Genomic DNA, 144,179 nt, shown 5'->3' with positions numbered 1-144,179 from the left:
GGCAAGCATGGAGGGGAGGCTGGGACAGAGGAGAGGGAAGGGCTGGTGGATGTGAAGCCGCTGTAATGGCGGCGACGAGCGGTGGGGGATGGGGCGGACAGCGGCGGGTGGTGGGGTATATTACCGCTCTCTGCCTAGGCCTGTCTCAGCCCCCTAATCTGTGGAGGGAGAATCCCAGAAGGAAAAAAACCCTTACCTTCATCCTTCCTGGAGCATGGCTGGAGGAGCATACAGCGTGGACACCAAGCAGACAGATCAGGCATGAAAAACAAAATCTGAATAACAGACCCAATCTTCACCTCTCACTGTGTGCTCCGTTTTGAAAAAATCTTCAGAGACTGGGGACCCCTTGAATAGGGGGATCCGCAGTTCTGGGCCCCTAAAGCACCCTGCTAGGAACATGGCTGAAAAAAACAAATGCTGGATCCCAGGGTCCAGCTCTCTAAAAAGAGAAGCGTTACAGGTAAAACCTAGTTTCTTCAGACACGAGGCCCGGGTACCATCCAATTTGGTCTGGAAAAGACACTTTGAATGGATCCGGTTGCATAGCTGGCCCCAGCAAGGATATTCCAGCGAAGCTCAGCACAGCACATCTTTACTTGTGACCAACACCTAAGACACTGGCGAAAAAACTGAGGTACCTCCAGTAGGGGGAGGGGTTGTATGGGGGATTGAACTTCCTGTCTAGGGTGTACCAGTGTCCAATCACCTAGTGATACCCTATAACCCACCAGTAATTACTGAGTCTCTGGGTCCCATGATGTACAAGAAAGAAAAAATGTTTTTAACTTGTAAACAACAAATCTCAGAAAGAGGCTCGGTCCTTAAGTGGTTAATGCTTCCCGAACACCTGTCAATGCCACACAAAATTGTTACAATAGGGAGCCGATGGAGGTGTTCACACTGCAGCATTAGCATTGCCTCACCTAGCTGCGAGGCAAAAATAACACAGCCTGCAGAGTTTGGTAGGCATTGACACTTTGCAATTCACTTCTAGTGAAACACACGATAACTGCACCTTAAACGCACTGTAAACACAATCGCACTGCCTATGGCGTTCACAGTGCATTTACAGTGCAGTTGCAAAGCATCAATAAAGTGATTATTTCCCATTTTAGCCTTGTAAATAAAACAAAGCCCATTTGAGAAGTGTTGCCTGATGCAAAATGAATGCCTGTACAACACATCCTAAATGCTCATTATCATTATAGGTGCGTTAATGCACTTTTAGTTTGCCTTAAAATATAATGCATATGTGAAAGAGCTCTTAAAGGGGCCCAATAAGACCCCCAGCTTATTACTACCCCCACACTCCAGATCCCCAGCTCATTAGTATTCCTTGTTCAGCAGATCCCCATCTCATTGGTAGCCTCATTCAGCAGATCCCCAGCTTATTAGTACCCTCATTCAGCAGATCGCCTGCTCAGTAGAACCCCCAACTCTGCTGATGTCCCACTCAGTAGTAACCCCCAGCATTGCTGATCTTCCTCTCTCTCCAGTCCCCGCTATAGCATATCCATGTGCCACATCACGTTTGCTGTCTGCTAGTTGCTCTGCTCCAGTCTGGACCCTGTTCACTTTCCAGCTGCCCCCATGCTGCAAACCAGATGTAATGTCTGCATCAGACACTCCCAGAATATATATATATATATATATATATATATATATATATATACACACATGAACTGGAACTGTTAGGTAACCATTTCATTCAGTAACATGTTCTTTAATTGGCATTCAGAGTGCTTTTAAAAAGCGTGTCTAATGTCACATTTTGCCATGTAAACGAGCCCTTAACCACTTAAGCCCTGGACCATTTTCCAGCTAAAGGACCAGGCCCCTTTTTGCGATTCGGCACTGCGTCGCTTTAACTGACAATTGCGCGGTCGTACGACATGGCTCCCAAACAAAATTGGCGTCCTTTTTTTCCCACAAATAGAACTTTCTTTTGGTGGTGTTTGATCACCTCTGCGGTTTTTATTTTTTGCGCTATAAACAAAAATAGAACGACAATTTTGAAAAAAATGCAATATTTTTAACTTTTTGCTATAATAAATATCCCCCAAAAATATATAAAAAAACATTTTTTTTCCTAATTTTAGGCCAATACGTATTCTTCTACATATTTTTGGTAAAAAAAATTGAAATTAGCGATTATTGATTGTTTTGCTCAAAAGTTATAGCGTTTACAAAATAGGGGATAGTTTTATAGCATTTTTATTAATATTTTTTTTTACTAGTAATGGCGGCGATCAGCGATTTTTATTGTGACTGCTACATTATGGTGGACACATCGGACATTTTTGACACATTATTGGGACCATTGTCATTTATACAGCAATCAGTGCTATTTAAAGCGGAGGTCCACCCTAAAATGGACCTCCGCTCATCGGAATCCCCCCCCCCTCCGGCGCCACAATCGGCACCTTTCAGGGGGGAGGGGGGTGCAGTTACCTGGATAATCCAGGTAACTGCACCCACTTCCGGGCTAGCTCTCTGCGGAACGAGCGTAGGTTACGCCCCCGTTCCGCAAGCGCCCGCCCCCTTCAGCAAGTGCCCCGCTGCCTGCTGGGAAACACACAGCTCCCAGAGGCAGCGGGGACCGTCCGGATTGCGCCGCGCGGCTCGCGCATGCGCAGTAGGGAACCGGGAAATGAAGCCGAAAGGCTCCATTTCCTGATTCCCATACCCAAGATGGCGGCGGGACCCGGCAGCCGAGCGAGCGATCGGCTTCGGGTGCCGACATCGCGGGCGCGCTGGACAGGTAAGTGTCACTATTTAAAAGTCAGCAGCTGCAGTATTTGTAGCTGCTGGCTTTTAAAAAAAAAAAAAAAAAAAACGCGGAGTCCCGGTGGACTCCCGCTTTAAATGCACTGATTCCATTGTAAATGACACTGGCAGTGAAGGAGTTAACCACTAGGGGGCATTGTAGGGGTTATGTATGACGTTATGTGTTTTTTTTATTGTAGGCGGGTGTGGCCTGTCATGTGACGTCACCGATCGTCCTTCCCTATAAAAGAGAACAGACGATCGGTGACAGACATACTAGGAAGCACGGGAGAGGTTTGTTTACACAGACCTCTCCTCGTTCTTCAGCTCTGTGACCCGATCGCGGGACACCAGCGGCGATCGGGTCCGCTGGTCCCGCGGCCATGGTCACGGAGCTCAGGACCGGGTAGGGAGCGTGCTGGCGGCGCGCTCCCGACCCACGGCTGGGCACTTAAAGAGCCACGTACAGGTACGTGATTGTGCCCAGCCGTGCCATTCTGCCAATGTATATCGCCGTGAGGCGGTCCTTAAGTGGTTAATAAATGCTGCCAAAAGAAGCATTTTTAAAAAAAAATGTGCTCCTGCACTTTCAAGCACCCAGCTGGCCCTGAGTGACAAGTGACATCATCTGTGCCTCTAGTGTGGTCAGTTTTTAATAGAAAAGCAAGGGGACTGGCAGAGAGAATGAATGAATGAATGAATGAAATACTTGAATGAATGAGAACAGGATACTCTCTCATACAAGTACATGGTACAGCAGGCACATATCAGGAATACGAAGTGTTGGAGTAACAAACACTTTAAGGCCTCATTCAGACGAGGCGGATCCGTTTGCATGGAGTCCGCCTCTCTCTGCCAGCTCAGCGGGGGTTCTCTCCGTTGATCTCCGCCGAGGCGGCGGATGACAGGTCCCTCTCTGCTCACTGAGCGGGGAGGGGCTTGTCGAGCGCCACAGGATTCTATGGAGAGATCGGATGAAAACGGACAGCATGTCCGTTTGTTTATCTGCGTGTTCATCTGCTGGAGCCAAAGATAACTAAAACTCAACTTAAAATACAGAATTGCCTTGTTAACACTGAAGGGCCACAAGGCAAAAAAAAATTGAGAATAATAACACAATACTGTACTGTATATACTGTACTTAAATATAGTAATTAGCAGTCATGCGGATATACATACTGTTAAAAAAACAAGACGCTAGTTTCTTTACAATGGGTGCCTACTAAAGCCCTTTGTTCCAAGGAATTATGGGATTCATTCGATAAAGGGACAGAACTAAGCATTAATTAAAAATATACAGTATGGGTCCCTTCATCTGCAAGGCTTACAAACAATGTACCAGATGGATGCATATCTATTGTAGACTTGAGCCCCTTTCAACTACCTTATGTTTTGAGGGTATAGACTATATGGAAAAGACATTCTCTGGAAATAATTTATTTCATATGCAGAAACACAGCCTTAAATCACAATTCTCTAATTCCCTAGAAAGCAGCTTAGTACTTCATGACCTACTTATCTGGGTATTGACTCAAGAGCTCCACTTCTGAAAGCCTTCCCCTACAGAAATTGAAATATGAATGAAATGGGTGGAATACATTTTCGTAGGGCTGTCAACAGCCAGCGATCCCTGCTTTCTATACTAATCAAATGTTTTTTTTGTTTTTTGTTTTATTTAATCATACTATCTAAAATCATTTAATCTCCAATATACAGAGATTCATTTAGAATTAATTAACATGAATAAATATATTTTGTAAAATCAGGAACACATACTGTGTTTGGATACAAAAGACTTATATTATAATACAATGGTTCACCCAGTTGTCTAATGTAAAATCCTTCCAATTATCATTCAGTAGTTTTCACAAAGAAATGTGCATTCCTGGCTCTGCAGCAGGGGTAATGGCCCGCTTTTGCTATAGATTCATGTACTTTAAATGTATTTAATTGCATTATTAGATTATTATATTAATCCTAAAAATGGTTACATATCATATGTACCAACTACAGAATGGGTCGGCAACCTGCGGGCCACTGCTGAGTCTTCGGCCCATCAGTGCCCGTGAATAATTCATGGCCCGCAGACAAGTGGGTCTCTGTTTAATAATGTCATCGGCAAAAGTGTTTTTGTTATATAATAATATAATAACAAAAGAACTCTCTCCACAGCCAGGGCCGGTGCTACCACTAGGCAAACTAGGCAGCCTCCTAGGGCGCACTGCTGCCTAGGGGCGCCTGGCCGCTGGCTTCCCTCCGCGTTTGCATGCTCAGTCCGACTGCTAGTTTAATTAGAGGTGCAGCACAGCACTGGAGCCAATGCTAGAGGAAGCAGAGCAGATGCTTCCTCTATAGCGGCACCTTCTGTCACATTAGCAGGGCAAAGTGGGTGGAGTAAGGGGTGGGGCCAATGGGGGGGCAGCAAAATTAGTTTTTGCCTAGGGTGTCAAAAATACTTGCACCAGCCCTGTCCACAGCCACCACTGTACCCCCCCTCCCCCTCCACAGCTACCTCTGTATCCCCCCCTGTCCACAGCCACCTCTTTATCCCCCCTGTCCACAGCCACCTCTGTATCCCCCCCTTTCCACAGCCACCTCTGTATCCCCCCCTGTCCACAGCCACCAGTGTACCTCCCCTCCCCCTCCACAGCTACCTCTGTATCTCCCCCTGTCCACAGCCACCTCCGTACCCCCCCTGTCCACAGCTACCTCTGTATCCCCCCCGTCCACAGCCACCTCTGTATCCCCCCCTGCCCACAGTCACCACTGTAACCCCCCGTCCACAGCTACCTCTGTATCCCCCCCTGTCCACATTCACCACTGTACACCCCCCGTCCACAGCCCCCTCTGTATCCCCCCCTGTCCATAGCCACTTCTGTATCCCCCCTTTCCACAGCCACCTCTGTGAACCAGACCGACTTTCAATATATATATATATATATATATATATATATATATATATACATACATACATACATACGGAGGCCGGTGACACTTAAATCACATCTGAACCGGACTGAAAACGCAACTGACCCATATATATATGTCAGTTGCGTTTTCAGTCCGGTTCAGATGTGATATAAATGTCACCAGCCTCTGCACAGAAACTAGCCCTGCATATACAACTAACCTTAAGGAATTTCATAAATTATTTATTTCCCAACATAATAACAGTAACACATTGGGGTTATTTACTAAAGGCAAATCCACTTTGCACTACAAGTGCATTGGAAGTGCAGTCACTGTAGATCCGAGGGGGACATGCAAGGAAAAAAAAAACAGCATTTTAGCTTGTACATGATTGGATGATAAAATCAGCAGAGCTTCCCCTCATTTCAGATCTACCCCTTCTATTTACAGTGACTGCACTTCCAAGTGCACTTGTAGTGCAAAGAGGATTTGCCTTTAGTAAATAAACCCCATTGTGTTATAAATAACTAATGCCGCGTACACACAACCGAATTGTCCGGTGGACTTAGTCCGTCGGACCGCATTACGCCGGACAATTCGATCGTGTGTGGACTCCAGCGGACTTTTTCATCATAAAGTCCGACAGACTTAGAAAGTAGTTTGGACTCAAAATTTGTCCGCCGGACTTGGCTTTCAGCGGACAATCCGGTCATCAGTGTGCTAGTCTGGCGAACTAAGAATGACGCATGCTCAGAAGCAAGTACGAGAAGGAAGCTATTGGCTACTGGCTATTGAACTTCCTTTTTCTAGTCCCGTCGTACGTGCTGTACGTCATCACCGTTAGAAATTGCCAGACTTTCGGAAGTGTCCATGTGTGGCCAAGTCCGTTCGTTATAAAGTCCGGATTGTTTGCCGGATTAAGTCTGCTGCACAATTCGATCGTGTGTACGCGGCATTAGGTGTACTGTTTTGTGAACAGAGACATTCTAGGAGTGGACAAGGCTTTCCCTAGTACCTTATTATAATGTTTTATGATCATGTTCTTCATGTAAAAAATACTTACTCTAAAGTTGCCACACTATATCACTTCCTTTTGAAGTCTATTTTATATTGATTTTGTTAAAATTATCATTTGCCTTTGTTAATTTTCTTTATTGCATTCTTTAAAAAAATGAATTGGCAACAAAACTGTGTAATATACAACACATGCTACAAACCTATGGTAAACAATCAAAACTTTTTCAGCTTGTCTTCCTTCCCTAATCATTTAATCTCAGGAAAACTGACCAAAAGTAATGGATTCTTGCTCACCTACAATTAATACATTTGGATACCAATTTGTGTAGATATCTTTGCTCATACCTGGCTTTTCAGTTATAGATTTTTATTCTTTTGCTGTGTGTACAGTTATTTTGGGAGAAGGAAGCAAAAGTTGATGGAAACAAAGGGAATAATGAAATTTGTTGGTTGAATATGGAATAAGTGCTGATAGGGTGAGAGATGGGAGCTTACGTTGGTGGTAATGGAGGGGGGACAGTAGCTTAAAGTGGAGGAAAGATAGTAGCGCAAGGGGCAGAGAATGCATTGGGATATCATCTTGGGGTATGCAGAACAGCAGGGAAATGTGTGATGAAAGCAGGGGGACAGAATGAATGAAAGTTGGACATACGGTAGTAGGAATTTTAATAGGATCTCGTAAACAGGAGGAATTTTCAGGTATGCAAGACAGGTGCATGAAGCTCAACAGAGGTCAGTAGGATTGTGGCCTGGACCAAAACATAGCAGAGATGGTTGATGAGGAGGAAATAAATATTTGTAATGAAAGCTTATGATATTGTCAGTAATACTAAATTGCAGACAAACAGTAAGTAGAGCATATACAAAATTCAGCATGTAGGACTGGATGGTGGAGAGGAAGTAAGTAGAAGGAAAGCTGTCAGCTCAGGTCATGGACAGCAGGGGTTTGAAGAAGAAGTTATGATCAGAAAGGGGAAAGAGGAGACAGAAAAAGAAGCTGTGATATCTGAGAGGAACTACAGGATTTCTGAAAAGTAGCAGAGTCAGTGAACAAAAGTCAAAAAACAAAAGGCCTGTATGAACTACTGTTTCTTCCTCTTGTGATCAGGAACAATAGTGACACTAATGCCGCATACACGCGATCGCATTATCCGGCGGACCAGAGTCCGCCAGACAATCCGCCCGTATGTGGGCTCCAGCTGACTTTTTGTTCCCAAAAGTCTGGCGGACTTAGAAAGAAGTCTTGACTCAAAATCTGCAGTCCGGCAGACAATAAGCAGGCCTGTGTTTTGAAATGAACGGACTTGCCCAAACACGGAGTAAAGTCCATTCATTTTGAACGTGGCTCCAGGTAGACGGGACTAGCGAAGGAAATGAATGTCGCCATCTCCATCGGCGAGATTGACACCTCGCGAGCCCCGTCACCTGGTATGGATTTAAAGCTGAACCCCTACGCCGAAAAAACGGCCTGTGGGTCCCCCCAAAGTCCATAACAGACCCTAATCCGAGCCCCCAGATTCTGGCCCCTACCCTATGTGAATGAGTATAGGGTACGATGTACCCCTACCCATGCATCTGCGGAAAAAAGTGTACATAAAAATACACAATACGGGTTTTTAAAGTACTTTATTACACAGTTCCGGGGGTTTTCTTGCTGGACTCCTCCGCTATCTTCTGCTCTTTTGCTAGCTCTTTTACTAGCGGAGGAGCCCGGCTTTCTCCTTCGTCGCTGCCATCCAGGGGTCTTCTTCCGACTTCGGGGTCTTCTTCCGACTTTGGGGGCCTTGTCCCGCTCTTTGGTTCTTCTTGTCGGGTCTCCGCTTTCTTCTTTCAGCTCTTTAACTAGCGTTGGCCCGGTCTTGTCGCTGTTGCCACTGCCTTCTGCTTCTTCTTCCAATGTTGACACGATGCTCTCTCTGGCCGTAATGACAGGGACGCGTTGTGTGGTGACTTATATAGGGACAAGGGACGGGGTCACCGGGTGATGTCACATGGTGACCCCGCCCCTATGATGTCACAGTCCCAGCATGTGAACCATGAATGCCAACATGTACTATGACATACTGAAGCAGAGCATGATCCCCTCCCTTCGGAGACTGGGCCACAGGGCAGTATTCCAACATGATAACGACCCCAAACACACTGCTAAGAAAACCACTGCTTGCTAAGGCACTTTCACACTGGGGCATTGGCGGTAAAGCGCCACTATTTTTAGCAGCATTTTACGATTGTTTTAAGCGCAACTTTTCGCCCGCTAGCAGGGTGCTTTTAACTCCCGCTAGTGGGCAAAAAAGGGTTAAAAGTGCCCGCAAAGCGCCGATTTTGAGGAGCTTTAACAGCGCTGCCCATTGATATCAATGGGCGGGGGCTCTTTAGAAGCACCCCCTCCTAAAACGCTGCAAAGATGATTGCAGGACCTCAGTGCGAAAGTGGCCTAAAGAAGCCGAGGGTAAAAGGTGATGGATTGACCAAGCATGTCTCCAGACCTAAACCCTATTGAGCATCTGTGGGACATCCTCAAATGGAAGGTGGAGGAGCGCAAGACCTCTAACATCCACCAGCTCTGTGATGTTGTCAAGGAGGAGTAGAAGAGGACTCAAGTGGAAACCTATGAAGCTCTGGTGAACTCCATGCCCAAAAGGGTTAGGGCAGTGCTGGAAAATAATGGTGACCACACAAAATATTGACACCTTGGGCCCAATTTGGAGATTTTCACTTAGGGGTGTACTCACTTTTGTTGCCAACGGTTTAGACATTTAAGCCTCGTACACACGATTGGATTCTCTGCAGACAAAACCTCTGACTTGTCTGAAGGTGTGTGCCTGGATTTTGTCTTGCATACAAACGGCAAGGAATTGTCGGCCAGCAAACACGAATGTAGTGACATACTACATGGTTTTTCAGCTCTTTAGCGCCTCCCTTTGGGCTCCTTCTGCTAATTTCGTGTTAGTAGAAGTAGAGTGTTGATTCACGCTTTTCATTTAGTGCTTTTCAGTTTGCGCTTTTCATTTTGTGCTTTTCAGTTTGTTTCTGAACGGCCGTTTGTCAATCAGACATGTTGCGGAAACGGAGGAGATTACGTGTTATTATTGGCCTTGGAGTTATTGCTTTGACCCTTGACCCTTATTGCTTTGACCCAAGTCCAGTCCAGGAACAGGAGGGGGAGGATTTATTGGACCAAAAATTGGTTGCTTTATTAATGGTGACCAATTATGTCATATGCCTTTGCTGCAGGAGCTCCAAGAGAATAATCCGGATGATTTTTGGAATTATCTACAGATGACGGACCCCTGATTTCACCAACTCTTGGCATTGTTGACCCCTATATTAAGAAGCAGGACACATGCATGAGGCTTTTATTTTATTTTTTGGTTGAATAATAATGATTTGATTTGGTATATTTTCTATATTTTTGGATGCCTGGAATGCACTTTTTGGTTAAGTTCTATTGGCAGATAGCATGTCTAATTTTATTTGTTTTCTTTTTTAATGCACAATAAAACAGTTGTGGAGACTAATACTTGGCTATGTGTTTTACTACTACTGCTTAAATTCAAAGAATGGAAATCAGGCTGATCAGTAAACCTGTTTTGCCTGTTCCTGATATTTTTTGTCTGTTTTTCTCGGTCCAGATGCACATTTGGAATCATGTTAAAGCTTTTGTTACCCCAACACTTCATATTTCTGATTTGTGCCTGCTGTACCTTGTACTTGTTTGGGGAAGTATCCTGTTCTCTTTGTATTGCTTCTTTTATATGAAATCCCTGGTGTTTCTGCCAGTCCTTCTGCTTTCCTAATAAAAGCTGACCACACTAGACAGGAGAGCACACTGTGGTCAGTTCTCTAGCTATGATGGAAAAACGTGTCCTCTCCTCCATTCATCAGACATGTCCTGACATTTCCCCCCGCTGCACAGTCATTCACTGGGAAGCTCAGTGTACTGCTGCTTCTCCTCCCCCTGGCTCTTATGCATGGGTTGTTTTACAAGGTGATTATTTACGATCACTTTAAGGCAGTGGTCATCAACCTTGTCCTCAGGGCCCACTAACAGGTCAGGTTTGCAAGATAACTGAAGTGATGGTGATTTAATTGCTGCTCAGTGATTGCAGTATTCTAGTCGGCATCTTCCCAAGGTAATACATAAAACCTGGCCTGTTAGTGGGCCCTGAGGACAGGGTTGATGACCACTGCTTTAAGGGGTTGATTTAGTAAAGATGGAGCACTCAGAATCTGGTGCAACTGTGCATGGTAGCCAATCAGCTTCTAACTTCAGCTTCTTCAATTAAGCTTTGATGATAAAACCAGTTTTAGTAAATCTCCCCTAAATGTCCCAGTAACTATGGGGGGGGGGGGGGGGTTTACTAAAACCGGAGCAGACCCGGGTGCAGCTTTACATAGTAACCAATCAGCTTCTGGATTTATTTTTTTAAAGATTAATTGAACAAGCTGAATTTAAAAGGTGATTGGTTACAATGCATAGATAATGTGTGCTCCATTTTTAGCAAATCTCCCCCCTATATCCCTAAATATTTATATCATATATTCATAAAGTGGACCTCACACCCCATATGAATACTTTTTCGTGCTTGCAATAATTTTTTAGTAAAAAAAGAAGAAAGCAAAACAATAAAAAAAGAAAATAAATTCATGCACACATAACACATCCACAGCTACATAACAAACACCTACACACAGAGCATAATTTGTTATCAAATACTAAAGAAAGTAGTAAAAATAATTTTGTTAGAGTAAGTTGCTTTAAAACATTTTATTTGATTTGATTTTTACAGATTCACTAAAATGTACAAATATAAATTTAATTTTTTTTTTTTTTAAACTCAACACAGTGCCATTGCTCTTTTCGTATGCATTTTTCACAGATTTTTTTTTTTTTATTCATTCTCATTGAAGTCTATGTGGCAAAAAACACACATTTTCACACCACAAACAAAGCTTCTGCATTTTCTCCCCAAGCGCATGTAAAAAAAACGCAAAAATGGTAAACCTTCTTTTCATGCATTTTTATATGTTGGCCAACACCTTTAAAATAATATAAGTGTGAGCAGGGACTAAATAACTATTTTGCTAAGAACAATTATATAATTCAGTGTAAAAGAAAATCTGTATCACTCTGTTTAAATTCATATTTTCCTTTCAGATACGGTAATATATACTTTTTGGGGGATGGGGAGGATCTAGCTAATTTAAAGCCTGTGATGTGTGAAAAATTAGAGGCGTTCTACCCCCTCCACCAAAAAATTAAAACTCATCCGCCAAAAACACTGTAGCTGCTGACTTTTAATATTTGGACACTTACCTGTCAATCGATCCCGCGATGTTGGCACCCCAACCAACTTTCCGATCAGCTCTCAGGTGCTGCCACCATTCGTGGGCTAACTGTCCTGGCGGTGGAGGAAAGAGGAGGGGGGCAGAGGTTGCTGCAGTGCAGTCTCCCAGAAGTGGGCGACGGGTACCTGTCAAAAACATGTACCTGCTCCCCGCCCCCCTGAAAGGTGCCAAATGTGGCACTGGGGGGCAGATAAGTGGAGCTTCCACTTATCTTCCGCTATAATTCTGCCATCTGGGGTGCAAAACAGAAAGCAACAACATGGTTAATATTATCAAGAAAATCTGCCTTGACACCATTTAGATTGACTGTGCTTTATTGCTTAATGCCATAGTCTGTGGCCATCAGGGTTAATGCATTACAAGGAATAACATATATTTTTCAATACATTATTGTATATCTCAGGATTCATCATTACCATTATAAATGCACCCTGTGGTCCTGGGCTTTTCAATGGATATTGAGCACCTAAGGGGTACATTTTACCATATATACTGACTTGTGCATGTTTGTTAATGGAATGTTCCTTTGTTTTAGAAAAAATGCTAGAAAATAATGCAAAAAAACACTTTTTTTTTCTTTTATCTGAAGTAAACTACATACAGCAGATGACTTTGTGCTCTGCTGCAGTGACAATGCATAAGAACCTGTAGCCTGCTAAGTGTTGTGACTTGATGGTGTGTCTCAGACATGTCACTGCATGTCCGTACAGGAAAATGGAATAAGTACTAGCTTGCCCACATACCGGCTGCATAGCTTTTCAGAATACATTGTGGTCCCTCCCAACTAGCGTTGCCCAGCTGCAGAATAGCTTCACAGAATAAAAATAGACTGTCCTTTTAAGCTTGTCTGGAGATGTTAATACAACACCCGACGGGAAAGTATCATTGGATCTGCTGAGAGCCTGAGAGGGAACGTGCTAGATATATTTTTCATTTATGTCACTTAATGTCATATAAACCTATAATTTAGGTAGGGTTAAAAATAGATAAACAAATAATATTCGGCATACCACTTGCCATCATATGGAAATGAATAAATTGATTGTTGGAGAGCTAGGAGGGAAATAAATTACAATAAATAAATAAGTGTCACTCTTTCCAGTTTGGGATTGAATAGGGGATGGATAGAATTTATTTCAGGTTTATATTACTATGTGTAATTCACTCTCACATTCTTTCTTAGTGACTGCGGTCATCAAGACAAGTCATTTAAAGTTTCACTGTCGTTAGTGGAACAGGAGAAGAAGTAAAATCTCCATTTCTTCTGGTGATGACTGTCATGGATAGGCCTTCACTTTGCTATGGGGAGATTTTTTCCAATTTCCTGTTGTGTCTCTAATATAGGAAATTAGCAGAAATATCCCCTAATGGAAAGAAGAATGCTCTCCTTTTTTTTAAAAGGGAGTTTACTGTAATGCCTTGTACACACGGTCGTAAATTCCGACGGAAAAGGTCTGATTGGATTATATTGTCTGAATATATTATATTATATTGTATATTATATATGTATATGTATATTATATTGTGGGCTCTATTGGACTTTTCCTGTCGGAAATTCCGGTGAAAAAAAATTTGAGAGCAGGATCTCAAATTTTCCGACAAAGAAATCTGATTGGACTTTTTCTGATCGTTTGTAGAGAATTCCGACGGACAAAGTGCCACGCATTCTCAGATCAAATTACGAGACCAAAGCTATTGGCTACTAGCCTCAACGTAGTCCCGTTGTAACGAACGAACATCATCACGTTCCGAACTATCAGATTTTCCGACAACTTTTTCCGACCGTGTGTATGCAACACCAGTTTAGGACAAAATCTGTCAGAAAAAATCCGACGGATTTTGTGGTCGCAATGTCCGACTGTGTGTACTAGGCATAAGTAATAAGTAGGCACCAGTAAAGTCAATCAGCCTCCTGGGAAACCTGGGGATTCCAAATCTTTTGAAAATGTGCTCCTGAGCTGTCTAAAGTAAGCAAGTTTTTATGATTATTTACACCTAGCAGTTTAAGATTTTTTTTTTTTTTGGGGGGGGGGGGGTGAGGCTATCATATACTACATTTATTGTACAGTGCTTTAATTGCATTTGCAAAGTTTGGGTCACTTGATATAGTGCAGTAAAGAATACTAATCTCCTATGAGGCTAATTTAGGCAGCTGTCTAAGGCAATGCTCACAGAGGCCCAGCAGGGGGTCAGCAGACTCAGCACTGAGGCTGGAATGTCCAGTATGGCGCAGCTTAGTGACTCTGAGTACCTAACTGGACACACCCATCAAGCCTCTTCAATGACGCAATGCCTGTTAAAAGTGCAGAACAGTGTTGCCAGACGTCAGTATTTATACAGGCATCCAGTAAAAAAAACTGACACTTTTCTCCTGCCATTCAATGCCAGTGACAGGAAAAGGTTGTCAGTTAAAAATATGACTGTGATGCTCGATCCGAGTGCCTGCTACAGTGTGTTTGGGTGGCGCTGGCAGGGGGGCGGGTCTGGCGGAAGGCCGTGCCTGAGCATATCGTCTGATGTCATGTTACAAAGGAGCTGAGCGGAGTGGCCGGAGCCTCATCTGTGAGAAGGGAGAAAGGCAAGCTGGGAGCAGGGGAATGTCAGTGCTGTTTGGACTTGAGTGGATGGTAGGGACCACCTGGTGTGGAGAGAGACTGTCACTGTGATTTAGGAGGGGACATGTCGGTGAAGTGTTGTCATCGGCTGTGCTGCTGCACACTGCTGTCAGTGTCACTGTGTCAATCTCATGTGTGTGTGCATGCACATTATAATTGCCTGCCCTATTGAGTTACTATATCAAAAATAAAATAAGAAATATGTTTTTTGTCCTAAAGTGATTGTAAACGATCACCTTGTAAAACAACCCATTCAGTTTAAAACTATAATCAAAGGCAAAACATTTGTGTATAGATCTATAAAAAAACATTATAAATACCTTTTTTTTCCTTTTTTATAGGCAATCACATTCCCTGTTCTCAACTACATACAAGCTGGGGGAAGAGGAGCAACAGCACACTGAACTCTCCAGTGAATGGATATGCAGAGGGGCCATGTCAGGACAAGTTACCAGCATAGCTAGAGAACTGACCAGATGTGCTCTCCTGCTTAGTACAAGGGGACTAGCAGGAGAACCAGGGATTTCACACAAAGGAATTCATATAAAGAGAACAGGATACGTTTCCATACAAGTACATGGTACAGCAGCCACATATCAGGGATATGAAATGCTGGGGTAACAAACACTTTAAATCGGTTGGAAACCATTGCACTTTTTTTTTTCCTTACCTGCAAGGCAAAGGCATAATGTGCTAGTGTGCATTGCATACTAGCACATTATGTGAAACTTATTTCAAAACTAAGCCTTCCAGCAATGCAATGCCATCACTGGAGACAGCTTCCATCTTCACCCATTTTGCTTCCGGGTTCGCAGACTTCGGCTCTGTGACTGGCTGGAGCCGCGTTAATGTCACTCCCGTGCATAGGTGCAGGAGCCGCTGGTCACAGCACAGTGCTCTCAAGAAATGGCACAGGCGGACGTGCCTTTAGAGCACATGTGCCAGTGATTTCACTGGCTGAATGTACAGTAAATATGTCCTAAACGGCGCACGTTTAGGAGGTATTTACACTACTTATAGGTAAGCCCTATGATAGGGTTACCAATAGGTAAAATTTTAAGATGGAAGTTTACTTCCTCTTTAACCGCTTCTGGACCGTCCCAAGTACATTTACTGCAGCAGGGCGGCCTCTGCGCAAAATCACATACCTGTACGAGATTTTGCTCTTCCGGGTCTGGGGCGTGCACGTGCGCTGCCGGCGATCAGCTCTGACTGTGATTGGACACAATGGGGGCCAATTGGCAGATCCGGCAAACCAGATGTAAACTAGGCAGATCACCGTTCTAGGACAGGAGAAGACAGAGATCTTGTGTTTCTGCTAAGCGGGAACAGGGATCTCTGCCTTCTTACAGAACAAGCACTCCCCCAACAGTTAGAAAGCACCCCCTAGGGACACATTTAACCCTTTGATTGTCCATGAGTTTAAGCCCTTTCTTGCCAGTGTCATTAGTACAGTTACAGTGCATATTATTTAGCACTGATCACTGTATCAGTGTCACAGGTCCCCAAAAAATTGTCAAAAGTGTCACTTGTGTGAGGGTATATTACAAGTAGACCAATAAACTGCTCAGGATTTGTGCAGTACTTTTCTCAGCAGCCTTTGGGGCTAACTAATAGTGCATGAATGTTAGTCTGAACCATGTAGAACAGCACTGTCCATATACATACCTCCCAACTTTTTGGGATGGGAATGAGGGACACCTATCAGCAAAAGTATGCAGGCATAGGACACACCCCTTGCCATACCCCCTTAAAGGAGAATTGTACAAAAAAACAAGATTGGTTAAACCCACAAGTGTTTTTTTTACCACTACTATTCTTTTATATTGGCTTTTGGAATTTACAAATGCAGCAATTTAGAAATCCGATGAAAGGTTTAGCACTGGAAAACACTTTTTGAAGTGTATATATAGATCAGACCAAAATGAGGGACAAATTAGAGGGAATGAGGGACATTGCGCCAAATCAGGGACAGTCCCTCAAAATCAGGGACAGTTGGGAGCTATGCATATACCATGTATCTACTTGGACTCCTTGAGTTAGTGGGTAAATTTGAAGACATATGGCTTAGCTCCATCCACCAGTATATATGAATCATAGCTATCACAGCTAAGCTATTTTCCACAGGCAGCCCAGCCTTGGATGACAGGAGAAATCCACGTGGTATCAGCGCTATGGTTCTGGCTTTATTAAAAACATCATGACTACTGCTGTGAAAGAGATCCTCCTCAGAATGTATTTACAAATGTCAACTTACAGACAGGGGTGTTGCTAATGTCTTTTGAGCCTCCAATAAAATTATGAACCAAATTCCCACAACAGCTCTTTGTTAAAAAGACTAACTGATAATATGAATAGCCTATCTTTTCTTTAGAAAGCTAATGCAAGCTAGAAGATGATACAGTGCCTTGCGAAAGTATTCGGCCCCCTTGAACTTTTCAACCTTTTGCCACATTTTAGGCTTCAAACATAAAGATATAAAATTTAAATTTTTTGTGAAGAATCACCAACAAGTGGGACACAATTGTGAAGTGGAACGAAATCTATTGGATATTTTAAACTGAAAAGTGGTGCGTGCAAAATTATTCGGCCCCTTTACTTTCAGTACAGCAAACTTACTCCAGAAGTTCAGCGGGGATCTCTGAATGATCCAATGTTGTCCTAAATGACTGATGGTGATAAATAGAGTCCACCTGTGTGTAATCAAGTCTCTGTATAAATGCACCTGCTCTGTGATAGTCTCAGGGTTCTGTTGAAAGCGCAGAGAGCATCATGAAGACCAAGGAACACACCAGGCAGGTCCGTAATACTGTTGTGGAGAAGTTTAAAGCCGGATTTGGATACAAAAAGATTTCCCAAGCTTTAAACATCCCAAGGAGCACTGTGCAAGCGATCATTTTGAAATGGAAGGAGTATCAGACCACTGAAAATCTACCAAGACCTGGTCGTCCCTCTAAAAACTTTCAGCTCAGACAAGGAGAAGACTGATCAGAGATGCAGCCAAGAGGCCCATGATCAATCTAGATGAACTGCAGAGAACTACAGCTGAGGTGGGAGAGTCTGTCCATAGGACAACAATCAGTCGTACACTGCACAAATCTGGCCTTTATGGAAGAGTGGCAAGAAGAAAGCCATTTCTCAAAGATATCTATAAAAAGTCTTGTCTAAAGTTTGCCACAAGTCACCTGGGAGACACACCAAACATGTGAAAGAAGGTGCTCTGGTCAGATGAAACCAAAATCGAACTTTTTGCCCACAATGCAAAACAATATGTTTGGCGTAAAAGCAACACAGCTCATCACCCTCAACACACCATCCCCACTGTCAAACATGGTGGTGGCAACATCATGGTTTGGGCCTGCTGTCAGCAGGGACAGGGAAGATGGTTAAAATTGAGGGGAAGATGGATGCAGCCAAATACAGGACCATTCTGGATGAAAACCTGTTGGAGTCTGCAAAAGACCTGAAACTGGGACGGAGATTTATCTTCCAACAAGACAATGATCCTAAACATACAGCAAAATCTACAAAAGAATGGTTCACAAATAAACGTATCCAGGTGTTAGAATGGCCAAGTTAAAGTCCAGACCTGAATCCAATCGAGAATCTGTGGAAAGAGCTGAAAACTGCTGTTCACAAACGCTCTCCATCCAACCTCACTGAGCTCGAGCTGTTTTGCAAGGAAGAATGGGCAAGAATTTCAGTCTCTCGATGTGCAAAACTGATAAAGACATACCCCAAGCGACTTGCAGCTGTAATCGCAGCAAAAGGTGGCCCTACAAAGTATTAACGCAAGGGGGCCGAATAATTTTGCACACCCCACTTTTCATTTTTTTATTAGTTAAAAAAAGTTTCAAAAATCCAATAGATTTCATTCCACTTCACAATTGTGTCCCACTTGTTGGTGATTCTTCACAAAAAATAAAAATTTTATATCTTTATGTTTGAAGCCTGAAATGTGGCAAAAGGTTGAAAAGTTCAAGGGGGCCGAATACTTTTGCAAGGCACTGTATGTCCACTGGTTTCGTGAGGGAGCAAGAGACCAAGAATGTAGGACCAGGTCATAGTTAATATAGAACTATGGGCAAAACCTTTTTTTCCTTTTGGCTAGAGTAAGGGAAAGTTATAACCCCTGTAAGATTTTTATTTTTTTTGCCATCTTTGTCCCATTGCAGAGACTTCTCTTCACTTCCTGTCCAATAGCCAAACAGGAAGTGAGAGAAAATCCCTGCAAATTAGGGGAATTCCTTTGGGACCCCAAAGTCACCAGAAATAGTGTCCCCATTAGATTTCCCCTCTATTACTGTTCTTGGAACAACCCAAAATTTGGGATTTTCTTTTACTTGACCTTTCAATGAGAATGTTAAACAGGACAAATAGAGAGGTGGAAGCTCCTCAACGGGGGAGCAACAGCAATAAAAACTGATAGGGGTTCTAATCCATCTCTACTTTATCCAAAACTAAAAAAAAAGTTTGCCTTTAGTTATACTTTAAGCCTTCCAGGTGAAGTATGCCAGATATGGCTTGCCAGTGCTGTGTAAACTGTTGGTGCTATATAATCCTGTACGATAATAATAATACCAGTCAAACTTTAGGTGACAGGTAGACAGTTACATAACTGGATACTAAAGTCTACCATAGAATTAAATTAAGACCTCTTTGACCACATCACAATGCTCAGATGTATGGCCATTCCGCCATTTGATAATCATTTGTATCCAAGGCCTGACAAAAGCAGCTCAAAACCCGAAACTCTGTGAAAAGGGAAAACGTAAGATACTTTGATGAGTAACCATTTACCCTAAATCTAATATCTAGACAAATTTACACTTTGATCAAGCCAAACTTACAATGTCTTTCCTGCTGTAAAATGTAGAAATGAGCAGTAATTTATAGGAGTCATTAGATCTATTGGTAAACCATGGAATATGTGGCCAACCTATGCAAATTGGATGTGGTTTTCCTTGCATCCAATTCGCATGGTAGGAGATTGTGACTGGCTCTCTATGGAGCCGGTTCACATATCTTCGGTGCGGCTCCGGTGCGAACTTGCACAGGGGTCATGTGCGTTTTTTGGTCCATTTCAATCTAAATTCAGGTCAAAATTCAGGCTGAGATCGGACCTGAACCGGTTAATGGAGGCGCACCGGATGCCCTGCTTTGAGCCATTCCGTGCTCTCGTGTGAACCCAGCCTTAAAAAGAAATTGAATGCAGCCATCACTTCGATGAATTCGTAAAACTACAATATAATGTCTGCTTGTGGGTTTAATTCTGCTGAATAGGAAGTTTTTTTTATTTTTTTTAGATAGAGTAAGAAAGGATAGAAGCTATGTTAGCCACTTACAACTGTCTGTATTTTCCTTGACAAGTCTTCCTATCATTTTCTGTGTGGCCACTGGAAGAAGACCGTATGTGAAATCTTTCCAATGCGGACTAGCATGACAATGCACACTTAGCGTGCACCAAACAAACAACATACTGTGTGGCGTATGTTGCAGTGGATTTGCAACAGGTATGCCAGAAACTGTAAAACAGCAAATTGTGATTTGTCGAATGTTGCAGTTCCTGGGCCATATAAACTAATATTTTGTACTATCATGTGGTGTCGATATCAGCAGCATGTCTGTGCTCGGTCTGGCAGGTTTGCAGAGATGAGTATCTGCGCTGACCCTCATCACAGTGGTAGCGGTCATCGTACAGCTCTGTTGCCCACACTTCCCTCTTCTCCTTTTGATCACTTCCTATTCGCAGGGGAGAGAGAAGAAGCAATATAGTCAGCTGATATAGCATGCTGTATTGCTCCCTGCACAGTGACAGTGGACTGGGCCTGTGCTGCCACTGTGCAATATGTGCCTAATAAAGAGAGATTTCTGTAGCCAAATACACAGTGCATGGCAATGCCATGTATAGCTTATCTGACCCACAGCTTAATAGTAATATAGGGTTTCAAAGAGAAGTATAATTTTTAATTTCATGACACATATCACTTCCTGTACTGTGCGTGTACTTTGTTTCACCTTTCTAGGTGCGCTGTAAGCCTTGCTGCGATGTCAGGCAGGGCACCCCCACTTGGCACATGTGGCTAGTGGGGAGACAGAAGAGAGGCCGCTTTGACAACTGCGCTTTTTTCTGACTTCCAGCGTTCGTCTGAGGAAAACACTGACAAGAGGAACAGAGAGATAAGGGAGGCTTGCTATTTCTTGCAGCACCTGAAATGCATATGCTGTGCTTTGCTCTTCTTATTTTATCCAGTTCTAACCTATTGAACTATAAAGACTTTGTACTCATAATGATTTTTTTATGTGGCGCTCACTTTGACCCATTATTCCTGGATTCCTCCTCTCTGGAAGATAAACTACCTCATTGACTAACCTCACCTCAGATTTTGTTGACATCTTTGTGACTGCCAGGAAAAAAAAGGAAGATGGTGCTAGCTTTTGGAATAGAGGGCTTGTTTTTTTTTTTTTTAAAGCCCCATTCCAGAATAAATCAAAAAATTTTACCACCCCCTCTACATTATGGTGATAGTCTTTTTTGCTCTCTTACCTCATGGAACCAGCAATACTCACCTAAGCCCCCCATCCAGGTCCCTCGGCACCAACGGTTCTGGTGGGGGGTGTCACTAAGTGAGTGCTGTGATGGCGGTCTCCTATCATCCCCCTGTGATGACATTAGACCTCTTCTCTCTCCAGAGGGGGCCCCACAGGTGGCCAACCTACAGAAAGAGTCCACCTCACAAAGGCAGATGTGAACATCTAATAAAGTACCCCAAGCAGGAAGTAAACAGAGGAGAAGACTTGGGGCTGTGGGGTCATGTGACTGTGGGGTAAGATTAGTAAAAACAGGTATTTATATAGGGATATTTTTGTTGAGCAATTGGATGGAGAAGGTGGGAGGGAGGTTTATATTGATCCCAGAGTGGGGCTTTAACTACTTGCTGCCCAATCACAGTACATTTACTGCCAGTGGGCAGCAGCTGCAGGCTAGATGATGTATCTGTACATCACAGTTTACTTCCTGGTTTTCAGGCACTCAGGCATGTGCTCCCTGCTGACCTGTGCTGTGTGCTCTGGTTGGCCACAGCACAAGTTTGTCAGCAGGTTACAGCCAATCAGTTTGTCTGTATACCTGCTGATCAGCTGTGGTCAATCACAGCACAGATCTCTGTGTTTGTAAACTGGGTACACTTCTCACGCCATTCAGAAGTGAAAACAAGGGAAGAAACACAGCCAGATCTGTAAGTAAAAGCAGCACACATACACTTGTTAGGCACACAGCTAACCCCTTGATTGCCCTCCTGATTATTCCTGTCACTTAGCCAATAGCATTAGTACAGTGTCAGGGTACAGTATTAAATACCTCCCAACTTTTTGAGATGGGAACGAGGGACACCTATTAGCAAGAGTATGTAGGCATAGGCTACACCCCCTTAACGGAGAATTATACAAAAAAAAATATTATTTAAACCCACAAGTGCTTTTTATTTTTTTTTTACGACCACTATCCCTATATAATGGCTTTTGGAATTTACAAAGGCTGCAATTTATTGGAAATTGAATGAAAGGTTTAGCACTGGGAAACACTTTTTGAAAGATAAAAAGCGCATTTTATATACAACTTTATAGATCAGACCAAAATGAGGGACAAATTATTATTATTATTATTCAGGATTTATTTAGCGCCAACAGTTTGCGCATCGCTTTACAACATCAGGGCAGATAGTACACTTACAATACAAATCAATACAGGAGGGACTAGAGGGCCCTGTTTGTTAGAGCTTACAATCTAGAAGGATGAGGATGAAAGAGGGAGGAAAGAGGGACAGAGGGACATTGCTTCAAATCAGGGACAGTTGGGAACTATGGTATTATCGCTGATCACTGTATTGGTGTCACTAACAACGTCAGTGTCACTTAGTGTCCCTCCCAGTCAGTGTCAGTTACAACCAGATTGCTCGTCACTATCACAGTCGCACTATAAATCACCATTACTACTATAGTGTCTGTACAGATCAGTACTTGCTCACAATCAGAATTATACTAGTGCCCCCAAAAAGCTAGCTGTCAGAGAGGGGGATCGGGGGCCAGGCCTTTTATAACATGTTACAAGTTAAACCTGAATATGGGTGTAACATGTTATGAAAGGTGAACTTATACTTTAGTCTAGGTTCACACGGAGTGTGGCTTTGAAATTGTGCAACTTCACTTGAAATCAAACTATTTCAAAGTTGCATGTCAGTGGGACTTCAGGTGCGACTTGGCTGCCATAGGTGCGACTTCATGCACAGATGTCTAAGCAAGTTCCACCCAAAATCGCTAAAAGTAGTGCAGGAGCTACATTTTAAATTAATGCGGCACCACAATGTCAGCATTTCACAGATTTGAACAGTTCCATTGCCTACAATAGGGTGCGACCTGTCATGCAATTTGACCTGTCAAATCGTATGACAAGTGGCACCAGTGTGAACAGGGGATTAAGCCTCAAAAGTTGCATGAAAGTTGTACTTGAATGTTTTACATGCAACAGTGTGTCTGACTTTGCAGAGGTACGACAAGTCACATCCAAATCGTACCCATCCAAAGTTGCAACAAAGTTGCACTCCAAAGTCACCCAGGAGCTGTACAAGTGTAAGTGGAGCATCAAAGTACAACCTAAGTCCTAAAGCAAAGCTTTTTTTTTTGTTTTGGAGAGAGTGGAGAGGGATTAGAACACCTGTCCGTTTTTATTGCTGTCTGTGACCCCATAGTGAGATTCACCCTCTCTGTTGTCCTGTTTACTATTATCATTGAAAGTAAAAGAAAATCCCAAATTTTGGGTTGTCCCCAGAAAACGAATAGAGGGAAAATATTCCAATGGGGACACGAGTTCTAGTGACCTGGGGGTCCCCAAGGAATTCTCCTAATTTGCGGGGATTTCCTCTCACTTACTGTTTGACTATTGGACAGGAAGCGAAGGGAAATTTCTGCAATGGAACACAGATGGGAAAAAAAAAGAAAAAAAACTCTGACAGGGCTTATAACCCTCACTTGTTCTATCCAAATTGCCCACAGTTTTACTTTAATGCAAACTCAGACAAAATTGTGGGAAATAAAGATTCTAGGTAACATTTGTGAATGAAATCCGCTGGGTAATAACCTAAAAGAAAGAAGAGTAGAGAACTTCTAAGACGCATTTCATACTGACAATTAAGCCCCGAAGAGGGCAAAACGCATAAGAGAAGCTCTCTACAGGAGCTGAAGCCATCTTTTACCCATCTCATTCACCTTTATGCAACAGGGAGTCGGTGGCTGTGTGCAGAAGGCTGCCATTTTGTTGACACAGTGCGGTGAGGCGGTCGGGTAATAGGTCATAGTGCGATGAGGCGGTCGGGGAATAGGTCATAGTGCGATGAGGCGGTCGGGTAATAGGTCATAGTGCGATGAGGCGGTCGGGTAATAGGTCATAGTGCGATGAGGCGGTCGGGTAATAGGTCATAGTGCGATGAGGCGGTCGGGTAATAGGTCATAGTGCGATGAGGCGGTCGGGTAATAGGTCATAGTGCGACGAGGCGGTCGGGTAATAGGTCATAGTGCCATGAGGCTGTCGGGTAATAGGTCATAGTGCCATGAGGCGGTCGGGTAACTTCTGCTTGGGCACAGGAAATTATGGCTGGTCTCCTGGTCTCCCTTCCCTGTGTGTACACTGTGGGGGTTATTTACTAAAGGAAAATCCACTTTCCACTACAAGTGCACTTGGAAGTTCAGTCGCTGTAGACCTGAGGGGGGCATGTAAGGAAAATAAAAACTGCATTTTAGCTTCCACATGATTGGATGATAAAATCAGCAGATCTTCCCCTTGGATCTACAGCGACTGCAATTCCAAGTGCACTTGTGCGTAGTGCAAAGTGGATTTGCCTAGTAAATAACCTCACCGTGTGTCTGTATGACTGTGAGGCACACAGGAGTGGAATGCGGCAGTGAAGGAGTGCTCCATGTACCCTCCCCTCGCAGACTCCTCCCAGTGGGCGGTCCCGGGTGCCGTTAGGTTGTGTGCACCCTGCGTGTGCCTCTTAGTAGTGCTCCTGTGTGGTTGTCAGGAGGAGGAGGAATGTGGAAGTGAGCGGCGCTGTGCAGAGGGTGACAGGCTGAACATCTCCCCGGACTGTCAGTACACATTGTACTCAGAGAGGAGCCGAGCTGTAGGCGCTGCACGCACCCCGCAGCCCCAGTGAGTGGCGGTGTGAAGGAAGGGACCTGGATGAGGTGTGGGGGGATTGTCAAGATGGCAGCAGCGGGAGCACGGAGGTTATGCGCTTAGTGGATGACAACACAGCCGATGTGGAGGAGGCCGGGCTCCCTGATGGGGGGTGTTCGCAGCACGTGAAGTGAAGTTGTCGTGGAGTGTGATCGGGGAGGAATTGGATGTGTAGAGCCCGCGATCGCGGGACAAAGAGTCTCGTCAGTCCTCCATCCTCCAGCGGGACCATGGAGGAGCCCGTCTAGAGCCCCGCACCCACTTTGGATGTACGCTCCCTGACAGCTCCCATCATCGCAGCATGGCCGAAGCTTTACCCCCTGACTCCCCCTCCAGGAACGTGGAGATCGACCCGGACTTTGAGCCCCAGAGCCGACCCCGATCGTGCACATGGCCCCTGCAGAGACCCGACTCCCAGGGCAGCCCGGCCAAGCCCGGTGTAGCCGGGGACACGTCCATCCCGGAGGAGGAGGACGATGAGGAGGAAGTGGCGGTGTCGGCGGCCGGGGACAGGGGCACCCTGCTGCTGGTGAGCGGCCCCGGAGGAGGGGAGGTGGGGGCAATGACCGTCCTGGCCGCTCCAGTCGGTGGGGTGGAGGCGGTGCAGAGTGCGCTGGGCTCGGTGAGCGGAGGGCAGCAGAGGAAGTGCTCATCCCGGAGGAATGCCTGGGGGAATATGTCCTATGCCGATCTCATCACCAGAGCCATAGACAGCTCCCCGGATAAGAGGCTCACCCTCTCCCAGATCTATGACTGGATGGTCCGATCCGTGCCCTACTTCAAGGACAAGGGCGACAGTAACAGCTCTGCCGGCTGGAAGGTGAGACCGCTGACTTTTCCTCCCCTGTCACTTTCATTCAGGAGAGGTCACTTTACTTCCGGTCCTGGAGACAACCGGAAGTGCCTTCACTTTTCCTACCTTATAACCCCCTCCCCCTGACATGTTTATTCAGGAGAGGTCACTTTACTTCCGGTCCTAGACACAACCGGAAGTGCCTTCACTTTTCCTACCTTGTAACCCTGCCTACTGTTCCTTTTATTCAGGAGAGTTCCTTTTACTTCCGGTCCTGGAGACAACCATAAGTAGCTTCACCTTTCTGACATGGTAACCCCTCCCCTTGTCACTTTTATTCAGGAGACTTTACTTCTGGTCCTGGGAACAACCAGAAGTAATTTCTCCAGATTGAAAGCGGACCCCTCCTCCTACCCCCCAACGCGAAGGCCACATTAACACTTCACGTTACCTTGAAAAAAGAAACGCACAGAGAACGTGTGTTTTGCTGCATGCTTTCGAAAACGGCGGTGTGAATGAGGCCTAAAGCTGCCCATACCCTACTCCTGAACTTGATCCCCCACCCACACATTGGAAGTGGATGGGGGGGATCCTCCACACTATGTCAGCAGGACTCACACGTCTGATCAGCACTGCAGCCCATTGTTTGCATGCGCTCATTAAACGGAAGTTTTCCAACAAGCCCGTTCATTAAAAGTCGAGCCATGGACTGACTTCTCATGAACCGGGACAGCAAATGCAGGTTGAAATTTGTCCACTTCCTGCTGAAGCGGTCCTATTTTGATCAACATTTGGCAAACTTGGGGCCCATGCACACTTGTGCGTCTTTGGACACTAAAGTCACACGACAAGCTGCAGTCCATGTATTGGCCATAGAAGTTCTCAGAGACCAGATTGTCTCTGATTGCCTCTATGGTCTTGGAGAACTGGATGACTTCTGGTCTAGGAGGGCAAAAGTAAAGTATATATTTCATTGTGATCTTTTTGCTTTTAAAGAGGAAGTAAACCCTGATGAGTTTACTTCCTCTTTCATTCCCTGCAAAGGCAAAGCATAATGGACTACTATGCATCGCATAGTAGCCCATTATGTGTCACATACCTGACACAGGAGCCAGCGAAGTCGCCGCTGTCCCCTGTAGTCCGCCGCATCAATCTTGTTGGTGGGGTCTCGCAGCTCCGCCGCTGTCATTCGGCGAAGCCGCGATGACGTCACTCCTGCGCATGCGCACGGGAGCCGACACGCGGCAGCTCCGTCGCTGAGAATGCCGCGCTCGGTGCGCCTGCGCGCCGCTGTCTACGGCGCATGCTTTAGGAGATATTGCTTGGACCTACAGGTAAGCCTTAATCTAGGCTTACCTGTAGGTCAAAGTGGTTTGTAAGGGTTTACAACCACTTTAAAGGTAGAGGAGAGATTTTGGGTCTTATTGATCCCAGATCTCTCCATAAGGATGACGTGTCCTCTTTAATTTTATTACAAGGAATGTTTACATTCCTTGTAATAGGAATAAAATAAATTAGCAGCACACTTGAGGTATCACCGTTAGAGCGCGAGCAATAATTCTAGTGCTAGACCTCCTCTAACTCTAAACTGGTAAACTAGACACTTTTAAAGCATTGCCAATGAAGATTTGTACGTTTTTGAAATCTTAATCGAGTGTGTGCAATTTCCTAGTGTGATATACTGGACATACTCGACATGACACCTTCTTTTTAAATTTCCCGAAGTGTGTGTGTGTGTGTGTGTGTGTGTGTTTTTTTTTTTTTTTTTTTTTTTTTTGCATCCTATGCATTAAGGTGGAAAAAACACCTGTCAGTGACTGGCCCCCAGATCCCCCCCCCGTTTTACTTACCTGAACCCTCAAACTTGTCCCACGGGGACACTGTCTCTCTTGATTGGATAGATTGATAGCAGCACAGCCATTGGCTCCTGCTGCTGCCAAATCAAATTTAATGGGGCAGAGCCAAGTCCTGCATTTTTGTGTCTCACCGAATGCCGGACTCGGGCAGCGCGCCTGCAAGGTAATTCCCCTGGGAACTCTCCGGGGGGGTTATCTGAGTAGAAGGACACCAGAATATGAGGTTTGGGGCCACTCTGTGCAAAACGAGCTGCACAGTGGAGAGTATGACATGTTTGTTTAAATAAATAATTTGCCTTTAGTGTCTCTTTAAACTTGCAAACAAAGTGCCAGAAAAGGCCTGGTCAGCAAGTGGTTAATGCTATCAATGCGACAGTTGTGCAACAGTTAAAGCCAAAGTCGCAATGGATTTGCACAAGTTCTACGTGGGGCCTGCTACAAAGTTCTGCATTCATCAAAAGCCACATCTATAGACTTCAGTGGTAACACATCTAAAATCCACCACACAGGGGTGAACCTGCCCCAAGGCCTGGTTCACACCTGTGCACTACAGTCCATTTAACATGGTATCCTATGGGAAGCATTCACAACTATGCTTTTTCCAGCCACTGTGTTTTTGGAAAGGTCAGGGACTTTTTTTTTTAAAGGCAAAACTTTCTTTCTGATGTCATTGGGAGCCAACTGTTTCTTCTGGGATCTTGGTGGCATGCTGACAGGTCTGGTCTGCCTTCCTCCAGACTGATGCCTCTTGGGATATGTGATAAGGATTTCACAGGAGGCTGCTGGAACGGGGTACCTGCCGTGTGTGTGTGTGTGTGTGTGTGTGTGTGTGTGTGTGTGTGTGTGTGTGTGTGTGTGTGTGTGTGTGTGTGTAAAAAAAAAAAAAAAAAAAATTATATATATATAATATATAATCTCTATCACATTTTTAGTGTGTGTATTTACGGTCGTTATAAATAGTATACTCCTGCTTTCTTTACTATATTTCCATATGCTCACTGGCTCTGCCAGTGCTGTGCATCCCGCACTGTAATTTTTATTTTTTAAATGGCAGACCGCCACCTGTAGCTTGTCTGCACAGGATCCTGTAAATTAACGTAAATTTGTATTTCTGGTTAGGGAGAGCCTACCTGCCCCAGCTGTGCTGTCATTTGCTAAAGCAAAAGCCGATCAGCAGGTCCCAGCCAATAAATTGTGTCCGGAACACACTGGCTCAGCGAATGATGGAGTGCTATGTTTAGGTATACAACACTGAGCTCTCTGCAGACAGCAGCAATGTGTGCATTTCCTTTTTATTTTTTTCCTTCTCCTTGCAAAGGGAGGGGAAAAAAGTGTCATTAGTACAGTGGAGGCGTATATTATGAGCACTGTATTGGTGTCACCGGAGATGTCAGTGACAGCCGGTCTCCCCAACGTCAGTGTCAGATTGTCCACCGCACTATTGCCACCCAGTTAGAAGTCTAGCTGATCACCGCCATTGCCACCAAGAGAAAGCTGTGTGTGTGAAAGGGTTGGGTACGGTGTTTCATGACTGCACAAATCCCAGTTAAAGTAGCGTGGTGCTGAATAGCAAAAAAAAGACCTGGTTCGCGAAGAGGGTAAAATCTTCTGGGACTCAAGTTGTTAAAAGTAATCAGCGGCCAACTTATTCCCGTTTGCCTTTGCTGGCACACCTATGACATCTGTGCCAGATCTCCAGAGGATAAAAAAAAGCCTTTTCCCCTGGAGGTTTTGGGAAAATCTTGGAAGATTTCCGTTTACAAAACAAGATCTCCTTGGGTAATGGTGATGTAACTTTTCTCACTCTCAACAGAAGTTGATTATTTAATTGGCTCCTGTCAAAGAGACATGCTAGATCAGCAGCTGCATCCATTGGTCAGTGTGTTCTGACAGCAGCTAGTGCCACTCTCAGAATACAATGCCCCAGCGGGAGGAATTCCTTCATCCACCTTGTTTGTGTGGATAGAGGAATCTAAAAAAAAATCAATAAAATTTGTTCACGTCCAACTTAAGGCTCTGTTTGCACCAGTGTGATGTCAAGTCGCATGACAGGTCAAAGACCATGTATTTCAAAGGCCACTGTTCTAATTGCTGCAACTCCAAAAAAAAGGTACCTACACTACTTTGCTGCGACTTGCGTGCCACAGAGTTTAATACATAGCATGAAAGTCTTTAATTTTATATGTGACTTAAGCAGATCATGCACTAGTAGCATTTCAAACGAACATTCATACAAACTTCCTCATCAGTACATTTGATGACCTGACGACTGTCACTTGAAAGTACTTCATAAATGTTTGATTTTAGAACGAATGGACTTTCTCAAATGAAAACCACTTTCAGCCCAGGTTCACACTGAGCTGCGGGAATGAAGCCATGCCAGTTCAGCTGGACCCGCGTGTCGGTCCCGGTTTCAGACATCTCTGCAGGTTTCTGCACAGATGTCAATGTAAATTGCAACCCGAAATCACAAAGTATTACAGAAAGTGAAATCTGTGCAGTGCCGCAGACGTGGCATCACACTGATTAGGATAATACCATTGGCGGCGATCGCCGCCAATTTGACATGTCAACTCGCATGTCAAAACGCTCCAGTGTGAACCAGGGCTCACTGTTAGGAACTTGTTTGTTGCAAAATAAAGTTTTCCATTCAGCTCCTTTCTCGTTGCTTGTTTTATATGCACAGTACCAACAGTTCAATTTTTTAATGGGCAAGGAACACATTAACCTTTCAATTTATCGCCCGTTCAGCAGAATTTTCCAACCTGTTCCTTTTGATTTTAAATTGTATTTATTTTTGCCGACAGCCGACTTGTGCTCAATAACTGGGCAGTTATTATTTTTTTATTTTTTTTGTTCAAATTACAGATTCTTCATGTATGGGCACCATAACTAACGTTCCCAAAGTGGAGCTCTGTGCTCCCTCAAAAAATGTTTTAAGTCAGCAGCTACAAATACTGTAACTGTTAACTTTTTTTTTTTTTTATATTAGGGCACTTACCTGTCCAGGCATACAGCAGTGTCCTCGTCCGAGCTGATTCTTTGGCTATTGGGTGCCGACGCTGCCATCTTGACTAAGCCGATTTTCCTACTGCACATGTGTGAAATGCATGGCACTCTGTGAGTGGGCTGCAGTCTTCTGGGACCTGAGAAGTGTCCCGGAAGTTGGGGGGTGAACTTCCAGGCTCAGTTGTGAGCAAAACGTGCCAAACGTGGCAGTGGAGGGGGGAATGAGGCAAACAACTGAAGCTTCCGCTTTTAAGATGAATACTTTCTAAGGTGATTCTACTAGTGACCAAGCTTTAGCCCTTGTACACACAGTCGGAGAATCCGTCGGAATGTGTCCTATCGGACCGTGTCGTCGGATAATCCGACTGTGTGTGGTATGCATCGGACTGATTCTGTCTGAATATCCGTCGGACCCAATTTTCCAACATGTTGGAAATATTTCCCGACCAACTGGTTAGATCGGACATACTCCGATCATGTGTAGAGAATTTTGATCGGACCAAGTGCCACGCATGCTCAGATCAAATTCCTACATCAAAGCTATTGGCTACTAGCCTGAATGTAGTCCCATCATAACTAAATTACGTCATCACGTTCTGAATGATCGGATCTTTCGACAACTTAGTCCGACCGTGTGTATGCAACAGTTTCGGACAAAATCCGACGGATTTGGTTGTCGCAATCTGACCGTGTGTACAGGGGCTTAGGCTACTTTCACACTGCTATGCAAAAATGTGGTAATGTGTTTTTGCACCTGTGAAAAAGACATGCAAGTCAAAAACTGCACCAAAAATTAGCTATTTTTTTTATTATTCAAAAAATAAATATATATATATATATATATATATATATATATATATATATATATATATATATATATATATATATATATATATATATATATATATATATATATATATATATATATATATATATATATATTATATTATATTTTTTTTTTTTAACACAAAGGGATGAAAAATATCAGTGTGTAACCCACCTTAGATTCAATGGCTGTGTGTAAGTGTTATCTTGCTAGACACAGGCATGTCTGGACTTGTGCCCTGAACATGACTGTATGTAACTATGGTCCATATCAAATGGAAGGACTAATTTTTTATTTTTTATTTTTTTTGCAAGCCCCCTGTCACCCCTACCACAAATCACTTATTTTTTTTTTTTTTTTTTAAATAGATTAGCTAGGAAAATGACACTGCCCCTGGCATGGGACACCACACGGGTGACATTACTGTGTCATTACTGCTTACTAGGACAACTGGGCACTCAAACTCCCATTAGTATGCACCCTTGAAATGGGCTGAAGTGTATCCTCGCAGGATTATGAGTTCCCAGCTCTGCAAAAAAGGCATAATGAGTACATCCCCTGTGCCTCCTAGAAGGGTCATGGACCAGGGCTGTTGAAGTTTTTTTTCTGGTCATCTGTTTGTTTACAAATGGCTTTCCATTCGTGTTTTGGAGAACGGGATCAGTTCGCTTTTCCTTGTTGTTTCAAAAGAAAGTCCAAACCGAAGAAGGAAATGACGTACAAAAATTCTTGTACGACAGGCTTTTTTTTTCTGATCATGCGCAGTCTTTTGTTTTTCAGATTTTTCTTGTGTGAGAACCGTACACATTAAACAAAACTTGTTCAGGTGAATTTTGGAAATTGTTTGCAGTGTCTGATTTGGATGTCAACAGTTGTGCACATACTATATGAAAATCAAACAATTGTGCCTCATAGAATTTTTCTTCAGAATTATTTTGTTTTAACTCATTCAATGAATCCAAGCTGAGATAACATGCACTGCATTGATGCCTTCACACAATTTCACATTAACCATGAGATAAACCAAAAGTTCAGGAATATTCTTTTTTTTTTTTTTTTTTTTTTTTTTTTCCCATTATTTTGAAAATCTATGTACACTACAAACTGTATGAGTGAATTGGTTCTGATATGACCTAAATGGGAAACCTGCATTTTGTTTGCAAATATTAAAGATTCGAACTACCAACAAGAATAGGTCCGTACATTTTAAAGAGCACCTGTCATTTCAGATCCGTCATGGCAGAGCCTGTTATGGGCATTCCCTCAACTGCTGCCGTTGCGTCCCTCGCCTTGTTGTGTCACTGCGGCATCAGCAGCTGTCCCATTAAAGTGAATGGGACTGTGAGTAAACAGCAGATCAGAGTAGCTGCTGCGAGACAGATGACAGTTGTGATTTAAAATGACACTTTTTTTTTTTTTTTTTTTTTTTAAAGAGCAAGCCTTTTTACTAGTGATTTAAATCAAATCCACCCTGAGCTCCATAGACTATTGAAATTATATTCACAGCTGTCGAGCACAATTCGCACTGCAGATTTGCACTCAAAACTGCATGAAAATCGCACTACATCAAGTGTGTGAACCTTGGCTAAAGCAGATATTATGTGAGTTTGAATGTGTGTGTGTGTGTGTGTGTTGTGTGGGGTTGTTTTGTTTGTCGTGGGGTTGTGTGTGGTGTTTTTTTTTTTTTTTGTTAGGCCTGAGCATTTCTCCCTTAGTCAATGGAAAGCTAGTTGCTATGAGGCAAGAGATCATGTGAAAATGCACCCTCTTTCGGGTGCGTCCTATAAAGTCTATACTTTAATGACCAACAATGCGTGAATGTGCCTCAAAGAAGCTTGTGTACTTTTTCAAGCAAAATGATACTTGGGTGTGAACAGGCTCCATAGAATACTATAGCAAACCTCATGTCAAACATTGAAGCATCTTGGGGAAAGCGCTTCCAAACGCTCGGGTGTGAACCGAGCTTTATAGTGCAGAAAAACGGTGCTAAGTGCATTGTTGTAACAACTCGGCCAGTTTGCTTCACGTTCGCTTCAGTAAGCCAAAGCCTGATTGGCTGCCAGAGATTGCTGCACTTAGTGCACTTTGTCCTCGCTTATTAAATAAGCCTGTTAGTTTAATCTGTGGGCAGAAATGGGTAAAGCGGCTCTAATAAGGCAAACGCAAACAGAGCAATGCTATCAAATTTTGGGATGATTTACAAACGTTTGAATAAGGAAAGGCATGACGACGTGTGTGTGTGTTTGTTTTTTTTCCTTCTGTTAGTGCAGGATAGAGATGCCGTCACTGAAATCCGCCCCATTGGTAGATGCAATCTATACAACGCATGCTGTACAAATTCTAACATACAGCCTTGACAGGATTTAGCGGAGAGGCGAGTTTTCATCATTATACAGAATATAGTGACAGATTGAAAGCTGGCTGAAACTTCTAACATCTAAAACACACCGATGTAAGATCAGTGTGCGTTTGTAGAGCTGTCAGCTGTCACTGACCCCGAGTCAACCACATACTGAATGACAAACGCCCAAAATAGCTTTTTGACCATCACGATACAATTGCAGCAAGCGATTCATTAACATGACCAATCACTTTCCATTTCTCCAGAAGGCAGCTTGCTGTGATAGGCTGCTCCAGCACTAATCCAGTCAGTTGTGAGGCATAGAATGTGTATACATAAGCTAGTACGCTGTGTGTGAAAGCACGGCTGAGGCCCCCACCCCCCCAAGACTTATTAACCTCCACGCTTCAGTACGTTTTTAAAATGTTTTTAACAGAACAGCTTTTAAATACAACCGGTATAGTCCTTTTTTGTGTTTTGTTTTAACTAAAAAAAAGATAGTCCTAATAGATTTTCATTTTGTAGTAAATAATTTGAAGGCTAGTAAAGAGATTAATGGAGCTGGTCAGAGGAACTCGCAGCAGGGGCATGTTATCTTGAGAGGTCCAACATATGGCTAGACTTTACAAGAGGACAGAAAACTGTTTGTGGCTCGTGTGTCTGCATGTGCCTGCAGTTCTCTTGAGTCTTACACTGGAACTGTGATTTAAGAATGCTTATTTGTTTAAGCACTTTTAAAGCCAGGCCTTTTTTCTGGCATTTGTTTACAAGTAAAAAAAAAAAAAAAAATATATATATATATATATATATATATTATAATTTTTTTTTTTTTTTTGTTTATTTTTATTTTTTGCTAGAAAATCACCCAAAAAAATAAAAATAAACGTATCTCACTTGGGTTGCACATTCTGATGGGTAGCAGCTATCTAATATAACACCTGCAGCCCCAGAGCATGACACTCCCACCACCATGCTTGACTGTAGGCAAGACACCTGGTTGCCGCCACACATGCTTGACACCATCTGAACCAAATACGTTTATCTTGGTCTCATCAGACCACAGGACATGGCTCCAGTAATCCATGTTCTTAGTCTGGCCATACACTATACAATTTTCTTTAGATTTACCTTTAACTATGTAGTGTAAGGGCCTGCCTGCATACACATTGAAAGTGTTTAGGTTTGATCTCATATTATATGGTTTTGGTAAATCTAAAGAAAAATTGAATAATGTATGACCAGCCTAAGTCTGCTTGGGCTTCACCAAAGTGTCTATGGGCTTTCTTGTGCATCATCTTTAGAAGAGGCTTCCTTCTGCGATGACAGCCATGCAGACCAATTTGATGCAGTGTGTGGCGTATGATCTGAGCACACAGGCTGACCCCCACCTCTTCAACCTCTGCAGCAATGCTGGCAGCACTCATATGTCTGTTTCCCAAAGGCAACCTCTGAATATGATGCTGAGCACAGGCACTCCACTTCTTTGGTCGACCATGGCAAGGCCTGTTCTGAGTGGAACCCGTCCTGTTAAACCGCTGTATGGTCTTGGCCACTGTGCTGCAGCTCAGTTTTAGGGTCTTGGCAATCTTCTTATAGCCTAGACCAGTGATGGCAAACCTTGTCACCCCAGATGGGTTAGAACTACATTTCCCATGATGCTCATGCATGCTGCAGTGTCGTTGAGCATCATGGGAAATTTAATTCCAAAACATCTGGGGTGCTAAGGTTTAATATAACTGGCTTATGCCATCTTTATGTAGAGCAACAAGCTCCTCAGTGGTCTGTGCAATTTTAAACTTCCAGTGACCAGTATGAGAGAGTGAGAGGGATAACACCAAATCTAACACCTGCTCCCCATTCACACCTGAGACCTTGTAATGCTAATGAGTCACATGACACCCGGGAGGGAAAATGGCTAAATGGGGCCAATTTGGACATTTTCACTTAGGGGTGTACTTTTTGTTGCCAGCAGTTTAGACATTAATGGTTGTGTGAGTTATTTTGAGGGGACAGCAAATATACACTATTGTACAAGCTGTACACTCACTACTTTACATTGTAGCAAAGTGCAATTTCTTCAGTGTTGTCACATGAAAAGCTATAATAAAATATTTACAAAAATGTGAGGGGTGCACTCACTTTTGTGAGATAGTGTGTATGTGTATTATTTTTTTTTTTTTTTTTTTTTTTTTAGCAGAGACCCTAGAGAATAAAATGACGGTTGTTGCAATATTTCATGTCCCACTGTATTTAAATTTTTTTTCTTTTATCACTTTTATTCCTATTACAAGGAATGTAAACATCCCTTGTAATAGAAATAAGCATGTCAGGTCCTCCAAAAAGACGCCGGATCTTTCATTTTGCCTTTTTAAAAGAAGAAGATAAAAAATAAAAAATTCAGTCGATCTGCCTGAGGACTGGAAGTGACTTCAGAGGTCGCTCCTGTCATCCAAGGCCATAGAGCTGAGTGGGGGCTATCTTGCCCTCATTTGGCTTCCTGTCTAGCCATCAGCTGCATCAGATCGGTTCCAAGCTTAGCGACGGCTCCGATAGGCTTGGAATTGACCGGGAAGAGCGGGGGGGCACCTCTCCCGCTGCCTATAAAAGTGATCTTGCGGTGAATCTGCCACTGACACCCCTTTTATCTGAAAGCCGGCCGCCTGACTGAACACAAATTACCAGGGTTATGGCAGCTAACTGCTGCCATAACCCCGGTCTTTAGTGTCAAAATAATGATGTACATTTTACAGTCGGTGTATAGCAAGTGTAAACTGTAAAACAATGAGTCCATGTGTCTTCCAACTGACAGTGTAGTGCCTTTTACTTTGATAAAAAGTGCATGAACGATTGTTCATACAATTCCTCCACCTTGTCATAACCACCACCATAATAAGGGATGTACTGCTACCAGAGAGTGGTGACCACCTATTATGGGGGGGGGGGGATGGACAAATGAGGCTTGTGTATCTTCTATGTTCCATCCACACTTGCTGTTCCACTTTAAAGAACAAGAGGAATCTTACAGCAGACGCCTCTGAGCGGTGCTCCTCTGGTCCCAAAGCAAGATGTCCAGTGGGATATAACGCCAATAGTGTAAAATCCTTAAATATGGGCTTTATTTAACACGTAGCAATGCAATTGCATGGGTACAATCTTCCTCGGTCCAAAGACAAGGACTTTGGTTCAATCCAAATGCGATGACAGGCGATAAACCATTTACAATCAGGCAGTCGACAAGGGGTTAAGCAGGCCGTAGTTGATTCGAACCATCTATAGGCAGGCTGATTGTACCCCAGTCAATACATCGATTGAGTTGGGTACAACCAGCATTTTGGATTTTTACATGCGATTTTATTGGCAGCAGCTAGCAATAATCGCTGTTCTCAAGACAGGGATGGCTTCCCGCTCTCAATCCCCCACCCGCCACGAGAACGCAAAAGTGTATTCTCCTCCTGCCTTACTATTCATGCTCCAGGTGATTATAAAATAACATTTCAGGGGGATGGTAGGGGAAATCTAGTTTTGTTTCTGCCTCCCATGTGCTTGGCAGTGGATGGATTCTACAGTGGTGAGGAAATTTGCCTGCTGCTGTCAAATACAATGAAGACCGACCTGATGGGGGAATTAGTCTTTCAGCGTACCCACCAGTCCATCTACTGTCAGTTTTTGATTTTATTTATTGTTTGGTGGGATGCAAAATTGAAGTAACTACAAAACACCACAAGAAATTTAAACCCACACAGACACAATCCATATTATCTATACCACTTTTGTCCTAATTTACCTTCAGTTGCATTTTCTATGAACTGGCGGTAAATGTTGAATCTTTTGCAGCCATAGAAATCTATTGTATAAGTGTGCAATACATGGGCAGAACATCTGCATCCTGGGTACTCCTGAAAAGGAAGGGTTGATTTACTAAAACTGGAGTGTAACGGATTCCCGTCACACTCCGCTTCATTGCTTCCATCAGTACACTGCCTCCTCCAATCTGGACCTTCAGATATTACAGCCTGTATATTGTAACTAAGAACCAGATGAGAATAGCTCAGTTACACAGCTTGAACATGAACCGTTTATTGAAATACATTTAACAGATATCCACTATGTCACCAATTGGCAATAAGGCACACACATGTATTCAAACAATAAATTAAATATATTACACACATCACATTCCAGTGCGGTCGTACAGTGAGTCTGATTAGCACAGCTCAGACCGGGGTTCTCGATCACCCTGTGCCCCTAATGGACACAGGGTAAGTAGCACATATGAGGTGCATGGGGAGCTGAAACAAGGGTTTCCCAACCTCCCCAAGGGATTCTGGGTTCCACGGGTCCCCCGCACAAAGTCACTCCTGTCACATGGAGAAAGCAAATTCTGGTGCAGCTTTGCATAGAAACCAATTGACTTCCAGTGTGGGCTTTTTTTTTTTTTTTTTTTTTTTTTTTTTTTTTTTGTTCAAGACAAAAAAAAAAAAAGTAGAAGCTGATTGGCTACCATGCACAACTGTACCAGATTTTTGCACTCTCCACTTTTAGTAATTCAACCCCATAGGTAGGGCCCAGCACCACTTGGTACAGTTTTGAACCCTATCCAGCTGCAACATGTTTCAACCTGTAAGAATTTGCTAGGCTGGAGTCAGTGGGACTGGAAACTGCACCTGCACCTCCCAGGTGCGCCTAAATGCTGGGATTGAAGGCACAGCCGCCAGACACCCCATGTGCAAGGGGTTTTGAAAACTTGGTTGTTGTCAGTGAAGTTTCTTTCTAGGATTACCCCTAGTTACAAGGCCTCATGTACAGGAACTCTTGGTAGCTCCTTTTTGCTGAGGTGTGTTTGGGGAAAAGTGTCGTGTGCGCATGTGAGGGTAGACCCCAATGCAGAAGCCGTCTGTGTTTACCTGAGCACAGCTGTGTACAGCCATTCGCTTGTATTGGATGCTGTACACGGCTTATGTGGCTCCCTGGGTGCAGGAATGCATTGGGCAGGGAGGGACTTTAGACCTCAGCACACCAGACATGCTAATTGTCTTTGTGCTTGAGGTTTGACACCACTTCCTGCTGTACATGCATTTCAGTCTTGGTGTGAACTCTGTGCACAGGATGTTTTGCAACATTAAAAGACATATGCAGTATTATACATATTGATTAGACAGGCCTTGAACACATGACCTGTGACATTCTGCTTCAGGCGTTTTGCAGGTATTTGATTAGATACACAATCTCTATTCTGTGTATAACTAGTTAGCTGGAGACATGTACAGTAACATGAATATGGGGGGGGGGGGGGGTGTTTAACCCTGGCCTGTTACTGAACAGGCCACAAACAGCCTAAAGGTATGAAAACAAACAACATTTTATGTGAATTTTTGTGTGGATAAATAAAGAACATGTATCTCACTTTTCAGACGGCAACAGAAGTCTGGGTGACTATAAACGGTTTTGGGCTGGCGTGCAATTTTTATTACTAGAGGCGTTTCGTCTGGGCTTAAACTTCCTGTGACATCAAAGTGTTGTGCTGTCCATATTTCAAATGGATTGCGTTTGGAAAGAAGGCAAAGACATTGTGTCCCGGTCCAACAGAAAAGTAAACAATCCTTCACACTGCCTTTTTTTTTGACTGTTCTACACATTTGGAAGAGCTCTGTCTTTTTTTTTTTTTTTTTTTTTTTTTTAAGTAATATTTAGTCATCTCTTGGATCCAAAGTCTAACCATTACACTGGTGTTAGTGGCCAACCTGTATTAGTAATCCTCACAGTAATAATGTGGTGAGGAGCATCTATTTTGGCCACCACTTGCATTTTAATTCTCTTCGGAATGCCTTGGGAACCCTGAAATGCGTGGCCAAATGATAAAAGGTCTAAATCAAAGCAATTTGGAGTTAAGGTTGCAGTTCAGTAAAGCTAAAGTGCTTTTATGAATGGAGGATGGGTGAACAAATGAAAGATCCGACTCCTCCATTCATAGAGCGCTTTTCTTTTCCAATTTTTACTAAATATTGCAAAGGAAATGCAGAAGCCAACATTGGAACATAGGGCAAAAAAAAGTGTGCTCCGGATACATACAGAACTATAGGGTTCTAAAAACTCATACAATTGCACCACCCTTGATAGAGCACTTTTCAGTGCAGCAAAGAATGGTATAGTGGCTCGCATTAGCCCATACAACACTGGAATAATGCCACTGTTTGTATCTGGCACAGAACTAAAGGTTTAAATGAAGAGAGCAGCTCCAGTACAAACGACACCTCTCATTCACTGTAAGTACTGTCCCTTGTGCTGATTTGGGGGGGGGGGGGGGGGACTAAAGCAGAGCTCCACCCAAATGGGGAAGCTTCTCTTGTCTTGTGGAGGGGAGCGGGTGCCAGGTTTTTAAAAGGTACCCGTTTCCACTTCCTGCTTAGTTCAGTGTGGTGGATTCAGCCAAACGTTTGGGCCTCGCCGCAGACTGCCCATTGAGAAAGAGCCCATGTGATTCCCGCATGCACAGTAGAAAACCGGCTGTGAAGCCGCAAGACTTTACTGCCGGTTTCCCTTACCAAAGATGGCGGTGCCAGCACCCAAGAGTCTATTCAAGAACCGACTTGGGTGAGGACACACTGGGTTCCCTGGACAGGTAAGTGCCCTAAAAGTAAAGGTCAGCAGCTACAGTATTTTTAGGTGCTGACTGGAACTCTGCTTTAAGTTTTTCGGTTTGCTGAACGTGTTTTGTGTCAACACATTAGGCAATACTCTTGGCCAACATTCACACTAGCCCACCGCATTTGTTTTATGTAAACTAAGGTAAAATTACCTGGGGAGTATAAATAAATGTTATGATTGCCAGCTCAAGTTCTCCTGGGTCTATGGCCTTATGCCCACAGGCAGTGTAAAAACTAGCATTTCAGTGCCCGGGAGGCATGATTGCAGCTTGTAGCCTGCAGATAGCAGTTTGCTGATATCCATGCCAGGCTGAGATACAGTGACTGCATGTAGGGCTGTATGGTTAGAGACATGTACCGCTAATTCTGATGTTCTGCATTTGTGGCATATGGCCTTCTATGTTTACACCGATCAGAACAGCATACAGCCGCTGTATATTTTAGCCTGTTGCTGTCAATGACGGGCCGCTGTCTGCAGGCAATAAACTACACTTGTGTGCCTCTGCCACTTAAAATATACCTAGTTTTTAGGCTGTATGGGTCAAACTGGTGCTGTGCATGAGGATTAATGTACTTTTTACATGCTCCCTTGGACACACAGAAATTTGAACTCCTGTAAACGTATTGCACCTAAACACGGGTAAACTGGAGTACGCAAAATCTGATGCAGCTTCTAACTTCAGCGTGTTCAATTAAGCTTTGACAAAAAAAATAAAAAATCTGGAAGCTGGCTGGTTTTAGTAAATCGACCCTGCAGTTTAAATTCTTCAGTCCCATTCACACTGGCAATGGCATACTGGTCTTTAGAGACTTTAATGCATAGAATCATTTTAAACTGAAGTGTTTACCTTTTTAGCACTGGAGAAGGCAGCAGAGGACATACAGCTGGAACACACGGCTTAAGAATTTCCTAGTCATTAGCTGATTGTCTTTAGGAAACTTCATTCCTGAGAAATGCCATTCGTGGCTGATGGCTCCAGTCACCCTTTTCTCACTGTTTTATGTACTGAACGACTTTCCAATTGTAAAAGCAAAAAACGAGCACAATCCTAGAAAATAATAAATAAAGACAGCTGTCTTAAGGCAAGCCTATACCGTCTCCTTTGAGACTTGCTGCTTGAAAACATCTGGAAGAGGCACAGTTTTGGGATTCATAGTAACTCAACAAGGGGCACGATACATGAGTAACGTAAAGCTGCAATGTGTTTGTGGGAGAAAGATGTCATGGGGGCAATATAATGGCAAAAGCAGCTGGATACTTGGTTGTACTTCACATACAGAGCATGCAAATAGATACAGCAACATGTTGGTTCAATTCCAAGGTGATTTGCATCATCCAGTCATACTGAAAGTGTGGCTTCATGCTACAGCAGTGTGATTACAAAGCATTTTAACATTTAGTTCAATGTGTCTGTTACATGACTTTATATAAACTGGAAAAACTGAATATCCCGCAATATCACTGTACTGCAGAATAAAGCCCCATACACGCCGGATTTTCTGCCGATTTACCAAAACCATATAATATGAGGTCAAACCGTTTAAATTTGTATGCAATCAGGCAGGCCCTTGCACTACATGGTTTTGGTAAATCTGAAGACAAAAATCAGCAGAAAATCTGGTAGTGTGTATGGGGCTTTAGGGTTGACCGATTTATCAGATTGGCCGATTGTTCAATATATATATATATATATATATATATATATATATATATATATATATATATATATATATATATATATATATATATATATATATATATATACATATATATTATTTATTTTTTTAATAATCGGTATCTGTCAAACGTACCGATTTTGTTGGTCAGACCTCCTTGCTTGGCGCTCACTGCAGTCTCTGCCAATCTGTCAGCAGTGTGGCAGGAAACAGATGACATAATCTATCAATGCCCTCCTTGCAGAACCCCTGTCTGCATGTACAGCAGGGCCGTGAAGGCTGCTCTTGACAGTTGTAGCCGCAGGTGAGCAGAGATAGTTGCAGCATCTCTCGCCGTCCAGGTTTACCTGCTCAGATGCTACTGGGGAGAGGCTGCCAAAAATTAGTGTAAGTAGTGACAAGCTGCATGTGGGTGGCAGGTGACAGTGACAAGCTGCATGTGGGTGACAGTGACAAGCTGCATGTGGGTGGCAGGTGACAGTGACGAGCTGCAGGTGGCGGTGACGAGCTGCATATGGGTGGTAGGTGACCACCCAGATGCAGCGTGTCACTTGCCACTGTCACCATCCAGATGTGTCACCTGCCACCAAGATGCAGCGTGCCACTTGTCAGTGTCACCACCCAGATGTGTGTCATTTGCCAATGTCACCTGCCACCACCCAGATGCAGTGTGACCGTGGCAAGTGACATGCTGCAACTGGTGGCAGGTCATGGCGATGTATAGAATATTGGCACCTATTACCGGTCGAGGGGCCCCCCCCCCCTTTTATGTAGCATAATATGTTTCTATTAAAATGTACATATGATTATTAGCACTGTTTTATATGCTTCTGCTCAAATGTAAACCTATGAAACATTAATACGCATACACGAGTGCATATGAGGATAGCAGAATGTCAATAAGTGCAGCTTCATTATACCTTCTGTGTTTATCATCACTAAATTTGAATGCTTATGGCACTAGTCTTTGCTGATCTCAGTGTAAGGTCACACCAGTAAAGATGAGTATTCTCAGATGAGTACTATGCAGCAGCTGTCAACTACCAATCAGAATGATTCTTGCACTGCAAAAGTAAATTCTACAGGTAGTCTGATAATACACCTCTGGGCAAAATGTGACACTAACCTCAGCCGCCCCCCAAACCCATACTGCGTGATTTATTTTTCATGCTGACGTCACTCTTCTGGATCCTACACAGGCAGTGACATGGTCATGCAAGGATGTAATTGGCCTCATGTAAACAGAAGAGCAGAGGAGACTCCAAACCACAGTGTCAAGTGACTGTAGCTTTAGAAAAGACATTTTTATTCGAAGGAAAAATGTTTGTCAAATAGCGATGATTCTTGGTGGTTCAGCTATTAGACAGGCTACAGAATTCCACTAACCATGTAGTACATACACTGCTCAGATGGGGGCGTATGTGCCTACTGCATAGCTAAATATTTTACCTTGTATAGGGAAGAGCCACTGCTGTACCTCTATAACAGTCCACTCACTTGTCCATATGCAAAAACATTCATTTTAAAGTAATTGTAAAGGAGATATATATATATATATATATATATATATATATATATATATATATATATATATATATATTATAAAAAATCACAAATGGGTTATAACTACCAGCTCTGTGCAAATGCTTTTGCACAGAGCAGCCCTGATTCTCCTCTTTGGGGTCCCCAGTGTGGGGTCGTTCACGAACCGGACTGTCTATTGAGCCAGAACCGATGCCATGCGGCTGATGGCGAGGCAGGAAATCGAGGCAGGAAATCGTGTGAGGGCAAGATGTGCCCCCCCCTCGGCTCTATGCCCTTGGAGAACAAGAGCAACCTCTGATGTCACTTCTGCGTCTCTAGCTTAACCACTTGCTTACTGGGCACTTAAACCCCCCCTCCTGCCCAGACCAATTTTCAGCTTTCAGCGCTGATGCACTTTGAATGACAATTGCGCGGTCATACAACACTGGACCCAAATTAAATTTGTCATTTTTTTTCCCACAAATAGAGCTTTCTTTTGGTGGTATTACAGCTGGGAGTTTTATTTTTTGCTAAACAAACAAAAAAAGATGCAAAATAAAAAATCATGTTTAATAGTTTGTTATAAAATTTTGCAAACAGGTAATTTTTCTCATTCATTGAAATGCACTGATGAGGCTGCACTGGTGGGCACCGATAGGCACAGATAAGGCAGTACTGATGGGCACAGATAAGGCGGCACGGATGGGTGGCACAGATAAGATGGCATGGATGGGTGGCACTGATGGGCACTAATAGGTGGCTCTGATGGGCACTGGTAGATGACACTGATGGGCACGGATATGTGGCACTGAGGTGCAGCACTGTTGTTGAGGCAGATTGTGGGCACTGATGGGTGGCACTATGGGCACTAATGGGTGGCACTGGTGGGTGGCACTTTTTCCTATACTTAGGTGGCACTGGCAGGTGGGCACTGATGAGCTGGCCCCAGCTCGCCATGATGGGTACTGAAGTTCCTCTCACGGCCGCCGGTGATCGGCTTTTTTTTGTTTCTCCTCGCGCTGTTAGCGCAAGGAGGAAAAATAGCCGATTGCCGGCTCTGTTGTGATCACATGATCAGCTGTCATTGGCTGACAGCTGATCATGTGGTAAGGGGTTGGGATCGATCCCTTGCTCTGATCTGTGATCAGGCAAGTCTCATAGACTCGCTGATCACAGAGTGCGCCGCGCATGCCTCAGGGGGCACGCAGGCCGCTCGTGCACGGGACAACGTCAATAGACATCGTCCCAGCAAAGCAGGTCCGCGTTGCAACTGTCATTCGGCTATAGCGCGGATCTCTAGCAGTTAAAGACATGGTGGGTGTGTGTGTGTATATATATATATGTATATATGTATGTGTGTGTATGTATGTGTATATATATATATATATATATATATATATATATATATATATATATATATATATATATATATATATATATATATATATATATATATATGTATGTATATGTATATATATATATATATATAATATATATATATATATATATTATATAATTTTTTTTTTTTTTTTTTTTTTTTTTTTCTTCCTTCTGCTTTTAAGGGTAAATGTGAGATCTGAGGTCTTTTTTGACCCCAGAGCTCTCAAAGAAGACCTGTCATGCTTATTTATATTCTATTATAAGGGATGTTTACATTCCTTGTAATCAGAATAAGTGATTAAAATAATGAAGGGACTGTGTAAAAGTAAAATGAATAAAAAAAATAATAATTGAAAGTGCCCTATCCCTCCTTGATAGAGAGCAGAAGCAAACGCATACGTAAGTCACGCCTGCATATGTACCGTATTTTTCGGACTATAAGACGCACTTTTTTCCCCCCCCAGAAATATGGGGGGAAATGTGCCTGCGTCTTATGGTGCGAATATACGATTACCACCGCTCCGGAGCGTTCCGTGGCTTCGGCCTAGCTCCGGAGCGGCAGCCATCTTGGGGCACCCGCCGTTTGCAATGTGATCGCTCCATCAAATGACAGAGAGATCAATTGTAAACAAGGTTCCTCTCTCCCCTCTGTGTACAGATCTGTACAGTGGAGGGGATAGATCGGATGGCAGCAGCGATGTGGGCTGCATCTGTAGTGCCCACAGTGCTGCACTGACAAGTGCAGTCACAGCCATTCCGCAATACTCTGCCATACCCTGCCAATACTTTCTATGGTAATGGTCACTCTGCATTTCATGGGCACTGGAAAATATTTTAGTACATCATTTTGGTTCAGAATATTTTTTTTTCCTGTTTTCAACCTCTAAAACCTAGGTGCATCTTATGGAGCGAAAAATACGGTAAATGGTCTTCAAACTACACATGTGGGGCATCGCTGCAATCGTTAAAGTGAGGGCAATAATTCTAGAATGATCAGAACTGTTGCTCTGATCATTCTGGTGATGCACGGAATCGCTGGTACTTACCAGATATCTGAATGATGCCTGCGGCTGCAGGCATCATTCAGATATCCCCACTGAAAGTCAAGTACATTATATGATGTCCTTAGGCTGGAAGTGGTTAAAGAGGAACTGCAGTCTGCTCACATAATTTTGTAATGAAAACATCTTTACCGTTCTGAAGCTTCCCTCCAATCACTTTGCGTAATTTTATATATACTGTGATTCTGTACTTGCCAAATGCTGCAGAAATCTCCCTCCACAAAGTCTGGCTGCATCCATTTTAACTGCGGGCAACTGAAGCTGCTGCCTGTTCACTTCCTGGGTTTAAACAGACACACCTCCCAACTCTGCAGCTTTCATTGGCCCTCTTATGACTCCTCCCTTCCTGGCAAACGCTCACGTGCGTGAGCTGTGCATGATGTCATAAGCCTTGGCTAATGACCACACAAGAAACAGGAAGTGGGCTGTATAAGGTATTTACTGGCAGAAAAAAATGTTTTAATATCCAAAGTAAAACAAGGGCAGAAGATTTAATGGATGGAAAGATGAAAAAATGACTGAAGTTCCGCTTTAAGTTGCATGAAAGTTGGATGGCCAAAATGGAGTGCAACATCTAATGGGTCCTGTTGCAGTCCAGAACGCCTCGCATTAATGGGAATGAGTGTGCCCATCTATAATTGGCCTAAGAACCCTTTATCCGATTTAGGTTATAGTTGTGCAAAATGTCATCATTTGTGAACACGAGGCCTGCAGTATTTTGGAACATAAGCCAAGGCATTCCGAGTGTGTATGAATATTTTCTCTTGTGCATTCTTCAGAAGAAAATGTAAACAAATCGGGTAGGACTTGTTTTCTGTGGGTTGGTTCTAAACAGTTTTGGTAAGGTTGTCAAATCGCTGATCAAGGCAGATAATTCAGTTTGATTATTTAAATATTATATGCATTTTGAAAGAGCTGAGAGAGGACCCAAAATTGATATAGATTAGCCTGAAAACATAGTATAATAAGTATTTGTTATAATTGAATATGACCTTTCAGCTATTTATTCGATAAGCTCTCGTTCTTTTGGTGCAGCTAGGGGAGGACCAGTGTCTTGTTGGTTGAAATTGGCAACAAATACAGTTTTCACTGTTTTGCATGTTTTACCGATTTATGTCGGTACAACATGAGCCTATAATCCGCCCCCCCCCCCCCCCTTTTTATTTATTTATTTTTTTATAATATATTTGTTTTTATTATTTATTATTATTATTATTATTATTATTATTGGCGTGTATGTATGTGTAAAGGTTCTCTCCAGAGAGGACACTCTACCCAGTTTCCATTTGACTTGATGGGGAAGCTCTTCCCTATGTCTAGGTAGTATTAGTGTGCCTACTCCCTCACCTCCTAAATACTTCTCTATTAGGTAATCACTATGACTGTGTAGCTGGCCATAGATTTCTATGTAAGGGCAAGCTTCATCACTGTTGGAAAGTGGTGGAGATTTGCCTGATCAAACAGACCAGCAGTTAGGTGGGGGCAATGGAAGCTGCTGCATATATGTGCTGGCAGCTTTAGGTGACAGTCACTGTGTAATCTTAAGAGATTAGTGATTAAAAACTGTATTAGCCATTGTATGTTTAATACTGGAATTTTGACAATGTCTCTTGACAACACAAAATTTGTGCAAAAAAAAAAAACGTTTTTTACACTTGGTAACCAAAAGGCCTAGGTCAGTCTTTCTCAACCAGGGTTCCTCCTGAGCTTTGCTAAGGATTCCTTAAGCATTCAGCAATGGCAAATTGATCTCCCACCTACACTGACCACTATTACACGAGGCAATTTTTCCACTGACTGCTAATGTTGGAGGGCACTACAGTATTGCCGGTCATTTAAAGTAGTGTTAAACCCAAAAGCAAACCTTTGATATTGCAGCTTACCAATTATTAGATTGGTGGCTGCCTTGGTTCTATTCTTTTATTTTTATTTTTAACTTTAAAGCTTTCTTTCCCATATTTTTAAACTGCTCATCTGGCCAGCAAGTTTTTTTGTTTTTCAAAAGAACAAGCTCTTACAGGTGTGCAGATGTAGCAGTTAGAGGAATGAGACAAACCATTATCACTGACAGAGGTACTTAAACCCCATACACACTATCAGTTTTTCTGCTGTGTTTTTCCTTCAGGTTTCCCAAAACCATGTAGTAGAAGGGCCTGCCTGATCGCATATGAATTGAAACTTCTAAGGTTTGACCTCCTATTATATGGTTTTGGTAAATCTGATGTAAAAACTCAACAGAAATACTGATAGTGTGTATGGGGCTTTAGAATGATCAGCTTTTTATATAAAACCATTATCCCAAAAGAGAATAGACACTTGTTACTCTAACTATTATAAAGTGTATAACGTGATCTGGAGTTTGCCTTCAATTTGCTTAATGCATCTAAGGCAGGCCATAGTTTATGCAATTTTTTCAAAACTAGTTGAGAGAATGAAAATTACATCAAAATTGACTTCTATTGCGTTCTGCTGGCAGGAAACCTTCCCCCAGCAGCGATCGTCAAAAAAAAAACAACCCAACAGAATGGTTGTATTTAAGTCGATCAATGGATCGACTTCGGTTTAACCAGCTTGCACATAGTATGACATTCGTCCGGTTCCTGCTGAATTTCAATCAGTCTATGGCCGGCCTAAATCTGCTAGTACATCTAAAGCCTCATACACACGATCGGACTTTAAACAAACTTTCTCGTGGATTTCTGTGTGTGTTGGCCATGAACTTGCTAAGCATACACGCGATCTGATTTTTTTCAGCCAACTTTCACCAAATCACGTGTGTTTTTTTTTCTGCTCTTTACTGCCACCTTTTGGTCAACTTCTATATTGTTGTCTGTCTGATCTTTTGTTCTGAGCATGCGTGTTTGTAATGTCCGATCGGACTTGCGTTGTCAAAAAGTTTGTTCGCACAGCCAACATTTGTCCAATGAGAACCATAAAAGTTTTCCAGTGGAGCGCACGCACGATCGGATGTTGCCTAAAACAGCTAATTTGCATGTTTGTTGTCAAAAAGTCTGTTTCCCGAAATCGCCCCCCCCGGGGGTTCCTACCGTGGGTGAAAAGTACATGTGGCAGGTTGCATCTCTGACCATTTGGCTTAAAGAGGAGCTGCACCTAAAAAAAAAATATTAAAAGCCAGCAGCTACTAATATTGCAGCTGCTGACTTTTAATAAAATCACACTTACCTGTCCCAGGTTCCAGCGATGTCGGCGGCAGATGACGAGCGATCGCTCGTCTCGCTGCTGCCACCGCCGCCATCCTCTGTCAGGGAATCGGGAAGTGAATCATGACGGCTTCACTGCCCGGTTCCCTACTGCGCATGCGCGAGTCGCGCTGCGCGTCTCTTATGGTCCCCCGCTGTGTCTCTGGGAACTGTGTGTTTCCCAGAACACAACGGGGGGGGGGCGGAGCGTCTGCGGGGGTCTGCGGCGGTCTGGCCGGAAGTGGGTGCAGTTACCTGGATTATCCAGGTAACTGCACCCCCCTCCCCCCTGAAAGGTGCCGATTGTGGCACCGGAGGGGGGGAGGGATAAGATTAGCGGAACTTCCCCTTTAGGGTGAAGAACCGCTTTAAGTAAGGTGTGTGTGTGTGTGTGTGTGTGTGTGTGTGTGTGTGTGTGTGTGTGTTTATATTTTGAGAAAAACTGATCTTCTCTGGGAACTTGCTACTAAAAGCACATTTCTGTTTATTTAATTTTTTTTTTATAATTTTTTTTTGCGGTGTCTTTTATTTATTTATTTTTTTCCCTTTTTAACGCTCACTTTGACAGATTGGCCAGGAAAGACTTGTACTCATCGTTCTGACATCCCCGTCATGGAAGATTTCCTCAATCATTAAGCCAGCGCTACATCTTTATAGAAATCTATCTAGCTCTTGTAACACTGTGGGAGGAGGGAGAAGAAGTACCAGATGTAGACACATCTGTTTGTAATCTCTTCATTGCTTAGGAACTTCAGTTCTAAAAAAGATACTTGATAGAAAACGTAGCTCCCTCCTGTATGTGCTCACTATCCTCCATTTTGTAAACACAAGTGAACCAATAGGGGACTTGGTTCCCATATCGGGAGCTGATAACTTTTGGTGACTTTAATGTTTTGTTCCTTACAACTGTAAAAGGATAACAAATTTGCAGAATTTCAATTGAGTTTGTATAATGAGGATCCTTAAAGTGGAGCTCCAGTCCCCCAAATACTGTGTACTTGTTTAAACTTATGACATGTTGTAAATGTTGCTGTATATGTGTAGTTTGTGTTTAAAGTATTTAAAGACAAACTAGATCTCAGAAGCAAGCAGGTATCATGCCATCTGTGGGCATCTGAAGCCCTCTTCTCTTAATTTTCCAGGATACGGTGCAGCTGGCTACCCAGCATGCACCTCTCGATCTTATGCCCACGCAGTAATGCCAGTGTGCGCCGCTTTCTCTTCCGGACAGGTTGCCATAACAATCGTCGTGTCAGCGGAAGGTCCTGTTACTATATCAACCTTTTTACCGTCGGGGAACCCCTAAAATAATAATCAGATCTACAGCTCACGGAACATTGGTGTGATCTATATACATACATACATACATACATACATACATACAACAATTATTTTAAGAAATGGCATTAAATAATAGAGAAAAATTATTAAAACTTACCTATTTTATGTGAAACTTGTACTGGTTGTTTTTTTTTTCGGCGCAGATGCTCAGTTCTGGGTTTAACTGGAGATAAGCAGGGCAGAGCACAGGAGGTCAGGAGGACACCATACAGGGGGGACAGCAGGGCATATTATGGGACACACAGCAGAACCTGGGGCACAAGGGGTATATAGCATAGTACAGGGAATATTACAGGACTCACAGCAGAGCATTGGCACACAGCAGAACATGGGGCACATAAGGGCACACAGCAGAACATGTGACACATTAAGGGACACACAGGAGGGTATGGGGCATACAGCAGAACATGGAGCATAAAGCAGAGCATGGGGCACATCAAGGGACACACAGCAGGGCACTTGCAACATTATAGGGCCCACAGCAGGGAATTAGACACATTAAGGAACACACAGCAGGGCACATTATGGGACTCACAGCAGAACATTGGGCACACTGCAGAAAATGGGGCACATCATGGGCCAAACAGAAAATTGGGCACATTGTGGGGCACACAGCAGAACATGGGGCACACACAGCAGGACACGGGGCACATAACGGGGCTCTTGGTGTATAGTAGCCCATTATGCTTTAGCTTTGCAGGGAGACAAAGAGGAAGTAAACCCATCAGGTTTATTCCTGCCTGTGCCCCTCTTGAGAAGATTCACTTTCTTTCTTTGACCTGGAGATAGTTGTCATTGGGGCTGAAAGCAAGGGTTATTACAGAGCAGAAATAGAGGGGAAAGCTTCCAATGTGATTGTGAATTCTGGTGATTAGAGTGAGGGTGGTGATTTCCCTTCTATTCGCAACTGAAAGGAAATCCCCCCCCCCCCCCCCCCCCATGAGATTCCCTATCCAAAATGAAAAGGTTTTGGCTCTACTTTAATATGCCTGCATATGTTTAGAGCTCAAATATTCCCTTTTAAATTACAGATCCTGTAGGTTCAGCAAAGTCTAATTCTCCAGTTTCGTTAAGAGAAGCCTTGCCCATTTTAAAATAAGCAAATGATTCACCAGCTGATTTACTTCTTCTGTCATAAACCTTATGGAAAATGGGGATTAGTTATTTTTTTCCTCTAGGCTGTGGTTAACTCCAGGTTCTTATACAAGGATGTCCTCTGACCTTATTTGACGTGAACTGCTTTCAGATGTATCAGAACAGAAAACATTTCAGAATATGATCCCTGACCGGCGACTGGCACAGCACACTTTAGACCCATGGTTTGTTTAGTGTGCCACTCAGACTGGATCACTATGGGGAGTTGTGTGTGTGATGCTGCAACCACTGCAGGAGTGCCAGCAAGAGATGGAGCTCATCCCAGCTCCTGTAGTCACTAGAATAGAGAAAAAAAATGCCTGGTGCCGCACATCCATGGAGTCCTATTGGTAGTATCAGAGAGACCACCTTAGCTTGGGCTCCCACCAGACCATGCCCCCTATTGGTGGTATGAGAGAGACCACCTTAGCCTGGACTCCTATCAGGCCATGCCCGCAACGTACTTCACTCCACCCCCTGCTGCTTAGTCATGGGGAATCCCCATGATTAAGCGCCGGGGGTGGAGTGAAGCACATTGGGGGCATGGTCTGGTGGGAGCCCAGGCCTAGGTGGTCTCTCTGATACCAATAGGACTCCGTGGATGTGTGGCACTTGGGATCTTTCCTTTCTTCTAGACAGCACACTTTATGGCCATCAACAGCAGGCTAATCTGTATTGAAAGCTGGTATGCACAAACACCTGTGGGGTGTTTTTTATTTTATTTATTTTTAAGTATGAGTACCGATTTACTATTTTTTTATTTTTTTGCTCAAGTACTCTGATACCAATTACCGAATGGTATCGCATGTGATTTGAAAAGGAGTGCGGTGCGATTCCTTTCCAAATCGAATGCGATTTGTAAGGCAGTGTGAGGTGACTTGAGAGGGAAGCAGTATGAGCTGGTAATGGAGTGTTCGGTGATTGAGGATGGCGGGGGGGCAGGTAAGGTGTCTGGGGGAGGAGGGTTCAGTGATGCTGTGTAGATGATTAAAGGTGACCATATGACCTGACAACCCCCAGATTGAACATTCGCATGATACCAGGTGGAGCAGACACTGAGCTGCACTGATCTGAGCAGTCTCTCTCTCTCTCTCTCTCTCTCTCTCCTGGACTTCTGTCACTGCTGAGGGCGAGTCCTAGTGACGTCACAGGATGGGAATGGCAAGGATGGGCATTTGCCAGCTTTCCATACTCTAGAGGAGAATTCTTGTCTCCACACAAGCCTGATCCTCTAGACGGCAGCCACCATCTTTTGAGTAGCCTGAATAGCACAGGAGTCTATGGAAGGTGCAGAGAGTTGAGGACAGAGCATCGCCAGGGGACACCACCTCTCTCGTGCCACACAGGAGGAGTGCATGAAACAGCATGTGGTTCGGACAGGAATCGCACCGATATCCTGTTAGTCACGTGTGATTCTTTGCAGTGTGATTTGAGCCCATGCATTGTGTATGTGCTCAAATCACATCTCATTGCAGGTAGCCGAGCATTTGCACAGCTACCTGCAATGCTTAGTATTGGTATTGGTTCAACACTAGTATGCGCACATTAACTTATGACGTAAGGAACAAGTGAAATGTGTTTGCAAATGCATTGCTAAAAACGCAAACTACAAATTCCATAGTCCCTAGTCCATCCAGCTAGGGAGTGAGAAGGTGGTTATCTTCCTACATACAGTGGGACCATGGAGAACACATGTAGCCACCCTCCTAACAGAAAGTTACAGCAACAAATTACAACCTCCTCTTCTGAGTATACGTTCCTATGGTAGTTACTAGGTGGATTTTCAGGTTCCAGCTGATGCCAGCTTTCGCCAGGTGGCCCTGTTGAGCCTCCTCAGTTACCATGTTGGTTTTCCTGGCCCTGTTAGCTCTGTCTACTCTGTTGCCACCCCTCAGTTGGGCTGCTTTTGAATGTCCATATGTAACTGAATATTCCTCCTGTGTCACTTAAAGTAGAACTATTGACAAAACTTTTTTTTTTTTTTTTTTTTCCCCTCGTGCTGGACAGAGTTAAGCCCCATACACACAATCGGATATTCTGCCAGCAAAAGTTGGATGTGAGCTTTTGGTCAGAAATTCTGACCGTGTGTATGCTTCATTGGACTTTTGCTGGCAGAATTCCAGCCAGCAAAATACTGACAGCAGGTTCTCTATTTTTCAGTTGGAAAAAGTTCTGATCGTTTGTACAAATTCAGACGCGCAAAATTCCTACGCAAGGTCGAAAGTTCAGAGAACTTTTATGTGACCGTGTGTATGCAAGCCAAGCTTGAGCGGAATTCTGTAGGAAAAAAAATCCAAGTTTTTTCAGACAGAAAATCCGCTCGTGAGTACGGAGTATAAGCGTTTACTTATTTGGCCATGTGTGACCCACTGGCCATTTACTTTCACTTCCTGTATCTTAGTCAATATTGGAAATGAGGGGGACTTTTTGGGGGCACTCAGGTCACCAGAAATAGTGTCCCCATTGGTAGAGGTCTCCTCTTTCTTTTCTGGGGACAACCCAAATTGAAACGAAAGTGGAAATTCTAAGAATACCACAATGTGTTGCGTTTGTCAGGGTTTAAGGACAGTATATTAGACGTGTCGGTACATAGCACCTGAGTACAATATCCACCATTACCAGTGTCCTGTCCTAATTCAAACCCTTTTCAAACATAAAAACAGAAAGTCATTGATCTGTTGGGAGGGACCAGTCTGAGTTAAAATGGTTGTAAAGGTAAAAAAATATTTTTTTTTTTTAAATAACAAACATGTTATACTTGCCTCCACTGTGCAGCTCGTTTGAGTGGCCTCGAACCTGGTCTTCTGGGGTCCCCCAGCGGCTGTATCGGCTCCCCCCGCAAGGACTTCTCACCTTCATGCAAGCTCCCTCGCATGGTGTGGAGTGCTTGCGGGCACGCTCCCGTGATACAGCCGGCAGCCATAACCGATCGCTGTATCACTTGACCCCGCCCCCCAGCGCGCTGCATCATTGGATGTGATTGACAGCAGCGCGAGCCAATGGCTGCACTGCTTTCAATTCATACACTTTAACCAATAAACGGCCAGGCTGAGCGGCAAAGAGGATGTCGGGGGGCGAGCGCAGAACTTTCGAGGGGTTAGGTAAGTAAAATGGGGGGGCTAGGGGGGAAGGTATTTTAATATGTTTTTTCACCTTAATGCATAGAATGCATTAAGGTGAAAAAATATTTACCTTTTACAACCCCTTTAAGGCATATATGCAACTAGCAGATGGAGCCATTATTGTCTAGGAAAATAACAAGAGAGGGTGGGGGGAAATGGGATAGGATGGTGAGGAAAGATGAGGGGGTGGAGACGGAAGAAATTAAATATATAGGTGGTAAGATAAGGACTACACGATGTGGGGGAAATATGGTATATTATCAATGGCTGAATCAATGAGGGCCTGGATTAGACAGCTAGGTTTGGATGGAGGTATATAATCCAGGGGTGCCAGTTATTTTGTCTACCAATAATGGTAATAACGGCGCTTCGCTCTTTGCCTGGTTTTCTTTCTGGGTCCCGTGCCTTCGGCCACTTGATAGGCCAGGCCGCGATGACGCCACTCCTGCGCTTGCGCATGGGAGTTGCAACACTGCGGCACGGAACGGGGGCCAATTGGGGCTGCGAATGTTCGCTGAGCTGTGCATGTGCCGCTCAGTGAACGTGACAGGCAGAAGGATGCAATTATGGCAGAAGAGACCAATAGGGTCTCTTCTGTCATATATACCCCCTGCCTGTCAGCCTTTTGATTAAAGTGGAAGTAAGGTGTGTGTGGTGTGTTTAAAAAAAAAAAAAAAAGATGGGTTCACCACCTTATTCCCCCCCCCTTATTTTTTTTCCTTCTAAATTCCAGCTCCCCTATGTACCAATATAGCATTAATGTACTTTTGCAAAAATTAAGACTGATTTCCATTTATTCTACATGCTTACCTCACTGTCTTTATGGATGTTTCAATATTATTATTATTATACAGGATTTATATAAACAACTAACAGTTTGCGCAGCGCTTTACAATATGAGGGCAGACAGTACACTTGCAATACAAATCAATACAGGAGGGATCAGAGGGCCCTGCTCGTCAATACACTGATTACTTCTGCCTTACTTTCTGGACAGACTTTAGGTCAGGGATATGCAATTAGCGGACCTCCAGCTGTTGCAAACCTACAAGTCCCATCATGCCTCTGCCTCTGGATGTCATGCTTGTGGCTATCAGTCTTGCTATGCATAATGAGACTTGTAGTTCTGCAACAGCTGGAGGTCCGCTAATTGCATATCCCTGCTTTAGGTCACGACACAGGAAGGAGTTGACCAGCTGATCACATTATCACACACCTTGGATTATCTTCCCTCAGCTGGTCAACTCCTTCCTGTGTCATGACCTAAAGTCTGTCCAGGTGTTAAGGCAGAAGTAATTGAGCAGTGTTTTGAAGCTGCAATTAAGACAGTGAGGTAAGCGTGTGTAGAATAAATGGAAAGCTGTTATGTTTTTGAAAAATAAGTACGTTATTGGTATATATGGGAGCTAGAATTTAGGAAAAAGGTTAACTTTGACTTTTAATATACTCCTAAGGATTTTATGGAAATTCAAAAATCCAAGTTCATTTTCTCTCCACGGATTACTTTTTTTTTTTTTTTTTTTCTTTCTTTTTCTTCCTCACAGATTATCTTCCATATTATTAAAACGCAGATGAATGTTTAAAATTCGTTCCATAGGAGCATCTCTGTTTTTTTTTTTTTTTTTTTTTTTTTTACCAATACTCCTGAAAAGTGAGTAAAGTCAGTGTAGTCCCATTTCCCAGGACTACACCTAACAAGATTTCCGTTTTTATAATTTAGATTATTGAAATTATTATTACTTTTTCTGATTTGTTTTTTATAGCTATTCCAGTTTGTATTTTGCCATACTCTAGTCCTTTAGTATCCTATGTAAAAACAAAACAAAAAAAAAACGTATTGCCGACTCCATCTTTCTGTGCACAGCACATGTTTGTCTAAGGCTGGATTCACACATGCATTTTTAATGCATTTTGCAGATTTGCACTACAGAACGTGTTCCATAGGAAACCGTGATAAATGGATTGTAGTGCAAATCTGCAAATTGCAAAAAGCACCAAACCTGCATAGGTGTGAATCCAGTCTAAATGGTTGTAAATTTGGACATTCCAGTCTGCATTCTTAAATCTATCTGATCATGAATTATGTACCTATGTGCTGTCAAATTTTACTTGCAGTTGTCAACTGAACTGAGTTGGTCAAAGGTAGAGTTGCATCATTCTTTATGGTTTGCACTATAACCAATGATATATTTAAATATATCAGGACTTATGGAAGAGGGGGACTGTTACACAGTTCACCTTTTTAGATTACATTATGGTTTTATAACTTTTCATAAGGCTTTTGAACGTATGCCTTGTATCAGTGTGAAATGTTGCATATTAATTTACTATTTCTCTTTCTATGCTCTCATCCAGAGACTAGCTCAAATAGCTAAGGGAAAGTACAGACGGTTGCTGAACTAGGTCTTTGTTTTAGTTTTCTTTGGCTTCAAGTCAGCTGCAGCCAGCAACTGGAGACCTTTTGACGTACTCTGTTCATAAAGCCAAGTAAAGAATTCACAGCCCAGCAGAATTAAGATTGCATACACGCTTAAACACACCACGCTAACATGTCCAGATCATTGTTTACTTCCCGGGTATGTTCTGGTACATTCAGTACTAAGAAATACAAGTTCTTTGCATAAACACTAGCACTGACTTTACTATCCTCTTTCCCATTCAAGTCTGGATAAGCTAATAATGTGCAACACGGTTTTTATTCTTGGAGCGCAGTGTTTTTTTTTTTCAGACTTTATATTACAGAAGGTCATGTTCTGACTTGAAGGATCCTATTTGAATGGTTTATGTCTGTATTCTGCTGGTCTGTGCGTATTTTTATATGCACGGCAAGCAAGTGAAGAATGCATTCTGTACATGAGACAATTTACTGATTTAGGCTAACTAGATAACTAAGGAAGTGGTCTTAAACCCCCCCCCCCAACACCAGTCAAACCCCCCCCCCCCCCCCTGCATATTTTTGAATGGGGAAAGATTAGAACCGCTTACCTTTTTATTATTGTCTGTGTCCTTGTTAGGAAGATTCATCGTCTATGTCCTGTTTACCATTGAAAGTAAAAGAAAACCCCAAATTTTGGGCTATGCCCAGAAAAGTAATAGAAGGGAAATCTTCCAATGGGGGACACTAGTTCTGTTGACCTGGGGGTCCCTAAGGAATTCCCTTAATTTGCATGGATTTCCGCTCCCTTCCCGTTTGGCTATAGGACAAAAATTGAAGGGAAATCTCTGAAATGGTACATAGATAGCGGATACAAATCTGATGGGTTATAACCCTCACTTATCTAAAAAAGAGAGATACCGACGCTCAGATGTATATCAATTGGGTCTGCTGCCGTCAAAACGCCCCCTTAGGATGGGCTAAAGAAATTTTATATAAAATATGTGGACTGCACCAACCTTGCCACAAAATATATTATAATAATTAATAATAAGTGTGTGTATGTATGTATATAACATTTTTTTTTTTTTTTATTATAATATAATATATTTTTTAGCAATGTTGGCGCAGTCCACATATAACCCTCTCTTACTCTATCTAAAAATGGGATTCTCAAGCATTACTTTCCTGCCAAGAGTTCCATCGTCCAGAAGGGCTTAAACTGATATCCTGTGTGGGGTGTGTTTTTATTTATTTTTTCTTTCCGCATTGTGGAAATGTGCTGATGTGTGAACCTAGTCTTGGCCCTTCCTCACACTGAGGGTGGGTTTGAAATCGTGCGAGTTCAGCTGAACTCGATTGCACGATTACAGACCAGCATTTCAGTCCGCCCCTGAAGTTGATTTGAGAGATTTGTGATTTGTGCCGGTTCGTGTACAGATGTCTGTTCAAATTGCCCCCGAAGTCGTGAAAAGTAGTGCAGGAATGCCTACAAAGTTGGCATTGCAAAGATTTCGGACGGTGCCGTTGCCGTCGATGGGCTCCAATTTGGCATGCGATTTGTTATGCAAGTGGTTCTTGCATTTTATGTAGGAAGGTAAAAACTGAGTACAGCTCCCCCTCCAGGCAGGTAGTGCCGTGGTTTGGATTCGAACCGATGACTATAGTTCTGCTAGGCTGTAGTGCTAACCACTTAGCCACTGTGCTGCCCCATATACACATAGGCTTACAGGAGCATGGGCAACACTCTTCTCTGGTGTTCATGAATACAGGTGTGTAATAAGGACCTGTAGACATGAATTAAGTTTGATTGCCCTTGGATCCAAGGGCGGGGCTATTTTCCACGTGCAGGGGGTCTAAGCGTGGTAGTGCTGCCCATGCAGAGGCTTGTGGTATACATGCTATGATGGAGGTTATTGGAGGCCTTCCCCTTTCAAAGGGATGAGCTGTGCATTCATAGATACCCCTGTGTCTTTCATCATCTGGCTGTGGTCACTTTGGCAGTGGAGAAAAAGCATGCCTTTGGTACGTAATCTACATAATAGGCTTGGTTTACTAAAGGAATACAGATTGTTCACTTAGCAAAGCAAATGTTCACATTAGTGTATTTACACTTTGCAAAGGAATTTACATTTTAGCTTTGTGAATAAAGTGAAGCTTTGATGACTTTGAATACTGTTTTCTCCCTTCCTGTACAATATTAGGGATGTGGGCACTGGGCACCAGATTGCCTTATGTGTCATTTAAAGTCCTAAAACCTCTTCCCCTTTTTGTATATTATGTGCGATAGAACAGCATTTTTACTTGCATGTGACCAGGTGATTGAAGTGAACACAGCTTCACTTTATTCACTTTAAGTGAGTTCTCTATTAATTTTTTTGTTAATCAACCCAATGTCCTAAGTCAGGGCTCGACAAACCCCAGGCGCCAGGTCGCCAATGCGACCAGAAATCGCAACCTGGCGCCTAAGCTGCCACCAGCCCACTCACTATTGATGCCCCAGACATGCAGAGCATTAAAACTGACTGCCGTCCTCCTCCCTCCTCCACACTCAGCGGCGCCGCGCTAAGTACGTGAAACTGACAAGCAACGGAGAGAGGAAGATCTGTCAGATTTCAGCTTGATGTCGGGGTGGGAGGGACCCGGCCGGAGTGGGCAGGACCCAGCCGCTATCAAACACCAGCCAATGGGATCTGGGCGGGCCGCTACGTGTATGTGGCCCCACCCCTTTTCTTAAGCAGCCCAATAGTTGGCTGGTGTTTGATAGCTGCTGAGTCCCACCCACCGGCTGTGCCCCGCCCACCCCGACATCAAACTCAAATCTGACAGATCCGCCTCTCTGTTACTTGTAAGTTTCACACCCTGGCTGGGTCCCGCCCATTCCGACATTAAGCTCAATTCTGACAGCTCCTCTGTTACATTTCAGTAACAGTGCTCTGTGTGAAACCTGCCAGTGCCACCTGCCAGTGCCAATCAGTGCCACCGCAAATCAGTGCCACCTGCCACTACCAACCAGTGCCACCTGCCACTACCAACCAGTGCCACCATCAATACCACCTGCAACCACCAACCAGTGCCACCTGCCACTACCAACCAGTGCCACCTGCCAGTGCCGAGTGTTACCGTCAACCAGTGCCACCTACCAGTGCCACCTGCCAACACCAACCAGTGCCACCGCCAATCAGTGCCATCTGCTAGTGACAACTAGTGCCACCGCCAACCAGGGCCACCTGCCACTTCCAATCCAGTGCCACCTGCCAATCAGTGCCATGTGCCAGTGCCAATAGTGCCACCTGCCAGTTCCAAACCAGTGTCACCTGCCAATGCCATCTGGCAGTTCCACGTGCCTGCCAGTGGCAATCAGTGCCACCTGCCACCGCCAACCAGTGCCATTGCCAATCAGTGCCACCACCTACCAGTGCCACCACCAATCGGTGCAACCGCCAATCCGTGGCATCTGCCAGTGACTAGTGCCATCGCCAACCAGGGCCACCTGCCAGTTCCAAACCAGGGCCACCTGCCAGTTCCAAACCAGGGCCACCTGCCAGTTCCAAACCAGGGCCACCTGCCAGTTCCAAACCAGAGCCACCTGCCATCACCAACCAGGGCCACCTGCCAGTTCCAACCAGTGTGACATGCCAACCAGTGTCACCTGCCAATGCCACCTGGCAGTTCCACGTGCCTGCCAGTGCCACCACCAATCGGTGCCACCTGCCAGTGCCACCACCAATCAGTGCCATCTGCCAGTGACTAGTGCCATCGCCAACCAGGGCCACCTGCCAGTTCCAAACCAGTGCCACCTGCCAATCAGTGCCATGTGCAAGTGCCACCTGCCAGTGCCAGTAGTGCCACCTGCCAGTTCCAACCAGTGTCACCTGCCAATGCCATCTGGCAGTTCCACGTGCCAGCTGTTGCCAGCCTTACGCTTTCTGGTCAGCCCATAACCCTGATGTAACAGCGTTTCATTGGAGTTATTGACTGGGTGCTCCATTGTGAGTTAGGGATAGGGGGTTAAAATGAGTGGCATTACCCCGGGAGCTGACAAGCCATACTACTCTTAAAAAAAAAAAAAAAAAAAAAAAAAAAAAACTGGCTCCTAACTTTTTTAACTGGCTCCTAAATTCAAAGCAAATTTGTCAACCCCTGTCCTAGGTGTCCTATACCTCCACTGGTAAAGAGCACACGCCTGACAAAGGGGTCCTGCGTGGCTCCGAAACGTTGCACTATCCTTGTGTTGTGATCATGCAATAAATCACCCGTTTGGATGCTATTTGTGTCGTTCCGTGCTGTGCTGGTAAATATCTTCACTATACCTCCACTGGACTCAAATCAACCTTTTGCATGTTTACAGTATCATCAAATTTGGTTAAAAAACAAGAAATTGTGTTAAACCATTACATTTTATGCTTGTTGCACTAGAATTGGACGCCGTCATGCTCTGTCCGGGAACGAGCACACCATCTGTAACTGGTCTCTCATGTCCCAATTGGATAGATTGATAGCAGGGCAGCCATTGGCTCCTGCTGTTATGAATCAAATCCAATGATACGGCACAGGGGGGTGGGGCCGAGTCCTGCTTTCTGTGTGAATGGACAGATGCGGGACTCGGGAGCACCCCGGCACAGGTGTCCAAGGAGAACGCTTCTCCAACGTGGACACTCGATGAAGGGAGGAGCCACCATCGCCGCTGTGGGACACCAGAAGAGGAGGATTGTGGCCACTCTGTGCAAAACGAACTGCACAGTGCAGGTAAACATGATATGTAGTTTTTTTTTTTTTTTTTTTTTCAAATAACCGAGGGTTTACAACCCCTTTCATTTATAGGAGAAGAATGGTAAAAGTGCTGCTTATTTCGTGTCTCTCTGATGAGGAGTGGTGGTAAAAAGTCCAGAGATTTACTCTGCTTTCCGCTAATGAAAAATTACCTGTTATCTTTGACAATACACTGGTGAAGGCTGATGCAATAGTTTCTAATCTTTTGCTTGCATAAGTTTTTCTGTTACCTTAAGGGCCGGTTCACACAGCGAGGCGCGGCGAGGCGTCTCCGACTTACCTCGCCGCGACCTGCGGGGAGCTCAGCGGCGACTTGCAGAGGACTTCTGTATAGAAGTCAATGCAAGTCGCCCCCGAAGTCGCCCCGAAGTAGTACAGGAACCTTTTTTCTGAGTCGGAGCGACTCGAGTCGCTCCTCTCAGAACGGTTCCATAGTACTGAATGGGGGCGACTTGCGGGAGCGAGGCGAGGCGAGCCGTGTCGCCTCGCCTCGCCTCGCTGTGTGAACCGGCTCTAAGTGTACTTTGTCTGGTCATGCAGACAAAGTTTGCTACTGTTTATTATGGAGTTTTTTTATATAACAAAGTAAACTTTTTAAGTTTTTAGAAACCCAAGAGGCAAAGGGGGTGATTTACTAAAATTGGAGGGTGCAAAATCTGGTGCAGCTCTGCATAGAAACCAATCAGGTTCCAGGTTACCTTGTCAAAGCTTAATCGAATAAGCTGAAGTTAAAGGCTGATGTGCTACCATGCGCAACTGCACCAGATTTTGAACGATCCAGTTTATTTGTTACAGATACTTTAGTGCTGTCAATTTACACAGCGCTTTACAAATACTCACCAACTACTATTAGGTACACCTTACCAGTACCGGGTTGGACCCGCTTTTGCCTTCAGAACTGCCTTAATTCTTTGTGGCAAAGATTCAACAAGGTGTTGGTAACATCCCTCAGATTTTGGTCCATATTGACATGCAGATGCTGCAGATTTGTCGGCTGCACATCCATGATGCCAATCTCCCATATTCCTGCATCCCAAAGGTGCTCTATTGGATTGTGATCTGGTGACTGTGGGGGCCATTGGAGTACAGGGAACTCATTCTTATGTTCAAGAAACACGTTTTGAAATGATTTGAGCTTTGTGACATGGTACATTATCCTGCAGAAGATGGGTACACTGTAGTCGTAAAGGGATAGACATGGTCAGCAACAATAATATTCGGGTATGCTGTGGCGTTTAAACAATGCTCAGTTTGTACTAAGGGGCCCAAAGTGTGCCAAGCAAGTATCCCCTACACCATTACACCACCACCACCCACCAGCCTGAATGGTTGATCTAATTGTATTGTAATTGTCTGCTTTAATGTTGTGAAGTGCTGCGCAAACTGTCGTCACTATATAAATCCTGTATTATAATAATCATATAAGGCAGGATGGATCCTTCCTGCTTTCAGGTTTACAACAAATTATGACCTTACCAGCTGAACCTTGAAGCTGAAATTGAGATCCTCAGACCAGGCAACATTTTTTCAATCTTCTATTGTCCAATTTTGGTGAGCCTGTGCAAATTGTAACCTCAGTTTCCTGTTCTTATCTGACAGGAATGGCACGCGGTGTGGTCTTCTGCTGCTGTAGCCCATTTGCTTCAAGGTTCGATGTGTTGTGTGTTCAAAGATTGCATTCTGCATACCTTGCTTGTAACAAAGGGTTGAGTTTCTGTTGCCTTTTTATCTCAAACCAGTCTGTCCATTCTCCTCTGACATCAACAAGGCTTTTTCATCCACACATCTGCCACTTGGTGGATCTTTTCTCTTTTTCGGACCATTCTCTGTAAACCCTAGAGATGGTTGTCCCTGAAAATCCCAGTACAACAGCAGTTTTTTAAATACTCAGACCAGCTCCTCTGACCCCAACAACCGCACCACATTCAGAGTCCCTTAAATCGTCTTTCTTCCCCAAACAGATGCTCTGTTTGAACTTCAGCAAGTCGCCTTCACCATATCTGGATGCCTAAATGCATCGAGTTGCTGCCATGTGATTGGCTGATTTAGCAATTTATTTTACCAAGAAATTGAACAGGTGTACCTAATAAAGAGTGTGTGTGTGTGTGTGTGTGTGTGTGTGTGTGTGTGTGTACAGTTGTGCTCATAAGTTCACATACCCAGGCAGAATTTGATTTTTTGGCCATTTATCAGAGAATATGAATGATAACACAAAAACATTTCTTTCACTCATGGTTAGTGTTTGGCTGAGGCCATTTATTATCAATCAACTGTGTTTACTCTTTTTAAATCATGACAACAGAAACTACCCAAATGACCCTGATCAAAAGTTTACATAACCTGGAATGTTTGGTCTTGGTACAGACACAGAAGGTGACCAACACAGAATTTGACACACACAGGTTAAAATGGCAATTAAAGGTTACTTTCCCACATTTGTGGCTTTTTAAATCACAATTTAGTGTCTGTGTATAGTCAATGAGTTTGTTAGCTCTCACATGGATGCACTAAGCAGGCTAGACACTGAGCCATGAGGCAGTAGGAAAGAACAGTCAAAAGACCTGCGTAACAAGGTAAGGAAACTTCAAATATGGGAAAAAGGATATAAAAAGATACCCAAAGCCTTGAATATGCCAGTCAGTACTGTTCAATCAAGACGTGGAAAATTTGGGGATCTCTTGATGCCAAGGTCAGGCACACACACACACACACACACACACACACACACACACACACACACACACACACACACACACACACACACACACACACACACACACACACACACACACACACACACACACACACACACACTGTATAAAAATAATTTATTTGGTAAGTTGCAAAGAAATGAAGGGTCTGTAATTTTTATCATAGGTGTATTTTAAATGATCGAGACAGAATACCAACCAAAAATCCAGAAAAAACACACAATGCAAATGTTATAAATTTGAGTTGCAGTTTAGTGAGTAAAATAAGTATTTGATCCCCAAGCAAAACATGACTTGGTGGAGAAACCCTTGTTGGCAAGCGCAGAGGTAAGACGTTTGTTGTAGTTGGTTACCAGGTTTGCACACATCTCAGGATCTTACAGATCTTCTCTAAATCCATTACCTTAATATGAGCCACTTGAGCCACTCCTTTGTTGCCTTGGCGGTATGTTTTGGGTCGTTGTTATGCTCAAAGATCCATTTTCAGTGTTCTGGCTGAGGGAAGAAGGTACTCATCCAATATTTTAGAATACATGGCCCATCAATGCAGTACAGTTGACCTGTACCAATAGCAGAGAAACTGCCCCAAATCATAATGTTTTCTACGCCATGCTTGACTGTAGGTATGGTGTTGTTGGGGTCATAGTCAGCATTTTTCTTCCTCCAAACATGGCAAGTTGATTTAATGCCAAAGAGCTCGATTTTGGTCTCCTCTGACCACAGCACTTTCTCCCCCTCTCAATCCTTTAGATGTTCACTGGCAAACTTCTGATGGGTCTATACTTGTGCCTTTTTGAGGAGGGGGACCTTGCGGGAGCTGCAGGATTTCAATTCATGGCAGCGTATGGTGTTACCAATGGGTTTGTTTGGTGACTGTGGTCCCAACTGCCGTGAGATAATTCAAAAGCTCCTCTTATGTAGTTCTGGGCTGATCTCTCAGTTTTTTTTCATGATCATCCTTCTCCCATGAGGCAAAATCTTACATGGAGCTCCAGACTGGGGGTGAGTGGTTATTTTGTATTTCTTTCATTTGTGAATAATCGCTCCAACAGTTGTCCCCTTCTCATCAATCTTCTTGCTGATAGTCTTGTAGCCCATTCCAGCCTTGTGCAGCACTACAATCTTTTCCCAGACCTCCTTTGACAGCTCTTTGGTGATACCCATGATGGTGAGGTTTAAATGGAAGAGTTTCTGTGGACAGGTGTCTTTTATACACATAACGGATTGTCATTAGGAGCACCTTCTTACATTGACAGAACTAATCTGTGTAGCACATAATGTAGCCAGTATGTGGGAGCCAGAATTATGGTTGGTTGGTAGGGGATCAAGTGCTTATTTCGCTCACTGAACTGCAATTTAATTTCAATTCAGAACATTTGTATCGTGTGTGTGTGTGTGTGTGTGTGTGTATGTGTGTTTTTATGGGTTTTTTTTTTGAGTTGATATTCTGTCTCTCTCATTTAAAATACAACTTTGATAAAAATTATAAACCCTCTTTATTTCTTTGTAAGTGGGCAAATTTACAAAATCTACAGGGGATCAAATTATTATTTTTTGTGTGTGTGTGTGTGTGTGTATATGTATGTATGTGTATATATATATATATATATATATATATATATATATATCTCACAAAAGTGAGTACACCCCACACATTTTTGTAAATATTTTATTATATATTTTCATGTGACAACACTGTGGAAATGACAGTTTGCTAAGATATAATAAAATATTTACAAAAATGGGAAGGGTGTACTCACTTTTGTGAGAAATGATACATATACATATAATAATATATATATGTGTGTGTGTGTGTGTGTATAATTTCTCACAGAATTGAGCATTCCTTCAGCATTGAGCAATTTCCACCTCTCAGATAAGTTCCCCCTGACACCATTGATCTTTATAGATATCTGTAAAGAGGTAATTCTTCTCATTGACCACAAGTGTAAGGACCATTCTTCCCACTGACCATAACACTAATGTATCATGAGTTGTAGATTTCATTTTTTTTTTTTTTTTTTTAGAAGGGGTTCCCTGAGACCGGAGAACTAATTCAAGGGTTCCTCTGTGTTGGAAAGGTTGAGAGAGGCTGCTTTATTGGATCATGGTAGTATGGTAGCTACACACACTGTAAAGGGGGGCAAAATGTGGGACCTTTCTGTATTTCTACGTTGCCTGGTGTTATGTTAAAAAAGAAAAACATTTATAGATCTGTGTCCATTCACATTTCTACAGATGTCTGGTCTAAAATAGCAAATGCTTACTGTATAAAAGTGTTACTATATCTGTAAGTGGTATTTCTCAGGAAAAACCATACCTGGCAAATGTCAGCAGTGCTAGATAGAGCAATAAGGTAGGCATGTTATTTATTTTTAAGCTGTAATTTCTCCTTCCGCTGTAGCTTTTTTGTGGACAGTTTCCCGTTTGTAAGCCAAAGCTGCAACTGGCAATTTCTTAGAGTTCAGTTTAGTTACAAGTACATGGAATATTTTTTTTTTTATATGGTATGACCTTTTTAATGTGAATTATATGCCTAAGTAGTAGGAGCGTAATCACACTACTAAATGCTATGCATATTGAACAAATGGCTCTTTATGGAGTGAGACACACACAAGCAGCATGTAGTTGCAAATACTTGCACGTGTTTGGAGCATTGTGCAATCTTTACCAATTAATCACTACTACTTGCTATTCATGTACCTCACTTCATAGGCAACCATTTGTTAAACCCGTTTCCTCCTGGCCTAAGTTTTCAAGATGAGTGTTTTCTTGCAAACATTCAGGACTGCTTAAAAGTGCAAAAATATACATTTATATATTTCTATTGAAATGTGTACAGTGGAGCACAGTACCTCCTGGAAACTTTACTATACCCCCCCCCTTTTTTTTTTCTCCAAATACCCCCCCCCCCCTTACCAATAACAGTGCTCAGATTGCATCCCTGTACACTCACCCATATATATATAGTACATTCCCTTCAAACACTCGGTAGCCTACACAAATCTCATCTCATATTTGCATTAACAAGTTATTTTTTTAATGCACAACCCTGCATCTGAATATTCCTCCCTTCTTATGTGCAGAGGTTATCTAGCTGCCTTGTGTCATACCAAAATATAAAGGTTCAGGTGTATTATTACAAAACCTGTTTAAAAAAAAAAAAAAAATTCTACCTGTCACAAATGTTGACTAGGAAGATATCTGGCCCTGGTTATACACTTGAGAGTAGCAACAAAGTGCAGATAAGTGCTTTGAATCTAGGAGCCAGCTAAAAAAAGTTGTTAGCCAGTTTCTGTGCTGCAATATGTAACCGCAATTAATGTTTACATGTGTAGGTGCCCCAACCAGGGCCGGACTTGCCATTGGGCTTGACTGGGCTCAAGCCCATGGGCCCCACCCAGTAGGAGGCCCCACGGGCCCTGCCGAGATACATAGCCGTATGTGTTCTTGGTTTCACTCAGTCACGCCCAGTTCCGCCCTATGATGGACATAACACAGGGACTGGGCGTGACTGAGCCGAGCCGAGTACTCTCGGCTCCGCTCAGGACTGCGAGAGGACCCCAGAGCCGCCGAGATACATGGGACTCTGTATCTCGGTGGTGCCATTTTTAAACTTCAAGACTGCAATGACAAGGCTGCAAATGACGAGGCTGCAATGACACTGGATAAGGCTGCAGATGGACACTGATAAGGCTGCATTGATGGGCATTTAAAGGTAATTTTTTTTTCTTTTTCCTTAAACTTCCCTCCTAAAAGTTTTTTTCTTTTACCTTTTTAAAATTCCCTCCGAAACTTGTGGCGCATGTTATACGCCGATAAATATGGTAATGTATAGAAGGTAGGGCCTGAAAGTGACTCAAGCCCAGGGGCCTCCACCACCCTAAGTCCTGCCCTGGCCCCAACGCATGCATTTGTTTGGACATGTGTACCTGTGGGGTTTATGTGCTTCGGTGTATCTTTTAATTTTTTGAAATTGAAAAAAAAAAAATCACATGGGGGACAAAGTCTTACCCACATTCACTTTACCCGCATGTTTGGAAGCAGTGGGGCAGCAGCAGAGCCGCCCGAACGCTTCCACCTGACAAGTGAGCCCCACTTGCTTGCCCATAGCAGGGCTAGATGTAGAAAAAAAAACACTACCTGCCTGGAAATGTATGTACCGGTACATCCTTGCAACAGTGAATGGGCTGACAAAAGCCCAGGTGCCAGGTTGCAACTTCTAGTCACCATGGCGACCTGGCGCTTGGGATTTGTTGAGTCCTGGTGTAAACCCACTAGTGCTGTAATATTCGATTCACAAGCATGCTCATGGAACGCACACAAAATGTGTTGTGCCATTCATGCTCAATGTTACCCCAAATGTCACAAGCAGGTGTGCGTGAAGCTTACCTTGGGGGGGGGGGGGGGGGGGCTTTGGGTTGGGGATTTTGTGCTCATAGGGGAGCCCATTTGAAATGAATGGGCTGCCTATGCGTGTAGAGCAAAAAAACATGCTAAAAATGTGCATCCACAAGATGCAAAAGGTGAACCTAACAATTGCAAACTATTGGGTTTCAATGAACTTATGTTAGGTTTAGAATAAATGCATGCAATTGCACTATATATGACCCATTTCCTTGTCTTGTACACAGATGTCATGTAGCCAATTTGATTGTTGGAATACATTCAGCAATTTACAGTGGAAAATTATGGGGAGAACAAGAGCGTACGTCTTTAAATGAGGGAGTTGCTCAGTGTAAGACTTTGTACTGTGGTCCGATGTGACCAGCAGCTAATGAAAGTCCCAAACCCTTCAACACGCACTTTGCTGCTCTTGCTTGCTGAACAGCTTGGGACTGTCAGTCAGATGATGTCCTCAGTGACCTAGTTGTTTAGTCTGCATTTGATATGGTGGATGAAGCAAAAGGTGAAGACTACAATATGTTTTCTGCTTCTCAGAACGATCCAGTAAACAAAATCGCACAGGTGGCTAGCTAGCACAATACTATCCAGTAAAGTACATAAAGAATTGAATAGACAGTAGATGCCTGGCCAGAAAATGGTTTTACTTTTAAAAATAAACCAGTTGCTAGTTTATTGCGGTATAGTGTGTAATGCTTGGCCACGTCAAGCTTCCATGTGGCTATTGGATTTACGTAAGTGTACTATTAGTATTGCACAAAATGTAATGGTGGTCAACCTTCAGTAGTGGACCCATGGTTCAAGCCAGTTATTTTAGATGTATTTTTTTTATTATTATTTATTAGGCACAGCTGTTTAAAAGGGTATTACAATAATAGCCAGTTTTTAAAGTTTTGATGTGATTTTGATTAACCTCATGTGTCTGGGTAGTGTTATGCTAACCTAATGCTACTTATTAAAAATAAATAAAAAATAACATGATTATTATACTTTTTATTGTAATTGTACGGTCTGCCCCCATTTTGTAAAGTGGTGCATAAGCTGTTGGCGTTATATAAGTCCTGTATTATTTATTATTATTATTATTATTATTATTAATAATAATAATAATATTATACATGATTTTATATAGTGTCACCATTTTGTGCAGTGCTTTCCAACATGAGGGCAGACAGTATAGTTACAGTACAATTTGATACAAGAGGAATCTGAGGGCCCTGCTTATTGGAGCTTACAATCTAAGAGGGAGGGTCGAGTGATGCAAAAGTTAATAGCTGTGGGGGATAAGCTGATAGAGAAAATAGCACAGTTGTTGGGTGTGGGCAGAATAGGCTTCTTTGTTAAGGGTTTTCAGGGATCGTCTAAAAGTAGACAGAGTAGGAGCTAGTAGGACAGATCGGTGTAGGAAGTTCCATAGAATGGGAGAAGCTTGTGAAAAGTCCTGGAGGCGAGCATGGGGGTCTTGGGATTGCTCTGGTACCACTGAAATGATATTCAGGGGACAGGTTAAGGAAATGGAAGGATGATTTCCATACCATATATTTTATATTATCCACAATCCTAGATCTATCCAATGAAAACTGTACTGATGGAATATGTAGAGATTATGTAAAGATTCCCTTTCCTTCCTGTCCTGATGAGTGGTCACTAGGACAGGATGTTGGGGTGAATATACTGGCACCCAGAAACCAATACATCATCTTAATGGATTATTTTAATGCTTCTCGCTCTATTCAAAACAAAAAAAGGGATGAACATTAAAAATGGAAACCCATTATGGTCACGGTATATTCATACTTGTGACTGGTTTTTCATCCTTTTTTGGGGGGTCTAGGCTTTGTTTTATGGGTCATTCAGGATTTACAGCCCAGCCCACTAATCCTTGGCATCAGACTCTGCTTTATTATTTTATCCCAATCAGTGGCGGTATTTCTTGATAGTGACTGATTGGATCAAGAATTTTGTCACTTCGCAACCATAAGCTATTATGTTGAATAAGATTACTGTGTCGGCCTCTGGCAAACCTTTGCTGGCAGATGCCCAACAACTAAAAATACAGCTTGTACCAGTAATAATTTGGGCAGGTGTGAACCAGATTTCCACCTGTCTCGTCAGATGTAATTATCCAGATCATTGTGAATTTTCAATAACCTGTTCTAATAAATGCAAATTACTATGTATTTCAATTTGATAATTACGTCAAAGAAATATTTTTTTAAGAGTATGAAAAAGCTCATTTTAATTTTACATTTTTGATTGAGTGGGATGAAGACAGTTGCAAGTTAATCTAAGGGAACCATAGAGAATGGCATCGATCAGAGTGTCAAGTCATCTGCAGTCTGGGAGTTGATGTCCTGTCCGATGTGTCCGCATAATGTCACAGTCCTGATAAAAATCGCAGATCGCCACCATTTACTAATAAAAAAATTTAAAATGCCATACAACTATCCCCTATTTTTTTTGTAGACGCAAAATTTTGTGCAAACCAATCAATATACACTTATTGCGATTTTATTTATTTTTACCAAAAATATGTAGAATACATATTGGCCTAAACTGTGTGTGTGTGTGTATATATTTATTTATTTTTGGGGGGGGGGGGGGTATTTATTATAGTAAATTTTTTCAAAATTATCACACTTTTTTTTTTTTTTTTTTTTTTTGTTTATAGCGCAAAAAATAAAAACCACAGAGGTGATCATATACCACCAAGAGAAAGCACTATTTGTGGTGGAAAAAGGATGTCAATTTTATTTGGGTAATTTGGTTTAATTTGGGTCAACATCACATGACCGTGCAAATGTCAGTTAAAACGACACAGTGCCTAATCGCAAAAAGTGCTCTGGTCAGGAAGGTGGTAGTTTGGGTTCAACTATTATTCCAGTTTTTGGATTTTAGGCCGGGTTCACACCGCTGCGATGCGGGAACGCCGCGAATCCGCGGCGTTTTCCCGCATCGCATTACTCCCGCCGGCAGTTCACACTGCCCTATGCGGACGGCTGGGAGTGTCAATGATATGTTAATGACACCCCCAGATCCGTCCGCATATCGCAGTGCGATCTGCCGACTCGCACAGGAATCGGATCGCATGGTGTGAACCCCCATGCGATCCGATTCTGTTGCGGACCAAAAAAAGGGTCCCGTGCGAGTTTGCTGCGGGAGCGATGCGAATTCAGCCATACTATCTGTATGGCTGAACTCGCATCGCTACGGAGATCGGATGTGATTTGCGGTGCGAATCACATCCGGATCTCCCCCCGCAGCAGTGTGAACCCAGCCTTAAAGTGAAATTGTGCTTTGCCTGGCCAAGGGCAAACAAAATACTACTTACTTGACAGCACTAGTGCATGATTGGCTGCGTAGGCACGACTCTCTGTGACACAGGGGAGGGGAAAGTCTTCAGCACTGTGTAAGCTCCAAATCATGACTTTGAGCTTACATGTAGCTGTCCCTGGGTTTTTTTGTCCCTCTTAAAGCAGTAGTAAACTGCATCAATTTATTTATTTATTTTCATTTAACCCCGCAAAGTAAAGAAATCATGTGGTATGCATTGAATGCGCACGGGAGTCATGGACCGTGGCACGGAGCTCTGAAGCATGCCGTCCCTTCAGAGCACATGCGCCTGTGACCTCACCGGCTGCATGAAGTGTGAATATCTCCTAAACCGTGAAGGTTTAGGACAGTGATGGTGAACCTTGGCACCCCTGATGTTTTGGAACTACATTTCCCATGATGCTCATGCACTCTGCAGTGTAGTTGAGCATCATGGGAAATGTAGTTCCAAAACATCTGGAGGGCCAAGGTTCACCATCACTGGTTTAGGAGATATTCACAGTACCTACAGGTAAGCCGCCTTATAGGCTTACCTGTAAGTACAAGTTTACAAAAGGGTTAACATAGTAGTGTGATTTCTAGCAAGAAAGTGTAATTTAACACTTTGTCTTGTGCACTTCATTTTATATTTACTACAGTTCGAGAGAAGTTCCAATAAAATATTAAACTGAAGACAATGATATACTTGTTGCATAGGCACATGTTTGATGTTTATTGCAGCTGTAAAGAACTAATGAATATAGGCCTTGATGCTGGCAATAACATGCATTTGTAGGACTAAAAGCCTATACATGTATATAAAGATTTTGAATAATATATGTCACACTGTGTTTAGGTAAATCAAATAGAATAAGGGCCAGTTCACACCAGATGCAGTTTTGTGCGCTTTTTTTCTGCACAAAATGCATGTTTTCCATGTATACCAATGGCTCTAGTTCACACCATGCAGTTAGTTTCTGCACCAGACTAGAGCCATTTTTAGGGCAGAAAAAAAAGCAATACGGAGCTGCGTCGGGTGTGAACTAGCATTAAGTATCTAACCGTGGTCATCAAAAGTGTGCAAGTGCTAGTTCACACCAGACGCAGTTCCGCTCAGTTCCGTGTGCTTTTTTTCTATATTTAAATACAGGAGAACTGGATCTGGAAAAAATACTTTTCTCTTGCTTCCCTGATTTTATTTATCTATTTATTTTTTGGATTTTTATTTTTTTATTTTTAATTTTTTTATTATATCGGGTTTTTTCAAATGCAGGAGTCAAGTGTAAATGTAAACTGAGGCCGATTATATGCTATTGCATAAAATCTCAACATTATGCCACTGCCCAGTGTGCCACAGATGACGTGTAGAGCCAGCCATGGAAGTGAATGATTTGTGCGGTCGTAGATCGGCGTAAAAATGCGCATGTTCTGCATTTTGTGGAATAAGTCCATGTGTTCACCAGTGCACCGAAGCATTAGCGTATGCAAAAAAAAACGTTCTTCCATTTCCCATATGAAGTGTACAGCCGGCCATTGAAGTGAATGACTAACTGCATCACATACATCAGCATTCGGTGAAGAAGTCATGCATGCACAAGTTTACCCCAGTGCACATAAGCATTGGCATATACCCGAATATTGCTGAGTACCGCCATTCGCTGCTATGGCCAGCATTACATATCACCTGAGACTCCCCGGGCGGGGACGTAATGCTACCGCAGATTTTAATCGTAAAACCATCCATGTGAATGGTGGCTAAAATTGCAGGAGAACGTATCTTTCTAAGATCCACACAACTGCTCATTTCTCAATATCTACAATGTGTGATGCAAACACAGTGACCAAGAATTCTGTATAAAATACATTGACAATGTCTAAGCAGTCTTGTCAACTAGAACTACCAAAATAAAGTTTAAAGAGTATTCTTTTACTTTTTTTAAAGTTGCTATTTTTCTTGTAGTGGCAGCATTTTGCTGTAAATATTAGATCTGCCATTTTAGATATATATAATATATGTGGTGGAACACTCTTGCAGCAGTACTGTATGAGTTAAATAAATCCCTTTTCTGCTACAGTGGCTCATTTCCTATAGGCTGTCTGACCATTCCTCCCCTCTCAGTGATTGGCCGTCAGCTGTGTGCTCGCCTCAGCTGACTAAAAGTTAATATAGGTCAACAGAGTAATGTGGAATTGACTGGCTGTCCTTCTTCGGGAACCAAGCTTTGTTTAATCTGGAACCGTTCCAGCTCTTTCTAAATACTACCCAACGCTCACAGCACATGCAATGTGACAGAAATAGGCCACATCAGGGCAAAGTTTATCATGGTGGTTTCTTTATTATGCTGGTCATATCAGCATAAAAGTCCTATAGTTAGTCCATTCTAGCCATGTATGTGTCCAATCGCTGTGCACTATAATCGCACCCATTGTTCTAGCAGGCTGTGCTTCTTGTGAAGGGAGCAGGACAAAGCCGGGGATGACCTTGTGCTCAGGTTCATGCCGGCTGTCTGCGTGTCACAGCGTGTTGCAATTTTTTTCTGGTTGTTTGCTGAATAATGAAACGAGTACTGCAACACTTTCCACAATATTGTATCCTGTGTTTTGGTGTGGAGCTCCGGTATCGGAAACCTTGAAAAAAGAAAAAAATGACTTGCGCCTTTTACCAATTTCAATGTAGGTTGCCTTTCCGAGTACTTCAAATTTTCTTCTAATCTGGAACTGAGAGGTTTTTGTTAAATAAATAATACAAAAAAAATATATATATATTTAACTTTTTAATTAATATCATGAATATGAATTTATTGTTGGCCATTAGCAGCACCATTTTGAAGTGGTGTTAAAAACCCTGCTTTCTGCATTTTTGGTCAGTTAAAAAAAAAAAAAAAAAAATGTACCTCCCATTGAAAACGCATAAAAAAAAAAACAACACGTCCTTGCTTTTTTTTTTTTTTTTTTGTCATTTTTAAATTTAATTTTATTTACATTTTTTTTTTATTTAAAACAAGGCAGCACAGTCACCAAATTGTCACTACTCTGTAGACCACACAGGTCCAACATAACAGTACAGAAACCATGGCTATAGACCAACTGAGCATACTAAACCTTGACATCCCCCCCCCCCCCCCAACACCAGCTCTTTCCAAAAACCTGTAAGGGGTCTATACCAGGATGATACATGCACCAGTAAACCCTCTTAATGAGCAGGGCCCTCTGATTCCTCCTGTATTGAATTGTATTGTAACTATTGTTTGTCTGGCACGTTGTAAAGTGCTGCGCAAACTGTTGGCGCTATATAAATCCTGTATAATAATAATTCAACGGATGGTAATAATGTCACTATGTTATGAGCAAACTTCCTAGACTATTATAATGAAAATGGAAACCTAGAACAATGGTTTCTACAGGAGAATTGAATTAAACCGCCACCTGAGCAGGCATCGGATTCTGTCTCTTCCAAGGATTAGACCATTCCATCACCCCACAGTAGAAGAAGTAAACCAGGCTGTCCAGACCTTGTCCAACTTCTTGAATCTTGAAGCCTAAGTCGCCCTTTAGAGTGGCATCAAAGAATTCACAAGGCCCTTCGAAAAGGACAACGTGGTGGCACATGGCTTTTTCCAGTGTAAAAGCATAGCTTTTCCAGCATAAAATGTTGAGTAGAGTTCTGTGGGCCTTGGAAGGTACAACTTCTACAAGGCCAAGAAGACACAGGGATGGGAATTGCGAGAAGGTCAGTTTATATAAGAAGTGACCATAGACCAAAGATCCTGGATCTGCTGACCTTTACAGAAAATGTGGTCCGCATTAGCAGGGGAGGATGAACACATCCAGCACTCAGCTGAGGAAGAAGGATAAATGGTAGCTAGTCTACCTGGGGTATAGTAAATACTATGAAGAAATTTTAAAGTGGATCAATCTGTCCCTGGCTGACAGATGTTTGAAAGGCTGTTCCCACATATCATCCCAGTCATCCCCCTGAATGTCAGACACCTCAAACACCCACCGCTCCCTGCATCTGGTCACTGCAGGTGGTGTCCTTCGTTTTTTTTTTTTTCGTTTTTTTTTTATTCCTTATATGCCACCGACAGTTTTAGAAAGACCCTTGTCTGATTAATAGATTAAGAGCGGAAGGCAGAGCCTCTATCCCGAAATTGCAAAATTAGACTTGAAACTCAGTGTTTGGTAGGTCATGTCTAGGTTTCAGTTGGTCAAAAGTTAGAAGTTCCCTCCTCTCTAGTCCCCTATTGTTTTAATACCCTTGGTCCCGTGGGGTCAGGCGCAGTGCCTTTACAAATGTATTCACCCCCTTGGCATTTTTCGTATTTTGTTGCCTTTATAACCTGGAATTAACATGGATTGTTTGAGGATTTGCATCATTTAATTTACAGAACATGCCCACAAACTTTGAGGATGTTTTTGTTTTTTATTGTGAAGCAAACAACAAATTGGACAAAATAACAGAAAAAGTCAATGTGCATAACTATTCACCTCCCTAAAGTCAATACTTTGTAGAGCCGCCTTTTGGGGCTATCACGGCTCCAAGTTGCTTTGGATAAGTCTCTATGAGCTTACCACTGGGATTTTTCCCATTCCTCCTTGCAAAACTGCTCCAGCTCCTTCAAGTTGGATGGTTTGTGCTTGTGAACAGCAATCTTTAAGTCTGACCCCAGATTTTCTATTGGATTGAGGTCTGGGCTTTGACTAGGCCATTTCAACACGTTTCCCCTTAAACCACTCAAGTGTTGCTTTAGCAGTCTGTCCTAGCCTCAAATCACATACAGCATGGTAAAGGTTTTGCTTGAGAATATCCCTGTATTTAGCACCGTCCATCTTTCCCTCGACTCTGACCAGTTTCCCAGTCCCGACTGCTGAAAAACATCCCCACAGCATGATGCTGCCACCACCATGTTTCACTTTGGGGATGGTGTTCATTGGGTGATGTGTTGGGTTTGCACTAGACATAGCGTTTTCTTTTGATGGCCAAAAAGTTAAAATTTTAGTCTCTTCAGACCAGAGCACCTTCCTCCATACATTTTGGGAGTCTCCTACATGCCTTTTCGCAAACTCAAAACGTGCCATTTTGCTTTTTGCTGAAAGTAATGACTTTCTTCTGGCCACTCTGCCATGAAGTCCAACTCCTATGGCTTATTGTCATCCTATGTACAGATGGTGTGCAGCCGTATCTTGGCAGGTTTTCTGTGTCATATTTCGATTTGGTTATGATACATTTGATGGTGTTCCTAGGGATCATAAAAGATTTCGATTTTATTATTTTTTATTTATTTATATATAACCTAACCCTGACTTGTACTTCTCAACAACATTGTCCCTTACTTGTTCGGAGAGTTCCTTGGTCTTCATGGCATTGTTTGGTTAGTGGTGCCTCTTGCTTCTGGGGCCTTTCAAAAAGGTGTGTGTGTGTGTGTGTGTGTGTGTATATATATGTAACGACAGATCATGTGACACTTAGATTCCACACAGGGGGACATCATTTCACTAATTATGTGACATCTGAAGGTAATTGGTTGCACCAGAGCTTTTTATGGGCTTCATAACAAAGGGGGGTAAATACATATGCTCATGCCAATGATACGTTTTTTTGTTTTTTTTTTATTTCTGAAAAATAGTTTTATGTATAAAATATTTCTAATTTTATTTCACCAACTTAGACTAATGTGTTCTGATCCATCACATATAATTCAGATTAAAAAACATTGAACTAAAGGCCCCTTTCACACGGGACGGATCGGTAATGCTCCGCCCCGTGATGATCCGCTTGCTCAGCGGGGATCGCTCCATTGTCCCCGCTGAGCCGGCGGTGGACAGGGCGGTCTCTGCACACTGTGCAGGGACCGCCCTGTCAGCTCTCCGCTCTCCTCTATGGGGGATCGGACGAACACGGACCGTCTGTGTTCATCCGATCCGCTCTGCAGACGGATAGAAAAATAGGATTTTTCTCCGTCTGCAGAATCGGACAATAGCGGAGGCGGACGATAGCGGGTGTCTGCGGATGTTTATCCGCAGACACTTGCTATCCCATAGGAATGCATGGATGGATGAAATACGGACATAATGTCTGTATGTGTGTATGTGTGAAAGGGGCCAAAGGCTGTAATGTAACAAGCCAGGTGGGGGGGGGGGGGGGGGGATACTTTTGCAAGGTACTGTAGGCCATAATGTATGCCCACATGACTAGGACATGATAATTTTTACTGCTGCAGCCCAAGCTCCCATGTTTTTTGGTGCATTTTTGAGTCCCATACCTATGAAAAAACACACCATAAGCCAGGTAAAATCGTGGGCGTTTTCTGAAGGGGTTTTTTGGCTGATCATTTTTGGCGGCTGAAATTTTAGTGCATCACTATTAATGACCCGAAAATTAAAATTTGTAATAAATGGTGAACCACTAGGAGAAATATAATTCTCAGTAAGGAGAGTGAAAATTACACTCTGGTTAATTAGGGGCAGTTTATAAATGATCTAGTTTTGCAAAAGAATGGTTTTATTTTGCTTTCAAATATTTTTAAATATTTTTTTTTTGTATCATTGAGATAGTTGCCACTTTGACCTGCCTAGTAAAAAAAAAACAAGCTGCATTTCTAAATCTGATTCCTGTGGTTTTATATTGTGTAATTTTAGAGAGTTTTATATGTAATCTATTATGTATAGTTGTGATATGGCCCTTAAAACTTAAGATACTTGCACAATGCCTCAGATTGAGTACATACTAGATCTGAATTAAAAGGATTGGATTTGGTTAAATTTGAAAGTTCTTTTATCCTTCCTTTTTTTTTTTTTTTTTCTTTTCTTTCATTGGCAAAACACTTGTTCCCATTGCAGTGTGCTACTGTGCCACCCATTGTGCATGGTACTTCGGTACACCCCAGCGCGATTCCAGTGCCGGTTCCTGCATCATATAGAACTCGCACACAGTTCACAGTGCCCTATGCGATCCGCTGCGGTTGTCAATAGAAAGTTAATGACACCCCCAGATCGGTTCGCATATCGCAGTGTGAACTGTGAATTTGGATAGGAATCGTATTAAATGGGTGTGAACACCTATGCGATCTGATTCTGGTGCAGACAAAAAAAGGGGTACTGCACGATTTTGGTCCAAATGTGATGCGAATTCAGCCATACAATCTGACTGGCTGAATTCGCATGCATGAATCGCCTGCTATGTCTGACATCACACAAGTGTGAATTGGCACTTAATCTTTTATTTATTTATTTATTTTTTGGTAAGTTTTGCAACATGTCTTGTATACAGTTTTCATAAGCATGTTAAACAATTTAACAACTACTACACTTTTTTTGTGTTAAGGCTGGCCGTCTTATGGCCATGTGAGTAAAATGTGTGTTCTGTAGGAAATAGGCAAGCTAAAGCATGGAAAAAATGTATTACTATGCAAGTTATGAATAACTTCTTTTTCTTTAATGCATGGTAAAACGTTGCCGCAGACACTTACACTGCAAATATTGGTATGTAGAAATGTTGTCTACTAGGAGTGGCCATCTTGACTTTAAATAGTAAAGATTTATTTCTGTGCACTTCTGCTGATTGAAAGCGAAACTTGAGCCCACGTTTCAATGGGGAGCGGTCTGCGACTCTGACATGCCTGGAATAGGGAGCATTGCATTATGCATAACGAATTGGTGTCTAAATGTTTCTACTACATATCTTTAGTAATAGCTGCTTGGCTTGCACAGACGTTCTCTCATATCTGATTCGCAATCCCTACCTAATGTGGTAGAGATCTCTACATACCGTATATGCACACATTGGAGTTATTTGATTTTTTGAGCATTTATGCATGCTTAGACTAAATATATTATATGGCTCTTTGTTTTTGCCATGGTGAAACCAGCTAACCACCATGTTTAGTGAAGGTAAAGCGTTGAAGTTCTTTTAAGGCTGACCATGCACTATACAATCTAATTGTACAATTTATTTTCAATATACCATCAGCTATGTAGTATGAGGGCCTGCCTGATTTGATATTAACTGAATAGATTGCTTAGGCATTACATAGTTTTGGTAACTCTAGACTCAAGGGATCAAGAAAATTGTACAGCAATTGTCATTGTAGCTAATCTGAGTATTCCATGTGGTGATTACACTAGACCAGGGGTCTCCAAATGTTCTGAACAAAGAGCCAGTTTACTGTCCTTCAGTCTTTAGGGGGGGCCAGACTGTGACCGGTGGTAGTAGAAATTGTCCTGGTGTCAGTGGGAGGGATAGTGCTCCAAGGGTTTGATAAAGGTAGGCAAAGGGATATCCAGGCCACAGTGTGCAGACCACTGCACTAGACTAATCTTTTTACCCATGCACCTGTTAGCCAGGTTGAAGCCAGGAGGATGGGGTGATGTCAATCACTGTGGAATTCCCCCCTTCCCATTTTTTACATTTACATAATTATTTTTTTTACATTTCCTAGCTGTCTTCTTGTTAGTCATATGATGAGCAGATGCCTCCTTCTTTTTCTTTTCTATGGAAGTAGGCAGTCTCCAATTTTTCAGAGTGTGGCAAACATGTTATGATGTCTATACCATTCTCTGCAGCACTGTAGTGTGAGCCTAGGCTGACATGATGTACCTCCCGTGGATGTGTCCATGATTGCTCACAGGAAGAGGTTTAAATTGTTCTAGGCATCATTAAACCCTGTGGGGGATAGAAACGGGAAGAAGGTAAGTAGTGCAGAAAATGCTGTATTTTAGTTTTTTATGTTCTGGACTAATTTTATGCCCATTGTAGGTGAGCATAAAATATTTCTGGGATGATATCTGGTCCAAAATGGTCAGATTTGGTCTACTGAATTGATGAATGTCAAGAAATCTATATCCATATTTTGCTTCCATCCAGACAATGTCTTTCAGGGAAGGCTTTCTATAATTTAACAAAACAATGCTATACTGCATCTGTCAACAGCATGGCTTTGTAGTAGAAGAATCGGGGTGCTTAACTGAACTGCCTGCAGTCCAGATCTTTCACCAGTTGAAAATATTTGGCACATCTTGAAACGAAACCAAATGAAAAATTGGAGAAAGGCCCAGGATTGTTGAGAAGTTAGAATCCTATATTCTCCAGCAACTGGTTTCTCTCCTTAGATCCCAGATGTTTACAGCGTGTTAAAAGCGTAAACATGGCCCTGTCAACTTTTTTGAGACCTGTTGCTGCCATCAAGTTCAAAATGTATTTTATTTTTTAAATGGTACATTTTCTCAGTTTAAACATTTTGATATGTTTTCTATTGTGTATGAAATATGCGTTTTTAAGATTTGCAAACCATTGCATTCTTTTTTTTTTTTTATGTAATTTCATACAGTGTCCCCAACTTTTTTGGAAATTTAGTTTTGTTGCATTCACATCAATCTCTACCCACAAGGAGCTTACAAACAAACGTGCATGGTTCATACTGATGCGGGTTAGAAATTGTTTCAAACCGGCAATGCAGTCAGACTTCAGGAGCAATTTGCCAGACATCTGTGCAGGTTCATGCACATGTGTCTATTCAAATCACCCCTCCGATGTTGCCCAAGGTAGTACGGGACTACTTTTGGGAATGTTGCCATTGCTGGTAATAGCCACTGATTTGGCATTCGATTTAACATGTCAAATCGAATGCCGATTTGGGCCAATGTGAATGTGGACACATACATGCATACATACATGGGCCAATTTGGTCAACTAACCTACAAGCATGTCGTTAAGAGTGTATTTGTTCCTTGAATTTTCATTGTAGACTAAAACTGGGCTCTGTTTACCATGAATATCCAGTACACAGTGATATCATGTGAGTTATGCTGTTACATTTTTAAGCTAGTTATTAAAAGAAGCAAGCTTATTTCAGAACGTCCAGTTTAAAATAGTAAACTGAGCTTGGTCGGTTTCTTAAAATAAATGTGTAGTGATGTTTAAGTTACCAAATTACTTGTGTGCCTGTACCGGCGCTGGAATGTTCCTCTGGCTATCTTGCAGACAGGCTGGGAACCTCAAACTCATGAAGCTCTGTGGCTTACGCTGCATAACTTTTAAAAGTAGAACTCCGGGCAGCCTTGTTTATGCTTTGCAGACTGCGTGGAGAAAACGGTGAACATACACACATGTCAACTGAGTATTTATCTGTTTGCATGGAGTTCCACTTCATCAACACAAAAATATATTTCATTAGCCTGTGCTGACTGATAAACATGGTTGAGATCAACTTTTAAAAAAGGAGCTCCACTTTGAAGATAAGTTATAAATGGTGTAAAGTACTAGTAGATATTAAATAGCATTACAAAATAAGCCAAAAACTAAAATATACCACCCACACACCCCACTTGCAATGTCATGTTACCTGGTGTTCACAGTAGAACTTCATACCTGCTTCTACCAGCTTTGTCCTCGGTTTAAAAGCCTGCTGATCCAATGCTACTGAGTCTCTTCATTAACTAGTAGTCGTCAACTTAAGTAATTAAAGGCCAAGGACTGCAGTCCAGTGCATTTTAAAGCAGGAAAAAAAAAAGTGCATGGATAGCATGTGATATATTTTCCAATGACATGGCTCACACCAGTGCGGTCAGTTCCTGTGCGTTCACAAAAGTTAGAACATGCTTGCTGAGCTTGTCCCAGAAGTGGGTGCAAAATACCTGGATTATCCAGGTATCTGCACCCCCCCTCCCCCCTGAAAGGTGCCAATTGTGGCACCGGAGGGGGGGAGGGATCAGATGAACGGAACTTCCACTTCAGGGTGGAGGTCCGCTTTAAACACTAAACCTTTTTCTGACATGTGTTGGTTTCAAGTTAAAAAAATCTTTTTTTTTTTTCTTTTTTTCTAGAAAATGACTTGGAACCACCAAACTATATATAAATTACATCTGTAACTATATAAATTACATCTGTAACTATACAACATTTTGATGATAATCTGAACAAGCAGAGCCAGTAAGGGAGTTATTGTTCATGTTAGTTGATCAATATTTAAACATGCATAGTAGCAAAGAATGCAAGTTTTATAGCTTTATTAGAAGCAGGCGGGAAAGGCAAATTTTAATTTCTTCCTAAATTTAACTTGTTGCTCTCTTTGCATTGAAGTGGTATTTAATTAATCTAATTTATGTATTTCTACTTTGATGGCTGGTTCCGTGCTGACACCAGCTTTTGATACACGGAGTAGCACAGCTTGATGGTGGAGCCCTGCAGGTGAAGCAGCGGGGTCAGCGATGGTCTATTCACACTGCGTGTTTTTCACAAATGCATGCATTACCGCATCACAAGGCAATTACCGATGTACAGTCATGCAAATACCCGTTGAGCCTCCCAGTGAAGACCATCTCATGTAGCTTCCTGTGGTTGGGTGACAGTGTTGTAGTGCTCCTCAGTTCAGAGCTGTTACCCCAATGTAGACTTGGCCTGCTTGTACTTGTGGGATGAGAAGTTGATTTGGGGAGGAGGGGGGGGGGGCTGCGGTTGTCATGTTAGCTTGTCCATCAGCAGCTGGCCACACCTAGTCCCACCCACTGCTTGCTGGATGGAACAAACCGCCTCTGCTGCCTAAATCCTCCCACTGGGAGCAGAAGCATGTGAGCCCAATATAAAAGGAGGATTTGGCTTATTGGAGAAGGAATATATTTTTATAAAGTGTGAGTGTAATGTGAAAAAATTAAATATATATAATTTTTTTACACACACGCGCGGAGACTAAATCTACCCCTATGAAGGGCGTTTTTCTGCAGCCATTATCTGCTCCAATGCTGAAAACCCCATTTTCGGCCGTTATTGTTCAGAAATTTCGGTGCATCACTAATGCCCATGTACAGGTAGTCATTTTGTATCGCCAGCTGAATGCAACACCTGTGACTCCACAGGAGCAGAGAGTGCCTGGTATGTTACACTTGAGCATTTGTCTCTAAATATCCGCGTGCATAAGGCCATACATTCAAGCTACAAAAACTGGTTTCTGTTGTCCATAGCAATCGATTAGCATTGAACTTTTACGTAGGCCAAAGCTTCAGATGAAACCAGGGTTCTGGTTGCTGTTCTTTGAGACGTACTCTTGTAGGTTGACTTTGCATGCATATGCTAGAGCTGTGTGATTTATCGTTAAGAATCTTTTTTTATTTTTTTATTTATTTTTTTTCCCCATTTGCAATCTTGAAAAAAGTATTTCCCGATTCTATGCAGAGAATTTTCTCTGCTCTGCTAAAGCCAACTGCTGTCAAAAGAAAGGGAAAAACAAAAACAAAAAAATGGGCACAACATTCTTTAGCAATGGAACCAAGTCTAAACATTGTAACAATTTGTCCTTTAGATCAAAGGAATATACTTTGGTGTGAAAAACGTCTTTCTTTCTTCTTCTTTCTTCTTCTTTCTTCTTTTTCTTTCTTTAGCCCCATACACACTATCAGATTTTCTGCTGACTTTTTTTCCTTCAGATTTACCAAAACCATGTAGTACAAGGGCCTGCCTGATTGAATACACATTGAAATTCCTAAGGTTTGATCTCCTATTATATGGTTTTGGTAAATCCTGAAGTAAAAAACTATTTTTTCTTTCTTCTTTCTCCTTCCTACTTTTCTAGAAAATGACTTGGAATCCCCAAACTTTATATATATATATATATATATATATATATATATATATATATATATATATATATATATCCTAGAGAATAAAATGGTGGTTGTTGCAATATTTTATGTCACACTGTATTCGCGCAGCAGTCATTCAAATTTCCCATTTTTGGGGGGGGGGGGGGAGAGAATTACACCTTAATGAATTAAGAAAAAAAATCTAACCAGTAAAGTTGGCCCAATTAATTTTTTATATAGATTTTCCGCCGTGAGAATCCTGATCTTTTTATTCTAAGCAAAAAAAATTGTGCTTCTCTTTTTGGGCAGAATTGTGCAGCTCTAGCATACTGTCTCATACAGTTTATGACCAAACTATCACAGGATCTTTATCACAATATTCACACCAGTTTTAAAATGCTGGTCAATTTCTGGAAAAGATACTGGTGTCCTGCGTTTTTATATGGACATACATTTCCAGTTGGGTAAACCTGCTAAATCTTGTCTATTACAAAAAAAGTCAGTGGGCACTTTTGTCCTGGTTTTATAGCTAGAAGCTGCTGTTCACAGTGGGATGTGTGAATGTATTATATTTGCTCTGTATTAAGAGCTTTCTGAATAGGCTTTCTTTCCTCTAATGCAGAGCAAAGGTAACAGATGGGGGAGAGCTGGGGGAAGAAGCTGCACAGATAAATTGCTGATTTAGTGCTTTCTACCAAAGAATGGACGTCTACTGCTCTACAGCTTATGGGGTGCCCTGAAACATTTCCTTGTGCTCTTGTGTTTTGCTCGTCTTGTTCAAATGCATTTTAGGTCAATTTTCAACAAGGAGAGGGTAACTAGAGCACAATCGTATGCATGTCCACATATGGGAAAGGCTATTTGTGCCTGAATGCAATGAAGTCTTTTGTGCAGCTGTAATGTACAGGGAGAAAGGAGTAAACACAAATTCATGGCTCGCTTTATTTTGCGTGCAGTTGTCACTGGAGATTTGTAACTCTTTTCTTGGTTCATTGTTCCCTGACCAGTGTGTACTTACCATTCAGCTCTGCCAGAATTAATATGAAGTCTGCTTTTTTTTTTTTTCGATAAAGCAGCTTTGTTGTCAGAATGGCAGCACTTGTGTAGAAGTTGGCCTGTCTCCAGGAGAACTTGCATGGTATACTACAAAACTATTCTTATGACGCTTTGGCTTCAGAGTCTGTTGTGTGAAAGGGCACTTAAAATCAGCTCTGTATAATTTATAGTCAAGTTTTTTGTTTTTTGTTTTTCCCAGAGAATGAAAAAAGATCTCAACTTTCAAATGGCCTTCATTTTACTATTGGGTAACACATGGATTAGAGTAGACAGAAATTACATGTTGTTGGAGGTAGGCGAAGAACGTCGTCAATAAAATGTCTCCAAACTTGCACACTAAAAACCTGTTCTTTACATCACTCCTCCATATGATCCTGAAACACTTCCAAATTTGAACAGTCCCACTTCTAAAACTATGAGTTGAACTGTCAGATAACCTTTACCAACATCCTCCATTGCACCCTCACCTATCCATGGGCATTAAAATAAAATATATAACCTATTCAAACAAAACAATCTTTAGTTCTTACTTTTAGGCTGGATTCACACCTATGCAAATTGGATGCAACTTTCACCGCATCCAATTCACAGAACATTTTAAAATCTATTATTTTCAATCAGTCTGGTTCACATACATACGTTGCATTCGCACTCCGCATTGCCCAAAAAACGAATTGCAGGCACATATTCTTCTATGGGAACGCATCTGATTCGCAGATGTGTTGCGTTTTGTGAACAGGTATTCTTTCCCCCTTCTCATTACATCTTCCCCTCTCTCTGCTCAACTGATCCACAGCTACAACAGAGAGAAAATGCTGCACAGCTGTTTTTTCTCTTTGCACATAGGATGGAGCTGGTATTCTCACCAGAATGGTGTGAATCCAGCCTTAATGTTTAGGAATGTTTTTTGATGGAGCTTTCACACTTGACCTGTTTGCTTTACTGTATTTACCGCATTAAATCTACAGATTTGCCCCATCTCTGTATTTTACTGCATTGACCCAGCCTCTCTGCTCAATAACAGATGTGATCTCAGCTGCACACCCTGTAATTAATAGACTGGTGCAGGCAGATTTTGCGAAAGGTCTCTCATGCGTTCTAAAAGTGGCGGAGAATGCCACAAATTTCATGTACCTGTCTAGATCTTGTAGTTGAATTTAGCTCACGCTGCACCACCTTTAGAATGCACGAGAGCCTTGCCCAAAATCTGTCTGAACCAGTTTTTCCCTCTGTATGTTGGTCTTAACCACTTGTCGACCGCCTTATAGCAGTTTTACTGCTACAGGGTGGCCACTGTGTGCAGGATCACGCATATATGTATGTGATCCTGCACTTCCGGGTAGGGGGGTGTAAATGCGCACTGCCGACGGCTTGCTCCCGCTGTGATTATACCCAGCTGGAGCCAATCGGTGGGTACCGCAGGCTCAATGTCTGCCAGCACCTGCTGATCATCAGCCACAGAGACAGAACTGCAATCTGTCTGTAAACAAGGCAGATTGCCCTTCTAACAGGAGATGAGGCATGGATCCTGTGTCTCTGCAAAGCAGGGACATGGAATGATGTCTTCCTCTAGTAAAAGCACCTTCCACCGTTTAGAAAAACACTGGTCAGGCAAACAGTTAACCCTTTGATCACCCCTGATGTTTAACCTCTTCTCAGCCAGTGTCATTAGTACAGTGACCGTGCATATTTTTAGTACTGTTCACTGTATTGGTGTCAGAATGTCCTCCACAATATAAAAATAAATAAATATATCCCATAGATTTGTAGGTGCTATCATTTTTTGCACAAACCAATCCATTTAAGAATTTGTGATTTTTCTCATACTAAAAACATGTAGCGGAATACATATGGGCCTAAATTTTTTTTCAAAATTGTTGGTCTTTTTTTATAGCATTAAAAACGCAAAGGTGATCAAATGTCACCATAAGAAAGCTCTTTGGGGGGGGGGGGGGGGGTTAGGACATACATTTTATTTGGGTACAGTGTTGCATGACCGTGCAATTGTCCATTGAAGTAACAGTGCCGTATTGCAAAAAATGGTCTGGTCAGGAAGAGTTGTAAATCCTTCCAGAGGTCAAGTGGTTAATTAGCTCCACTTTTACATTGTGTCACATTGAATGTGGCAAAATGTTTATAAGTGGAGTATTTTAGATCTACCTGAACTTGGTGTATGAGTTGTCTGACCCAAAATTGTCGCAAATGCTTCTCGTATCTGGTGCAATACATTTGGCCTCATTTATACTGTAGCTGCTAAACTGACGTTTAGCCCTTGTTCACACTGAAATTGTTCAGTAGAAATCGCACAATTTCAAACCCATATTTCAGTGCAAGTTCAGGGGGCGATTTGAAAGACATCTGTGCAGGTTCATGCACAGATGTCTGGAAATCACCCCTGAAGTTGCCAAAAGTAGTGCAGGAACTACTTTTGGAAATCGCTGTGGTGCCACAAAGATTTGGACGGTGCCGTTGAAGGCGATGGGCTCCAATTTGGCATGCAATTTGACATGTCAAATCAGCCGATGTGAACAGGGGGCTTACCCCCCCTCCCCCCCACCCCCCACCGATGCCTCTGATCTCTCTTCTATTATCCTGTGTCCATGTACACATAGTTTAGAGAAGTTTACAGGCAGCAGAGTTTACTGGCCTTTCTCTGAAAGCACAAAATCCGCATTCAGGGAAAGAGTATACCGGCATTTAAAATGTCAAACGATGAGCGCTTTTAGCACTTCAGCATTCATTCAATTCAATGGCTAGAAGAAATAAAAATTCTCGCCAATGAAATAAACTCAAAACACCAATTGCTGCTATACTCCCCTAAACTGTTTTTTTTTTTTTTTTTTTAAATGCCAATTTTCTCCTGTCAGGAGTAACAGCATTTTGCAATAAATCCAAGTGCATGAAGCCCAACGTGGGATTAACACCAGAAAAGTGGTGCAGCGGCTTTATTGGCTTCTCCCCCCACCCCATAGTCTGTTTTCAGTATGTAAAAACTGACTGGTAGAGTTTTTCATTAAAGTGGGACTGAACTCAAAGGGGAAAATATTCTGTCCTATAGGAAACATATGCAGGTGTTACTAAACCCAGAACCTGCATTCGGTATATCTGGTCTCCCACGGTACACAGGACATGAAAATTCTATTATTTTAGTAACTATAAACTGCTAAATACCTTTTCTCATCAGCAGTATATAGCAGTCTTGGGACTTCTATCAGTGCCTGGTTAAAGTTTGTAGGAGGAGTTTTCATACTGCACTGGCTCTTCTATCAGGATGCAGGACCCATGAACCTCTGTCTGGACAGTGTTTGGCTCTGTGCTGATCACATGCACTCTATCAAGGATGAAACGCCAAACTGAGCATGTGCAGCCTGACTCCACTATGTCTTAACTGGACATGTTTTGGAGTCAGTGCAAGAAGGGGGGAGGATCTGTGCATACAGGATCAAACAGCCTTTTGCAGAGGATTAATCCCTTAGTTTCGACAGTGAGTATAACAAGCATGCTTTACTATATATACAGACTGATTTTACTGTTGTGGGTTTAGTAACACTTTAATTTGGCTGTGGCATGTACATTTTGCCTGTACTTTTTTGTTTGTGCTGAAAAATAGCAGTGCACTTCCTGGTATGTAAGCGTACCTAGGCTATTTATCTGCAGTGTGAGATCTCTGGTATTGCTGCCTCTGACTGCTGGTGATGTCACTAATGTGCTGCCCACCATGTTTCTTGCTAGAGGCTCTGACATGAGAAATCAAAGCACTGCCTCCACCAAACTGGCCACTTCCACACAGACAAACCATACAGAACAGGAGAAGGCATTGGTAAGGCAAACCCACTGAAAAACCATGCTAAACACAGCTTGTATATGCAATAATTTATGTACATTGTGTGTGTGTGTGTGTGTGTGTGTGTGTGTGTGTATGTGTGTGTATATATATATATATATATATATATATATATATATATATATATATATATATATATTATGTGTGTGTGTGTGTATGTGTGTGTATATATATATATATATATAAGTGTGTGTGTGTGTGTATATGTATATATGTATATATATATATATATATATATATATATATATATATATATATAATTTGGCAACAAGATCTTTTTAAAACATTAGCATTGTTTCAATTCTATAAAGAATATCACTTTCATTTTCATATCCTAAAAATATAGTCTCTTTTAATAGCTGGAAGCTGCTGCATTTGTGTACATCGCACTAGTTCCAAGTTGCCTACATTACTCATAGTAACACTGGACTTGTGCTGCACTGCCTTGAAATTAGTATGTAGATTCGTTTAGCTAAATGACGACAAATTCCCTTAACAAACACCAGAACAAACATTGGCAATAAACCTGCAGAAAAACTCCAGGCAGACGGCTAATTGCACATACACTATACAATTTTTATTTATTTTTTTTGTAAAATTTCTTTTAGATTTACCAAGATCATATGAGGTCAAAACCTAAACACTTTTTTGATTTGTATGAAATCTGGCAGACCCTTACACTACATAAATGAAGGTAAATCTAAAGGAAATTGAATAAGAACATTTGTATAACGTATGGCCAGCTTTTTACTTTTGTAGTTCTTTTCAGTCCTGCAATCCAGTAACCCCTGCCAGACATCATAGGTAGTGTCCGAGACTTTCACTGCGGGTAATGCTCTGTAGCAGGACTCACGCCCCCGCCAAGCTTGCTGACTACATATTGATAGAGCAGTAAACTGCTGTGGTCTTCACTTCGCTCTCTTCTGTCAATCATATTCACTGCCAACGCATGTAGAAGTCTGCATAAGCCTACATGTCCTTTAATGACATGCCTACAATGTGTAGACTTTATGAATTCATTAACTGATGATTTTTCCATCAGCACTACAGATGCTTTGCTTTTACTTTAAACATCTCTGTTTGAGATCACTATTCTCATACAAGGGCAGATAAAGGATACAACCTTGACTTGGCTAAAATCAACACTGTATGGTCTTTAAAGCGGAGTTCTGACTAAAAAAATTAACAAATCGGCAGCTACAAATACTGCAGCTGGCTGACTTTTAATAACCGGACACTTGTCCCAGGGTCCAGCGATGCAGGGGAATGAAGCCCCGCTCATCTCCCCCCTCCTCTCTGCAGTGCCGGCATTGTCACTGTAGGTGCTCGGCTGTGGCTTTACAGCCGGGCATGCACTGCGCATGTGCGAGCCGTGCTGTGACTGGCCCAGTAATCATCTGGGACCTGTGATGTGTCCCAGATGATTGCCAAGAGGCAGGGGGGAGAGGTGAACTTACTTCTGGCGCCACGGTGCCCCGGGAGGAAGTGGGAGCTGGAACCCTCTAAAAAGAGGATTTCTTCCCCCTTCCAACAAATATGCCAAATGTGGCCTGTCAGGGGGTCACCTTCCCTTTTTTAAAGCAGACTTTTTTGTTTTTTGTTTTTTTTGGGTGGAACTCCTCTTTAAATGTAAGTTATCCAGTCTTTATTAATCCTTAAGAGCAGGTATCCCCAAACTTTCTAAGAAAGGGGCCAGTTTACTGTCCTTCAAACTTTTTAGGGAGGCCGGACTGTGGCCAGTGAGAGTAGAACATACCCCAGTATCAGTAGGATTAAACCATGCCCAATCTTTAGTGGAAGGATTAACACCCCATCATTGGTGTCAGTGGGAGGAATAGTGCCCCATTGTTGGTGTCAGTGGCAAGAATTCTGTCCCCCTAATCGGTAGGGGGATAAAGGCAAGCAAAGGGCTGCAATTGAACCATTGGTACGCAGTTTGAAGACCACTGTATAAAGTTTTGGTTACCCTAAAGGCACGAGTAGAGGAGAGCCAATTGGCTGCTCTCCGGACGATAGGGTCTGCACTAAGGATGCCCAGCCAGGACCACCAGATATGCTAATCGGTGCCCCATAGGGATGGCACTGTGCCCATCAGTGATGTCTGCCAGTGCTGCCTTACAGTGCCACCTATGAGTGCCCGTCAGTTCTGCTTATCAGTGCCGCCTGTCAATGCAGCCTCATCAGTGCCCATCAGTGAAGGAGATAACTTGCTTATATACAAAGTTTTGTAACAGAAACAGACTTTTGAAAAAAAAAGTGGTCTTTTTATTTGTAGCGCAAAAAATAAAAGCCCCAGTGGTGATCCAATACCACCAAAATAAAGCTCTATTTGTGGGGGGAAAAAATGATAAAAATTTAGTTAGGGTACAGTGTTGCATGACCTCACAATTGTCATTCAAAATGTGATGGCGCTGAAGATTGGTCTGGACAGGAAGGTGTATAACTGCCCTGTATTGAAGTGGTTAAAGCATGTTACACAGCACAGTGCTTGTGCTGTGTAATTTGCCCCCCCCCCCCCCATCACCTGAAATACCTGGCTGATCCTGCCCGGCTATAGCCTCCCCCCTGTAAACTGACTTATTATGGCTGCTGAGCCCTGACACCATGGTCAGTTTATGTGCTTCTGTCATCCGCTGCTATCCTCTGCCTCCCTCTCTCCTCCTCCCCCCTCCCTGCCTGTTGGCTTACTAGCGCCACTCTGCTCCTCTCCTTGCTGCTACAAAAATATCTGATCTTTATACCATCCACATTGTTGGATAGCAACCTGTGTCCTAGTGTCTGTGCTTTATTTTTAAAAAATCTGAATTCTACCTAATTTCACAGCGCTTCTCGGAACTCATGTGACTCCCGGTTCTCTCCTCCCTGGCTAAGGTCGGGTAGAAATCGTTGTGTTTTTTTTTTTATATATATAAAGCACAGGCACTAGGACTCAGGTTGTTACCTAACAATGGGGATGGTATAAAGATCACATAGTAGCTTAACCATTTTTAAGGCCTCGTGCACACTGGATGTTCTTGGACATTTTTATAGCGGCTGTTTTTGGCTTCAAATGTTTTTTTTTTTTTTTTTCTACAGTTAATAAACTCCCCATCATGTTATCCTATGTGTCCATGCACGCATAGGCTGCTATCAGCAGTTTTTTGGCTTTAATAAAACAAAACTGGAAGAGTTTTTCAGCTGTAAAACACTCTAACGTCAAACGCTGATAAATGCTCAAAACGTGGCTCACCAGCATTTTGACATTTTTGATCCATTAAAAACGCTAACGTTGGAAAACACTCAACACTATTGCAAAAACGTTGAAAAACTCACTGCAAAGCTACTGGTATTTTTATAACGTTATTTTAACGTCCAGTGTGCATGAGGCCTCAGAGTGTATATAGTTTTGAACTTGACATATTTCTTGCAATAGCGTGGAGAAGGTATAGAATTTTTCTCAGGCTTCTTTTGCTTTTGCCCCCCAATGAGTGGTTGCTTGGACCCGGTCTCAGGGAAGACCAGTGGTTCTCTGTGCTTTTAGTTTTTATATTAAAACCATTATTTGTATGTCTATTTCTTTGGAAGACTATATAAGGGATGTTTATTTTAATGAAAGGAAATTAGAATTTCTCTGTCCCCGTTGAAACTGTTTTTAGTCTTGTCTTGCCTCCAAACCGCTAGTAACAGGAGCACAACTGTGTTTTGGAATTATTTAAAAGATCTGACTGTTTTCCTGGAATGACCCAAGTTTGAGAAATGAGTACTTTTTTCTCGTAATTGCCAAAGGGGGGGGAAACAAAAAAAAAAAATTGGATTCACAAGACTAACAGGGTGTTAACTTGATAAATCTTTTCAAATGGAAGAGTGCGTGTGTTTCCAGGGAAAGTGGAAGGCTTTAACCTGTTCTTGCACTAATAAATCATTGTTTGTTTTTATAAGATTTTATAATTCCTAGTTTAAAGCCACTAATTAACAAGCGAGTTTAGTTTTTATTTTATTCTTTTTTTTTTTTTTTTTTTTCATGCTTGCTACTTCCTTTTAGAGCACAATGTTTTTAGCAAGACAATTGGACTGTAACTATAACAGCAATGATTCGATATGTATGTGATCAAGCACTAAGTTATTTTTTTTGTTATTTATTTTATTTTTATTTTTTGTACAGTCGCTAAAGTGGTTGTAAACCCTGTTACACCACTTTTACCCACAGGTAAGCCTATAATAAGTCTTACCTGTAGGTACTGTAAATATCTCCTAAACTTGCACCGTTTAGGGGAAATTCAGTATATGCGCTGCTGTCGTCATCTGCGCATGTGCACTGAAGGGGCCGCTGATGCCGTTTCTTCAGGATCCTTGCTGTGACCTGTGGCTCCCGCACAGGAGTGACACCATTGCAGCTCAGGTGTGTGTGTGTGTGTGTGTGTGTGTGTGTGTGTGTGTATATATATATATATATATATTATTATTATTATTATTATATATATTTTTTTTTTTTTTTTTTTTTTTAATGGCTCTGCAAGAGGTCAAATTTTAAAATTGGGCTACTGCCTCCTTTCTGGGGCTTTCCTGTGCAGACTCGCCACAACCAACAAGATTTTTATAAAAAATAATGTCTTGTCTTTTTTAACCATTTGCTTCATTTTATTATGTATATATACCTAAAAAATGTTGCAAAATGTATGACAATCTGAACTAGCCCTTGTTGAAGCTTCAAGTACCGGAAGATAAACCAAAGAGTATCTTTGTAGCCTCAAAGCTGCTTTCACAGACAAAGTCAAAGTGGTCTGTGAAGGGCACCTTTTGCAGTTTGGCATTAACGCGCTTTTTTTTTAACATGGCAAACCCCCCCCCCCCCCCCCTTTGACTAGGATGCATAGTAGTTGTTGCATTGCTGAATGTGTGTTGTTTTTTTCTTTTTTTCTTTTTTTTTACTTTTCTTTTTTTTTTACTCGTTTGCAGCTCTGTGGCTTCCTAATATTTATAACACAACTTTATGTAACTGCTCTTATTAATTCATTTGGCTCTCACTGTATGTGAGATAAGCAGAAGGGATTCCTCCCTGCTTTGAGCCTGATACTTGTAGATAGTAAAAAGTACATGTCACCAGGGCAAACTGATAAAGAAATTCATGCTCCAGTGTATCAGGCCAAGGCCAGCACTTTTTTATTTATTTATTTTTTAAACCTTTTTATAGTATTTAGTGCACAGCTTGTTGCTCTTGATTAATGGAAAGTCCTCCATTTTCCCATTTTATAAAGGTTTGTCCTACAAAGGCACTTATCTGTTTAAATAGCCTGTGCTGGAAGGGTCAGGTAAGCAAGTACCCCCAATAACTATTGCCAGTGTAGGGAAAAAAAGGGTCATAGGATTCTTGTGCCAACTGCTCACAATTCTCTCTATATACAGTAGCTCCAGTTAAAATAAAAATTAAATATTCAGCTTCCAGGAATTCTTGCTGTGGGGGAGGCAATGCTTTTTAATCCTAGACTTGGTGTTTGTTGATGAAGCATACATTCATTCCTCGATAAATGCCATTTGTTAATAATGCAGAATGTGTGGTGAATTGATTTACAAGAGAATTTTTAACTAGCACTTCAGTTAAGCATGCAGATCACAGCTTTAGTAATAAAGGGTGAAACTTTTTTTTTTTTGTGTCCTTTTTTAAATGTTGTGTATAAAGGATGCCTCTTGTACATTGATGTTTAAAAATTTTAATTCCTGCAGTATAACTTTATATATATTTATTTTTTTAAACCTTGTACACCCAAAGCCATTTCTGGGAACAGCTACACGACTGCTATGAAAGAATCCTGTGTAGATAACGGACATGGTGGTTTAACTGGTTGACCCACACCATTGTTGAATGGGGTATGGGGTATGCGTGTGTAATAATAAATATATAAATAATAATAAAAAAATATATATATATATATATATATATATATATATATTATAATATAATATAGGTCCGCCATAATGTGGAAGTCACAATAAAAATCGCTGCTCGCCGCCATTACTAGTATAAAAAATTCCATAAACTATCCCCTATTTTGTAAACACTAACTTTTGCGCAAACCAATCAATAAGCGCTTATTGCAATTTCTTTTTTTTTTTTTTTTTACCAAAAATATGTAGAAGAATCGGCCTAAACTGAGGAAAAAAAGCTTATTTTTTTTTTAATATATTTTTTCGGTAATATTTATTATAGCAAAATGTAAAAAATGTGTTTTCTTTTCAAAATTTACGCTTTTTTTTTTTTTTTTTTTTGTTTTATAGTGCAAAAAAAAACAAAACGCAGGGGTGATTAAATACCACCAAAAGAAAGCTCTATTTGTGGGAAAAAAGGATGTCAATCTTGTTTGGGAGCCACGTCGCGCGACCACGCAATTCAGTTAAAGCGACAGTGTCAAATCTTAAAAAGTGCTCTAATGTTTGGCCAGCAAAATGGTCAGGGGCTTCAGTGGTTTAAAAGAAAAAAAGTCCCTATGTAACCCATTTGTTAAACTACTACTACTACTACTACTACGTATTCGCTCTTCCACTGACACTAGCGTTTGTCAACTGTGCTGATTGGTTCCTAATCATGTGTTCACACGAGTTCTTTTGCAAAAAACAAACCGCCTGGCTCAGCTGTCATCACGTCTTGCCCACAATTAGTTGAAGATTGCAGGCTGCAGCTCTCCTGATGACATCATTTAAAGTGGAAGTCCATGCTAAAACTAAAATCCCTGCATCGATAGGCACCCCCAGTTTAACTCTAAAGCCGCGTACACACGGGCGGACTGTATGGCCTACTTAGTCCGTCAGACAATCCGACGGACAGTCCGTCCTACTTTCGAATGAACGGACTTGACCACACACGGATGCACAAACAGTCCGTCGAAAGCTTGCGCGATGACGTGTACAGCACGTACGACGGGACTAGAAATAGGAAGTCCAATACACAGCAATGCAACCTTTCGCTGTGTAAATCCTTTCTGAGCATGCGCCATTCTTAGTCCGTCGAACTAGCCTACTCACGAGCGGATTGTCCGCTGAAACCAAAGTATGACGGACAGTATTACGGAAATTCCGAAATACTTAGTCCGCCAGACTGCACGCTGAAAAAGTCCGCTGAAGCCCACACACGAGCGGACTGTCCGCTGAAATGTGTTTCGACGGACTAAGTTGGCCAGACAGTCCACCCGTGTGTATGCGGCTTTACCTATCTAGCCCTGTAAAGAAAAAAAAAATCGGTCAGCCACGGCTTTGCTGTGTAGGTGGGGGCAGAGGACACGTCCGACAACGGAAGCCCCATAGTAACTCTATTGGTGATGTCACTTCCCATTCATTTTACAGCAGTTGTTCGCTGGAGATCGGTTTGGTTCAGATCAGCTTCAGAAAAGGTATATATACTGATTTTTTTGATTTCTTTTTATTTCATTACTGGGTTACTGTTAGATCATGGGTGTCTATAGATGCAGGGATTTTAGTTGTAGCATGGACTTCCACTTTAAGGGCCGGTTCACACAGCGGGCGATGCGAGGCGACACGACTCGCCTCGCTCCCGCAAGTCGCCCCCGTTCTGTACAATGGAACCGTTCTGAGAGGAGCGACTCGAGTCGCTCCGACTCAGAAAAAAGGTTCCTGTACTACTTCTGGGCGACTTCGGGGGCGACTTGCATTGACTTCTATACAGAAGTCCTCTGCAAGTCGCCGCTGAGGTCGCCGCGCCTGCAGTGTGAACCGGCCCTAACGGTTAAGGGTAAAATGTAAAAATTTGAAACTTTTTTTTTGGTTTGTTTTTTGTTTTTTTCGATTTTTATATGCCCTTGAACAATGCAGAAATTGCTGCTTTTTTTTTTTTTTTTTTCGTTTTATGTATATCTTTATTTATTTCTTTTTTCATTCCTTATTTCAAACACTTGAGAAATGAAGTCTTCGTATTAAGCTGAGTAAAGAGCACTTTTTGTGTTTTGATATTTTGGTTTTGACCAAAGAATGCGGTTACCATAGAGGCAGTGACTTTGAATATCCTAAAAATCTCCTTTTTGCTTTGCATGTCAACTTATATAATGCAGGAAAGAAATGAAGTGTCACGCACACCAGTCTCAAGGTTAACGACCTACGCATGTTCTTTTTATTATGTTTTTCCAGGCAAAAATTCAGATTTTCTAAGGATTCGCTCAACCATCTTTTTATTTAATATGTTTCAGAACTGGAAAAAAACTTTTTTTTTTTTTTTTTTTTTTTCCCTGTCTTGTCAGAAAAGACAGCTTTCCAAGTTTTTGCTGATTTTGTAATAATAAGGGTTTCCTGCTAAAGTACTCTTGCTTTTTTTTTTTTCTTTTTTTTTTTCTTGGCATGTGAATTCCTGACAAGTTCATAAGCTTTCACAGAACGATGTGGTATGGAAGTCAGGCAGAGGTTGAACATTAACCCAGTCAGGGTTGTGCTTTTTGGCATTGAGAACTGCTGTGAAATGAATATGTTAATGAGACGCGCTGTATATGTTGTTGTATCTTGAAGTGAAGGCATCCTTTTTCAAATTCTGCCTCTCTTACAAAATAGCTTAGACAGCTTAACCCCTTCACACCGACGTAACGCAAATATGCACCCTTGGCTTTAATGGGTTGTACCGGGGTGATGCTTGCAGCCGCACACATCACCCTGTTTCGGTTTGGGGAGGTTCGGGGCCACTCTGTGCAATCGTTGTATTGTCATCGTCTTGATTCTTGGCATTCCATCATAGTTTTTTGATGGTAAGGAAGATCTGCAGAACTGCAAAAGCGGCCATCTTCTTGCTCCCTGTAGAGGGCATTTACCCAACCACTAGCTGATGCCTACCTACCGCCTTCTTACTGTGGCAGGACAGCTGCTGTCATTCATTATAGTCGGTTAGTGCAGTGGTCATCAACCCTGTCCTTGGGGCCCACTAGCAGGCCAGGTTTGCAAGATAACTGAAATACATCACAGGTGATATCATTTGCTGCTCAGTGATTGCAGTATTCTAGTCTGCATCTCCCCAAGGTAATACATAAAACCTGGCCTGTTGGTGGGCCCTGAGGACAGGGTTGATGACCACTGGGTTAGTAGGTCCTGGCCAGTGATTTGTGGAGAAAACCTGCTAATCAGCTTGGTGACTGACAGTACAGAGCCCTGTGTTTACTAACAACACAGGGCTCTGTACATGGAGCAGAGATGTGACACGTTACTCGCATTACACCTTTTAGGCATACAGTTAACTCTTTGCTTGCCCCTAGATGTTAACGTCTTCCCAGCCAGTGTCCTTGGTACAGTGACCGTGTATAGCAGTGTTTCTCAACTTCAAACAGGTCATATTTTCAGGATTTTCCACAGATGAAACTGTTGTGACAATTACTAAGGCAGTGAAACTGATCAAATCACCTATGCAAAATAATTGAAAGCCTGAAAACATGACCCGTTTGGGGCACCTTGAGGACTGGAGTTGAGAAACGCTGCTGTATAGTATTAGCACTGACTACTGTATTAGGTGTCCTTTTATGAAGCGGTGAAATCTATTCACTGCTTCATTCTCCGGCATTCACAGAGGAGATCTTTCTCCTCTGTATGCCAGTTTATAAAGCAGAGTAGATCGCTTCACCCTTGGAGGAGTGAAGTGATCTACAAACGCTTCTAACACTGGAGAGCAGCCTCTAATACTGGAATCTCGTGAGACTTTACGAGATTACAGTACTAGCAATTCACCGATACACAGAGATGTCAATTTATTAAGCAATGACACATTATCACAGCTCAATACACTGACACGGTGTGATTAATGTTAGTAAAATAAAGCGTCCCCCTACATAATATATACATGTATACACACACAAACATTATATATACATGTATATACACACACATAATAAATATATATATATATATATATATATATATATATATATATATATATATATGTGTGTGTATGTATGTATGTATGTATACACATAAATATGACAGTGGGACATGGTTACAGTGTTGGGGGGTCTGAACAAGGCATAAGGAAGTTAATTATCTTCCTCTTTCCTCCTCAGATCCCCCCACATTCTCTCTTCACTCCCCGATTCTCCACCTCTGAGCTTGTGAATCAGGGAGTGTGAATTCTGACACAGATCGCCAGTGAAGCGCTGAGATCCCAGCTTCATAAACTGCCTGTTACTGTGTCATTCTATGAGGATTCTCAGTGTGCGGAGATAATCGGCGGGAGAACAAGTTCAAACACTTCTCCCCCGATTATCTCTGGTTCATAAACTGTTTATGGGCTGTGATCAGCGGCGATCCTCTGGATCTCCACTGATCACTGCTTCATAAAACGGACACCTCAGTGGCAGTTAGTCAGTTCCCACCCAGTGTCCGTGTCAGATTGCCCGCCACACTGTCACAGTCCCACTAGAAGTCACTGATCACTGCCATTACTAGCATAAAAATAAACAAAAATTACAGTAGATAATACCACTGTTTGTAGATGCTAACTTTCACGCAAACCAATTAATATACACTTTATTATTTTTTTGTTTTGTTTTTACCAAAGACCTGTAGCAGAATACATTTTGGCCTAAAATTTTATGAAATCATTTTTTTTTTTCTTTTTAATTGGCTAGGTTTTATATCAGAAAGTAAAAAAATAGTTGCTTGTGTTTTGTTTGTGTGTTGTTGTTTTTTTTTTTTTTTTTTTTTTTTTTTTTAACCCTAGAGGTGATCAAATACCACTAAAAGAGAGCTGTGTGTGTGTGTTGATCTACATTGAATTTGCATACATTGTTCCATGACCGCACAATTGCCAGTTATAGTAGCACAGTGCTGAATAGCAATAAAAATAATCTGGTCATAAGGGGAGGTAAAACCTGGAGCTGAAGTGGATAATTACCATAACCAGTCAAGACATCTAATGTACTGAAGGGGGTGTTTGAATTGTTTTATGATGTTCTTCAGACAAATGCATCTATATTTTTATCTGACAAGTAACATGCTACAGTCTCTCCTTTTATGAACTTTGAAACTTGTAGTGTTGCATCAGTTCTAATTAGTGATCACTCAAGGCGGGGAGGCTGTGAAAATGCTTTTCCCCAGCTTACAGAAGTCTGGTGTCCCTTTCCCAAGTTGCCCTTCATGCATTCAAACCTAATGGAAGGGTCTCCAACAAGCTTAAGAGCCGGTTCACACAGAGGCAGCGTGACTGCCTCAGGCGACCTGCACACGACTTCAGCGGCGTCATGCAAAATGACTTCTATACAGAAGTCAATGAAAATCACCTGAAGTCTCCTCAAAAGTAGTACAGGAACCTTTTTCTAAGTCGGAGCGACTTGAGTCGAACACAGGAGAGTATCTGATAAGCATTCAGCCATTCATAGAAAACGATGTATCCTAGCCATGAATACAAAGCTTCCTCTGATTTGCTGCGTTAGAGGTTGTGACATCAGCTCACCTCTCTGACTCAGGGTGTGACATCATAAGGGGCGGGGTCACCACGTGGCATCACCCGGTGACCCCGCCCCTTATTCCTATACAAGTCACCGCACAGTGCATCCCTGCCATTAAGGCTGGAGAGAGCGTCATGTCAACATCGGAAGAAGAAGTAGCAGAAGGCGGCGGCAGCGACAGAAGACCGGGCCGACACTAGTACAAGAGCTGGAAGAAGAAAGCGGAGGCCCGACAAGAAGAGCCGAAGAGTGGGACAAGACCCCCGAAGTCGGCGGCAGCAACGAAGGAGAAAGCCGGGCTCTTCCGCTAGTAAAAGAGCTAGCAAAAGAGCAGAAGATAGCGGAGGAGTCCGGCGAGAAGACCCCCGAAGACGGAAGAAGACCCCCGAAGACGGAAGAAGACCCCCGGAGCTGTCTAATAAATTCCTGTGTTGTGGTTTTTTTTATGTACGCTTTTTTCCCCCCCAGGTGAATGGGTAGGGGTACATCGTACCCCATATTCGTTCACATAGGGTAGGGGGCCTGAATCTGGGGGCCCCCTTATTAAAGAGAGCTCCCGGATTCTGATAAGCCCCCCGCCGGCAGACCCTGACAGCCAACGGCCAGGGTTGTCGGCAAGAGGCCCTTGCCCTCATCGACATGGGGGACAATGTGCTTTGGGGTGGGGGGGCACAGGGCCCGGCCTGGTAGGCCACAGGGCACAGCCTGGTACACCTCAGGAGGGGGGGGGGGGCTCGCTCGTCCCCACCCCCTTTCCTGACCGGCCGGTCTGCGTGCTCGGATAAGGTTCTGCTATGAACTTTGGGGGGACCCCCACGCATTTTTTTTTCAGTGTACGGGTTCCCCTTTAAATACATACTAGGTGACGGGGCTAGTGAGGTGTCAATCTTGCCGATTGAGGTGGCGACATTCACTTCCTTCGCTAGTTCTGTCTACCTGGAGCCACGTTCAAAATGAACAGACTTTTCTGTGTGTGTGGACAAGTCCGTTCATTTCAAAAGTCCAGCAGACTCCCGCCATAGTCCGGTGGATTGTCTGCCGGAAAAGTGCGGTCGTGTGTGGGCAGGTCCACTCATTCGGAAAGTCCGGGAGACTTCCTCTGCAAAGTCCGGCAGGTTGTCCGCCAGACTAAGTCCGCTGGATAGTCTGATCGTGTGTACGTGGCATTTACAGGTCTTGTTCCTCCCACTGCCAGTGACTGGGTATTACAAAGAAACAGACTAACAAGCTAATTTTTCTGCCACTCTGTTCTCTCCACCTGTCTCCTCTCCCAGTCAGAGCTCTACCCTGGAGTCAGCATTTTGCAGTCTGTATTCAGCAGAGTAAAGTACTTGCATTAGAATTCAGAGGTCTCAAACTGGTGGCCCTCCAGCTGTTGTGGAACTACAAGTCCCATCATGCGTCTTCCTGAGGGTGTAATGCATGTAACTGTCCGCCTAGCAAAGCCTCATAGGAGTTGTAGTTTTGCAACAGCTGGAGGGCCACCAGTTTGAGACCCATGTATTAGATGCTCCGCCTTTTTTTAACCTAAAGTGAGAAATGCATTTGAAATCTGGGGGTATGGCCAATTTAGGTAATTCTTTTGGGGAATAACCAATCATGTTATAGATATCTATTAGACTTGATGTCTCCCCTCCTTGATTAGGTGATCAGCATTCACCAAACCCATAACCATGCAGAAAGTGTGTTTTTTTTTTTTTTTTTTTTTTTATTATCCCAGATTATCTAAGCACATGGTTATTTAGAACCTTATTCTAGGACTACGGTGCTCAAAATGTGCATACATACAGGCATACCCCACTTTTAACCACTACAATACAGGGCACTTTCGCCCCCTTCCTTCCCAGCCCAATTTTCAGCTTTCAGCGCTCTAGCGCTTTCAGTGACAATTGCGCGGTCATGCTACACTGTACCCAAATGAAATTGTTATCATTTTGATCGCACAAATAGAGCTTTATTTTGGTGTTATTTATTCACGACTCCGTTTTTTTTTTTTTTGCGATATAAGCGCAAAAATAGCGGAAATTTGGAAAAAAAACAATATTTTCTTTTTTCTATTTGAAAAGAAATCCAATAAAATCAAATTTTGTCATAAATTTAAGCCAAAATGTATTCTGCTACATGTTTTTGGTAAAAAAAATTCCGTTAAGTGTATAATAATTGGTTTGTGTGATCACGGACATATGTACGCAAATGATCATGTACATATGTGTGCAGGTGATCACGTACATATGTGTGCAGATAATCATTGGGACATGTGATTTTAGTGGGACATATGTGGGGGACATGTTTTTATTATTAGGGACATGTGTTTTTATTATTTGGGGACATGTATGTTTTGGGGACATGTGTGTTTTGGGGACATGTGTGGGGACTGTGTTTGTACTGTGTGGTGTGTTGTGTGTTTACACTACACTGATGATCAGTGAGTAAAAAGCTGTAAAAAGCAGCCCATACTCACTGATCATCAGCCGGCTGCAGCGTTCTGCTCTCCTCTCCTCAGCGGTGACTTCCGTGTGAGGAGAGCCGATTGCCTAGCAACCGGCTGTTTGTTTACATCACATGACGGCCGTGATTGGACACGGCCGTCATGTGATCAGGAGGGCCAATCACAGAGCCCTCCTGCCGATCTGAGATGTGCCGTGTCCGGGTGACACGAGCACATCGGGATCGCGCCGCTGCGCGGGTGCGCGCGCGCGATCCCGCTACTCCTGAATGACGTTCCTGAACGTCCTATCAGGAGTAGACGGCTCCCACCCGGCCGTATATATGCATTGGCCGGGTGGGAAGTGGTTAAGTACACAATGGGTTTATTTACTAAAGCTGGAAAGTGAAAAACCAGGCTCACTTCTGCATAGAAACCAATGAGCTTCTAACCTCAGATTGTTCAATTAAGCTTTAGTAATAAAACCTGGAAGCTCATTGGTTTCTATGCAGAAGTGAGCCTGATTTTGCACTTTCCAGCTTTAGTAAATAAACCCAGTTGTGTACTTAAAAGTGGGGTATGCCTGTAATCTGTTAGATTGGACTGGTTATGTCCTCTTGGAACCTGCATCTGTTAATGAGAAGCAGTTAAAGTATTTACTTTTTAGATTGTAAGCCCTCTGACTCATCTTGTATTGAATTGTGTAACCAGAAGGTGTTCCTTTTGGATTTGTGTACACTGGGCTTTTAATTATTTGGTAATCAACCATTGTATTGGAAAGGAACATTTTATGATCAAATGTTAAAGCCCAACTCCAGATCCAAGAATGCCTTTAGTTAGATCTTCCTGCCAAAAGGCAGAAGTGTAAAAAGCCAGTGGGGGCCTCCTTTATTCTCAGGCATGCCTGTCTGTATGTAGTGAGCTAACGCTTTTAAATCCTTTCTTCTATTATTGAAAGTAAAGCTAGAATCAGAATCGTGTTTTTGTCTCTCCCAAGTGACATGTAATGCTGCTTTTGCAGCAGTTAAGCGTTACCATAAATATACACCATATTTTATAGGATAGTGCATTTTCACAAATAAAGGTGGGGTACTAGGCCTGTCTTGGTGTTCTTAGAAATAATAAAAATGTAAAATCAATACAAGATACCAGACACATTCGCTTTTACAGCTTGTTTGGCTTCCCAACACAGACAAGAGCGATCACTTGGGAATCTGGTGGCAGAGCTGTTTTTGTGCAGTTAACGGCAAGGTTTTTATGTGCAGAGCTTATTGGAGAGTATTCTGAAATAGTAGCTTACATATGCAGTAATTGATGAGATAAGATTTTGTAAATACGTGTGTGTATATGTGTGTATATATGTATGTTTATATTTATTTATATATATATATATATATATATATATATATATATGTGTGTATGTGTGTATGTGTGTATGTGTGTGTGTGTGTGTGTGTGTGTGTGTATGTGTGTATATATATATATATATATATATATATATATATATATATATATATATAATAATATTATACGCACAAATGTTCTTAAGATGTGAACAGTGTGGCAGAAGTAGTTCTGAACTATTTTAATGCAACATATGTGATCAGGAGTCCTTGTCAAAAAATAAGTATCTTCTACCTAATAAACACTTGTATGACACAGGTTGCCACTAGGGCACTTGCCAGACAATTGTATTTGCCTCTTTCACACCGCAGCGCTAGTGTGCTGTGCATTGCATCATGTCTGCATTTTTCTGCACCACATGTCACCACACAGCAGCGCAACACACTCTGCGGCCATGCATTGACATGAATGGTGTCACTATGTTGAAAAATGAAAAACCATGCATTGCGATATGTACGGAACTGTGCATCATGCTGCTCCCTGCCAGAGCCAACACTACACTATCCTGCATGGTAAAACACTGCAATCTTCAATACAGGCTCGTGTGAACTTCACCTTAGACGAGACAGTTGACACACATTCTTAGAAAAAGTTTAACGCTACGATGTATACACGTATAAACCATATGCAATAAAAATTAATAATTTCTCCAGTTCTTCAAAGTGAGAGAGAGAAAAAGAATCGCAAGCCTCCGGCATGATGACCAATCCATGCATTTGTTACATTTCACCACCTGCTCACTTAATTTAGTTAATTAGCTTCATGTATTATTGATTAGTCAAAGGTATGCTGGGTGGTTGAAGTAAACACTGTGATGACATTTGAAATGGCTACGCTGACACATCTTTATAGATATAAAATTATAGTTTTATGCTAACAAGTTTTATAGCCGATGACCAAAATCCCATCAAACTGGATTTTCAAGATCTAGTTTTTCATGCTGTTGAAGAGTCTCACAAATCTGTCTGCATCAGACAAATAAAACAATGCCCGAGTACAATAGAAAAAAAAATCATCTGCAATGCGTGTGCATTTGCTCATTTTTACACCTATTACCGTGCTGCAAGAAAATAAAAACTCTCAGCCAGCCAGAAATCCAGTGTGCTTCTACCTTCTAGCTTTCTTTTTGAGCTGACAACACACCCTGGAATTCTTAGACTGGATGACTGGCACAGACAGATTTTTACAAAAGTGTCTCTTATGCATTGTAAAAGTTGTGCAGTATGTGCTAAATTCATGTTCTGTTTTTTTAAATCCCTGGCCACTATAACTTGCGATCCCCTGGCCACCCATCTTTTAACATCCCCGGTTTTGAAGTATATTTGCAGTGAGTGGCGACTTAATTGTGACTCCAGGTCTGTCCCCCCCTGTGACTTGCAGGCTTTGCAGGCGAGTACAGGTTTACACTACCATATATACGCCCCAATCCCGTCCGCATTCTGCCTATTCAACTGCAATTCTTTTTTGCATGATGGGAATTGTAGTTTCTTTTAGCGGAAGTCCAGATTTATATATATATATATATATATATATATATATATATATATATATATATATATATATAATTATAAATAATCTCGGGCTAAACTATAAATGGCCTTCAGTATGTGCCAGAATTGAATGTGCGACTGTTTGCAGAATGGAATGTTCTGAAAAGCTGTCCAGCGGGCACAGACTGCAAACAGCTGTTAAGGTCCTGAAATGTGCTCGCCTTACCAGCTTCATATGTTTACAATATTTCCAATGAAGGTCCTAGAAAGCAGATACGCACAATGTTTTCTTTGGTGTTTCTCAGTTTTAGTGTGTGTGTGTGTGTGTGTGTGTGTGTGTGTGTGTGTGTGTGTGTTTTTTTTTCTCTTCTGATCCTGAAAACCATCTATTCTGAAGGTGAAATCTCTTACAAATATGTATACTTGTCAAAAGCAATTCTAAATCAAATGACTGTTGGAAACAAAGTTATCATTAAGGCTTGAGTTTATTAATATTGCCTTTTGAGAAGAATTGTTTTTTTGGAGGATGAAAGGACTGCTGTGCGCCAGACTGTGGTTAGCATTGAAATTGTGGTTAGCTCGTATTCCCTGTAAAGCCACTGGAAACCATGAACCTAACTGGAAGTCACTGCATGTTGCCACAGATTAAGAATTAAATGGCCTTTTTATATTTTAAAAGCTCATTTGCCCTTGTGATTCAAGAATAGTTAGGTTTTGGTATCCCAGACTGAATCTTAGTTTGACAATTTCAATAACTGTAATTCCATAGAATAAAGCCATAAATATAATAACACTATAAGCACCATAGAATTGGCAAAATATAGCAGGCCAGAAAACAAATGCCAAGCATAACAAACATATGTTTACCTGTTAAAGTGATACTAAAGTCTCTGTGTTATTTCTAACGAAAAACAGACATGGTAGACTTACCTGCCCTTTGCAATGCTTTTGCATAGAGCAGTCCAGATCCTCCTCTTCTCAGGTCCCTCGCTGGCGCTCCTGGCTCCTCCCTCATTGAGTGCTCCCACAGCAAGCACTTGCTATGAGGGTACCTAAGCTGAGCCACAGCTCCGTGTGTCCATTCACTCACAGAGCCATGGCCCCACCTCCTTTCTCTCCTCCATTGTCCCACTAACTTTGACAGCAGCGGTCGCCAATGATGCCGCAGCTGCTGTCTCAGCCAATAAGGAGGAGAGCCGAGTCTCTCGTGCAACATCACAGGATTGAGTTGGGCTTCAGGTAAGTATTAGGTGGGGCTGCTGCACACAATGCATTCTATACATTAAGATAGAAAGCCTTCTAAGATTAAAAAGAAAACCTTCTGCCTTTACAACCACTTTAAGTCCTCCCTTGTGTAGACCTCTAATATCCTTGAGGCTTTTTGTGCCACCATCTTTGGATGTCATGTCAGCAGCCCAAGCAAGTCAAGTCTCACTCGAGTGCCTTTTAGTATTCGCCTTCACTCTATATAAAAGGTTATGTAGGTAAGTGCAGGGAGGGTTGAATTTGCTGGGCAAGCACTGAGTAAAGCTGGCCTTCGATGGATCAAAATTTAGCCAGTTCAGTAGGGACAGGCCAAATTTTGATCCATCTATAGCCATTTCTGTTTAAGAAGAATTTACCTAATCAGCACTGATCAAGCACGAATTTTCCATCGTTGATCAGTGTATTCTGCCAGTGGAGGATTCTCACTGTAAGCAAGACAGCAACAACGCACCAGTGTGAAAGGACCCTAAATGTTTAGATTGAATTTTGAGTAAATGTTGTTCTTTGAAAAATACCTGGTCCTTGTGTGTGTGTGTGTGTGTGTGTGTGTGTGTGTGTGTGTGTGTTTGTTTTTTTTTATTTTTTTTTTATTTTTTTTTATTTGATGTAGAAAGAGTTACCAACAGTGTTCCTTGTTTACATAAAGCCTGACAGCTTTTGATAATGCACACAATACTGATCTGGTTGATGCTGTCAGCTTGTGTATTGACACCACTGTGCTGCATTGTATACCATGTCAGAAGGTAAATATAGGTGAAAGGCTTGCAAATTAGTTTTATTGAATGCTGTCGTGCCAACATACACAGAATATTCTATATAAGAGGGCCTGGGGGATCCCAGGGTTGATGGGGCATATGTTACATTTCATGTCAAAAACTAATTTGTATGCTCTAATCTACTGTTGGATGGAGACATATTCAATAAATAGTGTGTGTGGGGGGGGGGTCTGTTATTTTAAACACTGTGGGGTTGATTTACTTAAAGTAAAGGTGGTTTTTCTATAAAAATAATAAACATGCTATACTTACCTGCTGTGTGCAGTGAATTTGCATAGAGCAACCCAGATCCTCTTCTTCTCGGGTCCCTCTTCTGTGCTCCTGGCCCCTCCCTCCTATCGAGTGGCCCCATAGCAAGCAGCTTGCTATGGTGGCACCCGAGTCAGTGTCCCTGTGTCCATTCAGACATGGAGCTTCCGCCCTGTGCCCTCTCTTTCTTGATTGGCTAGCTGACTTTGATTAAGAGCAGCAGGAGCCAATGGCGCCGCTGCTGTGTCTCAGCCAATCAAAAGGAAGAGTCTTTGATGGCCAAGACACTCGTGGACATCGCTGGACAAATATGGGGCTCAGGTAAGTATTAGGGGGCCCGCTACACACAAGGCTTTTTATCTTAATGCAAAGAATGCATTAAGATAAAACACCTTCTAAGTTTACAACCCCTTTAAAGTGGCTGTAAACCCCCCTGATTCATTTTTTCTTAGAGGTAAGCCTATAATGAAGCTTGCCGATATATACTGAAAATATCTCTTAAATGTGCACAGTTTATCACCGAGATCATCAGCGCATGTGCAGTAAACAAACGGACCTCCGTGCCGTTTCTTCCCCAGCGTGTGCTGTGATTGGCAGCTCCCTGCACGCATGCGTGGGATTGACATCATGTGGATCTGGCCAGTCAGTCGGAGTCCACTCCCCTGGAAGGAAGACAGGCGAAGATGGATGCTTCCGCCAGTGGGGACATCGAGGGCTTCATACTAGCCCATTATTTTACTTTGGAGGGGAGTAAAGAGGAAGTAAAATCCATCAGGGTTTACTTCCTCTTTAAGTATGGAGAGTGCAAAATCTGGTGCAGCTGTGCAAGGTTACCAATCTGCTTCTAACTTCAGCCTGTTCAATTAACCACTTAACCCAATGAAGATTAACTCCCCCCCCCCTTTCATGACCAGGCCATTTTCTTTGATACAGCACTGTTACTTTAACTGACAGCTGCATGGTCGTGTGGCGCTGTACCCAATGAAATGTGTCTTTCTTTTGGTGGTATTTGATCACCTCTGCTTTTTTGTTTTGTTTTTATTTGCGCTGTTAACAAAAAAGACCGACAATCGATCTTGGGTGCTGACATCGTTGTCGCCCTGGATAGGTAAGTGTCCATATTTTAAAAGTCAGCAGCTGCAGTATTTGTAACGGCTGACTTAAAAAAAAAAAAAAATGGTGGAACTCCGCTTTTAAAGCTGGGTTCGCATAGCAGGAGATTGTGGCTAGTTCACACATCTCGGCAGCGGCGCTGGTGAAAATTTCTTAGGAGCCCTGTGTGTCTTTTGGTCCGAATGCAGCTCAAAATTCGGGCTGAAATCGGACCTGAAACGGTGAATGGAGACGCACCGGACTCTTGCTGTGAGCTGCTGCGCGTTCCATTGTGAACTCAGCTTTACTAAAATTGCATTTCCATGTTGTGTACTGTGGGAGACCAGATAAAGTGAATGCAGGTTCTGCGTTTAGTGGGACAAACAGAGATCTATACTCAGACATCATAGTTAACAAAAAAAAAATACAAAAACGTGTAAAAAAAAAAAAAAAAATGGCCAGACTCGGTGGACCACTTTGCCATTTATTTATCAATTTATTTGTCCTACTATCATGGTTTTTATACCATTAATTAATTCATTTTAACAGAAAACATTTTTCAAACTTTTACAAAAAAAATAAAAAATCATATTTTTCAAGTTGCGCCATACTTCACATAATTCATGTTCCTTCATAGATATTTCTGAAGCACTATAATAGTCATGAGAGTGCTTTGCTAAACAAAAATGCAATTAAATAGTGGGAAAATTGTGGCAAGTTCATTATCTTGGATGGAAAGTTTGTGTTTGTTTTTTTTTTTTTTTTGTTTTTTTCCTCTATTTTGCTCAAGGTGCCATAAATTCATAGTAATGAGTAAAAATCATTTAAAAGTAGAAAACATGCACATTACCAATTAATAACAAAACATACACTTTCATAGAAGATTCATCATCAGTACCAAAGTCTAAATTTGAAGTTCTTTTATCTCTATAACAATGCATTTGACAGTTGCTTAAATTGAGCTCCCTTGCTTGTAGGAAATGTAGAAAAAAAAATATGACAGCAATTAAGTCTTTCTGCTATAGTCAGTAGAAAAACTTAAGCTGGCCATACACCTGTAGATTATCTGTAAATTTTCTATGGTTAAATGGAAAAAGTGGGAGATTCCTCCATCCACACAGTTTAGTGAACATGGAGAAATCTGTTGCACTTTTTCCATCTAACCATAGAAAATCTGCATATAATCTATAGGTGTATGGCCAGCTTTAGGCTTCATGTACACAGCTGCTGGTAAACGGACGTTTAGGATAAGTTGGGCATTTTTTTTCAGCTTCCCCTGAACTCTCCTCTGTTAACTTATCAGTACATGTACACAGGGTCATTTTATAGTAGTTTCTAAGCAGTTGAGTTTAGAGGCGTTTTTTTTTTTTTTTTTTGTAAAGCAAAAAATGTGTTCAGGACGGATGTTCAGAGGCATTTGAAACGCCAAACGCTTGTAAACGCATTTAGCCGCAGTTCGTTTTACAGGCGTTTTGTCATTTTTGACCATTTAAGAAAAAAAAAACGCTTCTAAACGCAGCATGTAAACACGTCAAAATGTTTTTAAATGTTTGTTATTATCTGTCAAGTTAAATCGTTCAGGAGAGGCTGTAAAACCACCCCGTGTACATTAAGCCTAAGGCAAATGGTGCAGTAGTTAAAACCACCCACATCATTTGTTATACAGCAAGCAGAGATTCAAAGGCAGCCAACAAATTAGATTATCATTTTGTTGAAGGTGATGGGCATATGTTGCCCATAAACAACTTCAACTTCATTAAAGCAAAACACGCTCTCAAATGTTGAGTATTGTGATATTTCTGCTGTGCCTAAAAAGGTCAGGATTTGAATTCTTTAGGCAGGTTATTGCACAAGAATATTTTTTGGTTTGTTTAGAAAATATCCTTGTAAGTACATCTGACCCTTTAGGCCCCATTCACACCTGAGTATATGGAAGCTTGAAGCCTGAAGCTACAAAACGCTGGAGGGGAAAAAAATCAATTATTCTCTATGGAGATGGTTCACATCTTCACTCCAAAACGCCTGAAGCGCAAACAAGTTCTGGAACTTTTTTTTTTTAAGGCAGATTTGGGCGTTTTTCTGCTTTTTACATTGGTGACCTTTTGACCTGCACAAAACGCATTAAAAACTGCCGCAAAATCGCGCAACTTTCTGCCTGAAAGCGCTACGCTCAGGTGTGAATGGGGCCTTAGTGTTGAGTGGAGAAGCGTAAAGTATCCAAGGAACTAGCCATGTTCCAGTATTGGCATTGGCCGAGAATCATTCCATATTTAATAGATTAACGCCCAAGTTATATGAAAGAATATTAACTTTAGCTTTTATGCCTGTATACTGAAGAAGAGCAGTTTTTACATACAGTACATGGGCCCATTGACTCGGCAATAACCTTATCTAATTAAAATAATCAGGAATTTTTGGTGATAGTCTTGCAAAAAGATATATTTTTTTTTTTTTGCCATCTCTAAACAAAAAGCACAGTTTTTACTCCCTTAATCAGTTTTTTTTTTAAAAATATGATTCTGGTACACGGCTGTACTTTTCCAATTGAATAAAATGTGTGGGTTTTTTTTTTTTTTTGGGGGGGGGGTTCATATTTTCCGAAACGAACAAACATTGATGCTTAAAAAATTTAAAGAAGCAGGAGTTGGGGATGAGCAGAGTAAAGTGAAGGTTATTCAGAACAAACTATGAGGGCCAGTTCACACACTCACACACATTTAGTTTGAATGGGCTCAAATCACAATTCACCGCACCCAAAAAGTGCATGCACTACTTTTGGAAACGTACGGCAACCGGATCTCATGCTACGATGTGATCGGTGCAGGCAAACGCACTGTTTGTGACCTGTGTTTGGGGGTGTCGCTAAGTAAATATTGACACCTGCTGCAGGTTGCAACTGCATTGCATTTGAACGTAGTTCAGGGAACGTGCACAGAATGGTACCTACATAGTAGTACATCCAGTGGCCACAACTGGTTTATATAAAGAGGAATTCCAGCCCCCCCACAAAAAAATTAAGTCAGCAACTATAAATACTGCAGCTGCTGACTTTTAATATACGGACACTTGCCTGTCCAGGGAGCCCGCAATGTCGGCACCCCAGCAGATCTTCAGATCGGCTGTTGGGTGCAGCCACCACCATTCCTGGCAAAGGAGCCCAGTAGTGCAGCCCTTCAACTTTGCAGCCGTTTCCCCACTGTGCTTTCTAATTGGCGCGGTGGAGAGAGGAGGGGGCTGAACTTCAGAGACTGTGGTGCCGTCTCCGGAAGCGGGAACAGTGGCTGTCAAAATCAAGTACCCATGACCCCCCCCCCCCAAAGGTGCCAAATGTGGCACCGGAAGGTCTGGGGAGGGGACGAGACGGATAAGCGGACGTCCCACCTTTTTAAATGTCCCAACCACCCAATACAGATAGTAAAGGTTGTGTGTGCAAATAACCTGTTTTTCCTTTATTTATTTTTTCTGGGATGTTGAAGGAAGCAAAAGGGAAAATCTCTTCTTAGTTGTGCTCAGAACCAGCATCCCATGAGTGTACCCATTTCACCTCATTTTACGTTCCACATTGACACCCATAACACTGGTCCCCCAAAAAAATGGTGCATTTTACCGGTGGGGACATAGACAGCAATATTAACCTGACAACCCTTCTAAAATGTTCCTCACTCTATCCAAAGCATTAAAAAAAAAATTGTCTTTACATACATTTTTATGTATCCGCTGGCTTCATTACTATATGATTAATGTGTCCCATTTCTTTTTATTTCCTCAGAATTCAATACGACATAATTTGTCTCTGCACAGCAGATTTATTCGAGTACAAAATGAGGGCACAGGAAAAAGCTCTTGGTGGATGATCAATCCAGAAGGAGGGAAAGGTGGGAAGGCACCTAGGAGGCGTGCGGTGTCAATGGACAACAGCAACAAATACACTAAGAGCCGGGGAAGAGCAGCAAAGAAAAAAGCATCAATGCAGGTGTCCCAGGATGCTGCAGATGATAGCCCATCACAGCTGAAATGGCCAGGAAGCCCAACATCGCGTAGCAGTGATGAGTTGGATACTTGGACAGATTTCCGTTCCCGTACAAACTCTAACGCCAGCACAATAAGTGGTCGTTTGTCTCCAATTCCAGCAACGACTGAGCTTGATGACGTTCAGGATGATGATTCCCCTATTTCTCCTATGTTGTATAGCCCTGGCAGCATGTCTCCATCCATAACAAAACCATCCACAGTGGAGTTGCCAAGGATAACTGATATGACTGGAACCATGAATTTAAACGATGGTCTAACAGAGAATCTTATCGATGATTTGCTGGATGACATTTCCCTCACTCCGTCACAGCAGTCATCTCCTAGTGTTGGCATGCAGAGAAGTTCCAGCTTTACTTATGGCACTAAGGGCTCAAGCATTGGCTCTCCATCCAGTAGCTTCAACAACACTAGTAGCTTCAATTTTCCATTGACGTCTCTTCGTCAGTCTCCAATGCAAACCATTCAAGAGAACAAACAAGCAACATTTTCTTCCATAAACCATTATAGCAACCAGTCTCTTCAGGACCTGCTGACCACTGATTCACTTAGCCATAGTGACATATTAATGACTAAGTCTGATCCCCTCATGTCCCAAGCAAGTACTGCAGTCACTGCTCAGAATTCTCGTAGAATTATTCTGAGGAGTGACCCCATGATGTCGTTTGCAGCCCAGCCTAATCAAGGGGGAAGCCTGGTTAATCAGAACTTGCTCCACCACCAGCACCAGTCCCATAACTCATTTCTTGGTGGCAGTCGTGCCTTGTCAAACAGCATAAATAATATTGGTTTAAATGACAGCAACAATTTAGACTCGTCCAAACACCAGCAGCAGTCCTCAGTCACTCATTCTATGCAAGCCCTCTCAGACACACTCTCAGGACCCTTGTACTCCACAGGCATGAACCTTCCGGTGCATGAAAAGTTCCCAACTGATTTGGACCTGGAAATTTTCAGTGGGAGCTTGGAATGTGACATGGAGACCATCATTCGCAATGAATTAATGGATGCAGATGGGCTGGATTTTAACTTTGATTCCCTCATCTCTGCTCAGAATGTCAGTCTAGCAGTGGGAAATTTCACAGGTGCTAAGCAGACATCGTCACAGAGTTGGGTACCAGGTTGAAGAAGCGATGGAAGCATGAGCTTGCCAGGTCAGTGTCCACCTATAAAACTTGTATTCTTAAAAGTATAATCTTATTAACCAAGATTTCAATAATAATTTTAAACTATATAAACAAACACTTCAGTGATGAAAGATGCTGGTGAAAAGCAAGCCTGACTGCATGGTTTTGAATGTTTTTTATTATTATTTTCCTAGCATGATTGATACATACTAGGCTCAAATAGGGCAGCTAAGTGCATAGCACTTCTACCTAGCCACTCTAGGGTCATCGGTTTGATTCCCAACAACACTACCTGCCTGGATTTTGCATGTTCTCTCTGTGAGGGTTTCTTCGGGGTACTCCAGGTTCCTCCTACACTCCAAAGACATGCTGGTAGGTTAATTGGCTCCTGTGTAAATTAGCCCTAGTATGTGTATGTATGAATGTGATTTAGGGACCTTTGATTGTATGCTACTTGAGGGCAGGGGCTGATGTGAATGTACAATATATATGTAAAGCGTCACATAAATTGTTGGCGCTGTAGAAGTACCTGTAATAATAAATAGGCAAAAGAACTTGGTTATGAAAATATTTGTGCAGTGTTGTGAACTGAACCTTGCCCCTCTGTCCTACTTTAAATTCACCCTCTTTGGAAAATGCTACTTGGATTACTGTATTAGTTCAGTGCATTTGAGTCGCAGATCTGGAACAAGCAGGTGTCGTAATTTTTTATCTCTATACGTTGTTCCAGGTCCAGGTCAGACTAAAAGCATTAAAGTGACAGCCAGGCTACTAGCATGTTCAAAAAGCAGGTTATGAATGGCAGCTCTCATACTTTTTTCTCAAGAAAGGATCATTTTTAAAGGTGAACTGCATGCACATACAAAATACATTATTGCATGCAGTTCTGTTTTCATTAATATATCAATAAAACTCCAGGAAAAAAGAAAAAATATATACTCAGCAGGGCTTTCCTTCCGCAAGGATTAAATGCTTATTTTTACCAATGGCACCAGGGAAGAGGACCTTTACCTACCTTTCCTTTTTAGTATGTACTGGAGTAAGCAAGGTGAATGAATTCTTTAGTCTGCTTTTACTATGGCGACACCGGGTGGGGAAAGGTTAGGGGACCTGTAGTTGTTACTGAATTGCAGCACTGCCAGAATGGGATCTATAGTCAATCTATAGTCAACAACCCAACGATTTGTAGATAGAGCTATCTTAGGTAAAATTGTTTGCAAACAAGGAAGCAATTAGTACAAATCCTATAATTCTAGCGTGAGTATTGTGAATACATGACAGTGCTGATTGTGTTGGAAATAATGCAGGACTTTGGAAGCGTATGAAAAATCTAAAAGTCAGTATATTTATTTAAAAAAATCATTGCATTCATTTGAAATACTACCAGTGTAGTTGGAGTAGTAAAATGTATTTTAGGCTCCATGCACACTGAAGCTCAAAAAAGCTTTTTCTGGACGCCAGATTGCTGGCAGAAAACGCTTGTTGAAAAATGTGCTTTTAGCAGCGTTATGTACTAGCGTTTATGGGCGTTTTCAATAAAAATACACAGAGGACACTCCAAAAATCCCACAGTGCATTCCAAACTCCCACAATGCATTGAAAAAATAGAATGCCAAACACAAATTAACGCGTGTTTATGAGCGTTTAAGAGTTTATGAGCGTTTTTTGGCAGTGAAAAACGGCACTTTGAACGCGGATTTCTGGCATTCAGAAAAAAGCCCATAAACTCCACTGCTCATTAAAGCTAAAAAACTTCCATGTGTGCATGGACACATAGGCTAACATAGAGTGAAGTTTATGGGCTTTTAAAAAAAAACGCCCAAACTCCAATAAACTGCAGTTTATGAGCTCCAGTGTGCATGGAGCCTTACAGAATGTCCCAAATCCTCTTGCGCCCCTAATGTTAGTAATTCTTCTGCAAAAAATGCAAGCTGAAATGTATGTGTCCCAGACATCTGTTGTGTACCTGTATTTTTGCGGATAAAACAAGATGATGTTTTCTGATAACATACCACCAACTGCTACTTACCTATTACGCTAGAGATCTGATTCCTGTGAGGACAAACCTTGCACAACCCTGCCTTGATTCGCCCATTATTGCTTTATGTACGATTTCTGTTTTTACACAATTAAATGTTACATAAATTATCCACTTGCATAATTTAGAACTTTAAACATCCAATTATTATTTTTTTCTTGCATAGTGTTACTGTTGCCTTTGTGCCAATGTGCAACATGTCTTCTGTACAATATGCCAACTAATGTTCTGTGTAGGAAAGCTGGAGGCATTCATAATCATTCAAAAGCATGTTAAAATATAATTCTAAATTATACATTTCCCCACAGTCCTGAAAAAGTTCAACCAAGCTATGTCGGTGATAATTTTTTTTTTTAAACCCTTTTAATTTGTTTAAGGTCTGATCTCCAGCACTTCAAACAATAGAAACCATCAGATTAAACAAAGCAGGGTGTTTGTAGAATTCTTAACATCCTTTGGTGGATGATGCTCCAGCATACATGAAGTTCATTCACCCAAAACCAGGACAGCACTTAAGCTCGTTCGCTGCCTTGTAAAGAGGAGCTGTCAAGCTGACTCCTTTACCAGGCTCAGTAAATCGCTGCATTCCTTCAGATGCTGTATGCACTGCACTCTTTCTCAAGCCAGGTGCACCCTCCCCACTCTTTCCTCTGATAGTCTTATAGAAAACAAGAACAAGGCTTGATACTCTTAAAGTGGAGGTAAAATCTAAACCTACTCCGGCCCCTGTTTTTAAGCCTAATTTATCTAACCCTGTAAAGAAAAGATCGCTATAATTGCCTATTCTGGAGCCGCTCTGGTCTGTGGTGCCTTCTGTGTGCAGGAGAAAGCCAACAATGGCTGGGACATGATGTCATCCATAGACTTCCTGTGGGGTTTCCATATTCAGCTGCCGCTGACCATTGAGGCTGGGACAGGACCCGAGCAGCTTCAGAATAGGTAAGTATAGTGATCTTTTCCTTACAGGGCTAGAATGGGGATGGGGGTAGGTTTAGAGTTAGGTTTTGTCTTGTCTTCCACTTTAAGCTTCATTCTGGTATTCTCTAAAATTAGGAAGAGTAGAGAGGGTGCTGGGTGGAGCAATAACATATACCAGCATCCCTTCATGTTGAGCAAAAACCTTTCCCAGCATCCCACCGTGTTCCTGCCTTCCATGTAGTAAGAAATATCACATGACCAGCATACATCCAGTAGAGGGACTTTTTTGCAAATGAAGGCTCAAGTCTAAGGACCCATATGGATGGGAGAAAAACATGCCAATTTGTACAAATAAAGTTGGTAACCATGGGGGGCTAGCAGAGACAGCAAAATCTGGTCATAATTTATCAGTCACATGACAGCAGTTGATGATTAAATTGAGATTGACCTGATGCTGACACCCACAGAGGTGTTTTTGTTGTGACTTGGAACAAAGGCAGTGTTTTACACCACTGCCCATGGGTACTATTTTACTGAAATAGCCAGGTTAAGCTACAGTGGTGGACACCCCTATGGGGCGCCGCCCCCCTAATCTCCATGCACTCGACCCCTAATCTCCATGCAGGGCACAGGACGCATTGATTTCTATGGGTTTTGTATTTTGGAAGCACATGATCAGAGCCTGAGGCCCCAAGTCCACCTACTTGTATGACAGCTAATTATTATTCGCTATGGTCTTCCTGCTTCTCCTCCCTGCCAATTAGGAAGTGGGTCTTGAGACCCGATTTGCCGGAAGGAGAAGTGACCAGATTGGCCAGGAGGAGAAGCAGCTGGGACTTGGATAGGGTAAGTAGAGCCAGACAATCGGCCAATCGGGGGTGCCACTGCTAAGCTAGATGAGCACTAAAAAATGTTTAGTATCTATTGAGCATCAACAAAGATACATGTACAGTGCTGCCTAAATTGAATTTTGTTTCCATCTCTGGACTGTTTCTGGTTTACTTTATTAGCAAGTAAGCTAATTTTATCTGACAGCAAGCGCTGTGTGTAGGGAAATGCCCAAATGCCAATACGGCTTCTCTGCTTTGTTTTTTTGCCATATGTTGTAAATCATATGTTGTAGACACATTTGATCATAATATCATTCATGTATACAGAGACCGTCCTTCTATAAAAAGTGCACTTTCATTTATTTTTCTTTCTAAAAAAAAAAAAAAAAAAAAAAAATCAAGGAGGTTTGTGAAATATAGTACCAAGCCAAGAACATATTTGCTCTATTTTCAACACTGCAGCAACCTTGATGGTTGGTAATGTGTGCTTTGACAGTTACAGCACAAGAAAGCATTATTCTTTTGTAAATATTGTTCAGGGGATTGCACTTGTCATAGGTGAATGATTTACCTTCTCTGTCTAGCTTTGTAAAGGTAAATCTGTACTCCACCCACACTGTTAGTATTCATCTCTGCCATGTTTCAGCAGTGACAGATGTTGGATGTAATCGGCAATGCCTTCTCTTGTATGGTCTGGCCAGCAGGTGGGACACTTCTTTGTGCACAGCTATAATAATAGGTCCTTGTTAACTAAAATGTTTATTTGATAAGTTAGCTCCCTGTGTCATTAAGCAAGTGCCTCGGGACCAAAAAGCTGCAGTACGTTGTCCTGAATATGCTGCAGCACGAGTTACCATGCTTTTAACCAAGATCATTTTTGTTCAATTTCCTTTTATATAGCTCTTCCGGAAGAGATCAGAGAGAATGAGTTAAAATACATTTTTAATAACGAAGTGTTAAAAAAGGCCTTCAACTTTCTCTTGCAGTCTTGGTTAGTGGCTTTTTTTCAGATTTTACAGGGTAGAAGGGAAAGGTGAGGAGGAGAAGAAAAACATTGAGGAAGGATAGACAAGCTTATTTCTAGGTTGTCCCTCACGGTCTTGTCAAATCTTTCCTGTCTAAAATGTCCCAGTCAGGAAAACCACTGACATCCTCAACATATGAGACGGGTGCTTTGAGGGCATGTGGCCTGGTATGATTCGGGGGCGGAGGAGTGAGCATGCGTCCTGGGCTGCATGCTTGGATAAGGGTCTGGTATGAATAGAGGGGGCCCCCACACTATTTTTACTTAAAAAAATAAAAACAAATGTCATGCGCCCCCCCCCCCCCAAAGTCCATACCAGACCCGAAGGGTTTTCTTGTATGCATGTGTGTGTGTATACATACGTACATATATTAAGGATGTGTCGGATACGGGCTCCTTAACAACCGGCTGTGCTCTCCTTGTTAAGGACGCTGGCTGGTGCCGGTGTAAATATACCACTAGTTTTCACTACTAAAATACTGCTTCACTTAAAGAAGTCCAGCCTGAGCTTTTTAGGCTGGGCTTTTCCCAAGGGTCACAGGAGTGCAATTCATCTTCACTACAATCAGTCGAGGCAGCGTGTCAACCTGAGTTAGGAAGTCTGGATCCGCCAGCTGCCTTGACTGATGGCAGTCTCGTCAAGCCACTGAGGCGGCTGCTCCACGCTCCTCCACTACTCAGCGCTTCAATGAGTGTGGAGGAGCAGAGCAGGAGAAATGCTGCCTGACAGTCAGTCAGCAGCTCTCCGCTAGGGGAGGTGAAAGAACCAAGCCATTGGCGGTATTCGGTGGCTTGGTTCTCAGTGCAGAGAGACGCCGGGGTACAGCTGCAATAATTTTATCAATCTGCTCTTTATTCTAAATACTTGTTAAGTATGCATAGCGATCTTTAAAGCAAAACCTGTTTTAATTCTTTTATTTTTGTTTTTTTTACTTTTTCTCTTTTCACAGGTCCGGGAACTGACAAAAGACCCTAAAAATGAAACCCTTTGCCAAAACTACTGTCAGCAAGTGGACAGTGATACTGTTTACAGTTTAAGACCTTTTCATGAAACCTGCGTCAATTTCCTTACCTAACGAAGACTGTTAGCAGAAATCCTTTAACTCCTGCAAAGGTCCTTCTAAGATCTTTACTCCTCTCATGCTCAAGTATGCAAAACCTTCTGCATGGAATGGGAACGTAGATGGAAGAGTACAATGAATTTCTTGTGAACACTGTGTAGTTATGCAGCGGTGTGTGTGTCAACCATTTCATAGCTGGTGTAGTTGCCTTGCATCGCACCCCTCACCAGCTGTGAACAACCAAACCATCTCCATGCTGTTTTTCTTTCTTTTGGTGTTGAATTACTTTCTTTTTTTTTTTTTTTTTGTCTTGCAAATCTGAATTGTAAAACTCTCATTGAGTGTTCCATTTCTTCATTTTAGTTGCAGAAATCCTTTGCTAGACATTCATATACGCTAACAGTCAACCTTATACAAATTTCTACTGCCGCCTCCTTTACGTCAAAAGGCACCACTTTCCATAGAGAAACTGTCACGATCACGTTAATTTCCGTTATAACTTACTTTTTTTCATTTTGAAGAAGAGGAAATTCAGGGATAAATTTGTTGCTGACATGGTACTACTTCCTGTCGCCCAAATCAGTTGTATACTGCTGTATTTTACTAATATATCCTGAACAGTGGAGTTTCTACCATTTTTGTTTTTAAAGCTATATTTTCATGCCTTATTTTGTTTTAGGTATTTTTTTTTTCCCCTCCACGCTTATTGTCATGTAGAGAGTTTAAGCATAGAAAATCCAACAGACATAGCAGTGTTTTGGCAGCACTGTCTATGCACGGAAACAACCAGAATTACTGTACATGGGATGTTTGTACTGCACATTGCACTATATGGGTCTTCCATTACTTCACTTGGAATTCTCTGCCCTGCACGTGGAAACCCTGGACAGCAGTGTGACACAACTGTCTACCATTTTACTATGCTGTCCTCTACTTGCTGAACCTGACATTGAGTATAGGAGATGGGGGGGATGTTTCATGTGACACTATTATCTACAGGAGATAGCACAATGGTGCTGAAAGGGCCCTTCCATTATTCTTTGGCATGTCTGATATTCTAATTCTAAACTGGTTTCTTTTGTCTTTTATGTATATTTTTTGGGATGGGGGGGTTATAGTGTGAACAAACCTCAATGGTACAATATCGCAGCTTGATATATAAAATACAGAAGGTGTTGATTTGCAAATATATACATTCTGTATTTTTGATTGGTATATGAAAACTATCCTTAACAATGGCATTATTGAATATAAATCTATAAATATATTTTGTTATGTACAGAGATAAACCCGTATGCATGGGAATTAGGAAACGGAAGCAAAGTAGCATCATACTATTATTATTATTATTATTTTATTTTCTTTCTAAAAGATTAGGAGCATGCTTTCCTATGGCACGGCCACTTCTACATTAGAAACATGAGCTTACTCCCCTCATTTGCCACCACCACTACTGATAAAGCCATTTGTGTAATTCCTAACAACCCTTGACTTCCTCAGCATTTCATTGGTGGGGTTAGAGTTGTATGATACGTGTCCAAGAATCTTTGTACTGTAGCCATTATGTGTTTTTTCAGCATAACCATTTGTCAGCCTGTACTGCAATGCATGTGGTTTTCATTTTGCCCAATATACCTATTGTAGTAGAGTAAAATGTAGCAATTACTTTATTAGCACACCTCAGTACAGTCATAGGTGGTTAGTTGATCCTACAAATGATCCTTTAAACAAGAAGCCCTGGAAGGGAGGCTTCAGGGACACAAGAAGTCAATTAGCCATTTACACCCAAGGTGTTTGTAGCAGTGGCTATGTCTGTTTACAATGCAATCTCCTGTTTCTTAGAGTGAAAAGAGGTGCACCAACACATTACGAACTGTGAATTGAGTGAAGGACACCATGTGGTGTCCCTACTGTAATACTGAACAAAGTGAAATCTCCAGGTTGTCAGCATTTTGTGATCTACACTCGCTATCATCTTATTCTACAGATACATAGTTTTTAGTTTTTTTTCGTTTTTGTTTTGTTTTTTCATTCAAACTTTAGCTAAAATACTTTTATGGTTAACGCTGTAAAATAATACCGATTTTGGTTCATTTAAAATTAGTAGTATGGAAGACCAACTAAAAATAAAAAATAATCCTGAAATCATGTCTCAAAAAAGCTCTAAAATCAGAGTTTTGATCAGCAAAAAATGTAATTCTTAGGTTTTTATCATTGTTTCATATATCCACGCTGCCCCCCCCCACAGCTACTGAACAATGACTTGGAAAATGTAAATGTGAATGGTATAATATAGTAAACCAAAGCTGAATTCCAGGATTGGCTTTGACCAGTTTTTCGAATGCACCTCCTTGTAGAAAGTGTGTGTGTGTTAACGTAAATATTAATACCTATATTCTCTGCGATACAACAATTCCTGGCATTCAATATTGTGGCTCTGCTTTGTGGATGGTATATAGGCATTTTTGTGGACTGCGTTTCCTATGCTATGAAAGCAACATCTTCAACTAGAAAAGATCAATCGGTCAAATAATCAGGGTATTTCAGGGTATGTACTGTGTACATGTACACCTAGAAACTTACCATTTTGGTGCATTTGATGCGATGATATGTATTAGTACAAAAAAAAACCTGTGGGTGTGTCCTTCAGACCTTGATATACAGAAAAGGTCCAGGAAAAAACTAAAAGCGCATTGACGCCCAGTGATTTTCTATGGAGGTAACGAAGGGCGAGGGTGTGTCAGAATAAAAACTCGGCAATACTATAGCTGAAATAACTGCCAGCTTTTCTGGTGTGCCTGGGGTTCAGCTTTTATATTTCACATACAGGAGCTAAAATTGTTACATTTGGCCAGAAAATGTGTAGTGAATACATAACTGCTTGCTCCTAAGTGAGAAAGCATATCCCTTACATGTAAAAGGACTCTACCAGCTTGTAATAAAAAGCAGCACCAGATTTATCAGCAAAGGAATTGGTATTTTTAGTGTTCTGGATGTTTGACACTTAGGCCCCTTTCACACTGGGGAGCTTTGCAGGCACTAAAGCGCTAAAAATAGTGCCTGGAAAGTGCCCTGAAACAGCCGCTGCTGTCTCTCCGGGACTGGAGCGGTGCACTTGCAGGACGGTCAAAGCTGGTCCTGCAAGCTGCATTTTTGGAGCGCTGTAGGAGCCTTTTATTTGCCGCTCCTAAAGCACCCCTTCCCATAGAAAACAATGGGGCAGCACTGCAAACGGGTGTTTTTTAACCCTTTTTTTTTGTCCCCTAGTGGGGGTTAAAACTGCCTGCTAGTGGCCGAATAGCGCCGCTAAAATGACCGTATAGCGCCCGCATTGCCCCAGTGTGAAAGTAGCCTTAGGCTGGGTTGTGAATTGGATGGGGGGGGTTCCCTGCATTCAATTCAGATGTCAGGAGATTGTGACCAGCTCTCTATGGAGCCGGTTCACACATCTCTGTGGCCGCTGCCATGAATGGATGGAATCTTTGCCGTTTCAGCATCTATGGGCAGCCTGATTGAACCCAAGTCAACACCCCCATCTACATGGGTTTGAGCAGTAGGTTGGATTTTTAGCATGCGATTACTGCCAGCTGCTATAGCTGCCCCCACTGGGAGAACACAATGGCTCCACAGTAGGGTTTCGATGGGGGAATCTAGCAATTATTTTTTATTTTTGCAGGAAAGAAAATCGCATGTGGCCTGCTTTACTGTATAAAAAAACAATGCCACGTCTGACGTTCATATTGCACCTTATAGCCTCATATTTATGTTTTGTGGATCTGGATGAAGCACACAATACTCATTGGCTTACTTAACATCAGGCTCCAGACGGATACTCATTCACTGTTGGGATTATTTAGTAAGATGGCGTAAAGAATAAGGATGTGCAAAGTGCAGCAAATGTCACTAACCTAAATATAATTGTACAAATACAGATCTTCTTAAAAGGCGGTTTCTTGTAGGTTGCTGTGGCTTGACACCATTTTGTATATCCTTGTTGTTCACTGCCGCAATGACTAACCCCAATAACTTTTTTTATTTTGTTTTATTTTTTGGTCTTTGGAATGGAAGGGGAAACTAAAGACATCCTTAATTGTTTATTATAATAATACTTGTAGTACCACTTATGTTTTTAAATGAGCCCCTTTCATTTGGTATGGTACTAAAAGCTGTACTATTTTACAGGCTGCCTGTGGTTGTGCTTTTAGCGTACTGCTGTTATAGATCCATATAGAAGATAATGTAGACGAAATAATGATAAATGTTCTGATTTACAGTCCTATCATCGATATTGAAAACCAATTTCTTCCAAATGAAACTCCAGTAGTATAAAAGGACCATTTTTATGATCGCTCTTTTTACGCACTTTTATTTAACCGCTTGCCGACCAGCCACCTTCATACTGCAGCAGCTTGGCATGGCTGCGCGAATCTTCGTAGGTGTATGTCGGCCGCTTTAAAGGCAATAGGGGGCGCGCAGCTGGAGGTGCGACGCCGCAGCCTATGCACGTGACTGCGATGTCCGCTGTCCACCCGCAATCGCTCCAGAGTCAGAATGGGGATCTGTGTATGTAAACAAGCCGATCCCTGTTCTGACACGGGAGTAGAGAGATCTGCTGTTCCTAGGGATCAGGAACAGAGATCTCTCTCTACTCCCAGTCAGTCCACTCCCCCCCCCCCCCCCCCCCACAGTTATAAACACCTCCCTAGGGAACACTTAACCCCTTGATTGCCCCCTAGTGTTAACCCCTTCCCTGCCAGTGACATTTATACAGTAATCGGTTACTATTTTTAGCTCTGATTGCTGTATAAATGTCAATCCCAAAAAAGTGTTAAGTGTCCAATCTGGCCTCCGCAATGTCACAGTCCCGCTAAAAATCGCAGATCACTGTGATTACTAGTAATAAATAAAAAATGCCATAAATCTATCCCCTATTTTGTAGACTCTATAACTTTTTTACGCAAAGCAATCAATATACGCTTTTTGCGATAGTTTGTTTTTGTTTTTTAACCAAAAATATGTAGAATACATATTGGCCTAAACTGAAGACATTTTTTTTTCCTTTTGGATATTATAGCAAAAGGCGAAAAATAATATTATTATTTTTTTCCAAAATTGTCTTCTTTTTTTTTTTTTTTTTTTTGTTTATAGCACAAAAAATAAAAATTGCAGGGGTGATCAAATACATTTGGGTACACTGCTGCATGACCGTGCAGTTGTGAATTAGAAAGGCAGTGCTGCATCGCAAAAAATGGCCTGGTCATTAAGGGGGGAAATCCTTCCGGTCCTATAGTAGTTAAGTACGTTTCTTTTAATTTTAGATACTTTCTGCAACTAATCAGATTTTTTGATTTTTACACTTTATACTTTAAACTTTTTTTTTTCCCCATTTAGGCCGGGTTCACACCACAGCGATGCGGGAACGCCGCGAATCCGCGGCGTTTTCCAGCATCGCACACCTCCCGCCGGCAGTTCACACTGCCCTATGCGGACGGCTGGGAGTGTCAATGATATGTTAATGACACCCCCAGATCCGTCCGCATATCGCAGTGCGATCTGCCGACTCGCACAGGAATCGGATCGCATGGTGTGAACACCCATGCGATCCGATTCTGTTGCGGACCAAAAAAAGGGTCCCGTGCGAGTTTGCTGCGGGAGCGATGCGAATTCAGCCATACTATCTGTATGGCTGAACTCGCATCGCTACGGAGATCGGATGTGATTTGCGGTGCGAATCACATCCGGATCTCCCCCCGCAGCAGTGTGAACCCAGCCTTACATTGCATAGAAATGGCATAACAGGTAACCCTTGTCCTTTTTGGAGTGTTCTTCTGAGTGATCATAACTTCTGTATCAGAATGATCATGTATCAACGGCACCTTGACACTTTTTTTTGCAGTTTAGAAGAACGATTCCTTTAGTCATGGTGGTTTTTGTGCTGCCTGCAGTAGTCTCTTTAGTCTCTACATCATAGAAGAACCTGATTTTTCATACAATGTACAATCCATTCCCTATATTTACAGTCATGAAGGGATCAGAAGAAGAATTTGATGGTGCTTGTCAGTATTTTATATTATGTGAAGTTTTCAATGCTTTGCATCATTGCAGTGTAGCAGAATACCCTCTAGTAAACAATGCTGAACAATGACTAGTCTGTGATTCTTGACACATGTATACATTTGGTTACATCTAAGCCGAAGCAGCTGCAGTATACAGTGGTACTCGGCTACAAAGTGGAACCAAATGTGTTCAGCATCAAGAAGCTGCTTGTCATTTGTGCTGCTCGTGGAATTTTGTTCTTAATGGTGCTGTAATGGGGTGCTGAAATCTCCTTTACTGCAATCCATATATATGGAAGCCAGTACTGCACAAAGGTTTCATGTAATCCTGCCGTTGTTGGGGGTAGCCAATTCACCCTGACCTCTGTTTTTAAAGGCGCAGTATCACTTAGCAACCCCAGCAATGGAATATACACTGATGTGTTTCTTTACCACTCGGGAATCGCTTATTGGCTTTGCAAGTCTTGCCTTAAAGGCTATGCTGTTGAACAAATGATTGCAGAGTTTACATCACATATATTGCTGTGTTAAAGCAGTATTAAAACCAAAAGCAAACATGTATGCTATTGCAGTTTAACAGTTCTTAGATGTGATGTCTGCATTAGAAGAAAACTATTTTCATCTGGTGAGCCAGTCAAGTGCTGCTTGGTTTACACCTAGGCAATTTGCTTTTGATCCGTTTTTGCAGTACATTTCTGCAGTGTTTTTTTGCACACCTTTCTTTTTCTGTTTGCCAGATTAAAAAAATGCAAAATTGTGGCAAAAACCGCACTACATGCTTCTCTATTGAACCAAAAACGCAGTTTTGCATTTGTTAGATATCCACATAGGGGAATTATAGAAGTTGCGAGGCCCAAACCATCTTTATTAAATTGACTCAGTCCCTCTACCAACATAGGTTTACACCAACTTGAGCTTTTTAGTTTTTGTCTGTCCAGCCAGGGGCTAAGATTCAATTTGAGATAGTGGGAAGGCTCAGGAAAGACCACCACCCCCAGGTATTTAAAAGAATTGGCGACAGAGATTTTGATTGGCACAAGTCGGGAGAGGTACTCCTAATGGGCCAAGGGGCATAAGGATAGATTTAGACCAATTTATTGTGAAGCTGGAGAATTCACCAAATTTATTAATAGTTGACATCAATGTCTGCAAGAAACCTGCTGTGCCGCCAAGATAATGCAGTGTGTCATCTGCGTAAAGAGAAATTTTCTCATCAAAAGATCCTCGGCAAAATCCCACCATTTAGGGGTCCTTGCTTAACCTCCCTAGCGGTAATCCCGAGTCTGGCTCGGGTTGGGAATTTACTAGCAGGAGCGGTAACCCAGAGCCAGACTCGGGATCGCTTCGCTGGATGCAGGGGAGGACACAGTGAGACTTACTTACCTTGTCCCCTGGATCCAGCAATGTCCTTCGCTGTGTAATCGAGCCGTCCTCCGCTCGATTCACAGTGCCGAATGCCGCCGAGCTCCGTTCCCTGCGAAGTTACGGCGCACAGGAGCGGAGAACGGCGGCAAATTAAAAAAAGTAAAAAGACACAAAACACACACAGCACTGTAATCTTACAGATTACAGTGCTGTATTACAAAATACACACCCCCTTTGTCCCTAGTGGTCTGTGCAGTGCCCTGCATGCACTTTTATATTATAAATACAGTTTTTTCTGCCTGGAATTTGGAGATTGTCCATAGCAACCAAAAAGTGTCCCTTTTTCAGTGTTTTAGGATTTGATTACATTATTGAATAATTTTTATTATTCTTTATTATATTATAAACTTTATCATACCCTGGATGTCTGCTAGACTCTGATTTGAAGAGATTTAAGAGCGTTATTCCTAAGAATTACAGGGCTACAAAATAAAACGCCAGATTTCCATGCAAAATAATTGTACCGCTTTCAGCACCTAATTCCAGACTGAATCATACCGCCAGGGAGGTTAAGATGGCTAATGGTTCCACTGCAGGGGCAAATAGAAGGGGAGACCGTAAACCTCCATGTCTAGTACCTCTGTGCAAAGGGAAGGGTGGAGAGGACATTAATACACAAGAGTAAGGGCTCTTTCACACGGAGCGGATCCACGCTGATCCGCCCCGTGGACATGCGCTTGCTCAGCGGGGATCGCTCCATCGTTCCCCGCTGAGCAGGACGATGACAGGTCTGTCTGCACACTGTGCAGGGAAGGACCTGTCAGAACGTCGCTCTCCCCTATGGGAGATCGGATGATGACGGACCGCAGAGTCTGTTGTCATCCGATGACAGATGGAAAAGTAGGTTTTTCCTCCGTCACACTTTTTCAGATCGGAGCGGGCCAGATGTCAGCAGACATGTCACCACTGACATCCGACTCTCCATGGACCTCTATGGAGTATCCGTTCAGGTACGCCTAAAAAAACTGACAGGCGGACCTGAACAGATCATCCGTGTAAAAGAGCCCTAAATGACTTTTACCAAATTGATAGTCTTCCCCCCAAACCAAAATGAGACCATCTCCCAGAGATAGGGCCATTCAACGCTATCAAAAGCCTTGGCTGCGTCTAAAGAAAGAATGGCCCTACCTCCCAGGTTATCCCCTGGCACCTGTAAATTAAGGAAAAGCCTTCTAATATTATCTGTTGACCTGGTAGGCATGAACCCTGACCTGGTCTTGGTGGATCCATTTTCCAATCTCTTTAGAGAGTCTGGTAGCTATAACGCGTGCAAGTAATTTGACGTCCGTATTTAATAAGGAGATGGGAACCGTTTTTTGCATTTAAAGTCCCTGACCGTTTCCAAAAATGCAACAGCTAAAAAGGGCATAGAAGTGAATCTGTCCCAAAGGAAACCGTGTTAAATGGACTGTAGTGTGTTTCTTAAAAATGCCCTAAAAAATGCATAGGTGTAAACTAAGCCTGAGTCTGTTTTTCAAAAGAACAAGCTCTTTCAGATGTATCAGTTTACATGCCATTTAACACTGGCATGGGTGCTTACAATGATACAAAAAAAAAAACCTCTTTGGTGTAACTGATTATGAAACATGGGGTGGAGTTTGGCTTCAATGTGTTAGTGTATTTAAATCTGCTAGTACATTTAACACCATCTCCCCCAGACTGACAATGTTGCCGTCTGCTGTGCCCCCTGTGCTCATTCTTCCCAAGTGGGGGCATTCTAATTAAAACCGAGGAGAAAAAAAAAAAAGACTTAAAGGAAACTAATGCAGCCACCACATCTAATGATTGGTAAGCTTCGATATATTACAGTGTTGAGTTTAATACTGCTTTAATGAAAGCTAAATTGAGGATTCATTCCTAACTGGAACTAGAACTCTTATTTGGATTTCCTGTGTTTTTAATCGGCCCTTAGGCCCAAATTCATTCTTCCATTCCCCTCAAAGCGGAATGAAGTAGGAATAAAAAATACTTAAAAAGGTAATTGTAAGGTTGGTTTGGGGCAAAATGTTCCATTCTTTACAAGAAGTAAATGACTATCCACTGCACTTTAGCTTATAATTTCCCCTCTTTTAAAAAGGCATATTAAAATGAGGACACTACAAGAGCTGATAAAGTCTTTGATTGATCACTGATTAACTAGTATTGATTTACTGTGATCTAGTGCTCTCATGGTGTTCTAGTATATACTGAAATCTAAAATAATAAAACATTGCATACTATTGATTTTAAAAATGCTATGAAAATCTAATTTGGACCTTTAGTCTTAGGTTTTCTATAAAAAAATAAAAATAAACTTATTTTGAGTTTTTTATTTTTCCTTTTTAAATGTGTGTATGTGTAAAATATACATACTCGCATGCAGTTATTGAAAATGCTACCCTAAACCAAATGACAATATATTGCCTGGTCAATATCTTTGTTGTCCAGTACTGATAAAAAAAAAAATATAGTATGTACATCTACAAAGACTAGCTTTTTATCATATCTCCCTGACCCCTTCCCAAACAAACCCCTCAGTACTTTAAAATTACTTAAGTGAATATAGAAAAGCAGTTCTGTTATTGTCTGCCCTGTTATGTCTTTAAAGCAGAGTTCCGCTTAAAAAAAAAAAAAAAAAAAAAAATTACAAGTCAACAGCTACAAATACTGCAGCTTCTGACTTTTAATAATGGGACACTTGCCTGTCCCAGGGTCCAGTGATGCGGGGGAACAAGGCCCCGCTAGTCTCCCCCTCCTCTCTGCGGCGCCGGCATTGTCACTGTGGGCGCCCAGCTGTGGCTTCACAGCCGGGCACGCACTGCGCATGTGCAAGCTGCGCCTCGCGTTGTGACTGGCCGGGCAATCATTTGAGACCTGTAACGTGTCTCAGATGATTGCCGAGAGGTGAACTTGCTTCCGGCGCCACGGTGCCCCAGGAGAAAGTGGGAACTGGAATCCTCTAAAGAGGATTTCCACTCCCCCCAGCCAAAAACATGACATGCCAAATGTGACATGTCAGGGGGTCACCTTCCCTTAAAGTGAAAGTTCAGTTTTTGGGTGGAACGCCACTTTAACAGGAAAAAATGATACGATACAGAGCAAACCTTTTTATAACTATAACTTTTTTTTTTTTCTTTTAGTAAGAGAAAACGAGACCTGTCATTTTAACATTTTTATATATATATATACATATATTTGTAGCTTGGGGTGGGGGGTGGCAAGCAAACTATCATTGGCGGGTGGCTGCTTAGTAAGGTACATTTTCCTTTTAGGAAGCATTAATTCAATTACATTTTTCTTTTCTTATGTATTCTGTTTTGTCTATAAAGTCAGAGACCAGATAGTGTTATATTACTTAACAATTATGATGGTGTTTGTCATCTTTTTCGGCCAATAGCTTGGCACTCTTCCTTTTGTATATCCTCAAATATTTTCTGGAAGATTACACAATGACAGCCAAGCCTTGGGATATTTTGTCATTTATTTCATGTACTACAGAATGAAGAAAAACTAAATTATATATCGATGCTTTCATGACTATGTTACTTTTTTTTTTTTTTTCCTCCCCGAGTTGGAGATTGGCGAGCACTCATGTATAGATTGTTATCTATGTATTCATAGTTATGTATATTACACCAGCCAAATTCTTTGCTTTGATGTCTACAATCGATGTACAAAAATGTCTCATGTATATTGTCCAGACACTTTCACTTCTGCATTGTTAATGGAAGGAATATCAGCGGCATTAGTGTGTTTACAGTTTACATGTTGTCACATAACCTGTGTATTATATGCAGGATGCATCTATTTTGAAACCATGTACACTAATTGCTATGGAAAGGCGACAGCCCACAACTGTACTACCTTCTACCCATCAACCTGATTCGGACACCTTTTACCTTTTTTCAATTGCAATAGAAAAGCAGTGCGTTACTCCACATGGTGTTAGTAGGTATTACCTTGTGTATTCCATTTTAAATTGTAATCTAGTTTTAAAACAGATGGTGATGCATGTAAATAAAGCATAATGGATCTCTGATTTGTGTGATTTTGTGTTTTTTTGTTTGTTTTTTTTAGGTTTATTTGGTAACCTGGTATTGATCCTTAACCTTTTCATTGGCAGACCCTGTGTTCCACTTTTAAACATGGGTGACCAGACCAATTTTGCAAAAAAAAAAAAAAAAAAAAAAGGTTCTTAACCACTTGCGACTGTATATCTCACATATATGGTGGCTCGGCTGCACATGATCACGTACCTAGTATGTGATCCTGCACTTCCAGGTCTGGGGTGTGCATGTGCCCCACAGCGACCTGCTCCCGCTGTGTTTATTCACAGCGAGAGCTGATCTGCAGGTACTCTATGACCGCCGATCATTAGGCAGAGAGCCAGAATGGTGATCTGCCTATGTAAACAAGGAAGATCGCCGTTCTGCCAGTAGGGAAGGCATTGATCCTGTGTTTCTGCAAAGCAATGCCTTCCCCTAGTAAAAGCATTTTCCTACACAGTACACCCTAGGCACACTTTTAACCCTTTGAATGACCCTGATAACTCCTTCCCAGCCAGTGACCTTAATACAGTGACGGGGCATATTTTTATTTTTTAGCGCTGATCACTGTATTAGTGTCACTGGTCCCCAAAAAGTGTCGGTGTCCAATTTGTCCAACGCAACATCGTAGTCCCGCTATAAGTAGCTGATCGCCCCTATTTCTAGTAAAGTCGCTGATCGCCCCTGTTTCTAGTTAAATAAATAAAACTTCCATAAATCTATTCCATAGTTTTTATAGATGCTATAACTTTTGCGCCAACCAATCAATTTATGCTTACTGGGATTTTATAAATTTTTTTACCAAAAATATGTCACATTTGACCAAGAGTCAAATGCTACCACTCCAAAAAAAAAAAAAAGGGAAGGATATTTAATAAGGACCAATCGCGGTTTTGCGATGAGTGGGTGAGAAAAAAATACTTTATCGTACAAAAATAGTGTCAGACTGCTGGTCTGTATCCAGCGACCCTCCAAACAATTTAAATTTGGACAATGTTGTCGCAACATTAAAATCACACACAGCTGAGCTCAGAGTCATGCAGACAACAGCCAATCATTCTCTCTGTATCAAACAATTCTCCACAGGTATAATAGGATAACCCCAGCTGGCAAATAGATGAATCTCCGCTAAGTACTGAGGGATACTGACAGTATTGGTCAACTTTTTAGTGTGCTATGGACTCAAAGGCCACACTTTAATGGAGCACAGTATTACTCAGATGGAATGATGTACTGTTTGTCCAGAAGTAAGGTGATATCACAAAATGGGAGATGGGTGGAATAATGCAGCTGGTTGGTAGCTTCACAGCGATGTAAGAACAGTACTCTGGCTATTGGTAATCCAGCAGTCTTTGCCTGTTTCTGGCTATCCCTCCATATGCATATATATGCAATTTAATCCACTTGCATTAAATAAAGTTGCGGCTCGGACTGTGAAGTACAGATGCTGTCACCACAGCAGGAGTTGTACAAATATGATGAGTGGTTTCTTTATGTGGCTGGAGATGTGTGCAGGGCAGCTTTACTCTATGGGAAAGCAGCAGCTGTGCGAACACAGCCACAGGTCTTGAACCCTTACTTCTAACTGTACACATACTGTATATGCGGCCTCATGGAAGTGGGTCTTTTTCTGTGAGGCCACATATACGTGTACCTGTGTTTGTGCTGGGAGCACACTGATCCGGGCTCTCACTAACGTTCGGGAACCAGGAGTCTGATTCAAAATCACTTGATCACTGCGATTGGTTATCGCAATGATCAGTCACTGTACAGCCCAGCCCACTCAGAATAAATGACGAGACGAAAACTATTGGCTACTGGCCTCTACGTAGTCTTGTCGTACGCAACGAACGTCACCGCGTTCAGAAAGATTGGATTTTCCAACGACTTTGTCCGACCGTCTGTATGCAACACCAAAAAAAAAAATCCCACAGATTTTGTGGTCGGAATGTCTGACCGTGTGTACAGGGCATAAGTCTCAGCACTTCTTTCTCCTTCACCTCACTCCAACCAGCACAAGTACTCTTTAGAAAGACAAATTAAAGCTGGACATTGTTGGGTGGTAATGCAGATACTCGTTGACCCTAAATGTAAAAAAAAAAAGGGCCATATCCCTAAGTTAGTAAATGCAACCAAAGGATAATTGGGCTGCAGTCCATCTACTTTATAGGCACCACACACATTTTCATAAAAAAAAAAAAATACAATCTTTATCTATGCACAATTGAAAATTGCTTTTGTTTTTTAATGAAAAAAAATATATATTAGCATCATGTATGTTTAGGACGATTAGGGTGGTGGCCACAAAAAAAAAAGAGTTTATAAAGTCCTACTTTAAGGTACACAATAATCATCCTGTAATTTGCAGATAACAGGGGATATCACCATCCATTCACATAAACCTAAAACTTACCATGTTATAAAAATAGCATCAGCTAGAAGGAATATGCCAATGGCGGCATGCCACAAAAAGCATAATGAATCCTCAGAGTCCTACAAATCATCATAAATAGGGCAAGAAATAATTATTGAGTCAGTCCAGGCGTATATAGACCCTCCTTAAATGGGCTCCATATGCTCATTTCAAGTTGGCCATCAATGCAGCCAGTACTGCAACAGCTGTATATAAGCAACCAAAGACACATCAATTTGTAACCATTTTTAACAACTAGGGGTCCACTGAGACAGGTATCCACACAAGGTCAATTCCTCCATAGAAATCTGTATAGTTCCAACGCTACATAAGGTGTCCCCCAGCCATGTCTGCCCTTAAGTGTGCATGATGCTACTATGCTTTTTTAACTTGGTTTTAAATATTTGTAATTGTGCATAAATAAAGATTGTATATGTATTTATTATAAAATTTTGTGCAGTGCCTATAAAGTCCATGGACTGCGGTCCAATGATCTTTTGGTTATGTTTACTCGGCACCCATCCTTGTTAAGCAAGCCTCACAAGGCTTTAAGTCTCTTCAAGAATATGCAGAATTTTACCACATTTCTAGTCCTTCCTAACTGCTTTTTCTTATGCAATTATTACCCAGTGTGGTTTGCTGCTGGACCTGTGGAGGATGGCTCTACCAAGCAAGCTTTTTATATAAGATATGCCTAAAGGTGGTGGCGGGGGACAAGGACTCTGAATGACAGGAGGTAAAATCGTTCATTAAGCAGGCGAATGAGTATGCAGAACTGTTCACAAGTGTAGTGCCCTCTAGTGTGCTACTAGTGTTAGTGTAGGTAAATCTAAGCTTATGATTCATGGTAAGTTATGGGAATCTGTAATTGGGTCCGGTTGCTGCAGGTCAGGCTGTATGACTCTACAGATGCAGGTCTCTGGTACTTCCCTCTGGATCTAGAAGCTCGTAGAAGTTTCTGGAAATTAGTAGGCAGAGGCCAGGAGGTTCTGTTTTGCATACTCGAGGGAACTTGGCCAATCCCAAGGCAGAATGTCCTGGCAGGGTGGCTAGGTCAGCCATTAAATATGCTGGAGACATGCCAGCAGGGTAGTTGGGTGGAAGATGGAGTACTGAGGAGGCTGTTGGCAGCCTAGGAGGGGCCCCCTAGGTCTAGGGGGCTTTGCCTCCAGGCTGGGCAAAATCCTTTCAGTGTCCCTTACCTAAGATTAGCAGGGAGCAAGGAGGGCAGAGTGAGTACATCAGCACACCCAGGGATTCACAAAGGTAGAGTGTCACATGTAGCAAGCTTTCACAGATCTTCAGAGCAGCCAGGTGGGCTGGTAGTACTCGCAGGCAGTGGATCTGGGAGCAGTTTTACAGAGGAGAGAAGATACTCCTGCATGCAGTTTTGCAACATTTTGTGCTATTTTCCAAAGGGAACTGATCCTTAAAGACTGATCGTGTCCAGGATTTTTTTCTCTGTACATAGGAAGGAAGTTGTCCCCATCTGTTTCAGTCAAGTTGGGCATCCCAAAACCCCTCTACCCCATCCAAGTTGTTATCCCTATTAAAAACAACAAAAACAATCCCAGGAACAGATTTCTTGTCTGGATGCAAGTCAAAAATGTGTGTTGCCTGGCTGTGCAGGAATAGGGGAGCCAGTTACCAGCAGCCTCTTTGGGGGTAGTGCTACATTAGGAACCACTGGAGAGAAAGGATAAGGAGCTGTACAAATAGCATGGAGTCTCCTTGCCATCAGATAGCACTTCTGATGGGGACCAGAGTGTGAAGAAAGGGGGATGGTAAAATTTTGATTTTGTGATAGGCTCCATGATAGCTGTCACAATTAGAAGAGCAATTGGTTGGGAGAGGAGTAGGAGGATATGCATTTCTCTTAAGGAGAGCTGCCAATCTTTCTGGTGATCAAGATCAACTATTGTTGGAGGATGAGTGGACAGGAAACTCAGTTGGTCTAACACATTCTCCGCGATGTACCCCTTTCTTGCAGAGTGTTGGGATTCAACTCCAAGAATACAACCTTGAAGAGACTGACCAGCTATGTTAAGCCCCATACACACTATCAGTTTTTCTGCTGAGTTTTTCCTTCAGATTTACCAAAACCATATAATATGAGGTCAAACCTTAGGAATTTCAATTTGTATGCAATCAGGCAGGCCCTTCTACTACATGGTTTTGGTAAATCTGAAGGAAAAAGTCAGCAGAAAATCTGATAGTGTGTATGGGGCTTTACATTACCTTTTAGATGACCAAGTCATGTTAAAGTATCTGAAGCACGGTTTTGCATTTCTTACCTTAGGAGTTTATACTTCTTAGGGAGTGGCATGCAGACTGTCTGCAGCACTTTATCTAAGTGCGCAAGATGTGGACTTTCAACATGGAGCTGTCTTTGGATATGGGAGTTCTGAGGCACTCTATTAAGTCATTGAAGGAATTGAAAATGGCCTCCAAATTAATTGCTGATGCATTGGTGGGCCTGGTTTGTCTTTCTGCTAGGATGGTGTCCTTTTCAGTGTCGGGTCTTCTCCCGAAAGATTATAAGAGAAAGCAGCAATTCTTTTGCACACCCAAAGATCACAAGTCCAGTTCAGGAACTCCAGATCATATTGCCCTGGGCTGGGAGTTTCTCAGGACACCTTGGAGAGGTTGTCAATCCACCTTGTTCTATTTGCTCAGGTTTGGATGGATAACATTTCCGATGCCTGGGTGGTAATTACTATGTGCAGACGATCTAGACTGGAGTTCTCCTTAGGCCGCGTACACACGGGCGGACTGTCTGGCCAACTAAGTCCGTCAGACAGTCCGTCCTACTTTTGAATGAACGGACTTGACCACACACGATGAACAGACAGTCCGCTGAAAGCTTGCGCGATGACGTGTACAGAACGTACGACGGGACTAGAAATACGACGTCCAATACACTGCAATGCAACCTTCGGCCATGTAAATCCTTTCTGAGCATGCGCCATACTTAGTCCGTCCAACTTGCCTACTCACGAGCGGACTGTCCGCTGAAACCAAAGTTGGACGGACAATATTACGGAAATTCCGAAAGACTTAGTCCGCCAGACTGTCCGCTGAAAAAGTCCGCTGAAGCCCACACACGAGCGGACTGTCCGCTGAAACACGTTTCAGCGGACCAAGTCCGTCAGACAGTCCGCCCGTGTGTACGCGGCCTTACACTCCGAGCTGATGTTTGTCCACACAAAAGTCCCCAAATCCTAGGTTGAAGAGTTTTACAGATGAACATCACAGCTCCAGAGGAGGTAAAGGGCCAGGGAGTTTATTATTTCATATTTCTTGTCCTGAAGTCTTCAAACTTGTCTTGGACTTATAAAGGCTCAAACCCTTCATGACAGTTGAAAGCTTTAGGATGGAGTCTTTGCAGGCCAATGCTACTGTTCTTCGTTCCCAGGACTGAATGATCAAAATAGATTTGGCACACAAATATCTTTAGGTTCCCATTGCTGTAAGTCACTAGTAGGGCCTCAGGTTCACAGTATTACATTAGGACCATCATTTCAAGAGCTTTTTACAAGATTCTTTTGACTGTAATAGCTCTACTTTGTCACAAGGAAAAAAAAAAATTGATATCCTGTTGCTTGCCATCTCCTGGTTTCTTCTCCTGCCTCACAAGAACATAGGTCTAAATACCCATTGCAAATGTGGGTAGCTTGTCATTCACCAGAAGAGTTTCCTGTAGTTAGGCTCTAGAGCAGTGTTTCTAAACTCCAGTCCTCAAGGTGCCCCAACAGGTCACGGTTTCAGGTTTTACATTATTTTGCACAGGTGATTTGATCAGTTTCACTGCCTTAGTATTTACCACAGCCATTTCATCTGAGTGAAATCCTGAAAACATGACCCGTTGGGGCGCCTTAAGGACTGGAGTTGAGAAACACTGCTCTAGAGTACCTTGGCTCCTCGTCAAAGCCCCAATGGCACTGCAGCTTCCACAACTCATTGCCAAGTAAGACAGCGGCAGGTAATCCACTCATAACTTCAATCTGGCAGTTTATTTTTCCCCAAAGCCATGACTGAGGTGAACTGAAACCCTTGGAATGTATTTCCTGGTTCCCCCTGCCAATTCAATTGGAAAAACAGGACCTGGCTCAATGGCTTCAGATTTTACTACATGGGGATCAGCAATGGTGAGGAATGTTCCAGTGTCCTAAAATTCACTGTCAAAGGAGACATACTGTAGATGACATTGCCTTTGCTCAGGATAGGGAGTAGCTAGTAAATGAAACATTGTAGACCTCATGAGGTAATATTGGCTTTCCTGGTGGTCCCCCAATTACTGAGGGCTAGTGGGAGGTTCTCTTCCTCCCTAAACAGTTTAACATAGGGGACAGGACAGCTGAAATTGTCTGCGTCTTTACAGAGGCAGCTAGGCTGGAGATGCCTGGGTTGTTTACAGTCATAGCACTGATGATAGCATTGATAGTCAAGAATGATAGAAGGGTAATTCCATGCTACCAGGGGTTGGAGCGGTGTGCTTGTTGGAAGGTCAGGTGCTTAGACTACCAGTTTTTGTTCCATTGTGACTTGTGGGAAGAACTTTGTCGGCCAGTGCAGCAGCTCTTTCATGGGTTGCAGGGTTCTTCTCCTTCACCCACTTACATACCTCAGCCAGTGTTGGCAGGCCTGGTATATTGGATAAGCCTCAGTCAATGCCGCTCCTCAGGCCACGCCCGCTGCTGCGTTTCACCCCACCCCCTGGGGCCTAATCATAGAGCTGAGGGGTGAGAGTAGGACAACAGAATTTATACACCATTGGCTGTGAGGACTGAATCAGTGTAACATGTGCATGTGATTTCAGTAAATGGTGTGATGAAAGAATGTGAAGATAAAGTGAAACTGCTTCCTGGATAAATGAAGATGAATTTCTGACAAGATCAACAGTTTTTTTTTTTTTTTTTCAAGAGAAATAGCTGCTAACGCTACAATGTGACAAATTGTGTAAGGTTGTATGTAAGAGTGCAGCGCTAAATGGGTGTGAACCAATAGAAACCCACTAATACTGTGTTTCGACAATGGGTGAATAAACACTACTATATGAAAATAGATATAACCAATATGAACACAATTTGATGTGTATCATTAATAAATGAATAAACACTAGTGAGTAGATATACAAAAAAATGACATAAATGAATGTGCCCAATATAGATACATGTGAGCTAAACATCAACACAATAAATGCGTGTAGGAATAATAAAGCGCATAAGTGCTAAACAAATGCTGTTGGCCACAAAGAACTTGTCAACAAAAACAGAGTGCAATCATAAGCACAAGTCCACCAACATCTGTGTTGGAGTAAATTCACAACACTATGCAGATGTGACAGAGTAAGAGAGAAGGGAGAAGAAACATCTGTCGCCCAAAGAAAGGGTGGTTACTCTTACCAGAAGATGTGGACCCACTCACCAGTGGAGGTAAGTCAAATAGGCTTGGAATGGAAACAAGATCTCGAACCATGGTCTTCAGAAGTCCAACTTGCACCCTCAGATCTCTCATCCGTCAGATGGTTGGAAATGGAATCATATAAAAGAAAAAAGCTTGCACATGGCATAGGTCAAAAATGTAAGGGTTATTTAAAAATTGTTATAGACATCATGATGATGTGTACAATTAAAAGTCAATGTGATCACAAGTAAAGTCCAGATAGGTGCAATGTGCAGAGCTGGCTAGCAGTAATCCGCTTCTAGACAGTTCTGCACATTGCACCTATCTGGACTTATCTGAGGGTGCAAGTTGGACTTCTGGAGACCGTGGTTTGAGATCCTGTTTCTATTCCATGCCTATTTGATGCACCACCGCAGGCAAGTGGGTCCACATCTTCTGGTAAGAGTACCCACCTATCCCTTGGGTGACGGATGCACAGCCCCGGGTGTTTCTTCTCCAGATTGTTGTTTACCATTGTTTCCAATACGCAGACTGTTCTTTCTTACTCTGTCACATTTGTATAGTGTGTTGTGAACTTACTCCAACACAGATGTTGGTGGATTTCTGCTTATGATTGCACTCTTTTTTTGTTGCCCAGTTCCTTGTGGCCAACAGCATTTGTTTAGCACTTATGCACTTTATTATACCTACATCTACACGCATTTATTGTGTTGATGTTTAACTCACAGGTATTTATATTGGGCACAGTAATGTATGTAATTTTTTGTATATCTATTCACTAGTGTTTATTCATTTATTAATGATACACATCACATTGTGTTCATATTGGGAATATCTGTTTATATACTAGTGTTTATTCACCCATCATCGATACACAATATTAGTGTGTTTATACTGATTCACGCCCATCTACCCATTCAGCGCTGCACTTTTTACATATAACCTGTATAAAAAATGTCAGAAGCCGAAAACAGCAGCTGTAAAAATGTCTAGTGTGCATGAGGCCTTACCCTCGGTTCTTTCCCTACCCATAGTCTGCAAAAATACTAAAACAGCAGTGTGTTGGGCTCATAACTGATGTAGTTGCCACCTTGGGGTTGCTGAATACAGATCCCTCTCAGATGCCTAAGAGCGTAACAGATCTTAACCTTGCAGTTAAAGGAAAAATTATAGAGGTAATATAATGGCTGTTTTTTAATAAAATTGTGTTTTTTTGATGTCCTAATTCGGTTTTCTAACAAAACAAATTTTTTTTTTTTACGCAACGGTTTCTTTCCAGTCAGAGATTCCACACCTCACGCAGTGACAATGCTTTAAATAACTCCCCTTCCCCCATACCTACAATCTAGGAATTTACATTGCTGCCTTTACATACAGACTGTAGGTCATGAGAATGGGATTTGTGTTTGAAACCTCGAACATTTTTCAATTTTCACATTGTCAGGGCAAAGAAAGACATAAAACAGACTTGTGATCTATGAGTAGAAACGCTTTCAAGAAGGGCTCCAAAGAGGCCTCTAAAGAGTTGAAAAACATTTCTGCAAATTCTACAATGGATGATTTCTTTAAATCTTTAGTATGCAGAAGTTTATGAAATCGTGTGTGGAACAACACCAAGCATACAACTAACAACCCTTACAAAAAAACTTGTTTATACTACCTAAACTAGTTCATGCGTACACCGACTTTACATATTTGTTCTATTGTCATTAAATAAATGCTTCACAGTAAGTTTCAGGAATAAACCCATTTCCTCTGAGAGTTTCCACACACTACACATCTGCGTTCAATTTGATAGAAGCTGCAGACAAAGGGATTGGGGGGGGTGGAATGACTTGCTTTGAATTATATGGTCATCTGACTGGGGACTGTAAATTCTAAAACAGGACGTCAATCACATATGCATTTGTGACCTTTATGCCACCCAAATTACCTTATGATTCACACAATGTGTATAACATGTCTTCAGAAACCAAAAAGACTAATAGTCAAGCAAGACCTAAGATGCCCATAAACACTCACTATTCTCATATAGTCCAAAGGATTCTAGAAGGTGACAATCGTGGGAGATGAGTGAAAAAAATATATATGAGATATCATTTGGCTGGTTAGCAAATGTAATGCTGATCCATTAAATAGGAAAGGAGGTAGAAAAAAATGACTTTCCAAGCACCAATCATAGAAAAATAAACAATAATATTTTATTAGCAATTAATACATTACAATAAAATACATTTAAAATACTGCAAACTATTTGCAATAGCAACTAAACCTCTCCAATGTGGACTATAAGTGTAAAAAATCATGTCATGCAAGACAAATAAGATAATAACATTTACTGTAAGCTCATAGGCTCTACATGTTTTGAGAAAAACTCGCTTCTTCAGGAGCTTGATAAGGATTCTAAGGAGAGAAAGAGGCAGATAATTGTAACAATTGTATAATCTTCATTAAATATGTTAAAGAGGTCTGAACAAGCGCATAAAGGATTGCAGGACAACATCAAAAGACGTCCAAAACGTAGGCATGCAATGCACAGCAAGCAACATGTGGGGATATGCCAGATAGAACATAGTACTTAGTAACCATATAGGACAAAAGGAAAAAAAGTAAAATTCCTAAAATATAGCTCAAAAAATGTAAGTAAAAAAATAAATAGCCAAACACCTCAAGAACCTGCTAAAATACAGATGAAGCACAATAATGCAATCAAGGCATACCTGTGTATAAATCAGTAGCAATTCGGGTCTCTGGATGTTAACTCATAATATGCTGAGCAATAGGAAGGGCATCTATAGACATAAATTAAAATGTAAGGGAGGACAGTAATCAAAATATTGAGACGCTGCCTAGCGGGGCAAGCGTCCCAGGAAGGACCAGAGGGCAATGGGCTTCCCCCCAGAGGCGTCACTGGCAATGATAGTGCACGGACGTGCATAGTGGGCATGTATGGATAACGCCTATGCTGCCATAGGGGGGGGCAGCTAGCCAGATATGCCACAGAGGAGGGCACCAAGGCCCAATGCCTCAAATAGCGCCACAGGAGTGACGAAACTGCGGCTTAGTGGCCGCACATGTGGATACCAGCACTACATACCAACAGGACCAATTCAATCAATGCGATCCCGCAAATACATACACAGAGAGACCATTATTAATAATGTAGAAAATTACAAAAAAGGGAAAAGTTAATTAAATAATACATCATGTAAAAAAAAAAATAATAATAATAAACCTACTAGTCATAACATTTGACAGAACATTTGGACATTAAATATACATAAGGAAGGAAATGCCAGAGCAAAATAATATATAATTAACGTGCTGATCAAAAATAAAAAATAAAAGAAAACAGGTACCAAAAGAGGCAATGCGATGCGTCAAAGTGGTCAGAGAAGGCAAGCTCAAAACTAGTATATAACACATCAGGGCATACAAATATAAACCATAAAGGGGAAAACATGGCACAGAATGAATAGATGGAAATATAACCAATAAAAATGTAATATATACATATATCTACAGAAATTATTTATATGATATTAATTCCAGGCAGACATGTAGCATTCAAACGTTCTATCCACTTTTCCTGTTGCAATATTCTTTTATCCCAGTCACCTCCCCTAGAGTCCTGCTGTATAACTGCCAGGACTATAAAGGAGATTAAGGATGTATTGAATCTGTGATATAAATCTAGGTGCCTACCAATAGGAGTCACCATCTTGGTGGATGTGTAGATGTGGTCATTTATCCTCTGACGTAGTTGGCAAATTGTCTTACTGACGTAGAACGCCCGCATTAACAGGTCATCAGATAGACAATTTCCTACAGTCCATCCGAAAATGGGGATTCTACAATTCCCCATTGGGTAGGCTGA

The 144,179-nt window shown here is 42.1% G+C and overlaps 1 protein-coding gene across 1 annotated transcript; it reads left to right on the top strand.

Annotated features, from left to right (window-relative positions):
- The first annotated feature begins 24,698 nt into the window (after positions 1–24,698).
- On the top strand, positions 24,699–132,476 carry FOXO3 (forkhead box O3). The gene is made up of 3 exons (XM_077487149.1): positions 24,699–25,714; positions 113,720–115,133; positions 120,867–132,476. The coding sequence occupies exons 1-2, from the start codon at positions 25,196–25,198 to the stop codon at positions 115,103–115,105; spliced, it is 1,905 nt and encodes a 634-aa protein (XP_077343275.1). The 5' UTR covers positions 24,699–25,195; the 3' UTR covers positions 115,106–115,133; positions 120,867–132,476.
- The last annotated feature ends 11,703 nt before the right edge of the window (positions 132,477–144,179 follow it).

The sequence above is a fragment of the Lithobates pipiens genome, unplaced genomic scaffold (genome assembly GCF_037356315.1).
Source record: "Lithobates pipiens isolate NorthernLeopardFrog02 unplaced genomic scaffold, aLitPip1_a1.2 Scaffold_18, whole genome shotgun sequence".
In the NCBI taxonomy this organism is placed as follows: domain Eukaryota; kingdom Metazoa; phylum Chordata; class Amphibia; order Anura; family Ranidae; genus Lithobates; species Lithobates pipiens.
Note: the sequence above shows the minus strand (reverse complement) of the source record. Positions and strands in the feature narration are given on the sequence as shown.

What these genes read in the sequence shown, in the direction of transcription:
- FOXO3 (XM_077487149.1), top strand. Translation starts at nt 25,196, where the DNA reads ATGGCCGAAGCTTTACCCCCTGACTCCCCCTCCAGGAACGTGGAGATC. An exon ending in ACAGCTCTGCCGGCTGGAAG is followed by an intron (nt 25,715 to 113,719) that starts GTGAGACCGCTG and finishes TTATTTCCTCAG; the next exon opens with AATTCAATACGACATAATTT.